This window comes from Rhinoraja longicauda, chromosome 38 (assembly GCF_053455715.1).
Source record: "Rhinoraja longicauda isolate Sanriku21f chromosome 38, sRhiLon1.1, whole genome shotgun sequence".
NCBI classification, from domain to species: domain Eukaryota; kingdom Metazoa; phylum Chordata; class Chondrichthyes; order Rajiformes; family Arhynchobatidae; genus Rhinoraja; species Rhinoraja longicauda.
In genome coordinates this window covers 9,837,371-9,953,145 of record NC_135990.1, presented here as the reverse complement: position 1 = coordinate 9,953,145, position 115,775 = coordinate 9,837,371, and the positions used below count along the sequence as shown (strand labels likewise).

General features: G+C 46.3%; 4 protein-coding genes across 9 annotated transcripts in view; all 4 read left to right on the top strand.

Annotated features, from left to right (window-relative positions):
• The first annotated feature begins 247 nt into the window (after positions 1-247).
• hddc3 (HD domain containing 3) lies at positions 248-9,199 on the top strand. The gene is made up of 4 exons (XM_078429850.1): positions 248-481; positions 4,322-4,377; positions 5,045-5,285; positions 8,498-9,199. The coding sequence occupies exons 1-4, from the start codon at positions 370-372 to the stop codon at positions 8,629-8,631; spliced, it is 543 nt and encodes a 180-aa protein (XP_078285976.1). The 5' UTR covers positions 248-369; the 3' UTR covers positions 8,632-9,199.
• Positions 9,200-11,120: 1,921 nt separating this feature from the next.
• On the top strand, positions 11,121-59,132 carry vps33b (VPS33B late endosome and lysosome associated). 3 transcript variants are annotated; one of them, XM_078429865.1, is made up of 24 exons: positions 11,123-11,277; positions 14,946-15,026; positions 16,532-16,593; positions 17,163-17,212; positions 18,607-18,674; positions 21,027-21,072; positions 22,450-22,544; positions 24,283-24,387; positions 26,121-26,217; positions 27,432-27,509; positions 30,798-30,871; positions 32,833-32,919; positions 33,631-33,721; positions 35,839-35,913; positions 40,537-40,601; positions 42,420-42,474; positions 45,801-45,847; positions 47,881-48,013; positions 52,303-52,376; positions 54,087-54,188; positions 55,113-55,188; positions 56,430-56,546; positions 57,361-57,489; positions 57,746-59,132. In XM_078429865.1, the coding sequence occupies exons 1-23, from the start codon at positions 11,188-11,190 to the stop codon at positions 57,438-57,440; spliced, it is 1,848 nt and encodes a 615-aa protein (XP_078285991.1). In that variant the 5' UTR covers positions 11,123-11,187; the 3' UTR covers positions 57,441-57,489; positions 57,746-59,132. The 3 variants fall into 3 exon arrangements, with proteins under 3 accessions (XP_078285992.1, XP_078285991.1, XP_078285990.1); XM_078429864.1 differs by having other exon boundaries at positions 57,361-59,132; XM_078429866.1 differs by lacking the exon at positions 32,833-32,919 and having other exon boundaries at positions 11,121-11,277; positions 57,361-59,132.
• Positions 59,133-64,867: 5,735 nt separating this feature from the next.
• prc1b (protein regulator of cytokinesis 1b) lies at positions 64,868-88,556 on the top strand. 4 transcript variants are annotated; one of them, XM_078429696.1, is made up of 14 exons: positions 64,868-65,168; positions 70,338-70,470; positions 71,064-71,186; positions 71,956-72,189; positions 72,683-72,853; positions 73,419-73,568; positions 74,050-74,197; positions 74,939-75,075; positions 75,472-75,567; positions 78,297-78,443; positions 78,892-79,002; positions 79,982-80,092; positions 80,764-80,952; positions 85,916-88,556. In XM_078429696.1, the coding sequence occupies exons 1-14, from the start codon at positions 65,155-65,157 to the stop codon at positions 85,991-85,993; spliced, it is 1,842 nt and encodes a 613-aa protein (XP_078285822.1). In that variant the 5' UTR covers positions 64,868-65,154; the 3' UTR covers positions 85,994-88,556. The 4 variants fall into 4 exon arrangements, with proteins under 4 accessions (XP_078285822.1, XP_078285824.1, XP_078285823.1 ...); XM_078429698.1 differs by having other exon boundaries at positions 74,936-75,075; positions 80,764-80,875; XM_078429697.1 differs by having other exon boundaries at positions 74,936-75,075; positions 80,764-80,916.
• A 5,394-nt stretch (positions 88,557-93,950) lies between these two features.
• The window catches only part of LOC144610871 (stereocilin-like), a 75,895-nt gene continuing 54,070 nt past the window's right edge, over positions 93,951-115,775 (top strand). Inside the window, exons 1-8 of the mRNA XM_078429840.1 lie at positions 93,951-94,002; positions 95,690-95,837; positions 99,901-100,079; positions 100,614-101,669; positions 103,243-103,267; positions 106,911-108,609; positions 110,639-110,701; positions 113,524-113,675. Coding sequence (XP_078285966.1) covers positions 100,016-100,079; positions 100,614-101,669; positions 103,243-103,267; positions 106,911-108,609; positions 110,639-110,701; positions 113,524-113,675 — 3,059 coding nt within the window. The 5' untranslated portion in view covers positions 93,951-94,002; positions 95,690-95,837; positions 99,901-100,015. The remainder of the gene's footprint in view (positions 94,003-95,689; positions 95,838-99,900; positions 100,080-100,613; positions 101,670-103,242; positions 103,268-106,910; positions 108,610-110,638; positions 110,702-113,523; positions 113,676-115,775) is intronic.

Sequence of the window (115,775 nt, the reverse complement as noted above, 5' to 3'; positions counted from 1 at the left end):
ATTTCCTTACTTTTTGTGCTATGTTTATATAGTTAGATTATATATACATATAAATTTCTTGACAAAATCTAACTATATATATACATATAGTCTAACTATATCTACCTATATATATATATTATATATATATAAAACTCTTGACACGGTCTGATAAGGTTTGATTGGGTAGAATTAGTGACAAAGGGGGGGGGTTGAGTCCTGGGGACAGTTCCAGCTTGTGTGCCGGGGACAGGTGAAGGTTTTGGGGACAGGGGAGGCGGGTTCGTCCCCTTTCCCCACAGGCTGTGGGTGTTGGTGAGCGGTGCCTCTCTGCTCCTCCTCTCTGGGACACACACACACACACACACACACACACACACACACAGCGCCATGGCCTCAGACGTTCAGCGGATCCTTGACGCCGCCGATTTTGCGGCTAGAAAACACAAAAGCCAGCGTCGCAAAGACCCGGAGCAAACCCCGTACATCAACCACCCCCTGGGTAAGTAAGGACAACGTGGTGGGAGTAAATTCATGCCCCCCCCCCCAAAAGTAATGAACCTCTTGGTAAGGAAATCCCTCCCGCGCTGACTGTATCCAAAGACAAGGAGGGTTGCTACAATCTATTTCCTGGTTCCCGAGTACAGACTGTTATGGAGAAAGAGAGAGACTTATAGTTTTCAACAGAGCCTGTCCGGGGGGTTTTGCATTGTTTCACTCGTAAAGTACTTTTGAACTGTTTGCCCACTGTCCCTAGTAGGACATTCTGTCCAACACTAGACTCCAGACAGGTCCCGACCCAAAACATCACCTATCCATGTTCCCCAGAGCTGCTGCCTGACCTGCTGAGTTACTCCAGCACTCTGTGAAACATCACCTATCCATGTTCTCCACAGATGCTGCCTGACCTGCTGAGTTACTCCAGCACTCTGTGAAACCTCCACAATTCGATTTTTTGAATAAATCGATTTGTACCAGCATCTGCAGTTATTTTCTTATACTTTCTCCACAGATGCTGCCTGACCCGCTGAGTTACTCCAGCACTATGTAAAATATCATATCATATCATATCATATATATACAGCCGGAAACAGGCCTTTTCGGCCCTCCAAGTCCGTGCCGCCCAGTGATCCCCGTATATTAACACTATCCTACACCCACTAGGGACAATTTTTTACACCTATCCATGTTCTCCACAGATGCTGCCTGACCTGCTGAGTTACTCCAGCACTCTGTGAAACATCACCTATCCATGTTCTCCACAGATGCTGCCTGACCTGCTGAGTTACTCCAGCACTCTGTGAAACATCACCTATCCATGTTCTCCACAGATGCTGCCTGACCCGCTGAGTTACTCCAGCGCTCTGTGAAACGTCACCTATCCATGTTCTCCACAGATGCTGCCTGACCTGCTGAGTTACTCCAGCAGTGTGTGAAATATCACCTATCCATGTTCTCCACAGATGCTGCCTGACCTGCTGAGTTACTCCAGCATATATATAAACTATAAGTCTCTCTCTTTCTCCGAAACAGTCTGTACTCCGGCACCAGGAAATAGATTGTAGCAAACCTTGTCTTTGGATACAGTGAAACGTCACCTATCCATGTTCTCCACAGATGCTGCCTGACCCGCTGAGTTACTCCAGCACTCTGAAACCTCACCTATCCATGTTCTCCACAGATGTTGCCTGACCCGCTGAGTTACTCCAGCACTCTGTGTAAAATATCACCTATCCATGTTCTCCACAGATGCTGCGTGACCCGCTGAGTTACTCCAGCACTCTGTGAAACCTCACCTATCCATGTTCTCCACAGATGCTGCCTGACCCGCTGAGTTACTCCAGCGCTCTGAAACGTCACCTATCCATGTTCTCCACAGATGCTGCCTGACCCGCTGAGTTGCTCCAGCACTCTGTGAAACGTCACTTATCCATGTTCTCCACAGATGCTGCCTGACCTGCTGAGTTACTCCAGCACTCTGTGAAACGTCACCTATCCATGTTCTCCGCAGATGCTGCCTGACCCGCTGAGTTACTCCGGCACTCTGTGAAACGTCACCTATCCATGTTCTCCACAGATGCTGCCTGACCCGCTGAGTTACTCCAGCACTCTGTGTCTATCTATGCCATGCACTGTCGCATTATAAGCAATACAGCAGTAAATTCTCACACCCAACGAAAGGCAGGTACTCTATTTTGGCCAAGGGGGAGAAACGTTGAAGTCCTTTAAGCTGTGAGTTTTGCAGGAGAGAGAAGTTAATGCTCTGGGACAAGCAACCGTACAGCGTTTTACTACAACTGAGGGGTCTCATAGTTGAAGAGTTAACTATTGCTGGCTTACTGATTGTGGGGTGAACACTTGGGGGTACATTTCCGAAGAACACCATTGTTGGTGAAGATAGACACAAAAAGCTGGAGTAACTCAGCGGGACAGGCCGCATCTATGGAGAGAAGGAATGGGTGACGTTTCACTCTGAAGAAGGGTCTCGACCTGAAACGTCACCCATTCCTTCTCTCCAGAGATGCTGCCTGTCCCTGCTGAGTTACTCCTGCTTTTTGTGTCTATCTTCCGTTTAAATCAGCACCTGCGGTTCCTTCCTACATATTTCAGAAGAATATCAGTGTTGATGAACTCTGTGTTTATAGCTACAATAGACAATAGACAATAGGTGCAGGAGGAGGCCATTCGGCCCTTCGAGCCAGCACCGCCATTCAATGTGATCATGGTAGATCATTCTCAATCAGTACCCCGTTCCTGCCTTCTCCCCATACCCCCTGACTCCGCTATCCTTAAGAGCTCTATCCAGCTCTCTCTTGAATGCATTCAGAGAATTGGCCTCCACTGCCTTCTGAGGCAGAGAATTCCACAGATTCACAACTCTCTGACTGAAAAAGTTTTTCCTCATCTCCGTTCTAAATGGCCTGCCCCTTATTCTTAAACTGTGGCCCCTTGTTCTGGACTCCCCCAACATTGGGAACATGTTTCCTGCCTCGAACGTGTCCAACCCCTTAATAATCTTTGATAAGATTTAATAATCTTATATGTTTCGATAAGATTTAATAATTTTATACGCCTACTTCAGAAGGCGATGGAAAAAGAGTCTGAATAATTTTGAGACTGAGATAGATAAATTCCTGATGGGGAAATGTTACAGAGGGCAGGTAGAAAGCAGGGCTGAGGTTACAATCAGATCAGTCATCTTATTAATTGGTGGAGTGGGTTGGAGGTGCTTACTCCTACTTCTAATCAGTGCTTGGAGGTGTTTCACTCGTCTGTGAAGGGCACTGTACACTTTAAACATAAGTTGCCATTGACTTTGTAATACAAAGAGATGGCAGATGCTGGTTTATACCAAAGATAGATGCAAAATGCTGAAGTAACTCAGTAGGTCAGGCAGCATCTCTGGAGAAAATGGATAGGTAATATTTTGGGTCGGGAACCTTCTTCCAGTGAATGGTCCTGACCCAAAACATCACCGCTCCATGTTCTCCAGAGATGATGCCTGACCTGCTGAGTTATTCAAGCATTTTTGTGTCTATCTTTGTCATCTACATTGATTTATTTTGAACAGTCAGTCCCCTTGATTATTTCTCTTTCAAATGGAAACATAAAATTCTTAAGAGATTGGACAGGCTAGATGCAGGAAAGATGTTCCCGGTGTTGGGGGAGGCCAGAACCAGGGGTTTAAGAATAAGGGGTAGGCCATTTAGGAGTGAGATAAGGAAAAACTTTTTCACCCAGCTGGTTGTGAATCTGTGGAATTCCTTGCCACCACACATGCTCTCCCATACTGAGCTAATTTCCTAAGATGGTGCTGCATTCTTTTCTCTGTGTGAAATGCACTGGACACTTTACACACAAAATGCCATCTGCAATGATTCATTTTAGTTTCTTGTAAGAAAATAACTGCAGATGCTGGTACAAATCGAAGGTATTTATTCACAAAATGCTGGAGTAACTCAGCAGGTCAGGCAGCATCTCAGAAGGAATGGGTGACGTTTCGGGTCGAGACCCTTCTTCAGACTGATGTCAGGGGGGCGGGACAAAGGAAGGATATAGGTGGAGACTGGAAGGTAGAGGGATAACTGGGAAGGGGAGGGGAAGAGAGGGACAGAGGAACTATCTAAAGTTGGAGAAGTCAATGTTCATACCGCTGGGCTGCAAGCTGCCCAGGCGAAATATGAGGTGCCGTTCCTCCAATTTCCGGTGGGCCTCACTATGGCACCAGAAAGGTCAGACTGGGAATGGGAGGGGGAGTTGAAGTGCACAATCTCTGATTGTGATTTGAACATTTGACAATGAGTCTTACAGGTCGGGATTTGTTTTTCTTTCTGTTTCCTAGGTGTTTCTCGAATCCTGTCCCATGAAGCAGCAATTACAGATGTGGTTGTCTTGCAGGTAAATGTCTTTTAAATGATCTCCTTTGTGAGTCTACCTTGGCCGTTTAATGATGTCGTTGCCCGGGCGACACAGTTCCCTTCTCTCTACCCTTTATGAATGATAGAGTTTTTTAACTTTAGAGAGCAGAAAAGGGGCCCATCGGCTCACCGGCGATCTCTCCCTGCACTAACACAAGGGACAATTTACAATTTTACCGAAGCCAATTAACTTACAAAGCTGTACATCTTTTGAGTGTGGGAGGAAACCGGAGCACCTGGAGAAAACCCCCGCAGTCACAGGGAGAACGTACAAACTCCGTACTGACAGTGCCCGTAGTCAGGATTGAACACGGGTCTCTGGCGCTGTAAGGCAGCAACTCTACCGCTGTGCCACTGTGCACCCAGATCTTGGTACAATAGCAGGCCATTCGGTCCAGCAGGCCTGTGCCGTACACTTGCATGTTATGTCCGAAACTAGGTTCCCCTCTCATTCATAAAGAACCTTTATGATTTATTATTACACAACACTCATAAGGCTAGATGACATGATATTGTTTCTGAACCAGTCAACCTCTGATCGAGAGCTGCCTGTTGCACCAACCAAGTGTTGGACTAGTTGGACTGGGATGCCTGTCACAGATAGACAATGCTTCACCTGCCTCGACCCTCCTGTGCTTTATCTCCAGGCCGCACTTCTCCATGACACGGTTGAGGATACTGACACCACGCTGGCGGAGATCGAGGAGAGGTTTGGAGAGAAGGTCCGGAGTGTCGTTGCCGAGGTGACGGACGACAAAGCCCTGTCGAAGGCGGCGCGGAAGGAGCTTCAGATCCAGCACGCTCCTCACTGCAGCCGTGAAGCCAAACTGGTGAAACTGGCAGACAAACTGTACAATCTGCGGGATCTCAAACGCTGTACGCCAAGAGGTCAGTGCCCCTCCGACTCTCAGCTTGGGTCCACATCTTGTGCCTGACTCCTAGGGTGTTAATCTTCAGGCCAGTATTCCCACTCTTGACTTGAATCCACTGACTTCAGGCCTAGTGAACATGTAACAATACAGTGAAAGCAACAGGCCCCTCAGACCATAGTCTGAACTGAACATGATGCCAAGGTCCTTCTGCAGTTGTACAGGGCCCTAGTGAGACCGCACCTGGAGTACAGTGTGCAGTTGTACAGGGCCCTAGTGAGACCGCACCTGGAGTACTGTGTGCAGTTTTGGTCTCCAAATTTGAGGAAGGATATTCTTGCTATTGAGGGCGTGCAGCGTAGGTTCACGAGGTTAATTCCCGGAATGGCGGGACTGTCATATGTTGAAAGACTGGAGCACTAGGCTTGTATACACTGGAATTTAGAAGGATGAGAGGGGATCTTATCGAAACATATAAGATTATTAAGGGGTTGGACATGTTAGAGGCAGGAAACATGGTCCTAATATTGGGGGAGTCCAGAACCAGGGGCCACAGTTTACGAATAAGGGGTAGGCCATTTAGAACGGAGATGAGGAAAACCTTTTTCAGTCAGAGAGTTGTAAATCTGTGGAATTCTCTGCCTCAGAAGGCAGTGGAGGCCAATTCTCTGAATGCATTCAAGAGAGAGCTAGATAGAGCTCTTAAGGATAGCAGAGTCAGGGGGTATGGGGAGAAGGCAGGAACGGGGTACTAATTGAGAATGATCAGCCATGATCACATTGAATGGCGGTGCTGGCTCGAAGGGCCGAATGGCCTACTCCTGCACCTATTGTCTATTGTCCAAGGCCAACTCTTACCTGCCTGCACATAACCCATATCCCTTCATATCCATAGGCCTATCCAAAAGTTTCTTAAACGCCACTAATGTATCTGCCTTCACCACCACCCCAGCCTGGGCATTGAGGCACTCACCACTGCGTGCGTGCGTGTAGAAAAAACCACAAAAAACCTGCCCTCCATATATTTTAACTTTGCCACACTCGCAGGAAAGCTATGTCCTCTCGGATTTGATTCTTCCATCCTGGGGAAAAAGGTTCCTGAACTGAAAGGATCACTGGGCCATTCAGCCGAGTGTCAGGCAAGTGGTGGAACTGGACTCGCATGTGGGCCAGACGAACGAATGAATGAATGAATGAATGAATGAATGAATGATACTTTTTAAAAAAGAAAATTATTTCAAAATATACTTCGAGAAATAAAAAAATAAATATATACAAAACATGTTCTTTACAAAAAACCATCTGACATTCTCGGATGCTATGCAATACAATATCTTTATTGTCATTGTACAAGTACAACGGGATTAAGAATGCCACTTCCATATCGATGCTATAAAATAAATAAAACACATACATTCAATACACCAATGACATAAAATGACCCCTCATCCTTGCCACTCATGTGGCCCACTGGCATGGAATCCCTTCCCTTATTTGGAGGGGCGTCTCCACCAGACCCTGCCCCCCCCCATGTCCAGCAGCGGAAGGACCCTAGACTGTGGTCCTCCCCCACAGAGCCTTGGTGTTGGCTGCACCGAGCTTCAGTGCGTCCCTCAGCACGTACTCCTGCAGTCTGCAGCGGGCCAGTCGGCAACATTCCCCCACGGACAGCGCGCTCCGCTGGGAGGTCAACAAAGCTCGGGCAGACCAAAGAGCGTCTTTCACCGAGTTGATGACCTTCCAGCAGCACTCGATATCAGTCTCTGAATGCGTCCCTGAGAACAGTCCGTAAATCACACAGTCCACTGTGACAGAGCTGTTCGAAATAAATCATGACAGGGACCCCTGCAAACCTCTCCAGACTCTCTTTGCAAATCCACACTCTGCGAAGAGGTGGGCAACCGTCTCCTCTTCATAGCAGCCGTCCCGAGGGCAGCGTGCGCTGGTAGTGAGGTTCCGGCGTTGCAGGAAGGCTCTGACTGGAAGGGCTCCCCTCACCGCCAGCCAAGCCAGGTCTTGGTGTTTGTGGGTGAGTTCTGGCAATGAGGCATTTCGCCAGACAAGCTGGGCAGTCTGCTCTGGGAACCACGCCACAGGATCCATGGAGTCATTCCCCTGCAGTGCCTGCAGGACGTTCCGTGCTGACCACTGCCCGATGGACTTGTGGTTAAAGGTGTTGGTAAGGAAGAACCTTTCCACGAGCGACAGATGGTGCGGCAATGTCCAGCTGACTGGCACATTGCGTGGCATCTGCGCCAGGCCCATCCTTCGCAACACCGGGGACAGGTAGAACTTAATTGTCACAGGTGACAAGTCGCAGTGATATTCTTTGTTTTGCATATCCAAGGCACGCAAAGATATACCACATAAAGGGCGCCGACAAAATTAGAAAGACTGAGTAAATATGGCAGATACCCTTTGCTGCTGGAAGTTGTCAACCACATGGTTTTGTCTGATAATCCAGTAGCTGTATGGACACCATCACTGGGACTGGCTTCTCATTCCAGATTTAATTAATTAAACATTGGGTTTTGAATTCATGCCTCTGGACACTGTTAAAGTTACCCAGTGGGAGAGTGTGAAGGGTCCCAACCCAAAACATTGGCTTTCCATGTTTTCCAGAGATGTTGCCTGACCCACTGGGTTACGTCAGCACTTTGTATCTTTTGCCACTCTCTCCCATTCTGATCTAATTTCCTAAGATGGTGCCATGTTCTTTCCTCAATGTGAAATGCACTGTACATTTTACACACAAGATGCCATCTCCAATGATTCACTTTAGTTTCTTTCTCTGATTGGCAAATGTTCAAATTACAATGAGACTGTTGCATCTACAGTTCCTTGTATCACCAGGATAATTACTGTGCTGCCCAAGCCCTCGGCCCTGGTGTCAGGTTGCATGAAATACATTGTTCCATTTCTTGGTTTGCCAGTTCTGTTGCATGTTTGCTAAATTATGGCATTCTTTGATAAATATCCTGACCAACAATCCTCATTGTTAGTACTGAATAGGGAATCATAGGGTTGTTGGTCAATACATTATGAAAGACAGATATTGCATTTGGCTACAAAGGTCCCTGCACCAAAGTATGTGGCATAGAGGAATGTGATAAGATGCTGCATTATGGCAGGTTTGCATTCTAGTGTGGAATGGATTGTACCAGAGAGTAGAAGCACCTCCACATGGTTGGAACCTTATCTTACTCTGACTTCTATTGAATCATTGCTCAGGATGGACCGAGGAACGAGTTGAAGAATATTTCATCTGGGCTTCCGAAGTAGTCGCTGGACTTCGAGGGACGAATCAGACCCTGGAAAATAGCCTGGCTGTTATGTTTAAAGAACGAAACATTTTCACTCGGTAATGGGTCACCGGTTAATTAATCCTGTGTGGCCTTTCTTAACGGACACATGATGTAGATTGTTACTGTAACGTGAACAACTTTAAATATCTGTGTGACATCTGCAGTTCTTTCCTACACATTATTCTGCATGATTTGATTGTAAGCAATTAATTAGAGGTTCCTCTCCTTTTTCCACCCAAAAAGATTGAGATAAGTAGATCTTATTTGGTTGAAGGACTGTTTTTAAATTTTGTTTTTTTTACTACATTAAACTCCATCTGGTTCTGAGATAAAGCTAAACATTGAAGAATGTGCATGGGTTCATTTCCTCTTCATGCTATTTGTTTTTGGACTGAATAAATCTGTGCTGTGAATTCCTCCCTGCGTAACTCATTGATATACTAAAACTCTCGTTTGTTTGTTTGTTTGTTTGTTCCTGAACTACAGCCAAAGCGGTACACGATAGCACAACAATTTTAGGCCCACCTTACTCACCGTTGTCCCTTTGGTGCTAATGGAAGACGTTTCGTTGAAATCGGTGTTATATTTTTTAAGTTATTCACATTTTAAGGTTTAAATCTATCTCCTAGGGAGGGATGGGGGGAGGAGGGAGGGACGATAAGGGGGGGGGTTGAGGGGGATGGAGTGGGGGGGAGGGAGGGGAGGGGGGAGAGGGGAGAGAACAGGGAGAGGGGAGAGAACAGGAAGAGGGGAGTGGGGGAGGAGAGGGTGTTGCACCAATGCAGGAGAGGTTTGGGACCAACGGGTCCACTTGGTCTAGTTTGAATTAAATGTTGGCTGTTTAGTTTGACAAAGCATATTGTGTCTTGCACCTGAAATTATCTTCGAAGCCAAGATCAGCCTTGACATTTGAGACTTGAGCCCTGAAAGTTGCAAGATGGCACTCTTTGTCTACTGTCCCAGAAGAGGATCTAATTTTATCCCCTACAATTTTCCCACTTGTTTCCTTGTGTATGACAGAACTCCTGTATAGTGTGATTTGACTGGATAGCACACAAAATGATATGTTTTCACTATACTATATCTTGATATGCATGACTATAATAATAAACCAAACATTATTCTGTGTGACATCTGCGGTTCTTTCCTACGCATTCATATCATATCATATATATACAGCCGGAAACAGGCCTTTTCGGCCCTCCAAGTCCGTGCCGCCCAGTGATCCCCGTACATTAACACTATCCTACACCCACTAGGGACAATTTTTACATTTACCCAGCCAATTAACCTACATACCTGTACGTCTTTGGAGTGTGGGAGGAAACCGAAGATCTCGGAGAAAACCCACGCAGGTCACGGGGAGATTATTCTGCATGATTTGATTGTAAGCAATTAATTAGAGGTTCCTCTCCTTTTTCCACCCAAAAAGATTGAGATAAGTAGATCTTATTTGGTTGAAGGACTGTTTTTAAATTTTTGTTTTTTTTACTACATTAAACCCATTTCAAGGTTTGATCTTTCACATCGAAACATTGAGAAATCCTTACAGCAGATTTTAAAACATAATTTTTACTATGTGAATTCATTGTCTGCTTGAGGGAACAGCCTAGTTACATAATACAGGTGGTTGAGGAACCGGTGTACCTCCTGAAGCCCTCAGCTGCCAGTATGGCATGAGGCCAGGGAGTGGCACTCTACTTAATGAATTGGTCACAGCAAATCTTACACAGAATCTAATAAAGAATGTGACCACATGACATTCGCCTCTTCAAGTCAAGAAAGAAAATTTGTTTGCGCCATGTTTGCTTCTAATTACACAAAATATTGTTTTATTTGCTTGGGGGTGTGATATTCTCTTGACAAGAATCCCCAGGTGGGGGTGGGTGTGGTGTGGTTGTACGGTGAGTGTGTGTGTGGGGTGCTGTGGCTTTGGGGGTGGTGTGGCGGTGGGTAAGTGTGGGTGTGGGGTTGAGGTGCTATTGCCCTCAGGACCGTGGCCACCGACCGCTCCCACGAATCACAGATGAGCCCAGACTGAGCTAGTTTTAATGCGTAGGAAGGAACTGCAGATGCTGGTTTACACCGAAGATAGACGCAAAATGTCGGAGTAACTCAGCGAGACAGGCACCATCTCAGACAGAAGGAATGGGTGACGTTTCGGGTCGAGACCCTTCCTACCTTGAAGAACATCCTTGATCTACATCTCCTTTGATGCGAGAGATGCTGCCCGACCCGCTGAGTTACTCCAGCATTTTGTGTCCTACTTCTCCTTTGATGTCTCGTTTTCACACCTTACCCTTCCATGTCTCTGCGTCTCCCTCTCCCCTTCCTTCTGTCCACGGATGCTACCTGTCCCGCTGAGTTACGCCAGGATTTTGTGTCTAACCTCTCCTTTGATGTCTCGTTTTCACACCTTACCCTTCCATGTCTCTGCGTCTCCCTCTCCCCTTCCTTCTGTCCACGGATGCTACCTGTCCCGCTGAGTTACTCCGGCATTTTGTGTCTACCTTTAGTTGGGCCTAGCCGCCAAGGAGAAGCCTTTACTCCCGTTGCTAGGCGACGGCGGCAGCGGAAGTGGCTGCTGCCGCCTCCCGGAAGCGGCGCTGCGGCAAGATGGCGGTCCGCAGGGATGCTCCAGAGTTGCCAGACTTTGATGTCTTGAAACGGCTCGCCCGGGACCGGCTGGTGTTCCTTCTGGAGCAGGTGGGCAGCGAGGGCGGGACAGCCGCGCCTGACCACTGGCAGAGTCACGGGTGCACTGTGGGTGGGGGTGGGGGGGAGGGTGGGGGAGGGGAGGGTGGGGGGGAGGGTGGGGGAGGGTGGGGGAGGGTGGGGGAGGGGAGGGTGGGGGAGGGGAGGGTGGGGGAGAGTGGGGGAGGGGAGGGGAGGGTGGGGGTGGGGGGGGAGGGTGGGGGAGGGGAGGGTGGGGGTGGGGGAGGGTGGGGGTGGGGGAGGGTGGGGGAGGGTGGGGGTGGGGGGGAGGGAGGGTGGGGGGGAGGGGGAGGGTGGGGGGGGGGGGAGGGTGGGGGGGAGGGTGGGGGAGGGGAGGGTGGGGGAGGGGAGGGTGGGGGTGGGGGAGGGGAGGGTGGGGGAGGGGAGGGTGGGGGTGGGGGAGGGTGGGGGTGGGGGAGGGTGGGGGTGGGGGAGGGGAGGGTGGGGGGGGGGAGGGAGCGACTGATCATCCAGACCGATGGGATGAGGACGGGGTTGGGCAGTCGGAGAGGCTGAGCCTGAGCCTGAGGGAGGGGTGGTCTTGTAGAGGTGTATAAATTCATGTGGGGAACAGATAGGGTGAATGCAGTCTCCCCACACCCCCCAGGATAGAGGGAATCGAGAATCAGAGGGCAAAGATTTAAGTCAAGTCAATTTTATTTGTATAGCACATTTAAAAACAACCCACGTTGACCAAAGTGCTGTACATCTGATTAGGTTCCAATAGAAAAAAAATGAAAACATACAGTGGCACCGCAAACAGTTCACAGCGCCTCCACAATGAGCCTCAAACGCTAGGGAGTAGAAATAGGTTTTGAGCCGGGACTTAAAGGAGTCGATGGAGGGGGCAGTTCTGATGGGGAGAGGGATGCTGTTCCACAGTCTAGGAGCTGCAACCGCAAAAGCGCGGTCACCCCTGAGCTTAAGCCTAGACCGCGGGATAGTGAATAGCCCCAAGTCGGCCGATCTGAGGGACCTGGAGTTAGAGAGGGGGGTTAGAAGATTTTTGATGTAGGGGGGGGGAGTGTCCATTTAGGGCTTTATACGTGAATAGGAGGAGCTTGAAGTTGATTCTGTACCGTACAGGGAGCCAGTGGAGAGAGGCCAGAATCGGGGTGATGTGGTCCCTTTTACGGGTACCCGTCAGGAGTCTCGCTGCGGCGTTTTGGACCAGTTGCAGGCGGGACAGGGAAGATTGGCTGAGAGGAAAGATTTAAGAGGAACTTGAGGGGCAAACATTTCTCACAGAGGGCGGTGAACAAGCTGTCAGGGAAGGTAGTTGAGGCTAGTACAATAATGTGTACGAAGGAACTGCAGATGCTGGTTTAAACCAAAGATAGACACAAAAAATTTAAGAAAAAAACTGCAGATGCTGGTACAAATCGATTTATTCACAAAATGCTGGAGTAACTCAGCAGGTCAGGCAGCATCTCGGGAGAGAAGGAATGGGTGACGTTTCGGGTCGAGACCAGTCTGAAGAAGGGTCTCGACCCGAAACGTCACCCATTCCTTCTCTCACGAGATGCTGCCTGACCTGCTGAGTTACTCCAGCATTTTGTGAATAGACACAAAAAAGCTGGACAGGCAGCATCTTTGGAGAGGAGGAATGGGTGACGTTTCAGGTCAGCGGAGTCAGGGGGTAAGGGGAGAAGGCAGGAACGGGGTACTGATTGAGAATGATCAGCCATGATCACATTGAATGGCGGTGCTGGCTCGAAGGGCCGAATGGCCTCCTCCTGCGCCTATTGTCTATTGTCCTCCCACACTCTTATAGCAGTGGAGGCCAAATCACTGGATGGATTTAAGAGAGAGATAGATAGAGCTCTAGGTGCTAGTTCTATGTTCTATGTTCCAGGCTCTAATTCAAGATTCAAGATTCAAGATAGCTTTATTTGTCATCCAATATTGGACGAAATTCAGTCACCCACAGTCCAACAATAAAAGCATTAAATAAGCATTCAAATTACACAACCCCAAAAAATAATTCTAATGCTGTGCAATGCCTGAGGGGAGCAGGTTGGTTGGGAGTGCTGTAATGGTGTCATAAGGAAAGATTGGAAAGACTGGGCTTTCTCCCCGTGACCTGCGTGGGTTTTCTCCGAGATCTTCGGTTTCCTCCCACATTCCAAAGACGTACAGGTATGTAGGTTAATTGGCTGGGTAAATGTAAAAATTGTCCCTAGTGGGTGTACGATAGTGTTAGTGTACGGGGATCGCTGGGCGGCACGGACTTGGTGGGCCGAAAAGGCCTGTTTCCGGCTGTATAGATATGATATGATATTCACTGGAGTTTAGAAGGATGAGAGGGGATCTTATGGAAATGTATAAAATTATAAAAGGACTAGACAAGCTGGATGCAGGAAAAATGTTCCCAATGTTGGGTTGGGGAAGACCAGAACCAGGGGCCTTGCACGTCGGAATATGGAATATTAATATATAAAAGATTAATATAATAATTATATTAATTATATTAATATGGACCAAACACAGGCAAATGGGACAAGCCTAGATGAGGTATCTTGATCTGCATTGACGTGTTGAACTGAAAGGTCTGTTACTGTGCTGTATGAATTTTAATTGTCAAAATGCACCAGGAATGGATCTATGTAATTCTTGTTGCAGCTTTACAGGCACATTAACGCAATATACAAAGAAATATATGATTATCAATAATACAGTAAATTATTGGTAATACCAGGCCACCATACCATAATAGTGCAAACCAAAGTATATCGTACAAACAAAATAAAGTCCACAGTAGTTTGTTCTGAGGTATGGTTGTGGTTAGTGCTGTGTCATGTTCTGATGGTTGATGGGAAGAAGCTGTTCTTGAACCTGGAGGTCATGGTTAGGTTCCTGGACCTTCTTCTGGATGCTAGTAACCAAGGATTACGACACCCTTAGGGTGGTATGGGTTTAGTTTAGTTTAGAGATACAGCACGGAAACAGGCCACTTTGATGATTTGCGCTGCTTTTTTGAGGCAGTGCTTCGTAGCACCCTTTAATGGTGGGGAGGTCATTACCTGTGATGTAACGGGGGAGGTAGGTGGGAGGTGAAACTGGGGTGGTATGCGGAGAACGACAAGATGACAGGTGCTGATCTGGGCAGGCTGATGAAGATGGAGGGAGGCGAGGGACAGGGTAGGTGGCGATGGTGCAAGGGGTGATGGGTTGATGGTGAAGGCAGATGGGAAGAAAGGCAAGGCAGGGGATGGAGAGAGAGGGAGAGTGATGGTACAGATCTGACCAGACTGATGAGGACAGGAGGGGAGATGGAGGTGAGGAGCAGGGAAGAATGGTGGGGTGACAGGGAGGGAAGATGAGGTGACGGAAAGGGATGGAGGGAGAGAGAGAGTGACGGTTCAGATGTAGCTAGACTGATGAGGACAGGAGGGGAGATGGAGGTGAGGAGCAGGGAAGAATGGTGGGGTGACAGGGAGGGAAGATGAGGTGACAGAAGGGGATGGACAGGGTGATGGGGGGAAAGGGGGAAGGGAGACGGGACTGGTTCACTGAAGGGATGAGAATGTCTGCTACTGATCTGGGCAGACTAAAATCACTCACACAGGCAGACATCTTGTTTCTCTGACTATATTTTGGAATCACTCGGAGTTAAGAATTCCTCACTTTCTTTTCTCATGGGATCTGCTCACATTCAGTTACCGGGAAAGAAGGATTTGTTCATTGAAGCTGATCTGATGAGCCCTCTGGACCGGATTGCAAATGTCTCTATCCTGAAGGTAGGATGCTACTAATTGCTGACCCTCATCTGTTGTCTCTGTACAAGAATACCCTTTGTGATGGTAGCCCTGTTATCTCTGTGATCCATTGTATTCGATTGCACCATCCACTTCCCCTATGAGCCCCCTCCCACAGCCCTCACATCAAATCCACTGACAACCATGACTTGTACCTCCACTCCACTCTCACCGTGCCTTTGGCAGTTTCATCAGTGTCACAGCTAAAGAATAATGCTCTGCCTCTCAGGCTGTTTAGTCCAAGATGGTCACCTCCCCACTTGGTCAGGTATGCATAACAAATCTGGGAAAATCGGCAGAGTTATGGCAGCTTAGAACAATTTGATAAATAGATCACCCAGCAATTAAACTTTCTGCAGTATTTGGAGAGCACTGTGTAACATTTGCCTCTCCTTCAGTGGTTATTTCCCCGTTGTTTTAATGCATGCAAGAAACACTTTGAGTAGTGTCTGACTGACAGGCTGCGAGCTGAATACACACATTTAATTAAAGGGTTTGTTTAATATTTCAGGCAGTGCAAAACATCTGCACCAACTGTTGAATCTTTCCTCCTGTTCAGATCTGGTGAATTTGCTGTGTTTTCCCTATATTTTCCAAAAGCAAAATACTCCAGGTGCTGAAAATCTGAAATAAATATAAAGTCCTGGAACTACCTAACAGTTCTGGGGATATCTTGGCTAAGGGAATTAACAAAGATGTTTTAAGTTGCAGGGAAAAGTGTCGGAGGGGTGGGTTACACCATTGAGAGCGTACTGGCATACTGCACCATAGTGTGGTATGCTGTCTGCTCAGTTGCAGACCAGAAGGCCCTCCAGAAGGTTATTAAGACAGCAGAGAAAATTATCGGCTGTCCACTACCTTCTCTGAAGGACATCTCCAACTCGCGTTGTCTAAACTGGGCCAGAAATATAATTAAGGACAGCACACACCCAGATATGAACTGTTTGCTCTCCTGCCCTCTGGGAGGCGCTACAGGAACCTAACCAACTTAGGGACAGTTTCGTTCCCTGGGCCATAAGAACTGGGAATGGAAATACTTGACTTGATGTGACTCTCACACTCGTCGCACTTTTTAAAAATATTTTCAGCATCTTAGGTGTAAAACTCATTTATTATTTATTAGTTTTTATTGTTTTTTATTGATATTGGTACTTGTTGTGTTGGTTCCTATGTTTGTGCGATTGTCTTTGAAAGATTTGCACAGTCGCACTGTTTCAGATGTAGCACTTCTAATTTTGTTGCACTGTTCGTACAATGACAATAAAGGCATATTATTATCATTATTAAACAGATGGAAGGGAAGATGTGTGACAGGGCAGAGGCAATGAGTGTGTGAATGAAACAAGTGGAGCTATGCCAATGAATAAGGGTGCAACAGCTGATGAATGAAACAGGCGTCCGTCCAGATGACATGTTGCCTCTTGAGTTTCGTTCAAATCTTGTAGGTTCCTGATGACGATGGTTGATTACTTTCCTTTGTTTTGCAGCAACACGATGTGGAGAAGCTGTACAAACTTGACAATAAGCCAGTTCTGGGAGTCAGTGACCAGTGAGTATTGGGGTAGTGGGCGCTTCCATGTGGTTGGAGAGAGTGTGGTTGGAGGGGGAGGGTTGATGTGTCTGTCACTTTGTCTGACACTCACTGATGCGACATTTCTTTCGTTATTTCTGAAGGTCTGACATGAAACTACAATAAGGTTTCACACCACCAGTTTAGTTTAGTTTAGAGATACAGCGTGGAAACAGGCAGTTCAGCCCATCAGGTCCGCGCCGACCAGTGATCCCCGCATATTAACATTATCCTACACCCACTAGGGACAAGTTTTACATTTACCAAGCCAATTAAACTACAAACCTGTATGTTTTTGGAGTGTGGGAGGAAACCGAAGGTCTCGGAGAAAACCCACACAGGTCACGGGGAGAACGTACAAACTCCGTACAGACAGAACCCGTAGTCGGGATGGAACCCGGGTCTCCGGCGCTGCATTCGCTGTAAGGCAGCAACTCTACGGCTGCGCCACCGTGACCGCCCGAAATGTAACACTAAGAGCACCAGATGTTCTTTTAAAGACTCGAATCCTCAGTGTTTACTTGATGTGTTGTATCCACCTTTTGCAGATTGTGTTTTCTTGTTCGTCCACGGATTTCCAGCGTGAAGCATATAGCAGGTAAGATTGGGTGGCTGCAAAGCGATAATCAAATTAAAAATCATTTGCTACTGAGGGCGTGCAGCATAGGTTTACTAGGTTAATTCCCGGAATGGCGGGACTGTCATATGTTGAAAGACTGGAGCCACTTGAGTTTGGGAGCTCACCAAGATGAGCTTCAACTCCACAACTAGCCACCAGAGGGAGCTGCATGTCAGTGATCAATGCACCAACCAACAATCTGCTGGAGGAACTCAGCGGGTCGAGCAGCATCTATAGCGGGGTGGAAGGAGGGAAGGAAATTGGTCGGGTTTCGGGTGGCAACCCTGCTTCAGGACCAGTTGTCATGGTGTTTACTCATTTTACTCTTTGTATTAAAAACACAAAGTGCTGGAGGAATTCGGTGGCAGCATCTCAAAGGTCAATGGTTCTTTATTATTACATATACAGACGTACAGTGAAATTCAAGATTTCAAGATCAATTTATTGTCACATGTACCAATTAAGATACAGTGGAATTTGAGTTTCACTGTGGAATTCTTTTCATTGTGGAGGGAGTGGACAGATGACAGTTTGGGTCGGGACCTCTCTTCAGCCTGAACTGCGTGAATACTCTTTGAAATCACTGGCTGCCTTGTGTAGATTGCTGGAACACAATAGGTCATCATTTGCAGAGAGAACAGAAGGAAAGCCAACACTAAGCCAAATGAGAAGGTGCACATGGAATTTAACAGATAAAATGTATAAGAAGGAACTGCAGATGCTGGTTTAAACCGAAGATCTGAAGAAGGGTCTCGACCCGAAATGTCACCCATTCCTTCTCTCCAGAGATGTTGCCAGTCCCGCTGAGTTACTCCAGCATTTTGTGTCTATCTTTGGAAGTTAACAGAGTTGTTTTGTCGCCTTGCCTGAAGGAACAAAAGGACTGTGCCCCTTCCACCAGCACAGAACCTTCTCAAGGGCCTTGCAATCAAGGCTTTTGAAATGTAGTCACTGTCACGTTGAAAAGAACAGGAATTACATTTCCAGAGTATCTTTCATCAGTTACGTCTCAAATTGCTTCACCATGAATTGCTCCTGCTATTGTTGTAATATAGCAAAAACAGCAGCCAAGTTACACACAACAAACCTCCGCAATTGGCAAAACGTACCAACCAGAAAGTCTGATTTAAATTATTTTTGATTAAGTTATCCTGGAGCTGGAGACCGTGAGGAACTGCATCCACCTGAGACTGTAGACTGTGGATGAAGCTTGATTTAGAGTCCAGTCCGACAAACACTAGTTTAATAAGCCAGAAAAATTGTGTTGCATAATGATCCTTCTCCCCTGAAAGCATTCATATATTTTCTCAGCTTGATAGGAACACGACACTGCTGGGCTAACAGAGTAAAGAAACGTGTACCTTTCCTTTCAGAGATTGTCAACGCAGATAAAGCTGATGGCAGGCTTCGCAAATACAAGATTATATTCACTCCTCAGAAGGTGAGCTGGCAGGACCTCAACTGTGCCAGTCTGAAGCGGGTGGCTCAAGAGGGAAATGAGTACAGGCAGTCCCCAGGGTAAGGCAGGGTTCTATTCCTGTGACCTGTTCGTAACTTGAACAGTTGACAAGTTGGAAGTGCAGCCATGAATCGAGTTCTCCCACGGCAGAAGATGCCTGCAAACCCGTAGCAGATGGTAAACCCATCCCGCCGGTCTCCCAAACGTTTGTTCATATATTCGGGCTTACATCAGTTGGGCATTCATGAGCTGGGGAGGACCCCATGTAAAGACTGGAGTTGGGGCTAAACTCCCAGCAGGTGCTGACTTTGCCAGAGCAGAAGTGTGAAACATTTCTGTGGCATAGGAGCAAAGAGGTCCTTCTGCAGTTGTACAGGGCCCTAGTGAGACCGCACCTGGCGTACTGTGTGCAGTTTTGGTCTCCAAATTTGAGGAAGGATATTCTTGCTATTGAGGGCGTGCAGCGTAGGTTTACTAGGTTAATTCCCGGAATGGCGCGACTGTCGTATGTTGAAAGACTGGAGCGACTAGGCTTGTATACACTGGAATTTAGAAGGATGAGAGGGGATCTTATCGAAACATATAAGATTATTAAGGGGTTGGACATGTTAGAGGCAGGAAACATGTTCCCAATGTTGGGGGTCCAGAACCAGGGGCCACAGTTTAAGAATAAGGGGTAGGCCATTTAGAACGGAGATGAGGAAACACTTTTTCAGTCAGAGAGTTGTAAATCTGTGGAATTCGGTCCCTCAGAAGGCAGTGGAGGCCAATTCTCTGAATGCATTCAAGAGAGAGCTAGATAGAGCTCTTAAGGATAGCGGAGTCAGGGGGTATGGGGAGAGGGCAGGAATGGGGTACTGATTGTGAATGATTAGCCATGATCACATTGAATGGTGGTGCTGGCTCGAAGGGTCGAATGGCCTCCTCCTGCACCCATTGTCTATTGTCTATTCACATCCTCAGGATCTCCCAAAGCAATTTTCCAACTGCTGAATGTAGAACACAGAAATGTGCAGCACAGAAACAGGCCCTTTGGTCCTCATTGTCTGTGCCAACCATGATGTCAAGTTAAACTAATCTCCTTTCCTGTACATGGTCCATATCCCTCCATTTCCTGCACATTAATGTGCCTCTGTAAAAGCCTTTTAAAAGCCCCATTACTATCAGTTTCCACCACAGCTCTTGGAGCGCATTCCAGAATTTTCCACTCTGTGTGTAAAAATAACATGCCCCGCCCATCTCGTTTAAACTTTGCCCTTCTCACCCAAAAGCTATGCCCTCTAGTCTTTGACATTTCCACTCTGGGACAAAGGTTCTGGATGCCTACACTATCTGCGAATCTCATAATTTTACATATTTCTATCAGGTCTTCCCTCAACCTCCGGCATTCCAGCGAAAGCGATCCAACCTCTCCTTGTAGCTAACACCCTCTAACCCAGGCACTGTTGTGGTAAACCTCTTCTGCATCCTTTCCAAAGCCGCATCTGAAGCACTTCTGAAACTCCCACAGTTATGATGCAGACAATTTGCACACAGCAGGTTCCTATTACAATAGTGTGATGATCAGTGTAAGACACAAAGTGCTCGAATAACTCAGCGGGTCAGTCAACATTTCTGGAGTACATGGATCGCCGACGTTTCGGATCAGGACCCTTCTCTAGTCCCATTTCCATTCTAAAGATATGCCTTTCTTATTCTGAGGCTGTGCCCTCGGGTCCTAGATTTATACTAGGTCCTATAATCATGTTCCCCCTACTTTGGCAGTTTAAATCTAAATGGTAACTTTGCCACAATAAGGTGTCTCCATTAGCTGACCGCAGACCGGTAATCTTCATCAGTCAAGAGCAAGGACAACAGGTCAAAGCAGGCAGAATCATTGCTTTGGTTTAACACTGGGAACACCAACTCTCGAGACTATGGTGTTCAAAGCCACAGGATTGCAGCGTTATCCTTGGGGTAACTCGGAGATGCCTAGCACCACCTGCATATAGAGAATTATTTTTTCTTTAAATGTTTGTCAGTAGACTTTAGAGATACAGCTTGGAAACAAGCCCAACTAGCAATTACCCCTTACACTAGTGCTATTCTACACATTAGGGACAATTTACAACTTTACCAAAGCCAATTAACCCACAAACCTGTACATCTTTGGAGTACAGGTAGAACGTATAAACTCCGTACAGACAGCACCCGTAGTCAGGATCAAACCCGATTCTCTGGTGCTGTAAGGCAGCAACTCTACCACGGTCCCACCCTGTAATTGGATCCAGTAATAGTATCCAGTGTGTGAAATTATCATCCAAATATATTGTAATCCATGTCCATGTTTTTCAGTTCTACATGTGTGAGACAGTGCTGGAGGAGGAGGGCATCTTTGGAGGTAAGCACTACTTGTTCTCTTAAAATTACAGTGCATGTTATCTTGGCCAAGTTGTCAGAGGATGCCATCTAAGCATCTGGACAGATATCTGGGTGGGAAGGGTGGAGAGAGCTATGCGGCAAATGCAGGCAAGTGGGACCATCCCAGAACGTCAAGTTAGTTGGCCTGGACATTGTGGGCCGAAGGGCCTGTTTCCCTGCTGTGGCTCTGTGACTACTGGGAAAGATTTTCGGTGCCTGTTCCCTAGTAACTATAAGCACTGAAGGCTGTATCGAAGAGGTGTGTAGGAGGGAACTCCAGATGCGGGTTTAAACCGAAGATGGACTCAAAATGCTGTAGTAACTCAGCGGAACAGGCAGCATCTCTGGATAGAAGGAATGGATGACGTTTCGGGTCGAGACCCTTCTTCGAAGAGGTGCTGCACTGTCAGAGGTGCTACCTTTCAGATGCCATTTTAAACCAAATGTCAAGTCTGGCTGTTCTTATGTTTCACTTAGGTTCAGCTGACCCAAGTGAACGGATTCAACTGATCCAATGCTGACTGTAAACGAACCCTGCATGTACATTATTAATATGAATTGTCAACGTTCTTACTTTCAATCCCTAATTCCACATTTGTATTACCACTGTGGGAAGTGCATGTGCAATGCGACGTATTTGCAAAGGCAGGCCCCAGTTTAAAGGACTAAATGAACTACTTGGAAATTGTCTGAATAACATTTGCTGCCGCTGCCCTTCCCAGACGTCCTGCTTTACTACCGACGACATTGGACATTGATTTGCTGTCCTCCCACTTGCCAACATTCCAGAGGCAATTCACAATAGCTGATTAACCCACCAACCAGCACTGTTGTGGGATGTGTTGGAAACTAGAACACCTTGCACTGGGGCGGCACGGTAGGTGGCACAGCGGTAAAGAGCTACTGCCTTACAGTGCCAGAGACCCGGGTTCGATCCTGACTACGGGCGCTATCTGTACTGAGTTTGTACGTTCTCCCCGTGACCTGCGTGGGTTTTTCTCCGAGATCTTTGGTTTCCTCCCACACTCCAAAGACGTACAGATCTGTGGGTTAATTGGCTTGGTATAAATGTAAAATTGTCCCTAGTGTGTGTGGGGTAGTGTTAGTGTGCGGGGATCGCTGGCCGGCACGGACTAGGTGGGCCGAAGGGCCTTTTTCTGCGCTGTGTCTCTAAACTAAACTGAACCTTGGGAGAAGTCCATGTAGTCACAGGGAGAAAAGTGTCAAGCTACGGAGAGCCAAGCATTCAAGGGCGGAATCCGTGAAGAAATCTGGCTCAGTGCTGGGAAAGTGGGAAACACTTTACAGTTGATATTTGTTCACCATCCTTTAAACCCATCTATGCCTCGTTCTGCAGATGTAACGATCGATGACTGGGATTTTTACCTACTGCCCCTGGATGATGACCTCATCAGCATGGAGTTGCCAGAGTTTTACCGTGACTATTTTTTGGTGAGCTGTGCATTTTTTTGCTCGTGTCCTTTCAGGTCATTGCAACCGATTTCCAAACCACCCTGTAGAATTATTACCACAGGGATGTGTCAGAAGTTCATGTGATAAGAGCAGAATTAGGCCATTCGGCCCATCAAGTCGAATCTGCCAATCAACATGGCTGATCCATCTTTCCCTCTTAACCCCATTCTCCCACCTTCTCCCCATAACCCCTGACACCCGTACTAATAAAATATCTATCTCTGCCTTAAAAAAATATCCATTGAACTGACCGCCACAGCCTTCTGCAGCAATGAATTCCACAGATTCACCACCCTCTGACTTAAGAAATTGCTCCTCATCTCCTTCCTAAAGGAACGTCCTTTTATTCTGTGGGTATGACCTCTGGTCCTCGACTCTCCCACAAGTGGAAACATCCTCTCCACATCCACCCTCAGCAGGCCTGAGGTGTTTCACGTGAGGCAGCCTGTCAGGGACTGCATGTAAAGGTAGGCTTCCAGCAGCATCTTACAGGAGAATCAAAGAGCTTAATGCAATTTTGTTTTGACCTTCCCTGCTGTTATGGGTTATTATATCACTAGCATAGCATGAAGGCTGTAAATCAGAGATTGAACAGTGCTGAAACCAGCAATTAATTGTTTTATTCCTTCTATCCATCTCACCGTACCTTCTGCTGTAGCCTCTACTGATTTTTCTTCCTTGTGTTTATCCAGGGTGATTGATACATAACTGTTGGCCTCTGTGTTATTAAGATGCGAACACAGAGTTGAGACACTCGGCAGGTCAGGCAGCATCTCAGGACCTGCCTGACCTGCTGAGTTACTCCAGCATTTTGTGAATAAATACCTTCGATTTGTACAAGCATCTGCAGTTATTTTCTTATACAGAGTTGAGACACAGTGGTTAGAGCAGATAGTGCTGATACCTCACTGCTTCAGCGACCCAGGTTCGATGCTGACTTCGGGCGGAGTTTGCATGGTGTTTGCATGCCCTCCCCGTGACTGCCACAATCTCTCTTGGGTGATCTGGTTTCCTCCCCCGTCATCAGGACATGCCAGTTGGTAGATACATTGGCCGCAGTAAGTAGACAGGTGATTGGAGAATTGGTGTCAAGTCAAGTCAAAGTCAATTTTATTTGTATAGCACATTTAAAAACAACCCGCGTTGACCAAAGTGCTGGACATCAGTTCAGGTACTAAGAACGAACATACAATGGCACACAAACATAACAGCACATACATAAACACTTCACAGCGCCCCCTCAGAGGGCCTCAAACGCTAGGGAGTAGAAATAGGTTTTGAGCCAGGACTTAAAGGAGTCGATGGAGGGGGCAGTTCTGATGGGGAGAGGGATGCTGTTCCACAGTCTAGGAGCTGCAACCGCAAAAGCGCGGTCACCCCTGAGCTTAAGCCTAGACCGCGGGATAGTGAGTAGCCCCAAGTCGGCCAACCTGAGGGACCTGGAGATAGAGTGGTGGGTTTGAAGATTTTTGATATGGGGGGGGTGGTGGGCAAGCTCGCTTAAGGCTTTGTACGTGAATAGGAGGAGCTTGAAGTTGATTCTGTACCGTACTGGGAGCCAGTGGAGAGAGGCCAGAATCGGGGTGATGTGGTCCCTTTTACGGGTACCCGTCGGGAGTCTCGCTGCGGTGTTTTGGAAAATATGAGATTGTCTATGTTAAGATGATCGACCGCAGGCAATTTCACTCAGCGTACATTGCACTGTGTTTGTCCTCAGGACGGTGACCATCGGTGGATGTGCACAGTGGCAAAGGCTCTGCATGTGTTGCACTCCCTGTTCGGGCCCTTCTCCAAGACGTACGGAATCGGTCGATGCGCAAAGGTAAAGGAACGTGAAATTAAAATGAATTATTAACCAGAGTGTGCACACTGGATCAGCTCCAGAGCCATTGTACAAAGGATACAATAAGATGACGAGATTGAATTACATAAGTCTGTTCACCGAGTGAACCCTGTAATTTGTGCTTGTGAAATTAATTGGAACTCGTTCATTGTTGCTTGTTTCAGACATCAGACTGTTAACTTTCAAGCCCCAGCGGCAAAATGTTACTTCCCAACCCCCTGCCCCCACTAGAACATCAGAATTAAGCTTGGACTGGGGTGTCAATTTAAACTTTGCGGTCGACTCTTTAGAGTGAACCACATACACTGATTATAAATTGATTTAGATGCAAATCGTTCACCTATGTTGAAATGGTATGAAATTTAGCAGAGTCTAGAGGTAGCTTTACTCGCATCTATCTAGCCCATAGTTTCTCTGGTCTGGCACTTTTCAACAGAACAAGATAAAGAAAGCTTTATGCAGTATCTAACCTTTCTTAACATTTTGGGACAGTTTAGAGGGAGCTTCTCTGCATGCTGTCAATATTGTACTCTACTTGGTGCGTTTGAAGATGACATTGGATTCTCAGCACACATTGGTTATTTTAATTGTGCAAAAATTATTACCAAAATTATAAGGACTGTTTTCCTCTTCTCCACCCCTCCTTACACTCTCTTTCCTTTGACTCTGTTTCTGTCTCTGTTTCTCTCTCTCTCTGTCTCGCTCTCTCGCGCTCTCTCTCTCTCGCGCTCTCTCTCTCTCGCGCTCTCTCTCTCGCGCTCTCTCTCTCTCTCTCTCTCTCTCTCTCTCTCTCTCTCTCTCTCTCTCTCTCTCTCTCTCTCTCGCTCCCTCTCTCTCCCTCTCTCACTCTCACTCACTCTCGCTCTTTCTCTCTCTCTCTCTCTCTCTCTCCCTCTCTCTCCCTCTCTCTCCCTCTCTCACTCTCACTCACTCTCGCTCTTTCTCTCACTCTCTCTCTCTCTCTCTCTCTCTCTCTATATATATATATATATATATATCTCTCTCTCTCTCCCTTCTCGCACTTTCACCTGAGCATTCTTATACACCGATCAGCCAAAACATTATGACCACTGACCAGGTAAAGTGTAGAACATTGATAATCTTGTTACAATGGCACCTGTCAAGGGGTGGGATATATTAGGCAGCAAGTGAACAGTCAGTTCTTGAAGTTAATGCGTTGGATGCAGGAGAAATGGGCAGGAGTAAAGACCTGAGCGGCTTTGACAAGGGCCAAATTGTTATGGCCAGACGACTGGGTCAGAGCATCTCTGAAACGGCAAGGCTTGTGGGGTGCTCCCGGTCAGCAGTGGTGAGTACCCACCGACAGTGGTCCGAGGAGGGACAAACCACAAACCGGCGACAGACAGGGTGTTGGGCGCCCAAGGCTCATCGATGCGCGAGGGCAACGAAGGCTATCCCGTCTGGTCCGAACCGACAGAAGGTCTACTGTGGTGCAAGTCACAGAAAACTTTGATGGTGGTCACGGGAGGAATGTGTCACAATACACAGTGCATCGCACCCTGCTGCGTATGGGGCTGCACACGGAGGACCAACAGCATATTAGGCAGGTGGTCATAATGTTTTGGCTGATCGGGTCTTAATATTTTGGCTGATCTTGTATGCTCTTCCTTTACAGTTCTTGCATGTGCTGTTTCTTGTTAGACCATTCTTGTCCCGGACCCATTTTCACACATTTATTCTCGTTGGTGCAGATGACCTACCAGTTATGGAAAGAAATTGTGAAGGATGCAGAGAGTGAAATGAAACCACGGCAGGCTGAGATTGATCAAGTCTTCTTCATTGACCGAGGTGCAGCAGCATAAAGAAAAGCAGTAATGTACAAAATATGATGACTTTGTTTAGATTGCACAGAATCTGCTTCCACCACCACCACTGGCAGCGCAATCCAGGCACCCACCACTCAATGTGCAAAAAGAAACTTCCCCCACACATCTCCTTTAAACCTTCCCCCTCTGATCTCAAAGCTTTGACATTGTCACCCTTGGAAAAAGTTTCTGACTGTCTACCCGACCTATGTCCCTGATAACTTTATGTGCTTCCACCTGGTCTCCACTCCACGCTCCAGATGCTCCAGAGAAAATAATCCAACCTCTCCTGATAGCTAATGTAAGAAAATAACTGCAGGTGCAGGTACAAATCGAAGGTATTTATTCACAAAATGCTGGAGTAACTCAGCAGGTCAGGCAGCATCTCAGGAGAGAAGGAATGGGCGACGTTTTGAGTCGAGACCCTTCTTCAGACTGATGTCAGGGGGGCGGGACAAAGGAAGGATATAGGTGGAGACAGGAAGACAGTGGGAGAACTGGGAAGGGGAGGGGAAGAGAGGGACAGAGGAACTATCTAAAGTTGGAGAAGTCAATGTTCATACCGCTGGGCTGCAAGCTGCCCAGGCGAAATATGAGGTGCTGTTCCTCCAATTTCCGGTGGGACTCACGATGGCACTGGAGGAGGCCTGATAGCTAACACCCTCTAATCCAGGCAGCATTCTTTACCAATTGAGTTCAGAGTAAAATGCAATTTCCCCAGTGTATACGCTCTTTGGTCTGCCCGAGCTTTGTTGACCTCCCAGCGGAGCGAGCTGTCCGTGGGGGAATGTTACTGACTGGCCCGCTGCAGACTGCAGGAGTACGTGCTGAGGGTCGCACTGAAGCTCCGTGCAGCCAACGCCAAGGCCCTGTGGGGGAGGACCACAGTCTAGGGTCCTTCCGCTGCTGGACATGGGGGGCAGGGTGTGGTGGAGAGAGACGCCCATCCAAATAAGGGATACTGTGTAAATTTCAATGTAAATTTGGAAAGGAATACCTGTATTGAACGTGTAACCTTCGGAAATGTCGGATGGGGTTGTTAATAAGAAGATGTTTTGTAAATATTTATTACTTGAATAAAGTATTTTTTGATATCTTAAAAAATAAAAATAAAAATGTCTTCCTGTAAATAAGAGTATCAGAAGATATTATTGCCATGTCAGGCATCGCATTCAAACACGCGTGCTTTCTCTGCAGATGTGGATTACGTCACCCCCATGTGCTCGCAAGTTGTGTATGAGGGTCTCGTGGACGATGTATTCCGAATTAAATGCGGTGAGTGAATTTCTCCCACACTGCGTGCTGCGATTCGCTGTTACCAGTGAGCGATCTGCAGATGGGAAGCTTCTGTCCGTTCTATACAGAGCTGACAATGAGTGGTGGTGGGCAGAGATGTGTTGTGTGCACGGTGGGTTATTGCATGAACCTCACCGCCTATAGAAACATAGAAAATAGGTGCAGGAGTAGGCCATTCAATGGTCTACTCAATATGATCATGGCTGATCATCCTAAATCAGCACCCCGTTCCTGCTTTCTCCCCATATTCCTTAATTCCGTTAGCCCTAAGAGCTATATCTAACTCGCTCAAGTCTTTAGTTTGGAGATACAACATAGAAACAGGCCCTTCGGCCCACCGAGTCCACGCTAACACCATTCGCACTAGTTCTATGTTATCCCACTTTCTCATCCGCTCCTGACGCACTCGAGACACTGGCCAATTAACCTACAAACTCGCATGTCTTTGGGATGCCAACGAAATAAATCTGTATGGGAGTACGTGTGGGCAGAAGGGGATGGAGAAGCAAATGACAATGACCATTTAGAGTAAGTATGGGGCAAGGAGTACTTCATCTTTGCCTCTGAGCTTCACCGTGGGTGACGATATCTCATCGGGTAGTGTAACTGTTTCCCCGAGGCAGCACTCCTGATTTTGGACTTTAGGGATACAACAGGGAAAGAAACAACCCTTCGTGTCACCGAGTTCACGCCGACCATCGATCACCCCGTACACTAGCACTATCCTACACACTAGTGATCATTTACAATTTACAGAAGCCAAATAACCTACAAACCTGTACATCTTTAGAGTGTGGGAGGAAACCGGAGCACCCGGAGAAAACCCACACTGTCGTAGGGAAATGTACAAACTCTAATGCTGTGTCACTATGTCGCCCTGATTCTTTGATGCTTTGACTTTGCAAGAAGATCCCCATTCAAGTCAAGTCAATTTTATTTGTATAGCACATTTAAAAACAACCCACGTTGACCAAAGTGCTGTACATCTGATTAGGTACTAAGGAAAAAATGAAACATACAGTAGCACGCAAACATAACAGCACATACAAAACAGTTCACAGCGCCTCCTCAATGAGCCTCAAACGCTAGGGAGTAGAAATAGGTTTTGAGCCTGGACTTAAAGGAGTCGATGGAGGGGGCAGTTCTGATGGGGAGAGGGATGCTGTTCCACAGTCTAGGAGCTGCAACCGCAAAAGCGCGGTCACCCCTGAGCTTAAGCCTAGACCGCGGGATAGTGAGTAGCCCCAAGTCGGCCGACCTGAGGGACCTGGAGTTAGAGAGGTGGGTTAGAAGATTTTTGATGTAGCGGGGGGGGAATGTCCATTTAGGGCTTTATACGTGAATAGGAGGAGCTTGAGGTTGATTCTGTACCGTACAGGGAGCCAGTGGAGAGAAGCCAGAATCGGCGTGATGTGGTCCCTTTTACGGGTACCCGTCAGGAGTCTCGCTGCGGCGTTTTGGACCAGTTGCAGGGGGGCAGGGAAGATTGGCTGATCCCAGTGTATAGGGAGTTGCAGTAGTCTAGGCGGGAGGAAATGAAAGCGTGAATGATTTTTTCAGTGTCGTCGAATTGGAGGAAAGGTTTGATTTTAGCTATGGTTCGAAGTTGGAAGAAGCTGGCTTTTACCACAGCGTTGACTTGCTTGTCAAATTTTAATGCAGAGTCAAATATCACGCCGAGGTTTTTGACATGCGGTTTGACTAGGCAGGATAGGCTTCCAAGACTGCCTGTTATCGATTTGATGGAGTCAGGGGGGCCGAATAGGATGACCTCAGACTTGCTCTCGTTTAATTGGAGGAAGTTCTGGTGAATGGGAGGTGCAGGATCGGGTATGTGGACAATGACATCCTTTGTGCACAAGGAACTCTTAGTTAAATAGCACCAAATAATATCTTACAATACAATACAATATATCTTTATTGTCATTGTACAGGGGTACAACGAGATTTGGAATGCGCCTCCCATACGATGCATGCAATAAGTTAATTAGCTAGTCAGTATTAATTTAAACAACCCAATGAAACAAATTAGAACAGTTTTAAAACAGAATAAAGTGCAAGTAGATCTGTGCCGGTTCGCTGTGCGATGTGACCATCCGGCTCAGCAGGACCGGTTCATAGCAGCTATGGCCCTGGGGATGAAGCTGTTCCTGAGTCTGGAGGTGCGGGCGTAGAAGGCCTTGTATCGTCTGCCCGATGGTAGAAGTTTGAACAGACTGTTGCAGGGGTGTGAGGAGTCTTTGTGGATGCTGGTGGCTTTTCTGAGGCATCGTGTGTTGTAGATGCCCTCCAAGGCTGGTAGCTGTGTTCCGATAGTCCTCTGAGCTCTATGGACTACCCGCTGAAGAGCTTTCCTCTCTGCCTCGGTGCAGCTGAGATACTACACAGGGATGCCATGCGTTAGGTAGAGCGGTAAAATCCTTCAGTGATTTTAGCCGAAGAATCTGTGTCGGGGGTGAGTGGACAGGCAGTGTCTGCGTTTAACATCCTGACTAAAAGATAATGCGTGAGACAGCAGCTGGGCGACACAGTTTATAGACAATAGACAATAGGTGCAGGAGGATGCCATTCGGCCCTTCGAGCCAGCACCGCCATTCAATGTGATCATGGCTGATCATTCTCAATCAGTACCCCGTAGAGTTGCTGCTTTACAGCGCCAGACACCCGGGTGCGATCCTGACTATGGGTGCTGTCTGTACGGAGTTTGTACGTTCTCCCTGTACTGCGGGCTTTCTCTGGTTTCCTCCCACATTCCAATGACGTGCTGTTTTGTAGGTTAATCGGCTTCTATAGATTGTCCCAAGTGAGTAAGATAATGCTAGTGTACGGGGTGACCGCTGGTTGGCGTGGACCAAAGGGCCTGTATCTCTAAACTAAATTAAACTAAACGAAACTAAGGACCTCTCCCCGGTAAGTGTCCAGATTTTTGCTGCGCTTTCAATTCGAACGTGACTTCTGTCCAAAGTTTGTGACTTTGAGTGCTACCCGATGAGCCAGTATCGTACCTTGCCATTTTGACACTCACAAATGAGATGAACAAAGAACGGTACTCTAGCGCAGGCCTCTGCTTTCGCAGAGTGGTAGCCAGGTGACTGAACGGAATTAGTTTCGGCCTAATTGCTGTTGTTATACCGTCTAGACTGGGTCAGAGGAAGAGGAGTTGCACCTTTCACCCAACTGAATCTCTTGGTTTCACGGCGCTGTGCTGTACAGAACATGTCTGCTTTTTCGAGAAAGTAACTGGAATCTTTTCTTGATGAATTTCAGGGAGCGTGGACTTTGGCTCTGAGGTAACATCGTCAGAAAAAAGTGTGAAAGTGTTACTGAACTCTCAGGACAAGGTGAGAGAAAGATATAATTGGCCATGAAGCTAACACAGCCACGACAGTTTATAGACAATAGACAATAGGTGCAGGAGGAGGCCATTCGGCCCTTCGAGCCAGCACCGCCATTCAATGTGATCATGGCTGATCATTCTCAATCAGTACCCCGTTCCTGCCTTCTCCCCATATCCCCTGACTCCGCTATCCTTAAGAGCTCTATCTAGCTCTCTCTTGAATGCATTCAGAGAATTGGCCTCCACTGCCTTCTGAGGCAGAGAATTCCACAGATTCACAACTCTCTGACTGAAAAAGTTTTTCCTCATCTCACTTCTAAATGGCCTACCCCTTATTCTTAAACTGCGGCCCCTTGTTCTGGACTCCCCCAACATTGGGAACATGTTTCCTGCCTCTAACGTGTCCAACTCCTTAATAATCTTATACGTTTCGATAAGATCTCCTCTCATCCTTCTAAATTCCAGTGTATACAAGCCTAGTCGATCCAGTCTACATATCACACCAAGCATCTGACAAAGAACCTCTTGATTCTTTTACCTCTGAATTAGGCTGGAGGTTCAGCAATATCTCTGAAGCTGAGAACTCGGCACTCTTCTCGTTTCATCTCATCACTCACTGCAGAAAAAAAATCCCAAGTACAGCTTTACAACTCTGTCCTATTTGTGGTTTCTTGCTCGCTGGTTTTGTCCTGACTGAAGTCCATCAGCACTGAGGTTTAGAATAGAATGCTCTTTGGTGGTGTCCGTGACTGAGAAAATTCAGGTTCAACAGTTTTTAGTGATTCAAGGAATACTCTCAAACAGCTCGAAAAGCTAGACTAGCTTTTAAGCATAGATGTAGAAATAAAGAACTGCAGGTGCTGGTTTATACAAATGATAGACACAAAGTGCTAGAGTAACTCAGCAGCATCTCTGGAGAAAAAGGATGGGTGACCCTGACTACAGATGCTGTCTGTACGGAGTATGTACGTGCCCCCTGTGGCTGCGTGTTCTTTCTCCGGATGCTCCAGTTTCCTCCCACAGTCCAAAGACATACAGGTTTGCAGATTAATTGGCTTCTGGTAATTGTAAATTGTCCTTAGTGTGTAGGATAGTGTTTGTGTACGGGATCACTGGTTGGCACGGACTTGGTGGGCTGACGGGCTAAAGTCTAAAGACTAAATCTCCTCATCCTTCTCTTGACAGTCACTAGTCACCTCTTGTATCCACCACCACCCTTTGCTCTGTCAATCTCACTAAACCCTGTCACTTTTTGGCTGGGATTGTTTGGATTTTGCGACCAGCAAATAATTTTTAGATTTAGAGATACAGCGCAGAAACAGGCCCTTCGGCCCACCGGGTCGGCGCCGCCCAGCGATCCCCGCACATTAACACTATCCTAGCGGTAGCGCAGCGGTAGAGTTGCTGCTTTACAGCGAATGCAGGTTCGATCCTGACTACGGGTGCTGTATTGTAAGGAGTTTGTACGTTCTCCTCGGTTTCCTCCCACACTCCAAAGACGTACAGGTATGTAGGTTAATTTGACTGGGTAAATGTAAAAAATTGTCCCTAGTGTGTGTAGGATAGTGTTAATGTGCGGGGATCGCTGGGCGGCGCGGACTTGGTGGGCCGAAAAGGCCTGTTTCCTCGCTGTAAATATATGATGATCCTACACCCACTAGGGACAATTTTTACATTTGCCCAGCCAATTAACCTACAAACCTGCACGTCTTTGGAGTGTGGGAGGAAACCGAAGATCTCGGGGAAAACCCACGCAGGTCACGGGGAGAACATACAAACTCCGTACAGACGGCGCCCGTAGTCAGGATCGAACCTGAGTCTCCGGCGCTGCATTCGCTGTAAGGCAGCAACTCTACCGCTGCGCCACCGTGACGCTTAATTTTAGCTGAATTTACTCAATCACATATTTTCCACCCTCAGCCGGAAACGGAATTGTTTATTCACACCCATGGCTGATTTTTGCAGGTTTTCAAGGAGATTCGGAATGAACATTTCTCCAATGTGTTTGGGTTCCTGAGTCAGAAAGCAAGAAGGCTCCAAATGCAATATGACGTGAGTATCGATTGAAGAGAGAGGGAGGGACATATTATCTTTATGACCCATTGGTGTTAGCAATTAAAGGTGTTTCTATTAAACCAAATGCATTAAACAAGTGTCTTGGCACTTCTCTGAAGACAAGTCAGTGATTTTTTATCAGCATCCTCTCAAATTTTGAGTGGGGCCCAACAGGTAATTGGATTCTTGACTTCTATTGAAGCAACACTGAGCACCTTAAACAGAGGAGGGTGGAAGTTTTGTTAGGATTCATATCATATCATATCATATCATATATATACAGCCGGGAACAGGCCTTTTCGGCCCACCAAGTCCGTGCCGCCCAGCGATCCCCGTACATTAACACTATCCTACACCCACTAGGGACAATTTTTTTTACATTTACCCAGCCAATTAACCTACATACCTGTACGTCTTTGGAGTGTGGGAGGAAACCGAAGATCTCGGAGAAAACCCACGCAGGTCACGGGGAGAACGTACAAACTCCTTACAGTGCAGCACCCGTAGTCAGGATCGAACCTGAGTCTCCGGCGCTGCATTCGCTGTAAAGCAGCAACTCTACCGCTGCGCTACCGTACCGTCCAGTGACTTTTGCTGGAATGGTTGATAAAGATACAATTGGTATGTTGAATGTCCCTTCAGAAGAGGGATAAGGAGAAGTGGACATAGATCAGACCGTGAATGAGCTTGATTTGTTGTTCCATGCAGAAACGCCAAGGGATGGACATTAAACAGATGAAGGATTTTGTGTCTCAAGAACTAAAGAGCTTGAAGCAGGAGCATCGATTATTGAGTCTTCGTAAGTGCCCAAGATTAGGCATCTTGTGATTTTTAGTTTAGAGATACAGCGCGGAAACAAGCCCTTTCGGCCCACCGGGTCCGCACCGACCAGCGATCCCCGCCCATTAACACTATCCTATAAGAAGATAACTGCAGATGCTGGTACAAATCGAAGGTATTTATTCACAAATTGCTGGAGTAACTCAGCGGGTCAGGCAGCATCTCGGGAGAGAAGGAATGGGTGACGTTTCGGGTCGAGACCCGTCTTCAGACTGATGTCAGGGGGGCGGGACAAAGGAAGGATCACTATCCTACACCCACTAGGGACAATTTTTACATTTACCCAGCCAATTAACCTACATACCTGTACGTCTTTGGAGTGTGGGAGGAAACCGAAGATCTCGGAGAAAACCCACGCAGGTCACGGGGAGAACGTACAAACTCTGTACAGACAGCCCCCTTAGTCAGGATTGAACCCGGGTCTCCGGCGCTGCATTCACTGTGAGGCAGCAACTTTACCACTGTGCCACCGTGCCGCCCTAAGTGATGTGTAGGATAACCGTGCCATGGCGAATATGGGGTTGGTGGCATTGCTGTGCTTGAGTAGCAGGATTGCAGCTTCAGTCCTCCTTGTAAAAAAATAACATAGTTAAGCTGACCATCCACTGACTGGGCAAGCGCCATGTGAACAGAGTAAAAGTTGAGACATCATCTGCCCTCTGAGGGGCTTTAATGATCTCTCCTCATCGCTCTAAAAGGTTCCAGCCCTCCCTCTCTCTCCTGCTGATCTACCCAGGTTCTCTCAAGCACACCTTTCTTTCCAATCTCTGTCTCTCCCTCCGTTACCCACCTGCCTTTCCCTCCTCTACCTTCATTTTCTCTACATGTCAACTCCAGTGGTGACTATCTCCACCTCCCCACCTGATACATCTGCCAATCGCCCCTCCTTACCTAGATCCACCTTGCCAGTTCTTTCCCCAACCCTTCCCACCTCCCGCCTGCCATCTCTCCTCGACTCAGTCTTGAAGAAAGGTGTCAACCCAAAATGTCATCTGTCCCATTTTTCCTTCACAGATGTTACCTGACCCGCTGAGTTCCCCCTGCACTTTGGCATTTTGCTCAATATTCCAGTCTCAGTTGGTCACTTATATCACTTTTGTAATGGGGGACGTGAGACTGCAGATGCTGGAGCCTGGAGCGCAAAGGAAAATGCTGGAAGACCTCAGCGGGTCGAGCGGTATCTGTGGAGGGATAGTCGATGTTTCGGGCCGAGACCCTGCATCGGGTCAGAGAGTAGATGGAAGATGGCCAGTGTATGGAAATGAGGGAGAGAGGTGAAACATAGAGGCCAATAGGTCATAGGTGGAGGAAAGAACTGCAGATGCTGGTTTGATTCGAAGGTAGACACAAAATGCTGGAGTAACTCGGCGGGTCAGGCAGCATCTCTGGAGAGAAGGAATGGAAGAATGGAAGGGTCATGACCCGAAACGTCACCCATTCCTTCTCTCCAGAGATGCTGCCTGATCCGCCGAGTTACTCCAGCATTTTGTGTCTACCCAGGTCATAGGTGGACCCAGATAAGGGGGGGGAAGATGGAACCAGAAGGGGGAGGGTATCGGGAAGCGAACCAAGGGAAAAGAAACCCAGCTGGATGGGTATGTGAGTATTGGGCAGAATTAACAAGGCGGGGAAGGCTGATGAGTCGAGGGGATGAGGGGGACAGTAATGGAACAGTTGAACAAAGTGAGAGAGACCCTGGTGAGAGAGAGAAAGAACTACAAGCGAGGTGGGTTATCTAAACTTGGAAAATCGGATGTTCATAGCATTGGACTGAAAGCTACCCAAACAGAATCTGTGATGCTGTGCTTTGAGGTTGCGTTTGACCTCAGTGTGGGCAGTGGAGGACAGACAGATCGGTGTGGGAATCAAGAAAGAGAGTCGACATGACATGAACCCAGGAGCTCAAGATGGCTGTTGTGGACAGAATGCAGGCCATCTGCCCAACCGTCTACGTTTGGTCTCACACTTTAGAGTGTAGGCTTGGATCCTTTAGACTTCGGAGGTGTAGCAACTCTTCCGCGGTGCACTCTGCCAGCCCTGAAATACTGACCTACACTTAATCCCCCTTCTTCATAGATATTGGAGCATGCGAGTCAATTATGAAGAAGAAAACAAAGCAGGACTTTCAGGAGCTGCTGAAATCTGAGCATGGTATGATTCAGTGAGAGGCCAAGCAGATGTTTTGTGTTCATTGCAGTTAGTCTTTTCAATGTGCATGAAGGGATGAATGAATGAATGTATTTATTTATTTATCTATTTATTTATCTGTTTATTTATCTATTCATTTACCTATTTATTTATTAAACTATTTATTTATCAATTTATTTATTTATTAATCAATTTATTAATCAATTAATGTATTTAATTAATTAATTGATTGATTGATTGATTGGTTTATTGAAAGTCTCAAGGCCAGCGGGGTGACACAAGGTAGGAGGGGAGCTGGGTGAGCTGGGTGAGGGGAGGGGAGCTGGGTGAGCAGGGGAGCTGGGTGAGCAGGGGAGCTGGGTGAGCAGGGGAGCTGGGTGAGCAGGGGAGCTGGGTGAGGGGAGGGGAGCTGGGTGAGGGGAGGGGAGCTGGGTGAGCAGGGGAGCTGGGTGAGCAGGGGAGCTGGGTGAGGGGAGGGGAGCTGGGTGAGGAGGGGAGCTGGGTGAGGAGGGGAGCAGGGGAGCTGGGTGAGCAGGGGAGCTGGGTGAGGGGAGGGGAGCTGGGTGAGCAGGGGAGCTGGGTGAGCAGGGGAGCTGGGTGAGGGGAGGGGAGCTGGGTGAGGAGGGGAGCTGGGTGAGCAGGGGAGCTGGGTGAGCAGGGGAGCTGGGTGAGCAGGGGAGCTGGGTGAGCAGGGGAGCTGGGTGAGCAGGGGAGCTGGGTGAGCAGGGGAGCTGGGTGAGGGGAGCTGGGTGAGCAGGGGAGCTGGGTGAGGGGAGCTGGGTGAGCAGGGGAGCTGGGTGAGCAGGGGAGCTGGGTGAGGGGAGCTGGGTGAGCAGGGGAGCTGGGTGAGCAGGGGAGCTGGGTGAGCAGGGGAGCTGGGTGAGCAGGGGAGCTGGGTGAGCAGGGGAGCTGGGTGAGCAGGGGAGCTGGGTGAGCAGGGGAGCTGGGTGAGCAGGGGAGCTGGGTGAGCAGGGGAGCTGGGTGAGCAGGGGAGCTGGGTGAGCAGGGGAGCTGGGTGAGCAGGGGAGCTGGGTGAGCAGGGGAGCTGGGTGAGGGGAGGGGAGCTGGGTGAGGTGAGGGGAGCTGGGTGAGGGGAGGGGAGCTGGGTGAGGGGAGGGGAGCTGGGTGAGGTGAGGGGAGCTGGGTGAGGGGAGGGGAGCTGGGTGAGGGGAGGGGAGCTGGGTGAGGTGAGGGGAGCTGGGTGAGGTGAGGGGAGCTGGGTGAGGTGAGGGGAGCTGGGTGAGGTGAGGGGAGCTGGGTGAGGTGAGGGGAGCTGGGTGAGGTGAGGGGAGCTGGGTGAGGTGAGGGGAGCTGGGTGAGGTGAGGGGAGCTGGGTGAGGTGAGGGGAGCTGGGTGAGGTGAGGGGAGCTGGGTGAGGTGAGGGGAGCTGGGTGAGGTGAGGGGAGCTGGGTGAGGTGAGGGGAGCTGGGTGAGGTGGGGAGCTGGGTGAGGGGAGCTGGGTGAGCAAGAGAGCTGGGTGAGCAAAGAAGCAGCGATTACCTGACCCCAAAGCTGAGATTTGAAAAACCTTGAAGTCTGCAATTATTAATCATAGAACAGTAGAGCCACAACTCTTGTGTACTGCCACAGTATAATCTACTATTCTTACACTGTTGTACGATACAAGAGCGTACTTATGTACGCACTTAGTATGATTGTGCTTACATATAGTAAGATTTTATACTGAACTGTACGCAAAAAAGGAATATCACTGTCCCAAGGTACATGTGACTATAAAGTACAATTGAATCACAGGGACAGGCCCTTCAGCCCACAATGTCTGCTAAACAAGACTGTGGAAGTGGAGTTTTTACTCGGCATTCAGCTTTCTGGTGTAAGGTCGGCACAAGTTCCATTACGGGAGCTTATTCTATTGACGCACTTAATGATAGCCTTAATGCAAATGGGATTTGGATTGAATCGGGAAGAATTTCTTTTCTGTAAAATTCCAGTGACGATGATAAATATATTTTCCCCAAGCGAGCCAACTTTCAATGCCAGGAGTGTCTCGTCCCAAAAGGATGGGCAGTAAATACTGGCCTTCCAGAAACACCCAGATCCCACAAATGATTACACAAAAATGATAATGTTTGGAAGTTAAAACAATACGTAGAGGTGCCTACCAGAGAAGGGGCAGTGTTGGACCTCCTGTTAGGAAATGAGATGGGTCAGGTGACGGAGGTATGTGTTGAGGAGCACTTTGGGTCTAGTGATCATAATGCCATTAGTTTCAATATCATTATGGAGAAGGTCAAATCTGGACCAAGGGTTGAGATTTTGGATTGGAGAAAGGCTAATTTTGAGGAGATGAGAAAGGATTTAAAAGGAGTGAAATGGAAATTGTTGTTTTATGAAAAGGATATAGTAAAGAAATGGAGGATATTTAAAGGTGAAATTTTGAGAGTACAGAGTCTTTATGTCCCTGTTCGGTGGAAAGGAAAGAATAATAATTTGAAAGAGCCGTGGTTTTCCAGGGAAATTGGACACTTGGTTCGGAAAAAGAGGGAGATATACAATAAATATAAGCGGCAGGGAGTAAATGAGGTTTTTGAGGAATATAAAGAATGTAAAAGGAATCTTAAAAAGGAAATTAGAAAAGCGAAAAAAAGATATGAGGCTGCTTTGGCAAGTAATGTAAAAGTAAACCCCAAGGGGTTCTACAGATATGTCAATAGCAAAAGGATAGTGAGGGATAAAATTGGTCCATTAGAGAGTCAGAGTGGACAGCTATGTGCTGAGCCGGAAGAAATGGGGGAGATATTAAACAATTTCTTTTCTTCGGTATTTACCGAGGAGAAGGATATTGAATTATGTGAGGTAAGCGAAACAAGTAGAGTAGTGATGGAAATTAGGAGGATTAAAGAAGAGGAGGTACGGACACTTTTGAAGAATATAAAAGTGGATAAGTCTCCAGGTCCTGATAGGATATTCCCTAGGACATTGAGGGAAGTTAGTGCAGAAATAGCAGGGGCTATGACGGAAATATTTCAAACGTCATTAGAAACAGGGATGGTGCCGGAAGATTGGCGCATTGCGCATGTTGTGCCTTTGTTTAAAAAAGGTTCTAAAAGTAAACCTAGCAATTATAGACCTATTAGTTTGACGTCTGTGGTGGGAAAATTAATGGAAAAGATACTTGGGGACAATATATATAATTATTTGGATAATCAAGGCCTGATTAGAAACAGTCAACATGGATTTGTGCCTGGAAGGTCATGTTTGACTAATCTTCTTGAATTTTTTGAAGAGGTTACCAGGGAAATTGATAAGGGCAAGGCTGTGGATGTTGTCTATATGGACTTCAGTAAGGCATTTGACAAGGTTCCACATGGAAGGTTGATTAAGAAGGTTAAATCGTTGGGTATTAATAGTGAGGTTGCAAGATGGATTCAACAATGGCTGAATGGGAGATACCAGAGGGTAATGGTTGACAATTGTATGTCAGGTTGGAGGCCAGTGTCTAGTGGAGTGCCCCAAGGATCTGTGTTGGGTCCACTGTTGTTTGTCATTTACATTAATGATCTGGATGATGGTGTGGCAAATTGGATTAGTAAATATGCAGATGATACTAAGATAGGTGGAGTAGTTGATAGTGAGGTAGATTTTCAAAGTCTACAGAGAGACTTGGGCCTTTTGGAAGGGTGGGCTGAAAGATGGCAGATGGAGTTTAATGCTGATAAGTGTGAGGTGCTGCATTTTGGTAGGACAAATCAAAATAGGACGTACAGGGTAAATGGTAGGGAATTGAGGAATGCAGTGGAACAGAGGGATCTGGGAATAACTGCATTGTTCCCTGAAGGTGGAATCTCATGTGGATAGGGTGGTGAAGAAGGCGTTTGGTATGCTTGCCTTTATAAATCAGAGCATTGAGTATAGAAGTTGGGATGTAATGTTGAAATTGTACAGGGCATTGGTGAGGCCGAATCTGGAGTATGGTGTGCAGTTCTGGTCGCCAAATTATAGGAAGGATGTCGACAAAATGGAGAGGGTACAGAGGAGATTTACTAGAATGTTGCCTGGGTTTCAGCACTTAGGCTACAGAGAGAGGTTGAACAGGTTGGGTCTTTATTCTTTGGAGCGTAGAAGGTTGAGGGGGGACTTGATAGAGGTTTTTAAAATTTTGAGAGGGACGGACAGAGTTGACGTGGGTAGGCTTTTCCCTTTGAGAGTGGGGAAGATTCCAACAAGGGGACATAGCTTCAGAATTGAGGGACAAAGGTTTAGGGGTAACATGAGGGGGAACTTCTTTACTCAGAGGGTTGTGGCTGTATGGAATGGGCTTCCGGTGGAAGTGGTGGAGGCTGGCTCGATTTTATTATTTAAGAGTAAATTGGATAGGTATATGGATAGGAGGGGATTGGAGGGTTATGGTCTGAGTGCAGGTAGATGAGACTAGGTCAGGGAGAATGGTCGGCGTGGACTGGTAGGGCCGGACAGGCCTGTTTCCATGCTGTAGTTGTTATATGTTATATGTTATGTTATGGCTGCAAGGGCCTTCTGTCTCCTGGAAATTATCCTTGAAACGCACGTTCCGAAGACTAATTTCAGTTTTGTTATCAAATTATTGTAGTTCTTGAGTATGCGTTCTGTTCGTGTTCCGCTCACTGACTGACTTCTCCTCCCCAGCACTGTTGGAAGGGTTCGAGATCAGAGAGAGCACCACCTGTGTTGAGGAGCACATTAACAGGCAGGTATGTGTACCAGTATATGTGTATTAAGATCACTCGGCCATCCTCTAGAGGCCATTTGAAGTGAGACTACTGAGGTGTGCCTGTTTTACACCTTTTTTTTTTAGATTTAGATTTAGAGATACAATACAGAAAAAAACACAGAAACAGACCCTTCGGCCCACCGGTTCTGCACCGCCCAGTGATCCCCACACATTAACACTCCTATACCCACTACGGACAATTTTTACATTTACCAAGCCAATTAACCTACAAACTGTCTTTGGAGTGTGGGAGGAAACCGAAGATCTCGGAGAAAAGCCACGCAGGTCACGGGGAGAACGTACAAACTCCGTACAGACGGCGCCCGTAGTCAGGATCGAACCTGAGTCTCCGGCGCTGCATTCGCTGTAAGGCAGCAACTCTACCGCTGTGCCACCGTGCCGCATCTGTACTGAGTACTCTGTACTGATGTATTGAGTTCAAGTTAGGCATGTCACACGTTTGGCTAAGGAGGTGAACTGCCCCCTCCATCGACTCCTTTAAGTCCAGGCTCAAAACCTATTTCTACTCCCTAGCGTTTGAGGCCCTCTGAGGGGGCGCTGTGAACTGTTTATGTATGTGCTGTTATGTTTGTGTTTCTGTTCTTTCTTAGTACCTGAACTGATGTACAGCACTTTGGTCAACGTGGGATGTTTTTAAATGTGCTATACAAATAAAATTGACTTGACAATCACTTGGAAGGACAGAGGGAATGCTGGATTTAATCACCCTCATAAAACAGATCAGGAATTATGCTTGGGTAATAGGAAATCATCTTTATAACACATTTAAAGAACATGTGCAATTTACAGTGGTGAGGAAAATAAGTGTGGGTTCCCATTCCTGGCAGTCCCGGCTGTAAGTGTCCTTTTGCTCATCGGCAGAGACCAGAGTCAGGCTGTGATTTTCCTTCATCCAGTGCACCTGATCCACAGTTCAATGGAGGCATAGAGTTGTACAGCACAGAAATCCTTTAGCAAAGCAGTGCAGCAGTAGAGTTGCTGCCTTTCAGCGCCAGAGACCCGGGTTTGTTCTTGACTATTGTTGCTGTCTGTGCGGAGTTTGTACATTCTTTCTGCGACTGTGTGGGTTTTGTCCAGCTCCAGTTTCCTCCCAGGTTTCCAAATATGTTTGTAGGTTAATTGGCTTCTGTAAATTGTATAGGATCCTATTGTGTAGGATGTGAAACTGGGATAGGATAGAACTAGTGTAGTGGTGATCGTTAGTCAGAGCGGACTCGGTGGGGCAAAGGGCCAGTTTCCATGCTGTATCTCCAAACTAAACTAAACTAAAGTGAACGTCCATACTGACCTTGTGTAGGAAAATAACTGCAAATGCTGGTACAAATCGAAGGTATCACAAACTGCTGGAGTAACTCAGCAGGTCAGGCAGCATTTAGGAGAGAAGGAATGGGTGACGTATCGGGTCGAGACCCTTCTTCAGACTGAGGCACTCAGTCTGAAGAAGGGTCTCGACCCGAAACGTCACCCATTCCCTCTCTCCTGAGATGCTGCCTGACCTGCTGAGTTACTCCAGCATTTTGTGATACCTCCACACTGATCTTTGTGCCCATCTACACTAGTATCATTTTCTTGTATTAGATTTGATCCTTTGATGCCTTTCTTATTCAAGTGTCTATCTAAATATTTCTTATACGTTGTCATTGAAAACATCTGGCTTTCGCAAGTATTGGTTTGGTTGAAGGTCAATCAAAAGATAAGCTCTGTGGCATCGTAAACTGCTGACATTCTCCACACTCGACTAGTTTGTTTTTACTCTCTGCTGACTTGATTTTTTCAGATTTCTCCCTTTGAGAGTCTCCGGCTGATGTGTCTACTTTCGCTGACAGAAAATGGTGAGTTTGAAACCTTCAGAACACTAAGTCATTCCAAGGGTGGGGAGACTGTGAGGCAAGATCCCTGCAAATGTACACACTCACAAACACATGGCGACACGGTGGCGCAGCGGTAGAGTTGCTGCCTTGCAGTGCCAGGATTGAAGCACCGTCAGAGGAGCTGCACACACTAAAACTGCCCTCTGCAAAGGATTCTAGGAATGTATTTCAATATTGAATTGAATGACCTTTATTGTCATTCAAAATAAATTGAACGAAAACCATTTGCCACGCAGCCACCACAGTACAGAGTAAAAGACACAAGACACACAATTTTACACACAGACATCCATCACAGTGACTCCAGGCACCTCTTCACTGTGATGGAAGGCAAAGACATTTCTTCTCTCTTCCCCCATGCTTCTCCCACGGACAGATAGTTGGACTTCTGCCGAGGCGACCGACTCGCGCAGCCCCCGCAAGGAGTTGGAAGGTCCCGCGGCCGAGCTGCGCCGGGAAAGTCCCGCGGCCGAGCCTCGCCGGGCGATGTAAAGTCCCGCGGCCGAGCCGCGCCTCGAGGAAGAGATTTTCAATGAAGAACACAACTGTCTTTTTTAGTTTTTTATTGTTCAGAGATACAGTGCAGAAATAGGCCCTTCGGCCCACCGGGTCCGCGCTGACCAGCGATCTCATTAACACTATCCTACACACACTAGGGACAATTTTACATTTATCAAGCCAATTAACCTGCACGTCTTTGGAGTGCGGGAGGAAACCGAAGATCTCGGAGAAAACCCACGCGGGTCACGGGGAGAACGTACAAACTCGGTACAGACAGCACCCGTAGTCGGGATCGAACCCGGGTCTCCGGCGCTGCATTCGCTGTAAGGCTACGCCACCGTGAACGTGACTTTCCCAGCACCACCGGCAGCACGGTGGCGCAGCGGTAGAGTTGCTGCCTTACAGTGCCGGAGATCCGGGCTCGATCCCGACTCCGGGTGCTGTCTGTACGGAGTTTGTACGTTCTCCCCGTGACTGCTTGGGTTTTCTTTGAGACCTTCGGTTTCCTCCCACACTCCAAAGATGTACAGGTTTATAGGTTAATTGGCTTGGTACAATCTGTAGTGTGTTTAGGATAGTGTTAATGTGTGGGAATTGCTGGTCGGTGTGGACTCGGTGGGCCGAAGGGCTGTTGTGCACTGTATTTCTAAACTAAATATAAACTAAACAGGGACAACCACTTGCCCCCACCCTCTTCCTCAGCCTCCTGATCCTGATCTCCTCCCTGCTTCAGTTCCGATGGCCAATTTTCTCTCCCGTAAACTCCTCGGCCCATGCACTCATTTCCTGGCAACTGCTCCACCCTTGACCACCTGAACCTGCACAGAGTCGTGAACGCAGCCCAGTCCATCGCAGGCTCGTCACGTCCTTCTATCCAGTCCATTTACTTGGCCATGCATCAGTTAGGCTGGAAGTATTATCAAGGATGCCAGCCACCCTGGCCATTCCCTTTTCCCTCTTTACCTCTGGGAGAAGATACAGACTTGAAAGTCCGGTCTTAAGAACAGCTTCTACCACACCGCACTGAAAGGAAGCATGCAGGTACAGCAGGCAGTGAAGAAAGTCAATGGAATGTTGGCCTTCATAACTAGAGGAGTTGAGTATAGGAGCAAAGAGGTCCTTCTGCAGTTGTACAGGGCCCACATGGAGTACTGTGTGCAGTTATGGTCTCCAAATTTGAGGAAGAATATTCTTGCTATTGAGGGCGTGCAGCGTAGGTTTACTCGGTTAATTCCCGGAATGGCGGGACTGTCATATGTTGAAAGACTGGAGCGACTAGGCTTGTATACACTGGAATTTGGAAGGATGAGAGGAGATCTTATCGAAACGTATAAGATTATTAAGGGGTTGGACACGTTAGAGGCAGGAAACATGTTCCCAATGTTGGGGGAGTCCAGAACAAGGGGCCACAGTTTAAGAATAAGGGGTAGGCCATTTAGAACTGAGATGAGGAAAAACTTTTTCAGTCAGAGAGTTGTGATTCTGTGGAATTCTCTGCCTCAGAAGGCAGTGGAGGCCAATTCTCTGAATGCATTCAAGAGAGAGCTAGATAGAGCTCTTAAGGATAGCGGAGTCAGGGGGTATGGGGAGAAGGCAGGAACGGGGTACTGATTGAGAATGATCAGCCATGATCACATTGAACGGCGGTGCGTACAGGCTCGAAGGGCCGAATTGGCTCCTCCTGCACCTATAGTCTACTGTCTATTGTCTAAATCAACCACCTATTTCACATGTCCTTCCCAAAACTGCTGCCGCGCACCCTCACTAAAACTATACCGTTATTGTACTTTAGTTTTTGTTGCGCTGCGTCAGATTGCACGACAATCTCTTCGCCATTCTACTGTCTTGCATTTATCGTATCTATTATTACCAAGCACACTGTGTGGTCTGAGCTTCATGTGAACAAGGAATTTCCTTGTTGGTGAATATGACAGTAAACGAATCTGAATCTTGAGTAGAAAAGTGATGCATCGTGATCATATAGTGCAGACTCATGGAGCAATATATCATATCATATCATATATATACAGCGCGGAAACAGGCCTTTTCGGCCCACCAAGTCCAGCGATCCCCGCACATTAACACTATCCTACACCCACTAGGGACAATTTTTTACATTTACCCAGTCAAATTAACCTACATACCTGTACGTCTTTGGAGTGTGGGAGGAAACCGAAGATCTCGGAGAAAACCCACGCAGGTCACGGGGAGAACGTACAAACTCCTTACAGTGCAGCACCCGTAGTCAGGATCGAACCTGAGTCTCCGGCGCTGCATTCGCTGTAAAGCAGCAACTCTACCGCTGCGCTACCGGTATAGTTTGCACCTTCTTATAATAACTTGCAGTATTCTTGAAAAAATATCTTTTCACCCCTCTTGATTATTTCTCCAATTGTCCTTCATTTGTGTGAAGTGCTTCACATACTTGTACAACACAGGAAATAGTTTCTCCCTATTCACTGGGAGAATTCTAGGCACATCTTTTAAATGATTTGCTGTCACATAGTTGAATGACTTTTTCTTTAAAATGAAATGAGAATATTTCCGAGTTTTGTAATATATTGCCACATCAGAATCTCGGAGTTTAAAGTGCTGGAGGAACTCTGGGGGTCAAGCAACATCTAAGGAAGGGAATGACAGATGAAGGTCCTACCTGATGTTGCAGATGCCGCCTGACCCACTGAGTTATTTTTGTGCTCTAGACTCCAGCATCTGCAGTTTCTTGTATCTCCATTTCAGAATTGTCAGTTCTTTTGTAATATTCTTCTTGTGTACTTCCCCTTCAGGTCTGATTTCCAAAGATTATCGATCGTTGAAAACACAGTATCTGCAAGTAAGCGAAGGAAATCAATACTATTACAAGAGCGTTTGTGGGTGTGAACAGTTGGGGCTTTCCTGTTCTGGGATGGTGGGCTGCGTTGGGAGGTTTAGTGTGGGTCTTGTTGCTGCAATCTTTCTGCTGCCATTTTAAACCTGTTTTGGGATGGTGGGCTGCGTTGGGAGGCTTAGTGTGGGTCTTGTTGCTGCAATCTTTCTGCTGCCATTTTAAACCTGTTTTGGGATGGTGGGCTGCGTTGGGAGGCTTAGTGTGGGTCTTGTTGCTGCAATCTTTCTGCTGGCATTTTAAATCTGCACACAGCTCTGGAGTGGGACTTGAACCTGCAACTCCCTGACTCGAGAGATAGGATTATTTCGCCACTGCACCTGCTTTGGCGATGTAGATTAAGTGTGGAACATTAACACGGCAGCACTTAGAATCTGCGGCCACGCTGCTTGCCTTTTCTCTGTGATTTTACGATCTTTTCCACCGCTTGGAGAAAATCCCCGGCGTGAAAGTGGAAATGGAGAGATGGGAAGGCAGGAAGTGAGACTAAACGGGAACAGAGAGATTGCAGAAGGGGTTAGAAAGGGGGGGAGAAGAAAGGAAGTGAAAGGTACAACTGAGGAAAGGGTTAGGGAAAGAGAAAAGAGCAGTGGAAAAGGAAATAAGGGGGGGGGGGGAAGAGGGCTGGGAACGGACAGAATGAGTAAAGGGTTTGAGAAGACAGGGAGAACAAAGATGGGAGATGGTAGACTGAGAGGGCAGGGGGAAAGAGATAGAAGGCTCTCAGCCAATCTACAGCCAATGTGGACGGTGTCACTGTCCCTTGAGTACCTCGGTCTTCCCTAAGAGTGATGGTGATGTAAATGTCCCTCAGTTCCTCTGGGCACTTCAGTGCTGTAAAGCAGTGCAGTGGAATCTGATTCAGATCACCACGTTGGTGGGTGCTGCAATTACAGTTGTCAAGACCACACGAGCAGGTCGTGGTACGGACACGAAACTACACATCACTCAGCGGGCATCTCCATTCATTTAGCTGCCACAGAGAGCACTGGATGAGATGACACCCACACCCAGAGGCTGTGAGTGATCGCTGCATTGTCTGCACAGCTCTGAAACAGACGTGCTGATTGGATACACGATCCGGCATTAATGTCGCTCCAGCGAATAGCGGAATACTCTGCAGCCGGCCTCAACTCCCATCCATTATTGATCACCCTGGCGAGGTAGAAATGCACTACCGATGTCTTCATTTAACATAATGAAACCCGATTTTATAAATTAGCCTATAATGGGCGGCTTATGAGTGGTAACTTCTAGGATGAACTTTCAATATAATTCTGTGTCAGATGGCTGACCATTTCATTCATTTGGACAATGGTGAAGTATTGCCACGAAGCTTTAGTGAATCTGTTGTTGACTTTGTCTTTATAGAGTCATATAGTGTGGAAACAGGCCCTTTGACCCAACTTGCCCACACTGGCCAACATGTCCCATCTACACTAGTCCCACCTGCCTACATTTGGCCAATATCCCTCTAAACCTGTCCTATTCATATACCTGTAAATGCTTCTTAACCATTGTGATCGGACCTGCCTAAACCGCCACATCCGACAGCTCGTTCCATGCACCCACTACCCTTTGTGTGAAAAAGATTCCTATTAAATCTTTACCCCCTCACCTTAAACCTATGTCCTTGTCCTCTGGTTCTTGATTCCCCAACTCTGGGCAAGTGATTCTATGCTTCCGCCCTGAAGAAGGGTCTCGACCCGAAACGTCACCCATTCCTTCTCTCCTGAGATGCTGCCTGACCCGTTGAGTTTCTCCAGCATTTTGTGATACCTTCGATTTGTACCAGCATCTGCAGTTTTTTCCTGCACTACTATGCTTCCACCTGATCTTTTCCTCCCATGATTTTGTACCACATGTCTTTGCTCTCTGCTTTGTTACTGCCCGAGATCATTGCATCCAGCGGCAATTTCCTGTAGATGGGCCGCTGTTACTTGCTGTCCAAGATCTGTAACGCGGTTCATGTGTATCCCCAGAGCTATGGATACGAGCACCTCCTGACCTTTGCCAACCTGAAACAGATCGGATTGCTGACCGAGCAACAGTCCGGAGAAACTCTGACCGCAGTGGAGAGCACTATGGGCAAGCTTGTGACAGATAAAGCCGTGGGTAAGGAGCCACTCAACATGTAAAATGCGCATCGAAGACCTCAGGTTTAGAAACATAGAAAATAGGTGCAGGAGGAGGCCATTTGGCCCTTCGAGCCAGCACCGCCATTCATTGTGATCATGGCTGATGGCACGGTGGCGCAGCGGTAGAGTTGCTGCCTTACAGCGAATGCAGCGCCGGAGACTCAGGTTCGATCCTGACTACGGGCGCTGTCTGTACGGAGTTTGTACGTTCTCCCCGTGACCTGCGTGGGTTTTCTCCGAGATCTTCGGTTTCCTCCCACACTCCAAAGACGTACAGGTTTGTAGGTTAATTGACTGGGTAAATGTAAAAAAAATTGTCCCTAGTGTGTGTAGGATGGTGTTAATGTGCGGGGATCGCTGGGCGGCGCGGACTCGGTGGGCCGAAGGGCCTGTTTCCACGCTGTATCTCTAAAAAAATTTAAAAATCTAAAAAATCAGTAACCTGTGCCCGCCTTTTCCCCATATCCCTTGATTCCACTGCCCCGAGAGCTCTATCTAACTCTATAACCTTATTCAGAAGTTAGTTAATTTATTTACTGTCATGTGGACAGAGATATAATGGAAGCCACTTGTGGAGTTTGCCTTGCCTTCTTTTGTACACCTTGCTTATATTTTCCGCACACTTTGATTTTCATTCAATAGACAATAGTCAATAGGTGCAGGAGGAGGCCATTCGGCCCTTCGGGCATGGACCACCATTCAATGTGATCATGGCTGATCATTCTCAATCAGTACCCCGTTCCTGCCTTCTCCCCATACCCCCTGACTCCGCTATCCTTAAGAGCTCTATCTAGCTCTCTCTTGAATGCATTCAGAGAATTGGCCTCCACTGCCTTCTGAGGCAGAGAATTCCACAGATTTACAACTCTCTGACTGAAAAAGTTTTTCCTCATCTCAGTTCTAAATGGCCTACCCCTTATTCTTAAACTGTGGCCCCTTGTTCTGGACTCCCCCAACATTGGGAACATGTTTCCTGCCTCTAACGTGTCCAACCCCTTAATAATCTTATATGTTTCGATAAGATCCCCTCTCATCCTTCTAAATTCCAGTGTATACAAGCCTAGTCGCTCCAGTCTTTCAACATACGACAGTCCTGCCTTTCCGGGAATTAACCTAGTAAACCTACGCTGCACGCCCTCAATAGCAAGAATATCCTTCCTCAAATTTGGAGACCAAAACTGCACACAGTACTCCAGGTGCGTCTCACTAGGGCCCTGTACAACTGCAGAAGGACCTCTTTGCTCTTTATTATCACATGTACCGACGTACAGTGGAATTCTTTTTTTTTTGCGTACACTTCAGTAAATTATTATTATACAGAATCCCAGATTAAGTACAAAGTATAAGGAAATGAGAGAATGTATTAGTGTCGCCAGGTTTTGGCGCCATTTTCAAAGTCCACGCTGCAGCTGGCCATAGAGGCCTGTTGTCCTGGCTGCAGGGCCTCCAGCATCACCTCCATCCGGATGATGCAGTGAGCTGTTGTCCCTCTCCTCGCCCGGCCACCTTCAGCCTTTGTGCCGTGGGGGCGCCTCCCGCAGCCGACCTCGAGGGTGCGGAAGGTAAGACCGCCGGATCCACTTACCAGCTCTTTGTCCAGCGTCTGCTGTCACCAATTGCCGAACAGTGAAAGGCCTGGATAGAGTGAATGTGGAGAGGATGTTTCCATTAGTGGGAGAGTCTAGGACCAGAGGTCACAGCCTCAGAATTAAAGGATGTTCCTTTAGGAAGGAGACAAGGAGAAATTTATTTGGTCAGAGGGTGGTGAATCTGTGGAATTCATTGCCACAAAAGGCTGTGGAGGTCAAGTCAGTGGATATTTTTAAGGCAGAGATAGATAGATTCTTGATTAGTGCCGGTTTCAGGGGTTATGGGGAGAAGGCAGGAGAATGGGGTTAGGAGGGAGAGATAGATCAGCCATGATTGAATGGCAGAGCAGACTTGACGGGCCGAATGGCCTCATTCTGTTCCGATCACTTATGAACGGCCTCCACTCTCTGGTCCTCGGGCACGAGCTGGGGCCGGGCCGGGCTCGGCTGCTTCCCTCTTCGGATTCCATAGTGGGTGATCCAGGCCTGCTGCCGTGAGATAGCCATTGGCACGCTGGTCAGTCTGCCTCGTGCCCTGACGGTCGACCCTTCCACCTCATTATTAAGTATCACAACTCCCATTTCTTTTTAATAGACAATAGAAAATAGGTTCAGGGAGAAGGCCATTCGGCCCTTCGAGCCAGCACCGCCATTCAATGTGATCATGGCTGATCATTCTCAATCAGTACCCTGTTCCTGCCTTCTCCCCATCCCCCCCTGACTCCGCTATCCTTAAGAGCTCTATCTAGCTCTCTCTTGAATGTATTCAGAGAATTGGCCTCCACTGCCTTCTGAGGCAGAGAATTCCACAGATTCACAACTCTCTGACTAAAAAAGTTTTTCCTCATCTCCGTTCTAAATGGCCTACCCCTTATTCTTAAACTGTGGCCCCTTGTTCTGGACTCCCCCAACATTGGGAACATGTTTCCTGCCTCTAACGTGTCCAACCCCTTAATAATTTTATACGTTTCGATAAGATCCCCTCTCATCCTTCTAAATTCCAGTGTATACAAGCCTAGTCGCTCCAGTCTTTCAACATATGACAGTCCCGCCATTCCGGGAATTAACCTAGTAAACCTACGCTGCACGCCCTCAATAGCTTCCCTACCCCACTACACAGTTAGTTTAGAGGCCTTTCTCCAACCCGATTTATGCGATTCACCGGACATTGGTCTCAGCACAGCTCAGCTGAAGCCCATTCCAATGGAACGGTTCCCGCCATTTCCAGTGCAGTGCCATTAATTGGAACCATATCGCCCACGCCAATGTCTGAGCCACACATTTACTTCTCCACGGTGGTGCAGTGGAACAGTTGCTGCCTTACAGTGCCAGAGACCCGGGTTTGATCCTGACTGTACAGTACTGCCTGTACAGATCTGTACATTCTCCCCATGACTTGCGTGGGTTTTTTCCGGGAACTCCGCTTCCCTCCCTCACTCCAAACAGGTACAGGTTTGTTGGATAATTGTAAATTGTCCCTAGTGTGTGTAGGATAGTGTTAGTGTGCGGGAGATTGCTTGTCGGAGCAGACTTGGTGGGCCGAAGGGCCTGTTTCTGCGCTGCATCTCTCAAGTAAAAAATGAAACGTCTACTCTCTTGCTCCTCCTTATATAATGATTCTACTCATTTCACTGATGATATAGTCCCTGGACATTGGTCTCCTTGGTTGTGCACCTCTGGCCCTCCAGTACTAACCAGAGAGGGCCCTAGTGAGACGCACCTGGAGTACTGTGTGCAGTTTTGGTCTCCAAATTTGAGGAAGGATATTCTTGCTATTGAGGGCGTGCAGCGTAGGTTTACTAGGTTAATTCCCGGAATGGCGGGACTGTCGTATGTTGAAAGACTGGAGCGACTAGGCTTGTATACACTGGAATTTAGAAGGATGAGAGGGGATCTTATCAAAACATATAAGATTATTAAGGGGTTGGACACGTTAGAGGCAGGAAACATGTTCCCAATGTTGGGGGAGTCCAGAACCAGGGGCCACAGTTTAAGAATAAGGGGTAGGCCATTTAGAACAGAGATGAGGAAAATCTTTTTCAGTCAGAGAGTTATGAATCTGTGGAATTCTCTGCCTCAGAAGGCAGTGGAGGCCAATTTTCTGAATGCATTCAAGAGAGAGCTAGATAGAGCTCTTAAGGATAGCGGAGTCAGGGGGTATGGGGAGAAGGCAGGAACGGGGTACTGATTGAGAATGATCAGCCATGATCACATTGAATGGCGGTACTGGCTCGAAGGGCCGAATGGCCTCCTCCTGCACCTATTGTCTATTGTCTATTGAGATGCTAAGCCATGTGCAGCATGGTCATGATCAGCCCTCCAGGTGGCCTGCACTCCAGTACTGAGAGTCCCATTCCCAATGCGTGTTTGTCACTAGGCTATCTGTTCTGATTTTGTCCAATTGATGATTCAATGATTTCATGATACTTTATTGTCACATGTACCTCGTGCAGTGAGACGCTTTGTTTCGCATACAACCGGTAAAATAATGTAGCAAACCTCACCTCGACAGGAGACAACTGTTGCCATGTCCTGGCACCGACAAAGTTACAAAGGTCCACCAAACATTCCAACCTGCTTCCTGCCGCCTCCCTCTTTTGTTCTCGGCAGCCCCCCCCCCCCCCCCCTCACTGGGACCCCCTGCAATTACCTAAAGTGTAAAATCGCTTGTTTTCAGGGAAGCTGACTGATGCCTTCTCGTCCCTGGCCAGGAAAAGTCACTTCAGAGCTTTGAGCAAACGGCTGAACCTGGTAAGGCCCCAAACAAATAGGCTGACGATTTTGGAGTAATGTTTAAAAAGGATAAGGTCTGTGCACTGTGGGTGAGCCCTGCCTGTATTAGTTGATCTCAGTTAAAGAGATGGTTTACCCTAGCAACCCTTTGCATGAAAGCAGACCCTTCGGCCCAGCTCTCCATGCTGTTCAGTTTGCCAATCTGAGCGAGTCCCGTTTGCCCATGAACATCTGAAGACATAATAATAAAGAATTGGGAGGTCTGGATAAATTTATTTTAAAAAAGTCCGGTTTGGGTCCGAACTGGGAGGTCTTTAGAAGGGTCTCGACCCGAAACGTCACCCATTCCTTGTCTCCAGAGATGCTGCCTGACTTGCTGAGGCATTTTGTGTCTACTTTCTAATAATAAAGAATTGCAGATGCTTGTTATTACATAAGATAAGACACAAAATGCTGGAGTAACTCAGCAGCACAGGCAGCATCTCTGGAAAAATGTATAGGTGATGTTTCTGGTCGGGATCCTTCTTCAAACTCATAGTCTGAAGACGGGTCACGACCTGAAACATCACCGATCTAATTTTCCCCAGAGATGCTGCGTGACCCGCTGAGTTACTCCAGCATTTTGTGTCTAACTTTACACCTGAAGATAGATTGGGCACCACTGTGATGATGCCAGTCAGTGATGGTGAATTAGACAGCCAGAATGCCAATGCTTTAACAGACGGAGGGAATGGCAAGACAAATTGTGGGAAGCATGTTCTGAGAGGAAAGTAATAATTCCATTTGCATGAACGTGATGCAATTTTTCTCAGATTGTTTTCCCCTTAATTTCAAATGTCCAAACTCAAGCTGCAATAGTGTGGCAATTTGCATCTACTGTATAAGCTTACAACTTTTAAATGAATTAATTTATGGCCCCAGATGTTCAGACTGTTACAATTATCATATCATATCATATCATATCATATCTATACAGCCGGAAACAGGCCTTTTCGGCCCTCCAAGTCCGTGCCGCCCAGCGATCCCCGCACATTAACACTATCCTACACCCACTAGGGACAATTTTTTACATTTACCCAGCCAATTAACCTACATACCTGTACGTCTTTGGAGTGTGGGAGGAAACCGAAGATCTCGGAGAAAACCCACGCAGGTCACGGGGAGAACGTACAAACTCCTTACAGTGCAGCACCCGTAGTCAGGATCGAACCTGAGTCTCCGGCGCTGCATTCGCTGTAAAGCAGCAACTCTACCGCTGCGCTACCGTGCAGCAACTCTACCGCTACATGTGGTATAAGAAAATAACTGCAGATGCTGGTACAAATCGATTTATTCACAAAATGCTGGAGTAACTCAGCAGGTCAGGCAGCATCTCGGGAGAGAAGGAATGGGTGACTTTTCGGGTCGAGACCCTTCTTCACTGAAACGTCACCCATTCCTTCTCTCCCGAGATGCTGCCTGACCTGCTGAGTTACTCCAGCATTTTGTGAATAAAACAATTACATGTGGTATGTACTTCTTCTTCTTGCATTTGAGGCAGCAGAAGTTATGAAGCTGCTTCTGCTGTCTCTGTTTGTTGTCGTTCGCCTGACTGAGGTCAGTTGACGGGGCTCACCACGGGGAGGTCGACAACGTGAGCCCCTGGTGTGTACTCATCCGTCCCATTGCTTCAGCTCCATTGTGTTTTCCATATCACAACGTTCAGTGTCATCTCCCATCTCTCGGCAGATCCCCCGCTCAGAGGAGGAATATGACCTGAAGGTGCCACGAGACATGGCCTATGTATTTAGCGGTGCATACATTCCACTGAGCTGTAAGATCATAGAACAGGTAGGTTAAATACAATCTGCCTTTGCAGTCCTTGCTTCGAAAGAATGAAGAGTATAAACCTGACTAATATAGTAGAAACGAGGAACTGCAGATGCTGGCTTACCAAGGAAAGACACAAAATTCTGGTAGAGAGGAGAACTTCTTCAAAGTACAAGTTGACTTCTTTAAAGTAGTCAGTCTGAAAATGGTTCCTGGCCCGAAACGTCACCTATACATGGGATGCTGCCTGACCCACTGAGTTACTCCTGCATTTTGTGTCTTTCCTATCTTATATTGTACTTGTGGAAGGCTGAACTCTGAAAGCATGTCCTTCTTAATCCATTCATAGAGGGCTCTGCCTTGTCAAAAACATTTAATTAGGTTGTTCTGAACTAAACTGTTTTAATTTGTTAGATTGTACCCCTCTGTCTTTCACTGCTTAGGACTGCCACTCTGTAGATGTTCCTGGCTTGGTACCAGCACTTTCAGCTCTGGTCTATTGTACCAATATTGCCCGCTCTCTCCATCCCCACTGACCTACCCAAAACTACCCACACCTTTTCTTTCCTCACTCTGTTCTGCTGTACATTTCCAGACCTCCCTCTATGCCTGTCCATCTTCAAAAAGCACCATCTTTTCCTGAACTTGCATTTAATCACATTCTCTTCACTTAGCACTTCACTAATATTTGTCATGGAGAGTCATACAGCACAGAAATATATGTAGGCTATTCCAACTCATCCGTGCTGGCCAAGATGCCCCATCTAAGCTTGTCCCATTTGCCAGTGTTTGGCCCATATCCCCCTGTTCATCTTGTTCCTTTGGGTAATCTGCTATGGTACAGGTGCGATATGAATGCAAGAGGTTACCCCCTCTCCCCCCCCCCCCACCTCTCCGTCACTCTACCCCAGATTCAGCACGGAATATATTTTTTTCTATTGCCAGGTGCTGGAAAATGAGGGCTGGGCAGGAATGGAGGAGGTGTCGCGGTTATTAAACAGCAATGAATTTGTCACCAATGGTAAGTGTTGGATAGGATTGGGGAGTGGGCGCTCTCTGGCATGTGTCATGCTCCAATGTTGGTCACTGCCCATTGACGAGCTGCCCTGGGACAGCCCATGGGCATTGATGCCACCTCCCAGCTCCTCCCTGACTCTTTTCTCTTTATGTATGAGGAACACCAGAGAATTGTTGATCGGCTACCATGGATGGCAGAAATGGGCTTGGATGGGTGGCCACCATTGAAGAATATTCTACTGCCGTTCTCAGCCTGGACTCACACACAATTTAAGTTATAGGAATAACCAGAGACTGTTCCTTGGAACCTTTTAGATCTGGGCTTTGCAAGGGCAGGGTTTATTGATGGGCAAATGATGGTGGACTTTTTCTATTAGACAATAGGTGCAGGAGTAGGCCATTTGGCCCTTCGAGCCAGCACCACCATTCAATGTGATCATGGCTGATCATTCTCAATCAGTACCCCGTTCCTGCCTTCTCCCCATACCCCCAATTGAACCAATATATGCTTTAAAACTATATGTTCTTGGGAAGTAGACACACGGAACTGCAGATGCTGATCTGAAAAAGGATCCTAACTCGAAACGTCACCTATCCATGTTCTCCAGAGTTGCTGCTGACCCACTGAGTTACTCCAGCACTCTGTGAAACGTCACCTATCCATGTTCTCCACAGATGCTGCCTGACCCGCTGAGTTACTCCAGCACTTTGTAAACCAGCATTCTACATGTACATATGACCACGTTGGGATCAGATAGGAGTGGATGTTGGGGTACAGGCAGTATTGACGTGAAATAACGAACTGGTTCCTCGCTAAAGAAATGTGGAACAGGTTAGGCTACTGGAGAGGTAATCCAGAGACTTTGACTGACAATGCATGTCATGAGCATAAATCCCACAGCATCTGAGGAAATTAAGTTCAATTCAAGAAATGTGTTTAAAATAAAAGCCATTTGTGGTAATGGTGGGCATGAAGCTACGGGATTATTGTTAGAAGTCCCAGATACCCTTCAGGGAAAGTGTATGTCTCATCCTTATCTGGCCTTCGCGTGACTCGAGATCAACAGCAATGTGGTTGAACTTCCCTCTGACAAGGCCCGTGGTTTGCAACAGTTGTTGGGGATCGGCAATAAATGGCAGCGATACCCGCCACACCCACCCACCATGAATGAATAAACGTAACGACAACTTCATGTGGCCCAATCCTGGTGTCATGGTCTGTGAAGTTCTCTTATCCTTTTCTAGAAAGGCCCGCCGACGCAGCATCCAACAGCAGCATGCAGAAGGTCGTTCTTGTGCTTTTTCTCGGAGGCTGCACATTCTCGGAAATCGCAGCCCTGAGGTTCCTGGGCAAAGAGAAAGGTAACAAGAGATGATTAAAAAGTGGTGGACACTGCCAGAGTGCAGTAGGTAGATATAAATAATTCCCAGAAGAACCAGAGATGCCCTGTGCAAAACATTTTTCAACATGTTGAATTGTTATGATTGGAAACACAGTGCCTGAAAGGGCAATTGTAAACTAATTCAATAGGACTTTGGCCCAATTCATCCAAGGTGCCCCATTTGCCCGCTTTTGGGCCATATCCTCTACCAGTCAGTCCAAGTATCTTTTAAAGGCTGTCATAGTACCTGCCTCAGCTACCTCTGAAAGCTCGTTCCATATACCCACAACCCTGAAGCTACATGGGAGTTAGGCTGTGGCATTATTTGGTTAACTCTTCAAAAGGTTGGCATGAGTAGGATGGACTGAACATCCTCCCAGTCACTACATAATAAATGAAGCGGGGTTGGAAGAGGGGGGAGGATATCACTATTACCACCCCTATTTATCAACCAATGGTTCCTACTCATAGATTCATAAAGTCATACAGCACAGAAACTGGCCCTTCGGCCCAACACATCCGTGCTGGCTGAGATGCCCCATCTAAGCTAGTCCCATTTGCAAATGGAAAACTGGAAAATCTGGGTGTATGGATGCTTGGCCAGGACTGGAGCAGACTTGGGTGCCATCTCTCAGCCCTTCCGAACACTCCAGATCCAAGCTGCAAGCAGTGGGCTGTCTGCATGCATGGAGCTGTGCTGTAACTTAACTCAGTAGCTTGACTTAAAGAGGAAGGGAAGGGAATTAAAATGGCATTTTGTGTTTCATTTTTTTTTTCTGCTTTATCTTACACAGGATGTAGGTTTGTTTTTGTTACCACGGCAATCACAAACAGTTTTCGGATGCTGGAGTCTTTGTTCGAGACGCACGTGTGAAAGATGCATCAGCCGTTTCTGAGCAAGACATCAGGAGAGGGAATGTACAGTGAGTGGAGATTGTTGAGCCAGCTTAAACCTAGTAATAAAAAATAAAACAAAATTCCCCTCAACCCTTTGTAACTGGATGGAGCCTGTCAGTGTAACCAAGTCCAGTTGTCTCAACTTCTGATGGAACAATGGACGTGCTGAGATTTAAACCACCACCTTGGCCAGCTTCTTGAATCCTATAAATTGACTACTCAGTGTGAACTGGCTGTACTGACCTAATAGGCTGACAGAGGGATTTGTAACTTCTATTTCAGGGAAAGCAGAAGGATTTCCAGTGAAATAACAATGCACTGCATTTACCTCAGCAGAAACCGTGGAAGAGCTGGATTTGCATTGCAATCAACGACGAAACATTGAGAAAAATATGGAGCCCAATACATGGCCTCTGAAATCAACTCTGCCACTCACTGAGATGGTGGCTGATTTGACTTTTGTCTCGGTCCAACATTCCTGCCTGATCCCATAATCCACGACTGCCCTATAGGTCATCGGGTCAGTTTTGAAAGGAGGTTTTGAGTTTGGAGATCAGAAACAAAACAACTCTTTATTTAGCACCTTCTATTGCCAAAGTCTTAAATTACAGCCTGTTGAGTGTTGGCATTGTTCCTTTGGTAAATGTGCAGATCAGTTTCTGTGCAACAGGTCCCACAGACGGCAATGAGGTCATGACCGGCCAGTCTGGTTTTGAAGGAGTAACCTGGTTTTGATGAGCAGGTGTGGGAGACTTCCTTGCATTTACTTTGGAACTGTGGTGGGAGTGGAGCTATTTCACTAACTATTTCAACACAATGGGGATGGAATAACAAAACCTAATGCAGTCAGTATTCTCCACAAATGTAAAATACAACAAATCTTCCATGGTAATCACCCCGATATAAAAAATGTAATTTATCTAATTCAGAAAAATGTGCCAGACATTTTTTAGTAACAAAGGGTGGGATTGCAAATATGTAATAAAACAGAATGTTAAATGAGAGAATTAAAGCCATTTGTTTCATCTGAACAGGGGTCTTCAATGAAATTGTTCTGATTCCATTTTCATTCTCCTGTGTACTTTTACATTCCGCCTCTTAAAATCAAAGTTATAACAATCTGAAACATTAAAAGTAACAATTGTCTATTCTGTATCATACTCTAGCAAGTCATGATAACTTAAGTTTCAATTTCAATGCTGCCAACAGGAATTATTGAGCATAAAATAAAGTGCTGGGGGAACTTAGTGGATCAGGCAGCATCTGTTGAGAGGATGGACAGGCGATGTTTTGGGTCGCCACAGATGCTGCCTGACCCACTAAATTCCTCCAGTACTTTGTGTTTTGCTTAAGATTCCAGCATCTGCACTTTCCCGTTGTCTCCACAGGAATAATTGTCATTTTTAAGTTTCCATGGGCAAGGAACTTTGCTGATACCGAGTGCTAGCTTTTTGACTGTGAAATTCCATCTTGCACTGAGCTAAACTTTTATGTATATAACGTGTGACAATAAATAAAAAACGTTTTATGTACAGTATCTTTTCTTATGTACAGTAACTGTTCATATCTCCACCTATATCCTTCCTTTGTCCCGCCCCCCTGACATCAGTCTGAAGAAGGGTCTCGACCCGAAACGTCACCCATTCCTTCTCTCCCGAGATGCTGCCTGACCTGCTGAGTTACTCCAGCATTTTGTGAATAAATACCTTCGATTTGTACCTGCATCTGCAGTTATTTTCTTATGTACAGTATATGACTGAGGGTGACATCTGAAATTCAGTTTGATCTATACAATATACTGTATCCAAAGGTGGTTTAACCACAATCCTTGTTTTTTTAAAAATATTGAATCCCTTTCCCCTGTTGGTGTCTTAGTTTATTGTCTGAAAGGCAGCGTCCTCGGCATTGTAGGACTTCCTCAGTGCAGCAGAGCGGCACTTCAAGGTAACCCTGCTACTGGTGGATGGAGAGTCCCTATGCATACCGCTGCGATATGTTTCCATGTGCACTGGCTTCCTTCTGCTGCCTCACCAGAGTGTGCACTATTCTTGCACAGCTCAATATTGTTAGGTGGCTATTCAACTCTGGCTTTTCCATCAACAACAATGATACGCCTGTCATTCTCAATGATGAATCACAACGTGACATTTTCTTCAAGAAATTAAATATTAAAAGCTAAACATTTACGTGGCCCGGGCATAAACCTGACCTCCTCAGGAAAACTGGCTAAATCAGCCATTTTTCTGGAGAATCAATAACTGGTTTAATGTAGGGCGGCACAGTGGCACAGCTGGTAGAGATACTGCCTCACACGCCAGAGGCCCGGGTTCGATCCTGACCTCGGGTGCTCTCTGTGTGGAGTTTACACGTTCTCCCAGTTTTCGAGTTCCCTCCCACATCACAAAGACGTAGGTTAATTGTCCTCTGTAAACTGAGTCTAGTGGATGAGAAAGTGGGATAACATGGGACGAGTGATTGGTGGTTAGAATGGTCACGGTGGGCCGAAGTGCCTGTTTCCATGCTGTATATCTAAAAACCAAAAAAATAGTGTGTGCTTGAGTTTAGTATGTGCAAAGTAGACTGAAATATTTAGAACTAAGACGAAAACACCAGACCACTGATCCAGATTCATCTTACTCTATTTTGAAACAACCATTTGTCTATTAATATCACCGGTTGTGTTTATAGCAGGTCGTTGGCACTCAGGTAGTTCAGCTGCCTCGCAGCACAAACAACCAAGGTTTAATTTTAACCTTAAGTGATATCTATGTGAAGATTTAATGTTCTCTGTGAATTGCTTCAGGTGCTCTGGACTCCTTGTACATTGTGAACAGCTGCTCCTTTGTAGACTATAGAACAGTGCAGCACAGGAACTGGCCCATCACCCCACATGTCTACTGGACATCTTGCCAAGATAAACTACTCTCCTTTGCCTGTACGTGATCCATAAACCCTCAATCCGCTTCCCTTTGTACCTTTCCATATCTCTTGTACATTTCCGTCACCTACAACGGGACCCCACCACTGGCCATATCTTCCCATCCCCTCCCCTCTCTGCGTTCCGCAGAGACCGTTCCCTCCGCAACTCCCTGGTCCACTCGTCCCTTCCTACCCAAACCACCCTAACCCCGGGCACTTTCCCTTGCAACCGCACGAGATGCAACACCTGTCCCTTTACCTCCCCCCTCAACTCCATCAAAGGACCTAAACATTCTTTCCAGGTGAGACAGAGGTTCACCTGCACCTCCTCCAACCTCATCTATTGCATCCGCTGCTCTAGATGTCAACTTATCTATATCGGCGAAACCAAGCGCAGGCTCGGCGATCGCTTCGCTGAACACCTGCGCTCGGTCCGCATTAACGCAACTGATCTCCCGGTGGCCCAGCACTTTAACTCCCCCTCCCATTCCCAGTCTGACCTCTCTGTCATGGGCCTCCTCCAGTGCCATAGTGAGGCCCGCCGGAAATTGGAGGAGCAGCACCTCATATTTCGCCTGGGCAGTTTGCGGCCCGGTGGTATGAACGTCGACTTCTCCAACTTCAGATAGCTCCTCTGTCCCTCCCTTCCCCTCCTCCTTCCCAGATCTCCCTCTATCTTCCTGTCTCCACCTATATCCTTCCTTTGTCCCACCCCCGACATCAGTCTGAAGAAGGGTCTCGACCCGAAACGTCACCCATTCCTTCTTTCCCGAGATGCTGCCTGACCTGCTGAGTTACTCCAGCATTTTGTGAATAAATCTCTAGTTTCCCTCTCCCCTGACTAGGTCTGAAGAAGGGTCTCGACCTGAAATGTTACCCATTCCTTCTCTCCAGAGATGCTGCCTGTCCCGCTGAATTACTCCAGCATTTTGTGCCTTCCTTCGCTGCATATGAATCTGCTCATCTAAAAGCCTTATAAATGTCACAACCGGCATTAAAAAAAACCTCTGTCCCGCAAATCTCTTTAAAACTTTTGTAGTTAAATGGGTGCTACGAATTACAACAAGTGTGTAGTTGGCAGGTGGGAGAATCAATAAGGTGTTAGCAAGAATGTGAGAGAATAGCTTAGAGGAAAATAAGTACAATTCTAATAGCATTGACAATTAGCTTTAGACTCGATGGACAGAAAAACCTTCAATGTTGGAAGGAAATATGAATGCAATATTAATTTGGTACAAATACAAATAATCTCCTAAACATATATTGTTTTTATTTTGAGTAATTAGGTCATACGGATTGGAAGCAGGCCCAGCTTGAAAATGCTGCCCTCAATGCAAGTCCCATTTCCCCACGTTTCATCCATATCCCTCCAAACCTTTTCTATTCACTTCTCTCTAATAATTGTCTCTGTAATCAGTGCTCCCCGAATTCTCAGTTTCAGAATACTCGACAGAATCTTCCATTGTCAACTTCTGTATGTTGAAGATGTCAACTATCATTTATGTTTAATTTGACCATTTCCATTACCTGCAGAATTTTAAATGACCTAAGCCTGCTGCCTTTTACTGATTATTTCTTGTTTTGTTTCAGGTTTCCTCTTTTATTTTATACTCTGTTTCTTAAAAAGCGATTTTAATATTTGGCTGTAAACATTACGGATTGATTTATAATTTTATTGCTGAAGGATAGGGTAAAGTTCAGTCCAAAGCAGTACCGTTTCCTTAAGTGTCTCTAGTTAAACTGGTTTCCTTGTTTGGATTTCTGGGAGGAGCCATGCACAGACAGTGACCTGTCCGTTCACAGTCCTTTCCTTATTCCCAGCAGTGTGAAAACAACACAAAACAGTTTAAAAGTAAAATAATAATAGAGAATAATGGAAATGCTCAGCAAATCAGGTCACATCTGTGGTAGAGCAAGTGGTATGTTTTGTTTTTACATTAGATTTCTTGCATCTGCATTTAAAAAAAATCACAGGTCAATTTCCTCTTCAAAATAAGAAATGGCTATTATTTTAATTATTTCATAAGCTCATAACTGATAGGTGCAGAATTAGGCCATTCGGCCCATCAAGTCTATTCCGCCATTCAATCATGGCTAACCCCATTCTCCTGCCTTCTCTCCGTAACCTCTGACACCTGTACTAAACAAGAATCTCTACCTCTGCCTTAAATATATCCACTGACTTTGCCTCCACAGCCTTCTGTGGTAAAGAATTCCACAGATTCACCATCCTCTAAAGGGTGGGGACTTTGGAGCCCAAAGTGGCCTATTTGCAAAATGAAATGGCAGATTATTATTTATATAAACATAGCACAAAAAGTAAGGAAATTTGTGTTTGGTAGATTATTTCTTTGTTGTAACAATGCTTCTTGGCAATAAATCTTATACCGTTGGAAAGCCTGTTTATTTCCCTTTTAAATGGTGCCACATTTGTAAGGAACGCATTTGTGGGATGAGCAGCAGAGCTGAGTATATGGGTTGCGCCCATGAAAAATTTGCCAAATCTCTGCCAATGCCAAACAGCTTATTCTGCCATTGACTCTTGTTCGGTGCTGTTTGGTGGATTGGATGATTGAAGTCTGAAGAAACAAGACATATTGGCAATTTAACAATTTATTCATTTAATAAACAGGAGCCACAGTAGCGTGTGGAAGAACCATACACAGCCATAACAGCCTGGCACCTCCTCCTTATGCTGGTCACCAGCCTGGTCACACACTGTTGTGGGATGGCATCCCATTCTTGTCAGCACCTGGGGGTACCAGAAGCTCAAAACAAGAGTCAATAGCAACAGCAGAATAAGCTGTTTGGCAATGGCAGAGAAGATTTGGCAAATTTTTCATGGGCGCAACCCATATACTCAGCTCTGCTGCTCATCCCACAAATGCATGTTCCTTACAAATGTGGCACCATTTAAAAGGGAAATAAACAAGCTTTCCAACGGTATAAGATTTATTGCCAAGAAGCATTGTTACAACAAAGAAATAATCTACCAAACACAAATTTCCTTACTTTTTGTGCTATGTTTATATACATATATATGCTGCCTGACCTGCTGAGTTACTCCAGCATTTTGTGAATAAATCGATTTGTACCAGCATCTGCAGTTATTTTCTTATATACATATATGTTGTGCATTAATGTGCATGTAAACATGTAAAGTTGCAGCAAGTGAGAATACGAACACTTTATTGTCACATGTGACTAGGCACGGTGAAATTCTTTGCTTGCATACACAATGTATACAAATAATAAAAATGTGATGTGCATTGTGCCAGGTTCAGACACCTGCTTGCAGCTTGGACCAAAGATACTAGAGAAGCGAGATGGACCACTCTGTCGAATCGCCTGTACGCAATGGAACGTAACGTCCGCCATTTTAGTAAGCAAACCCCGCCGCTCGCTCTGCCTCTCGCAGTGTAATCAGTGTTTTGGGGGAACAGTATGTGTGATGATACCATAAAAATGTAGAATATATCTCATCTATCAATTCACAGATTTTTGTTATTTTTCTTTTTAAGTGTTTCTGCAAGTTTCTGCCTACTAAAATGGCGCCGTGACGTACTACGGTCGAGTGGTCTATCGTGCTCCTCTAGTATCTTTGGCTTGGACCAACGGCGAGTGAGCCCGTTGCCACAGGACCGACCCTCCCTGCGGTGGGAGCGGACCGCGCATGCGCCCGTCCTGCCCGCCGCACGTTTCGCATCAGGTGATGTCATCGCCCCTGACGTCAGGCGGCCGGAGCCAATCGGAGCGCTGTGGCGGTTGGCAGTTGGAGATTTGAAATTGGCGAGGGAACAACGGCCGCGGGAGAGGAGACGCGGCGCAGTGGCCGGAGAGACCGGACATACAGTAATAGCGGCCGGAGAGACCGGACCTACCGGACACACACGGAGTAACAGCGGCCGGAGAGACCGGACACCCACTGAGTAACAGCGGCTGGAGAGACTGGACATACAGTAATAGCGGCCGGAGAGACCGGACCTACACGGAGTAACAGCGGCTGGAGAGACCGGACACACAGTAACAGCGGCCGGAGAGACCGGACACCCACTGAGTAACAGCGGCCGGAGAGACCGGACACACACTGAGTAACAGCGGCCGGAGAGACCGGACACCCACTGAGTAACAGCGGCCGGAGAGACCGGACACCCACTGAGTAACAGCGGCCGGAGAGACCGGACACACACTGAGTAACAGCGGCCGGAGAGACCGGACACCCACTGAGTAACAGCGGCCGGAGAGACCGGACACCCACTGAGTAACAGCGGCCGGAGAGACCGGACACACAGTAACAGCGGCCGGAGAGACCGGACACCCACTGAGTAACAGCGGCCGGAGAGACCGGACACACCCGACACATACGGAGTAACAACGGCCGGAGAGACCGGACACACAGTAACAGCGGCCGGAGAGACCGGACACACAGTAACAGCGGCCGGAGAGACCGGACACACAGTAACAGCGGCCGGAGACCGGACACACAGTAACAGCGGCCGGAGAGACCGGACACACAGTAACAGCGGCCGGAGAGACCGGACACCCGAGGGAGAGAGAGCGGACACTGAGGGGGGAGAGAGCGGACACTGAGAGAGCGGGGCCGGACACCTCTTAGTATCAGCGGCCGGAGAGAGACCGGACAGCGGGAGCAACGGTGGCCGGAGAGCGAGGAGCCGGACACACTGAGGGAGAGGCCGGGGGGAGAGGAGCCGGACGGACACCGAGGAAGAGGCCGGAGACCGGGAGCCGGACACGGGGAGCGGGGCCGGAGGATGGTGAGAAAAAGGTAGGTGTGGCATCGGCGCCGGTACCTGGCCGCCCTCCCCTCCCCTCCCCTCCCCTCCCTCCTCTTGTCTCCAAGCCAGTGGTCAGGGTGGCCGCAGCGAGAAGTCAAGTCTATTCGTCACATACACATACACGATGTGCAGTGCAATGAAAGCGGCAATGCCTGCGGATTGTGCAACAAACACAAAAAAATCACAATTGCGGCATACAAAATAAAATTAACACGGAAAACAAATTTAGTCCCTGGAGATATAATAGTTAACAGTCCTGAAGAAACTCCGTCTCGTCCTCTCTGTTTTGGTTAGCAAGAACAGGAAAGCAGACTGTTACCTGAATGGTGGCCGATTGGGAGAAGGGGAGATGGAGCGAGACCTGGGTGTCGTGGTGCACCAGTCATTGAAAGTAGGCATGCAGGTGCAGCAGTCATTGAAAGTAGGCATGCAGGTGCAGCAGTCATTGAAAGTAGGCATGCAGGTGCAGCAGGCAGTGAAGAAAGCCAATGGTATGTTGGCATTCACAGCGAGGGGATTTGAGTACAGGAGCAGGGAGGTTCTGCTGCAGTTGTACAGGGCCTTGGTGAGACCACACCTGGAGTATTGTGTACAGTTTTCGTCTCCTAATCTGAGGAAATACATTCTTGCCATAGAGGGAGTACAGAGAAGGTTCCACCAGATTGATTCCTGGGATGGCAGGACTTTCATATGAAGAAAGACTGGATAGACTCGGCTTGTACTCGCTGGAATTTAGAAGATTGAGGGGGGATCTTATAGAAACTTACAAAATTCTTAAGGGGTTGGACAGGCTTGATGCAGGAAGATTGTTCCCGATGTTGGGGAAGTCCAGAACAAGGGGTCACAGTTTAAGGATAAGGGGGGAAGTCTTTTAGGACTGAGATGAGAAAAGTTTTTTTTCACACAGAGTGGTGAATCTGTGGAATTCTCTGCCACGGAAGGTAGTTGAGGCCAGTTCATTGGCTATATTTAAGAGGGAGTTAGATGTGGCCCTTGTGGCTAAAGGGATCAGGGGATCTGGAGAGAAGGCAGGTACGGGATACTGAGTTGGATGATCAGCCATGATCATATTGAATGGCGGTGCAGGCTCGAAGGGCCGAATGGCCTACTCCTGCACCTATTTTCTATGTTTCTATGTTTTCACAGCATGACAGCGGAGGCTTTTGCCTGACCGTAGCAGCTGGAACAGTCCATTGCTGGGGTGGTAGGGGTCCCCCATAATCTTGCTTGCTCTGGATCTGCACCTCCTGATGTATAGGTCCTGCAGGGGGGAGTGCAGGGGAGACTGAAACTTTTTCAGTCAGAGAGTTGTGAATCTGTGGAATTCTCTGCCTCAGAAGGCAGTGGAGGCCAATTCTCTGAATGCATTTAAGAGAGAGCTGGATAGAGTAAGGACTATAGGTGCAGGAGGAGGCCATTCGGCCCCTTCGAGCCAGCACCACCATTCAATGTGATCATGGCTGATCATTCTCAATCAGTACCCCGTTCCTGCCTTCTCCCCTTACCCCCAGGATAGCGGAGTCAGGGGGTATGGGGAGAAGGCAGGAAGGGGGTACTGATTGAGAATGATCAGCCATGATCACATTGAATGGCGGTGCTGGCTCAAAGGGCCGAATGGCCTCCTCCTGCACCTATTGTCTATTGAGTGTAGAGTCAGCCGAACGCACTACTCTCTGCAGGGCCTTCCTGTCCTGGGCAGAGCTATTCCCAAACCCGGCCGCTCTCGTCAGCTCTTATTGTCTGGTGCCCTGGCATTACTGATAATTTGTCATTTGGTTACTCTATTATTATATATTTATTTGTTGTGTTCATGGACTGTAAAGTTGCCGCAAGTAATAATTTCAGGTAGACGCAAAATGCTGGAGTAACCCAGTGGGACAGACAGCATCTCTGCTGGAGAGAAGGAATAATGGGTGAAGTTTCGGGTTGAGACCCTTCTTCAGCAAGTAATAATTTCATTGTTTTGTAACTATGGCAGATGACAATTAAACCTTCTTGACTCTCCACGGTGAGAGGATACACATCTAACAATGGCGGTGACATAGAATAGACCAGATGGGTGCCAGGGGTTATGGGGAGAAGGCAGGAGAATGGGGTTAGGAGGAAAGATAGATCAGCCATGATTGAATGGCAGAGTAGACTTTGATGAGCCGAATGGCCTAATCCTGCTCCTCTCACTTACGAAGTCTCCTGCCCCCAAATGTCCGGTGTGTAGGAAGGAACTGCAAATGCTGGTTTAAACAGAAGATAAACATAAAAATGCTGGAGTAACTCAGCGGGCCAGGCAACATCTCTGGAGAAAAGGAATAGGTGACCTTTGGGGACGAGAGTCTAAAGAAGGGTCTTGTCCCAAATGTCCGTTGTCCATTTCTCTCCATTAGGTTGTTTGTTGCTGAAGAATAAACTGGGACGTGTTATTCCAGACGGGCACTTGCACTGAGTGTTTAGAATTCCAGAGCAAGGCGTTGACTCGTTTAAACAGAAGGGCCCAAGGAACTGTAGTACCCCCAGCAGTTTGTTTTGTGTCTCGTTAAAACTATCTTCAGGGTACAGTGTTTGAGGCAACCCCGTCATTTTTATTTTGCATGTAACGCAGTATGGATGCGAAGGGTCTCAGAACATGTAGTATGTATAGAGTATGAATCAACAATGTATTTCTTGTGGCTGAAAGATATTCCTGAATTACTTTTTAAAAGTCTGTTTTGTAAAGTTGACTAGTATATTAAAGAATAGCTAGACGTCTTCCTTGGTTGGAGTTGAAGTTAATGGTGGTAAACAAGTTCAATATTGGATCGTCGCTATTTAAGAACATCAGAAATAGGATGAGGCCATTCGGGCATCTAGTCTGTTTAACCATTTAGCATGATCTGGCCTACTTTCCATGGCAACATTGGTTATCTAGCCCTGTCCCCATATCCTTTGATTTTGCTAATGTCTAGCAGTTATTATTATATTGTTTTATCCCTCTGTTTAGTGGTGGTGGTGGGTGGTGGGTGGGTGGGGGGGACACACACACCATATTTTGGTCAGAGTTCTGTGAGGATGCTGAAAAGTCTTGATTCTTTCCTTCATTGACAAGTTCACTAGCTATACTTGGTTCAGTGCCAAAGAAAAAGGACCCAGCATTTGCGGTAGGGGTTCCCTTTTTGCTACACCGCATTACCACAAATTTCCCCCAAACATTTATTCTTGTTGCTGCCTCCATCTCATTTATCTACTGCTATCATCCAACCAACTCATTGCTTTCTCTGCCCCATTTTATCTTCTCTTTCTCTCCCCCCCCCCCCCCCCCCAAATTTGTGTCAACATCATCCCAAGGCATGGGTTTGGTTTTATTTCTTGTGGTATCATGGAGTCCATTGGCAATGGCAGCATTTATTACGCATCCCTATGAGCTGGATTGCCTTTCCTTGTATTCCCAGTACAAACTCTACATGCTTGCCATTAATTATTCTCCTACCTGGCTGCTCTCAAATTGAATCAGGAATTGAGCTTGAACTTTGAGCAAAAGTTAATCTTAAACTCTACAGTCTACCCACTATCTTGTTTTAGCCTTCACAAAGAGTTCATACAACCTCCACAATTTCAGGTATCATTTCAAGATACTGCAGATGCTAGAATCTTGAGAAAAATACCAAGTGCTGGATGAACTAGGTGGGTCAGGCAGCATCTGGGACAGTATGGTCGGGTGATGTTTTTGATCAGGACCCTTCAGACTGACTAGTGGGGGCGCGGGGAGAAAGCTGGAAAAGAAAGATGGACAATACCCGGCAAATGATAGGTGGATATAGGATGTGGGTTAGATTGCAGATGAGTGGAGTAAGTGACAAAGGCAAAAGGAGACAAAGGGATGTCAGACAAGATGATAGGATGAGAGAATTGTAAAGCCTGGGAAGGGGAAGGGAGGGGTTAAAAGGGAAATTGGGAATTTGGATCATACTAATTTGTGAACATCTGAGAACTTTTTAGCCTGTATCTTCACATTACTAACTTTCAGTTACTTCTCAGCATTGGGTCCTAGTCCTTCAATGCACCTGGCATGAAATTCCCAGCATCTTTATTTGCTTGTAGGATGATGTGGCAAACCCAATGTTTATTACCAATCTTTATTTTCTCTCTGAGCCATTTCAGTGAACTGTTAAGGGTGGTGGGTCTGAAGGTACAAACACCAGATCAGGTTGGATGGTATATTTTCCTCCATGATAAACATTACTGTAGCAGGTGTTTTAGTGGCAGTCTGATTATTTTATGCCTGATAATTGCTCCCATGACATTGTTCTGCTCCATCTCAGTTCAGTCTGTTAGAAACATAGACTGGTTATGAGTGAGATGTTATTGGACCCATCATGTTTGTTCTGCCCCGCTATAAAACTTGCCCCCACCACATCTGAAAGCAGTATATTTCATATTCTAACTACACTGTCTGCCTATTCCACCAACCTGTTGCCAAAGCTATAGTATATAACTATACTCTTTATGGTTCACAATACTGTTGAGTCTTGAAACTTGTACACCTATAAAGTGTGGCTGGGGCCCCTATATCTAGGTCATTGATTTAAACTAAAAGAAGCAAATGCAATCAATCATCATGCCCTCTGTGTTTGTTACATAATCAACTTAATGTCCATGTCACTTTTATGCCATGCGTTTATGCACTTTATCTATGTTGGTAAGCCTGTTATTTGGCATCTCCTGTAAAGCCTGCCATATGAACTATCTCGTATGTTAATCTCATCAACTATCAATCCAGAACTTGCAACAGAAAATTTAAACAAAATTAGATTTTAATAACCATGTTTTCTACAGATGCTACTAAATTCCTGGACCTATTTGAGTGTATTGAACAATATAAAACTATACGTACCAGAAGTTTTTTCCAATGGCTGTTTTGTCCCTGAGCTTTGAAGCTGCTTCATTGGTGGTGTGCATTGAAATCGTCGGGATATGGTTGCCAAGAGCAAGGTCTTTTTTTAACCTTAGTGCTGCAGTAAATAATACTGAGATTGTCATTTTTGAGTTTGTCATCTGATCAGGTCATTGTGAGATCTGAGTTTTCTAGTTTGAATTGAGCCATGGCTGAGGCTGAAAGTCCCTTTTAAAAATATTTTGTGCATTTTGTATTCGTATGACTCAACACATAACATTTTGTTTTTTTACAGTGATGCACTGGCCACAGAGTCAGTCAACTGCCTCAATGCAGCACTTTCCCATCTTCGAAATATCTGGGAAGAGATTGGAATTCCAGAAGATCAAAGAATGCAAAGGACAGAAGTTGTTAAAAAGCACATTAAGGCAAGTGGAATAAAGTATTCTTGGGAATAAAAATGCAATTTAAAAATATATAAATTGGAGTGTATCCTTATAGCAAAGTCATGCAACAACATGCAGTCCTGATCTAGACTGCCTGTTATGTCTTGCATGTTCAAATATGGCACTTCACTGTTTCCACTGGAATATTGAAACAGTGCAATTGGCCGTCGGGATCGCACTCTATATGATTTGGATTTTTAAAATAAACAGCAAATGTGCATAATATAATGTGCATTCCCTTGATTTTGCTATTGGCAAATTGAACACTTAGTATAAATGCAGTGAATCTCCCCATCTTTCTTGATCAGTCATGAGACGGGCAAGTTACTCTTCTGTAATCTGGCTTCTGCTGCTGTTTTGTCTTTTTTATCAGTCAGCACAGATTTAATTTTTCATAATATCTTTGAAATGAATTGGCTTCTCATTATTCCTTTTCCAAAAATGGATATGATGGCAATAGAATAGTACTTGTCAACAATATTGATGGGTGTGTAACTTTTCGACTGTTTTGGTTGATTTTAAATATGTATCTAAATCCTTTCAAGAAACGGTGTTTGTCTCCTATTTCCACGCAGGGCCTATTGGAAATGATGATCACAGAGGAGGAAAATTTAAGAGAGCGGGTGAAAAAGAGCGTTACAATGTGCCAGAAAGAGCTCCATGCAGTGTGTCAGGAACTTGGGTTGACTGCATGTCTGGTAAGAGTTGAAACTCATCACCCCTCAGCTTTTTAAAGAGTTTGTTGGAGAGAGGAATAAAATAACTTTTTTTTCCCCACCACCTACATAGAAACATAGAAAATAGGTGCAGGAGTAGGCCATTCGGCCATTCGAGCCTGCACCGCCATTCAATATGATCATGGCTGATCATCCAGCTCAGTATCCTGTACCTGCCTTCTTTCCATACCCCCTGATCCCTTTAGCCACAAGGGCCACATCTAACTCCCTCTTAAATATAGCCAATGAACAGGCCTCAACTACCTTCTGTGGCAGAGAATTCCACAGACTCACCATTCTCTGCGTGAAGAAATGTTTTCTCATCTCGGTCCTAAAAGACTTCCCCCTTATCCTTAAGCTGTGACCCCTGGTTCTGGACTTCCCCAACATCGGGAACAATCTTCCCGCATCTAGCCTCTCCAACCCCTTAAGAATTCTATATGTTTCAATAAGATCCCCCCTCAGTCTTCTAAATTCCAGCGAGTACAAGCCTAGTCTATCCAGTCTTTCTTCATATGAAAGTCCTGCCATCCCAGGGATCAATCTCTGGTGAACCTTCTCTGTACTCCCTCTAAGGCTAGAATGTCTTTCCTCAGATTAGGAGACCAAAACTGTATACAATACTCCAGGTGCGGTCTCACCAAGGCCCTGTACAACTGCAGCAGAACCTCACTGCTCCTATACTCAAATCCTCTTGCTATGAATGCTAACATACAATCTAATTAATAATTCAAACTTGTATCTGTGACAGCCAGAAGAAAACTGCACAATGCTGCAGCTGGAAAAAGATCTGCGGACACGTCTGGAGGTCCTCTTGAAGGAGAAGAAAGAGAGAATGACTAAATTGAAGTGCCTTAAAGAACAAGATGAAGAACTTTGTGACATTCTCTGTACAACAGGCTACTCCATTGATGTCGATGCTGTCCCCAGTATTGAACAGCTAGATGCATTCCATGAACACATTGCCTCACTGAATGAAGAAAAGGTAAAATACAATCTGGGGTATTAAAGCAGCAGTTCACACCTGTATTTAATCAATATTTTAACTAATACTAGGGTGTCTTGTGCTGCAAGTGTCCTGTTGACCTGTGTGGTCTGGAGCATCCAAATGTGCAAGAGTGCGTACAGACTTGTACAAATCAGATGCCTAACTTTCCAGAACGTGGAATTGCTTAAACTTTAAGATGTTTCTATGATCTGGAAACCGGCACTTCACTAGACAACTAGTGTAACTAATTGTAACTTTGAATAATTGTTCACCATCCTTCACAGGTAAATTAAGCTGAGATTTGGTTGAACAGTGACACAAAAGGTTTAGTAATGTTTTTGTAATCTGTGCTCCCCTCTTTTTCATTATATAGGAGATATAGAAATAAGAAGCATTGCACTGTTTAATTTAAATAAATTGCCAACTTCTTACTGATGTAATGTATACCTATTGAATTCCCTGGTAGAAATGTTTTATTCTTTAATTTTAGGAGTGCAGAAGGGCTGAGTTTGTAGAGACAAAGAAAAAAATCATTTTGTGCATGGATGAACTGGATCAGCTTCCCGACACTAGCTTTGAGAGAGATATTGTGTGTGAAGATGAGGATGCATTTTGTTTGTCCAATGCGAATATTATAGGCCTGAAAACATTACTTCAACAGGTGGGTACATAAATGCAAGCAAAATCTTATCTATATTGCATCTATCAATCTTGGAGCAATCTCAAAATTCTTCACTACACTTTTGCTTTTGACTTGTAATCTTATGAGAAAAAGGATAGCTGTATTGAAAATAGGGGAATGTATTTATTTCTATTTTTGACAGATTATTATTCATAAGAGACCTAGTATCTCTTTGCATTCTGCTGCTGATTGCTTATGACCAGCTAACCAGGACATTACAATGGATATACTAAAAATGCTTTTCAATTTCTTGCCCCATTCATGCAAATAATGACAATTTTAGAAAAGTCCACTCGTGATTAAAGCAGCCTTTCTGTGTGGTATCCAGCTTATGTTGGAAAGTTTTTGGTTTATTTCCGTAGATTTGTCGCAGCCTGTGGATCATCTGCCTGAGCAGTTTTCCTGGCGGGCTTGTGCTAACCTTTTTGCTAATGTGTGCTGTCAGTACAGTGAAATAAACTTCTTAAGTGAACAGCCTACTTTTTGTGTGCTTGCCTGGTGGGTATAAAACTGCCTGCTAATTATGAAACATATTTCCCTTCAGCTGGAGATGAAGAAAGCTCAAAATGAAGCCAAATGTTCAGAGCTGAGAAGTCAAATAATTAACCTGTGGGACTGGTTGAAGATTCCTGATGAAGAACGCAATGCTTTTGCTGTACACATGGTTGGATCCAGGGCAAAAACAATGCAAATGGTAAGTATTTTTGTATATATTTTGCACTTGAAATATATATTTATTTACTGTGCGTGTATATATAGATATAGAAATATTTATTTTTTCCACTTGCCACTAAACAAATGGTGAAGCTAATGGCACTTGCTATTGTGCATAAATAGTGCGTATGAACAGGCTGGGAGCAGCTTAAATATTTAACAGCTGTTGTTCCCCTCATCTGAGGCGTTAAATATCCTGAAGCTTCTATGTTTGCTAAATATCACACTGATGTTTAATTAACTTGGTTAAATATTTTCAACCAAATGCTGTAGCTTTAAATCAAATTGTCACTGCGGAGCCTTATTCCTTAAGCTTTGGATTTTTGAGCCCAACTCCTTTATAATTTTAAAAATACTCACATTAAAGGGTTGTTCTCTACTTCAATCCACACTTTGTAATGGTTGGAGTCATGTTGTAATTCTTGGTAAGCTGATGAAAAGTAATGAATGTTGTGATCCAGTTACAGACACATTTGCAGCATCTTGAAGTCCTGAAATTACAGAACATGAAAAGTGTGATTGAAGCTGTCCGACAAGAGCTAACATCATACTGGGAGAAATGTTTCATCAGCTCTGAACAGCGCCAAGCATTTGCTCCATATTATGAAGGTTTAACTTTTAAAAATATTTTGCTAAAATAATTGTCTAATATGCTGTGATGCAAGTCTCTATTGTAGCCTTTGTGTGACGGATGACACCCTGAATGATGGTAATGGGGAAATACAGATGGAGGCTCCTGAGCCTTTTTGATTCAGGAACTTCTGCCTGTGATGCGGATTATTGCTGCTAAAGGAAATGTGAATTTTTATTGCAAACGGCAATTATATTCTTTGATCAGAGCTCCAACTCAGAAGAGCTGCATATTATCCAATGTCTTCGCAGGGGGGTTCACGAGTGCTAACCGGGAGGGTTTAAATTAGGGTAACAGCTTTCAAAACCAGGTCAGCAAGTGGATCGACCCGATGGCAAGATAAAGGTTATGACGAGTCTGAAAGGAAGTACCTGCAGGTACAGGTTAATGAACATTGTGAGATTGATGGGCTGAAGTGTGTTCGTTTAAATGCAAGGCCGAACAACTCTAGGGCTCCAGTGTAATTGAGGCTATATGACAAGAGCTCAAGAATAAGAAGGGTGCAATTTCCTGATGGGATTATACTATAGACCTCCCAATTGCCTTGGAGATAAGGGAGTAGATATGTAGACAGATGCAAAGATGTAAAAGCATCTTGGTCTATTCCTGCACTGTACTGTTCTATTTTGATGAAATGTTCTTTTAATGAAACTTTGATTGGGGTGTAATTTGAAGCTTGTTTTTTACTTGCTAAAATGTCTTTTTGCTTTCCCCAGAAGAGGATTATACAGAGGATTTATTGCAGCTTCATAACTTGGAGCTGAACCGATTAAAGCAGCTCTATCAAGCCCACCAGCAGCTATTTGAGGGTGTCTGGAAGTGGGAAGAAAATTGGCGGCTTTACCTCGGGTTTGAGGTAAGTAACAAATTAATTGTGGTTCATTAGATTGTGCTATTCCACTATTGTTGGGTTCTTGAGCAGCCCTCTGAAAGCTACAGGCCCCAGTTGATCCTTGCAATCAGAATTGGATAGAGAGGCAGTCCCTGGATAATGTAACGTTTCCAGTCTGTGTATAACATGGGCACTTACTGTGACTTTATTTCATTGAATAATTGCCCATAACGGAACAAAGAAACATTTGACTATTATTACCATTTAGAAATCTTCAAACGCAATGTGACAACTTGTGTAAAGTCGGATTTCAGTAAATCAGAGCTTCTATAATCCCAAGAGCCCCTGTATAGTTAACCAGGTTGAATGCAATTTAATTGAAACAAACACTAACGTTAAAAAAAATAATTCTGTTTACAGAAGAAAGCATCTGACCCAAACCGCTTCACCAACCGAGGAGGCAACCTTTTAAAAGAGGAGAAGCAGAGAACTAAGCTGTACAAAATGTTGCCCAAAGTATGTAATAGTGCACATTTACCTTGAACAAATCGGAATATATGATTTAGTCTGAACTTATCACATCGCACACTGTTACTATTGTTATCGGCAGATTCATCTGTGTACATGAACAAGGAGTGGCTGAAGTGACATCCAAACTTCAGTGTAAAATGGAGATAATTTTGGTCATTTATAATATGTTAGCAGATAGTACTCAGTATTTTGACACACAATTTCTTAACAGTTGTAATTTTAAAATGAGTGAATCGATGAAGCTTACTGATCATCTCAAGCCTGTTCTATCATTTAATTGGATAATAGTTGTTTTTCTTATCTGTTTACTTTTGATTCTATTTATTTTTGATAGTGTTAAGAATTTTTTTTAAAAGACCTGATTCTATTAAACCTGCAACCTTTTGGAGGGAGAATTTTATTTTTTTTAAACGGAAAATGCTTCCTGGTTCCATTTTGCTCTTATGATGATCCTCTTATTCAGAAATTTATACCTGCTCTATTAAAACAACATTTTAAATGTTTTAATTTGATTGCCCTCAACCATCTAAACCTCAGGAAGTGCCTTTCAGATTTGAATGCCACAACAAAATACCATTCTCCAGATGGGATCTGTTATGAACAGTGAAAGCATAATTTGGAAGTTTGGTATTCAGGTTCCCTGAATATGAGCCAACTTTCTGTTTGTGTTTTCATAACTGTGCTTATACAATACAATACAATACAATATATCTTTATTGTCATTGTACCCAGGGGTACAACGAGATTGGGAATGCGCCTCCCATACGATGCAATAATTTAGGTAATTTAGACAGCAGCAACCCAACGAAACGAAACAGTTGTAACAGTTTTGGACAGGGTAAAGTGCAAGTTGATCTATGCGTTGTGGCCATCCGGCTCAGCAGGACCGGTTCATAGCAGCTATGGCCCTGGGGATGAAGCTGTTCCTGAGTCTGGAGGTGCGGGCATAGAAGGCCTTGTATCGTCTGCCCGATGGAAGGAGTTCGAACAGACTGTTGCAGGGGTGTGAAGAGTCTTTGTGGATGCTGGTGGCTTTTCTGAGGCATCGTGTGTTGTAGATGCCCTCCAAGTCTGGTAGCTGTGTTCCGATGGCCCTCTGAGCTCTATGGACTACCCGCTGTAGAGCTTTCCTTTCTGCCTCCGTGCAGCTGAGGTACCACACAGGGATGCCATGCGTTAGGATGTTCTCTATGGTGCAGCGGTCGTCAGCAGCTGTTGGGGTAGACCAGACTTTTTCAGTGTTCTTAAGTAGAACAGTCTTTGTTGTGCCTTCTTGACCAGCGCAGCAGTGTTATTGGACCATGTTAGGTCCTCCGAAATGTGAGTGCCCAGAAACTTGAAGCTGGACACTCTCTCCACACTGTCCCCGTTGATAGAGATCGGGGCATATTCCCCGTTATGTGACCTACGGAAGTTGATGATCAGCTCCTTGGTCTTGGTGGTATTTAGGGACAGGTTGTTATCCGAGCACCAGTCCGCCAGGTTCTGCACCTCCGCTCTATAGTTTGTTTCATCCCCGTTGGTGATCAGCCCGATCACCGTTGTGTCATCTGCAAACTTGATAATGGTGTTGGTGTCGAATGCAGGAACACAGTCGTGTGTGAAGAGGGAGTAGAGCATGGGGCTCAGAACACAGCCCTGTGGTGTGCCGGTACTCAGGGTGATAGTGGAGGACAGGTGCGGGCCCATTCTCACTGCCTGCGGTCGTTCCAGCAGGAAGTCCAGGATCCAGTCACATAATGACGAGCTAAGGCCTAGCTGGTGGAGTTTGGTGATGAGCTTGGTGGGGATGACCGTGTTGAAGGCGGAGCTATAGTCTATGAATAGCATCCTCACGTACGTGCCCTGTCTCTCTAGGTGAGTCAGGACAGTGTGAAGAGCCAGAGAGATGGCGTCCTCTGTGGATCTATTTGCCCTGTATGCAAATTGATGTGGGTCCAGTGAGTCGGGGATGCTGGATTTGATGTGTGAGAGGACCAGCATCTCAAAGCACTTCATGACTATCGGTGTTAGGGCAACCGGGCGGTAGTCGTTCAGGTTGGAGATCTTTGCTTTTTTCGGCACCGGAACTATGATAGCCAACTTCAGGCACTTGGGGACCGTAGCCAGAGATAATGACAGGTTAAAGATCCTGGTAAATACCTCAGCCAGCTGTTCAGCACAGTCCTTCAGTACCCTTCCTTGAACTCCATCCAGTCCTGCAGCCTTGCGTGGGTTGACCCTTTGCAGAGCGCGTTGTACCTCCTGTGTGCTCAGTTGCAAGACCTGTCCCACCGCCTCGGCTGGGGTTCTTTCACTCAAGGTGGTTTTGCCAGTTTCAAAGCGGGCAAAGAAGGTGTTAAGCTCGTTGGTCAGTGCCATATCGCTGTGGGGGCAGGCAGGGCTGCTCTTGTAGCCAGTGATGTCCCTGACACCCTGCTACATGCTTCTGGTGTCCGTGGTGTTGAAGTGGTCTTCCACCCGTTGCCTATGGGTGTCTTTGGCCCTTTTAATACCTTTGCTTAGGTGTGATCTGGCAACACTGTATAATGTCTGTATAATGTCTGATAATTTAAAGTACCTCGCCATTGATAGAATATTTTTTTAATGGAATTGTACAAACAGTCAACACTGAATTGAAAGCAGCTACCATTCTCTGGAGGGTCTGCTGCTTCCAATGTTTCACATTTTAAATATTCCTACAAAAAGTACTAATAAATTGCTGTATATTTTAGCTGGAAGAAGAGTTGAAAATTCAGATTGATGCCTGGGAAGAGGAGCAATGTTCCCATTTTCTGGTTAATGGACAACATTTTATGGAATATGTATCTGAGCAATGGGAGCTACATAAATTGGAGAAGGAGCAGGAGAAACAAGAGCGGGTAAGGCCACAATTTGTCCTTTGTGATTACATTGCTATAATTTTAACATTTGACTGAAGAAGGCAGATTTATCCATTTCCATGCCTACCTTTGTAGTTAAGTCAAAATTTGGGAAAGAAATTGAATCATGAAGATTTCTCTCTCCAGTAAAAACTCGTGATGACTAAGATTGCATGTTTAAAATGTAGTTGCAGCCGGGTGTATGGTAGGCTAACTTATTGTGATGCCATATTTACACACTTAATTGCCTATTGAATATTGCCTTGTATTAGTTTGATTGTACCTCTCTTAATCAGTGAGGCCTTTTATCCCTTGGTTCTGAAAGCAAAAAAAATCTGTACCCAGTAGGAAGTGGAGGCACTCGTGTGCCACAACCCAAATATGCTTGTTGTGCGAAAGGTCCAACAGATGTCTGATTACTTATGAATTGGACATTGTTTCATTGCAGCAACAGAAGAAGAGTAAACTGATTGAAGAGGAAATGTTGTATGGTAGCATTCCGAAAACGCCAAGCAAGCGAAGGGTTAACACTCTGAATACTCCAGGGAAAATACGGAAGGTAAATGTTCTGAATGTGTATTCAAGTAGTAATAAGTGCAGATCATTTTCATTGTTGGGAATTCTCCATTAGTCCACAGTGATTGTCCATATTCAAGGTCAGTTTATTGTCACATGTACCAATTAAGGTGCAGTGAAATTTGAATTACCATACAGCCATACTAAAATAAAAGCAACAAGACACACCTACATAAAAGTTAACATAAACATCCACCACAGTGGATTCCCCACGTTCCTCTCTGTGATGGAAGGCAAGAAAGTCTAAACTACTTCCTCTTTATTCTCCCGTGGTCGGGACAGTCGAACCATCTGCAGTCTGGGCGATCATAGCTCCCACCTTTCCCCCCAATCCCCTTCCCCGCCCCCCACATAAAACAAGCCAAAGAACATTAAAACATTTAACACATACTATCAAACAATAAAGAAGGGACAGACAGACTGTTGGCGAAGCAGCCATTGCTGGTGCCACACGGTGGAACTGTCATATTAAAGCAGTGACTACGTTGTGAATCCTACCATAGTGATAATTGGGGGGGGGGGGGGGGGGGGGGGGAAATGAGAGTCCTCTAACCACTTGACGTTACCTTTCAATATTTGATATCTACTGTCATTAATGACCCATTGTTAATCCTCATTAATACTGTATAAGAAAATAACTGCAGATGCTGGTACAAATCGAAGGTATTTATTCACAAAATGCTGGAGTAACTCAGCAGGTCAGGCAGCATCTCGGGAGAGAAGGAATGGGTGACGTTTCGGGTCGAGACCCTTCTTCAGACTCATTAATACTGTGATCTGTATTGTATTTACTGACAGTTTCTATTCATCTGTTCTAATTTTGCGCAGCTTGGCTCAGAAGAGCACAATTAGCTGTGAATGTTTGTGTTTAACTTTGGTTCTCTTATTTTCACAAAAATATAGATGTGCTTTTGACTTCACAGCCCCGTGTTAATATTTCCTCTTTTCTACTTTGGTCGCAGCTAAATGGTACATCGATTGTTAATGCCACACCCAACAGCACTTTTCGCTCTGCGATTGGAAATAGTGTCTGTTTCTCTCCAATCTCCCGACCGCCTTTGTCTGGACGCAAGGTCAGTCGCCAGTGCTTTTTGTTATCTTGCCAGACATGTTGAGCGTTTAAGTTGTTAGATTTACAAATGTAAGAACCAATATCATAATCTTTAACAGTATACAGTACCATGATTTTTTTTAAATGGTGTGCATCAGTTACAAAGGTTCCTGTATTTGAAACAGTTGCTGATCCCTAACCTGGGTTAAGATGCTTTTGAATTTGCATTTAGGTGACCAAGAAACACAAATGTTTTTGCGTAATGGCAGGGCTGTGTAGGAGAGATTTTTTGAGCCTTATTTGAGATCAATAACATGCAAGTTGCTCTTCATTATGAAGTGTTTCCCCTTTCCCCCCCCCCCCCCCAAGTTTTATTTTTGGCCTTTTTGCAGCAGTTACAATGGGCTAAAGGTTAACACCAGCTCTTTGTATACTGTGCTGTGCGGTCCTGAAGAAAAGGTACTTGCAGCAGGTGCTTCCTTTCATTGCTTCAGCCTGTTATGTCCACTCAATGTTAATTCCCGCCAACACAGCCAAGGTTTGAAGGGTGCTGTGGGTGTACTGTGATTAGCTTGGTTAAGCACAGCATAAAAATATCAAAATGCTGAAAGTTGTGCTTTTCTAGCAACCAAGAATAGTGACTGTACTCTGCTGCTAATATTAGTCTAATCCACTTTCCCATTTTTTTTATAGCAAGCACAATCTGTGCGCACTCCAGGACATTCTGCGAAGAAGCTTCCACGCCATGGTCTCAATGAAAAAAACAAAGAGAACATTTTGCATCTAAATTCAACAGCAGTGAGTGGTGCGTCCACTGGCATCTCCACTCCACAGCATAATCTCAGCGTAAATTCAGTTGCCACCACTTATTCTGAGTTTGCGGTAATTTCCATTTTTGCAGTCATCTACCAATCACTGTGGCAGCATACAGTTGGTGCTGGAGATTGTGGGGGGGCTTGAAGGAAAGTAGAACAAAAGCTGCATGCAAACTTTTAATCAACACCTTGTCAGGATGTGAGAATGTGAAGTGAATGAGTCAGTAAAAGTCTTTTTCTCAGTTTAGAGCCTAGCGATAGAAAGTGCAAAAATACTGCACTTCACACTGAAGAACAGCCAGTGTTGATCTGTTCTGAGGTGGTATCCAGCCTGTTTCCAATACTATTTCAAATCTTGCTCAGCTTTATCCTCTGATCCTCTCTGCGCAGAGATTTTCATTGAAAACATGTTCTTGGAGCACAAAATGAACTAGAAGATTGTTTCCTTTTGCAGGCGTTTCCAAGATCAGGAGATTAATTTGCAGAAATTTTAATTGATAATGTCGTCAGCATGAAAAATCCCTTCGGCCCACTGAGTCAGTGCAGAACTTTAGGCACCCATTTGCACAAATCCTACCCTAATCCTGTTTTACTTTCCCTAACATTAACTCCTCTCAGCTACTATTGCATACATACACAGTGTCATGTACAGTGACCAATTAACCTATTGACTTGCACATTTTTGGGCTGTGGGAGGAAATGGAGGCAGCAGGAGATCTGGTAATTCCACACGCACTACACGGAATGTGTTTGAACCCAGGTGCTATGAAGAAGCAGCTCAACTAGATATGTCCATTGAGGAGAGATTTATTTCCATTTAAGTGTGTTGGAGGTCCTGAACTTGCCATGGGAAGCAATATTTCCAATTAGATTTAATGGTACGTAGATATTTGCTTGAAAGACTAAGAGCTGGGATTTGGCAGAATGGCTCACTTTAGCCCGTGTACAGTTGGGCTAAAAAGCCCTGTATTGTACAATTTTCAGTGTATTTTAGCTGCAGTTTACGCAATGCCCATTTGTTCAGAAATCCAGCAAACCACAATACCACAATCGTCTCCTGACCTGTCCATTTAATTTGTTTATTTCAGTGCTGTGCTCATGCTAGGCTCTGCTCTGCAATTTGAAACATCAGTTTCTGTTCATGTTTACTAATATTTGGTTCTAGTAATTTGCTGATGGTAGCAAAAAATTATTTATAATTTTTACTTATTCTGTTTCTTTGCACTGCTGCTGAAAATGGAAATATTTTCTGCTCTTTCCATATCTCCAGGAGTACCTGATATAATTTCTTGCATTTAATTTAGTTTAGAGATGACAGTTCCGGGTGATACTGTATCACCGGATACAGTGATATTGAGCACACAATATCGAGTCAACTATTGAGCACTCGTTCACACTAGCTTGCAGTTATATTATTAGACATGGGAGTGCCACAGTGACGCTGCGGTAGAGTTGCTGCCTTACAGCGCCAGAGAAGCAGGTTTGATCCTGACTACATATGCTGTCTGTACAGAGTTTGTACATTCTCCCAGTGACTGCGTGGGTTTAGGGTTAGTGTACGGGGTGATCGTTGGTTGGCACGGACTCGGTGGGCCAAAGGGTCTGTTTCTCACTATCTCAAGTCTAAGGAAGCAGAATTAGGCCATTTGGTCCATCAAATTTACTTCACCATTCAATCATGGCTGATCTATTTTCCTCTCTCAACCCCTTTGATGCACTTATTAATCAAGAACCTGTCAATCGCCACTTTAAAAAATATCCAATGGCTTGGCCTCCACAGATTGAATTTCACAGATTCGCCAGCCTCTTGCAAAATAAATTCCTCCTCATCTCTGTTCTAAAGGTACATCCTTTTATTCTGAGGCTGCATTCTCTGGTCCTAGACTCTCCCACTACTCTAATCATCTTTCCACTTCCACTCCATTTCACCCATTTACACTTTCTCATTCACTCCCAACACATATGGGGCAATTTTACAATTCTATGGAGGCCAATTAAACTACAAACCCACACGTCTTTGGGATATGGGAGGAAACCGGAGAACCCGGGGGGGGGGAACCCACCCAGTGACGAAGAACGTACAAACTGCACACAGACATCACCCAAGGTCAGGATGAAACCCGGGTCTCTGGCGCTGTGAGGTAGCAGTTCTACTATTCTGCAAACTGGTATAATCACCCCCACAGAATGTTTCTGAACCCAGTGGCTTTAAAATATATCTTCTTTCCAACATATCTTGTACATTTCGTTTACTACCCTATGAACCATACTTATTAAACTTACTCAGATTTTTCCAAACTAGGTTCATCTAACTTTCATAAACTGCCACAATAACCTCAACCTGTTCTTTCTCGACACAAATTATTAATCCACGAAGAATGGCACAGAAAATGAATGTTCTTCACATAAATATGTACCTAACGCATCGTCATTGGGACAGGCACATGGATAGGAAAGGTTTAAAGGGATATGGGCCAAATGTGGGTAGGTGGGACTAGTGTAGATGGGGCATCTTTGTCGCCATGGATAAGTTGGGCTGAAGGGCCTGCTTTCCTCTGTGGTGGATGACTATGACGTAGGCCAGATGTTGCATAAAAATCCTTTGGACTTCAGGAAAAATTCCTCCTATTTACCCATTTTGGGTTAGTGTTTGTGGATTCTGACTTTGCTGCCATTTTGCTTTTTATTTGGTTGCTGCTTGTGGCATGTGTGCAAGAGGTGGTCTTATGCATCGGTGCTGTGTATGCTTAATTGCACATTGCTTTTACCAATGCTGCCCAATATCCATAATTACCTAGTGAAATCCTGTTGTGTTCTTGTGTGCTTCCCACAATGGTTACTTGTTGTTGACGGCCTGAATCCTTGGGCAATGTGTATATATATTCTGTTTGGAATTGGATTTGCTTCCCATTCCAGCACTATCTCCTGAATCTGCACTGCTGCTGCTGGAAATGTAGCTGCTGAAGGTGCAGATCCAATTCCAAATGGCAAAGTTTTAGTGTGTGGCATAGTATAAGTGACAGTGGAAACTATGCACACTAATGTACACCTAACATGCGCATCTTTAGGATGAATCTGTTACTGTATTTCAGCATTATAGATTTACTTCCGGTTTGCACTTCGTGGGTAAAGCAATTTACTTTTTAATTATCCACGTGCTTTAAGTTTAGTTCAGGTGATGTGTGCTAAATGATTGTTTATCTAAAATTTCACAACTGCTGTAGGTAGAGGAAGATTGTCAAAAGCAACTTGTGCTGCTTTAATTTCTCAGTATCTCTTGGCTTTCAATATTAAATTAGGATATTGTGGATATGCACAAGCAGACTAATGACTTGATTCCTATTTCACCGCCTGCTTTAACCTCTGGTTTTCTTATTCTGTGCACCGAGCATGTTCAAGTCGGCAAGAGTTTTGTTCAATTTTCCTGTTCATAATAATTCTGACAAAGGTAGGTCAGGAGAGATGTAACATTCTATGCCAGCGATTGGTAGATGGTGCTGCATTATCGGTCAGTGCATATTTTATGCTTAATATTTGGGTAAACCATGCACTTGCAAAGGTCTAGTTTCTCCTTTTCAGCTTTGCAGTTGGACCACTTTTGTGAATCCACTAAAGCAAAGGAGTTGAGCTCAGACTGGAGACGTACACACTTTACAAAATAACTGCATTAGTCAGTAATTGAATGATGTGAAATCTGAAAAGTCGGTTGCTTTGTAATACCAGGAAACTCAACTTTCATTACTATTGCAAAATTACTTCAGTCTTAGATGACCTTGCTCTGATTTTAAGATCCCTTGATTTGGATTCCCTCACCACAGAATTAGCACCTGTGCTCTATTAAACTCCTACTTTCAGTCAGTCAGATCACCCCTCAACATTCCAAATAGTATGTTTTATTGACTTGCCTCTAGTTTGGCTTCTAGTGAATCTGTCCTGTTACTGCAAGCAACCCGATGAACAGTAGTCTTGTTAATTTTCCCTAAAGTTAGCAGTGTGTATGTGGAAAGGGTAGCTGAGTAGGTGGGGGGTTGGGGAAGAGTTGTAGAATTATATTTGAAATTCTTTTAATTCCGTTTGTAATCTTGGTTAAATAAATGGAGTTTGCAAGATTAGACTTGCAACTTATAACTGTTTAAAAACTGTTTCCAGTAATAATTACATGCCCCTATCAAATGTAAAAGCTATTTTTTATTGTGAATTGGCTCTCCTGGGATAAATAAGGTTTCCGTATCTGCGAATGAAAGAAAATCAGAAGCTTTTTCCCCACTTGTTTCAATCTTTACTTGCAAATCTACGATTTTTCTTCCTTCTCCACTTCAAAGTAACTTTTTTTGGAATCTTTCTCTTGAATGTTGCATGGATTGCAAGTTGAAATTATGGATGTTTTTTTGGTAATATTTTTGAACCAGAACAAACATTTTAGTATTTTTGTTATTTGTGTGTTTGCGCACATGCTCAGAGGCAAAGTTTGGCCATTGGTGGATTGTGACCTGTGTTTCTCACAAGATATGCTGTATCTTTAGACTTTGCAGATGCAGCGTAGAAACAGACCCTTTGGCCCACTGAGTCCGCACCGACCAGCGATCACCTCGTGCACTAGCACTATCCTACACACTAGGTACAATGTACAGAAGCCAATTAACTGACAAACCTGCACATCTTTGGAGTGTGGGAGGAAACTGGAACACCCGGAGAAAATCCACACAGTCACAGAGAGAACGTACAGACGGCACCTGTAGTTAGGATCGAACCCGGGTCTCTGGCGCTGCAAGGCAGAACTCTACCGCTGCGCCACTATTGGGTCATGCCATTTATCACTTTTCGGGTGAAGGTTTTGCTTTCATGCACCTCAATTTCACATTTCCACTTTTTAATATTTTAAATTTCTTTAATGCATGGTGTGCATCCTTGTCGCATACTTCAAGAGTTTTGACAAGTTGATTGTTGAATAATTCATCTAAGCAGTTTGTGCCTTAATATTCTAACTTCGTACTAGTTTAACAGCCATTATTTTTGTTCCCCTTTTTCAGCGAGAGCTTTCAAAAGTTTCCAAATCTGACTGTCGTTCAGGTGTTCTCAATTCTACAATCGCCAACCTCCACACCTGAGAAGGCCATGAAATGCCAGTGGGGAAATGGACTGCTCAAACACGAGCCAGGGAGAGCCCTGATGTAGAGCTCATAATGAACATGTTACAGTAGAGCTGGCATGTTTTGATCTGTATTTCTTTAAACTATAAATTACGGTATATGTGAAAAATGCCACAGATGAACAAAGGGAGTTGTACATTTTTTTGTCTATACCATCTTGGTATCTTGGGGCAGATATCTTGGGGCACTGAGCATGGCTTAAATCTATTCGAGTAGGGGATGATGCATTTAGGTTATTTTATACACCAATTCAAATAGCATCTTGTTAACTTGCTGCACCCAGTGAATATCATTAAAATTAAATTAAATGTTTATATCATTCCCTGGGCTATCATTTAGTTTGGGGAGGAAGGAGTGTTCTAAATAATTGGCTTTCTCCAGCGTTCACTAAAGTAACTTACTGATCTTCTAAATCTAGGCAAGTTGTTATTTTAACATGATAATGGTTGGTAGGCAACACATCCTATAACATTTAGAATTTTTGATCATCTTGATATAACAATTTGACACAACTAGCATCTCTAGGGTAGGCTACCCAAGTGCTAGATTTGTACTAAGAGGAGATTCCAAATCCCCTCGTACAAAATGCGATTAGCTCATTTGTGTCTGGAAAATTAACTCTTAAGCAATATCCAAATGATATTTGCGTCTGCAATATATTTGGCTTTCACCTCCGCTAGCTTCGCAACCGGTTAAAGCACAGTCACTTCAAATGCCATCTAGATAGCAATTTAAAAATGTTTCCTTGTTGCATTAGCTTGCGAGATGTTGAAGATCCCTAGTTCAAAATAAGCCATGTAAGGATGGTATGAGGTCATAAACTCCCTTGGTTCACTGTGGTTCTATTTCTCATATGATATTGTGGCTTTAAAGATACTTTAATCAGACCCAGTTTTAAATATTTTTATAATTGCACATATAAATTGTTTAATTCTTTAGTTAAGCTAATCATGAATTTTGCACCTTTTTTGCATTTCCCCTTATTTATTCTTGTAGCGCCCGTTTATTTCTGTTAAAGTTAGGCAAATGTCACAAAATAGTTATGGGCAGTGAGAGAAGCCTTTAAACACTAACTGTAATTTTGTAGTGTGTTGTAGAGACTTGTTAATTGCTACCTGATAAACTTGTCTTTACACCTTGTCTGACGCAGTGTTTGTCCAATGTTTGTCTCAATCTGTTTATGACTGAAGGTACGTTTTTATTCCATCTTGGAATCAAGAAATATCAATCCTAAAGCAGGTTTTAATCTTAAATTGGATAAAAAGGGAAGGAGAGCCTTGGAGTTGCATTGTTTTCTTTGTTTGAACCAATCTGCCATTTTAAGATGGGTGGGAAAAACAGAAGGCTTGTGAAGTATGTAGATTTTTTAAACGTGTTGCTTTTTGAACTTCTGAGGTGACCCATCAGATGGGATCTAATGAATTTCTTAACCTTGCCAGGGAGCCTCCTATTGTTTCCTATAAGATCACCTTGGAGCTAATCTGAGAGTCAGGCAGGATGGAGGCACCCTCCTCTCGTGTTGGTAAAACTGGCAGAGATCCCCCAACTTGGTTTGGCTAGGTTAAAAAAAAAGTTTGCTTTTAATGCAAATTTAAATTATCTTGAAGGATGAAATTTGTCACAGTTGATTTGCGTAATTCCAAATTGAAACTTTGTTTCAGAAGTTCTGCCAAAGTCCCTTGCATTTGGGAGATTCATGCAGATTAATCCACAATCTTTTAAAGACCTGCCTACATTATTTGTTGTTCCTGGTGAATCATCTGGATTTACCAGTCTATGGCAGAACTGTGCAGAAGAAATACGGACTTTTTAAAAAACATTTTTGTACAAAGTGGCATACATTGAAATATTCCAATGCTTTCCTTCCCCATTGAAATAGCTGTTATAATGAATGGTACAGACCTGAGGCAATTTGAAGCATTGTTATTTCACTATTTAAATCCAGAAATAATTATAAAGACAGAGCATCTGGCCAAAATTAGGATTTATATTTGTGGTCCATTATCTCTGAATCTGCACGTGACATGTCTGCTTTTTAACCTGCAGACTATGGGACTTCACAAATGTTCAAATTTTCCTGCCAACAGTTAGGAGGTTAGCATGTTGTACTTTTTCTACCATTTAAAAGAAATGTGAATAGCTGTTTATAAATTCTATAAACATTGCTGTGGTCTGGTACCAGGCTCGAACAACCCAGCTTGTTTCAATCTCAATAGGAATTGCCTTTGCCTTCAATGTCCAGAACTAAGGGAGTGGGTAGGGTGAAATCAAAAGGGATTCTGATGGCTAATTGGTAAATTCTGACATGTCCTTGTTTAGCACAGGCTACATCTGACTGTGGCACTTTGATAAACTCTGGCCTGGACCTGGGGAAAGGCATTCTGAAGTACTAAGTGTGGTAGCATGAGGTACCATGGTGCTTAAAGGCTGTAGATGATAACATTGGAGTCCGACATCTGTCTGTCTTTTGACCATTGTTTAGAGCTTGTCTTTAAATTGTACAGCGTTAAGTAATAAATAATCAAAGCAATATTTGGTTAACAGCTCGTCACTTATTCCATAGCAGTGGATCAACTGCTTTTATGCTATCTATTATGCTTGTAAAGTAATCGTGGAAGACTTGAGTTGATGTTGCTTATGAATTACATTGATGTTACCAGGACTATGACTACCTGCTGGGCAAATGGTATTCCCCAAAGCTAAAATAATGTGGGCTTGTGGTAACAGAACTGTCACAAATGCCACATCAGTAATCTGTTTTAACATTGAAAAATGCCTCCTGGTGCAAATTGTACATCTCTTATTGTCATGATTTAGAAAAATAGGTGCGGGAGTAGGCCATTTGGCCCTTCAAGCCAGCACAGCCATTCAATATAATCATGGCTGATCATCTAAAATCAGTACCCTGTTCCTGCTTTTTCCCTATATCCCTTGATTCCTTTAGCCCCAAGAGCTAAATCTAACTTTCTCTTGAAAACATCAAATGAATTGGCCTCCACTGCCTTCTGTGGCAGAGAATTCCACAGATTCGCAGCTCTCTGGATGAAGAAGGTTTTCCTCATCTCAGTCCTAAATGGCCTACCCCTTATTCTTAAACTGTGACCCCTGGTTCTGGTCTCACCCCAACATTGGGAACATTTTTCCTCATCTAGCTTGTCCAATCCTTTAAGAATTTTATATGTTTCCTTAAGATCCCCTCTCATCTTTCTAAATTCCATTGAATACCAACCCAGTCGATCCATTCTTTCATCGTATGCCAATCCCGCTATCCTGGAAATTAACCTGGTGAACCTACGCTGAACCACCTCAATAGCAATAATGTTCTTCCTCAAATTAGGGGACCAAAATTGCACATAATACTCAAGGTGCAGTCTCATCAGGACCCTGTTCAACTGCAGTAGGACCTCCTTGCTCCTAAACTCAAAACCTCTTGCAATAAAGGCCAACATGCCATTAGCTTTCTTCACTGCCTGCTGTACCTGCATGCTTACTTTCAGTGACTGATGTACAAGCACACCCAGGTCTCGTTGCACCTCCCCTTTTCCTAATCTGACACCATTCAGTTAATAAACCGCCTTCCTGTTCTTGCCACCAAAGTGGATAACCACACATTTATCCACATTATACTGCATCTGCCCACTCACCCAACCTATCCAAGTCGCCCTGCAGCCTCATAGCATCCTCATTGCAGCTCACACTGCCACCCAGCTTTGTGACATCTGCAAATTTGGACATGTCGCATTTAATTCCCTCATCTAAATCGTTAATATATTGTAAATAATTCTGGCCCCAGCACTGAGCCTTGCGGCACCCCACTAGTCACTGCCTACCATTTCTGAAAAGGACCCGTTAATTCTTACTCTTTGCTTCCTTCCTGCCAACCAGTTTTCTATCCATGTCAATACGCTACCCCCAATACCATGTGCTCTAATCTATTCCTAATCCATACAACAAACTTGGAAAATGGCCGTCAAAGCAATGATCTAACCCAATGAACAATGAATTTGCTTGGATAATAATCACTAGTTTACCCAACTACTGCAGATGATCAGACAAGAACCAGGCGGAAGTGGAATTCTGGGCCCTTGAGGGATGGGAGTTATAAATATTTCCTCTTTACTCTGTTCTCCAACCTTGCTGTTTTCCGAGTGCTTTCAGAATACCAAGTTAAATAGCTCCAACTTTGGAGAGAGTCCAAAATTATTTGCTTGCCCAACCACAAAATACATATTAATATCTACGGGTTTATTTAGAGGGTGCTCATTTTATTGAAAGTGGAACTGCAGCTGGTCATAATTTGATTGAGAGAAACTTGGAAACTTAATTTAATATTGACCTAAGTTTTAACAGGTAGGGATACGATCATTTTATTGATTTTGAAAAGTTGAATTCTTTGTTGTACTTCGTGGTCCGGTATCTGTTATACCTTTGTTAGGACTCTGGACTGACCACAAGTACACGTGTTTAAAGGTTAGAAAGCTGGAGCTTAAATCCAGGCTGTTTATTCCACGACCAGAGTGCCCGCAAAGAACACGTCGCTCTCATATATACATATTGCTACACGGGCACACAAAGTAGTCCTTGTGATACACAAAGTAGTCCTTGCAATATCACAACAGAACTGTATAGCTGGTCATAACTTGATTATAAGAAACTTGGAAACTTAATTTAGTATTGACCTAAGTTTTAACAGTTTTAACGATCATTTTATTGATTTTGAAAAGTTGAATTCTAAGTATCCAATTACTTTTCCTGCTGTGATGTTTTCTACTTTACGAGAATCAAACTTTGAATTGTAATGTGATTCTTGGGTAGTTGACTGCTTGTCCCTGGATCATTGTGCAATGACATCTGATCTGGGTACTAATGCAAAGAGCACTGGTCATGTTCCGTTTTCCTCTTTGAGATGTAATTCAAAACTATTAAGGCTATCCAGCTACAGTGTAACAAGTGAATTTGGCATGGTTTTGAGAACCGTACAGCAAGAGGATACAAGCCCTGTGTTATTGACACGGGACATGTACAACCTCAAACTTCGTACCTGTTCCACCTGTGGAAGAATCTAATTCATGCCTAGTTATCTGCAGCAACTTGGAAATCATAAACCCAGCATGGAGCACCTTTCCCACAGAAGTGCTACCTTGCAATTGAATTCCCTTGTGCGGCAATTGTTTTTTCTCACCTGTCGTACAGAACCATCCTTGGCACCAAGAACTTTGCTTTATGCTGAAAGGCCATTTCCCTCTGCAAGAGTTCTAAGTGACTTATTAGTATGAGGGGTGGAAACCTAGAGAAAGTGATGAACATTGTGTGACGTTTTACATTATTTGTACCCACAGCCCTGTTTGTTGTCAGCTGCCTAGCAAAGTTGAATTGTGGCCAATTCTATGGAGTCCCTCTTCCTAACGCACGACTCCACCTCCTTTCCACTTTTGGCCGTCTTCCTCAACATTGTTCATTTCCCTGTCTCTGTCATCACCACATGGCCATGTCCATTTACAGTTCGTGGGACAGTTGATTTGTCCAACTTGCCATGAAAATTGGGACTCAAATTCTTTGGACTTTAAACCTTAATCATGAGAGCATTATTTCACATATTGCTCTTCCCTCGATTCCAACCCTTCTATTTTTGCTTTTCTTAATTTCTGTCCTTTTTTCCTCCACTTCAATGTTCCCACTGCAGTCCCCATCCCTTTCCCCCCCCCCCTCCCCCCCATCTTATTTAAATCCTTCCCAACAGCACGAGCAAATGTCAGAGAAGTACATCGGTTCGGTCTTGCCTGAGAGCATCCTCTTCCACGTGTACCAGCCCCACCTTCCCAAGAAATTGGTGTTGATGTTCCAGAAATCTAAATTCCTCCCACTGGCTTATTAACGATGCATTCATCTGATCAATTCTCCTAATCTTGCACCTTTTATTACATGGCTCAGGAAGTCATCCTAAGATTTCTGTATTGAGGACCTGTTTTTTTAAGAGATACAGCGCAGAAACAGGCCCACCGGGTCCGTGCCGAGCAGCATCCCTGTACATTAACACTATCTTATACCCACTAGGGACAATTTTCACATTTACCAAGCCAATTAACCTACAATCCTGTATGTCTGGAGTGTGGGAGGAAACTGAAGATCTCGGAGAAAACCCACGCAGGTCACGGGGAGAACGTACAAACTCCGTACGGACAGCACCCGTTGTCGGGATCGAACCCGGGTCTCCGGCGCTGCATTCGCTGTAGGGCAGCAACTCTACCGCTGCGCCACCGTTTTTTAATTTCCCCTCATGATTCTTAAATTCATTCTGCAGAACCACATTCTTTCGCTATTTTTTACAATTAAAACACAAAGTACGCGCTATAACGTACCAGGATAAGCACTCAATTAAGACCCATTCCTGGGTCTGATGGGCACCATGACCACTGGATATTCACCAGCCTCTTGGGAAAGTCTTGCAGCTGTTCAAAGATATATTTTACTTACCCTTGGCACAAGAGACGCAACACACTACCTCGGAGTATCATTCTCCCTGACCGCCACTTTCACAGAAGTGCTACCCTTGAATCCCTTGCACTGCACCTCTTTTTTCCCCCCTCCTTTTGTGCAGTAGATCCATGGGTCTGAAGAAGGGTCTCAACTCGAAACGTCACCCCTTCCTTCTCCAGAGATACTGCCTGTCTGGAGAGACAGCTTTTTGTGTCTATCTTCGTGCCAAGACAAGGAATTTCTTTAGCCAGAGGGTGCTGAATCTGCGGAATTCATTGCCACAGATGGACGTGGAGGCCAGGCCATTCTACTCCTATGACTTATGAAGAACTTTGCTCTTGTTGCTATACGCTGAAACCTTGGCAAGAGAGTCCAGTGACCACTGGATTTGGCCACGGGATTCCTGCACAAGCTGCCTTTGCCCATCCAATGTCCTGCCTGTGGAACCAAGACCCTGTGCTATGACCACCTTGCTAAATCTACCATCCACAATAGTTACAGCACACCACCATGCAGCCAGCAAGTGCACACTATCCTAAAGCAACAGCTTGCCAACTTCCTCAAAGACAGTTAAAAACGGATAATAAATTCTGACATTACCCATATCCCAAGAGTAAAAAAAATATTTTGGAAGTTACACCATGGAATGAGATCCTTTGGCCCACTGAATCTACAATGACTGTCGATCACCTGTTGGCACTAGATCTATGTTTTCCCACTTTCTCATCCATTCCCGACACACAAGGGGCAATTTTGGGATATGGGGTTGGGGGGGGGGGGGGGGGGGGGAGAAAGAAGAAAAGGCACGCAGTCACAAAGGATGTGCAAACTCCACACAGACTACACCCAAGCTCGGATTCAATCCTGGCTGCTTGGTGCTGTGAGGCACAGTTCTACCAGCTGTGCCAACGTGCTGCCCTCAGCGGGTCAGGTAAATCCCTGTGAAAGAATAAAGTTTGTTCCGTAATTAATAAAGCCTTGTTATGTCATCGAGTTATCTGACAATGTACAATTGTTTTTGGCGTAGCAGATTGTTAACTTGCCAACATTTACTTAAAAAAAAAAAAAAAGTCATGGCAACTGAACCACTTTCATTGAACTGGCTAATGAATCAAATAGGGTTTTGGTTTCTCCTCTGTCCTAGCTTTTGTGGATTGACTGGTCTCTGCTGCATTATTTATGCAATAATACGTACACTGCATTGTACCTGAAACGTTCAATGATGATGGAATGGAGTTAGGAGTTTTCTTGTGGTGTTCTCGGATTGCAAACCCAATTTAATGATTAAACGCAGGATATGAATGAGTGCCTACTTTGCTTGAATGTTGCAATGGACTGGCTGCACTGATTAATTTCTCCCTGCCTAATGAATCTCTCGGTATCTGGCTCGGAACTTTCAATTTCACTTCGTTTAATTATCCTGATTGATGCACGTGGATAGCTGGGGTGTGTGGAAAGCTAGCCAGCGAGCGAGGACTGAGTATGGACAGGTTAGAAGCTTCTAAATCATTTAGTGTGCCGTCTTTGTTCCAGGTGGACTTGAGTGTTGGAGGAGAGGGCATTGTGGAGATGTTTGAGGGAGGGGAGGGGGAGAAACGCAGCAACAAGTAGGGATGGCGAGAGTATGATTGAATTCTGATTGTAAGTATTGTTTCAGTGAAGCTGTGGCCTCCTGACCTTGCTGGCAACAGAACAAGTGTGTGGAATATTTGAATTTCAATTCCGTTTTCTATCAGGTCAGAATATAAGAGTTCAGGCATCGTGTTATTAACTATACAAGTAGTCGCTGAGACGCTATTTGGAATATCATGTGCAGTTCTGGTTGCCAAGTTGTAGGAAGGACGTGATTAAGCTGGAAAGGGAGCAAACAGATTCACAAGGATGTTACGTGGACTGGAAGGGTTTGACTTTATAAGGAGAAGCCGGATAGAATGGGGCTTTATTCCCCACAGTGCAGGGGCTGAGAGGTGCACAAAATCATGAGGGCCACAGCAAAAGTGATTGATCACTGTCTTTTTTCCCCAGCACAAAGTAGAGTCTTAAACCAAAGGGTAGAGTTTGAGAGGGGAAAGATTTTATAGGAACCTGGGGGGGCAACATTTTTACACAGAGAGCGATGGGCATATGGAACAAGCTGTCAGAGGAAGTGGTCGGAGTGTATAAAATAACATTTACAAGATATTTGGGCAGGTTCATGGACAGGATAGAGGGATATGTGCCAGACAGAGGCAAATGGGGCTAGCTCAGCAGGTGGGCAACTTGGTCAGCACAGGTGAATTGGGCCGAAGGGCCTGCTTCCATACTGTATAGCTCTCTCACTATATTCGGGATGAGCTCAATGGAATCAGAGAGAGGTGTGTGTGGAGAAAGGGAGGGGGGGCATTGAGGCCAATGGTACAGACATCGTAAGCTACTTCCATGTTTAATAATGATGGAATAAACTTGAGGGGCTGAATGGCCTACATGGTTTTCTGATTCCTATCTGTGAAAAAGCTACCAATGTAATATTCCTTGTGACCCACTACAAAATGTCCTTGCTAATCTTTATCTTGGGGCAGTTAGACCTTGCAGGTCCTAATCTGACACCTTGTCAGGAAATCCATTGACATTCAACAAGAACAAAAGGCACTCGGCTGTACAGCAACTCTCAGTTAAATAGAAGGTAGACAAAATGCTGGAGTAACTCAGCGGGTCAGGCAGCATCTCGGGAGAGAAGGAATGGGTGACGTTTCGGGTCGAGACCCCTTCTTCCTAAATGTCACCCATTCCTTCTGCCCTTCCATCACAGTGAGGAGGTGACTGGAGGAGACTCACTGTGATGGATGTTTCTTTTGTTTGGTGTTGGTTATAATTGTATGTGTTATTGCATTTTTATTGGTCTTATTGTTGAACTGCGGGTAATTTTTCATTTCACTGCACGTTTATCTGTATGTGACAAATAAATTGACTATTGACTATTGAGTTACTCCAGCATTTTGTGTCTACCTTCGATTTAAACCAGCATCTGCAGTTTTTTTTCCTACTCCTTCCCAGTTAAATAGCCTGGAAATCCACTCTTGTAAACTTCAACATCTACCCTAACGTGGATGCAGCACGTAGTGAGATAAAAGGTAAAACAATCAAACTTTTAAATCTTGATCAGAATAATTATAAATAAGTAATTTCACCCCCCCCCAGCATGTTTGCGGAAATCTGACCTACTATCTGTGGTCGATGGAAACTTGGACAAAGGAAGCTGTGGACTGCGGTCAGAGTCAAAGCCGCAGTGCGACACTGAGAGGGGTTCATGCCAATGAAGTTCACAGATCCTGCTGAAAGTTACCAGGTAATGCTATAAGACCTCGATGAATTCTCCCATTGTCTATCTCTATGTTTCTTACTGAGCTTCTGATTATTTTGTCGAAGTGTATAAAATCACGAGAGGAATAGACGCACGGAATCTCTTGCCCAGAGTTGGGGAATCGAGAAGCAGAGGACATAGGTTTAAGTTGATATAAGAAAATAACTGCAGATGCTGGTACAAATCGATTTATTCACAAAATGCTGGAGTAACTCAGCAGGTCAGGCAGCATCTCGGGAGGGAAGGAATGGGTGACGTTTCGGGTCGAGACCCTTCTTCAGACTGATGTCGGGGGGGTGGGACAAAGGAAGGATATAGGTGGAGACAGGAAGATAGAGGGAGATCTGGGAAGGAGGAGGGGAAGAGAGGGACAGAGGAGCTATCTGAAGTTGGAGAAGTCGACGTTCATACCACCGGGCCGCAAACTGCCCAGGCGAAATATGAGGTGCTGCTCCTCCAATTTCCGGCGGGCCTCTCTATGGCACTGGAGGAGGCCCATGACAGAGAGGTCAGACTGGGAATGGGAGGGGGAGTTAAAGTGCTGGGCCACCGGGAGATCAGTTGCGTTAATGTGGACCGAGCGCAGGTGTGGGAAAGATTTAATAGGAATCTGAGTGGTAACCTTTTCACACAGAGGGTGGTGGGTGTATGGAACGAGCTGCCAGAGGAGGTAGTTGAGGCTGGGACTATCCCAACATTTAAGAAACAGTTAGACAGGTACATGGATAGGACAGGTTTAGATGGATGTGGGCCAAATGCAGGCAGGTGGGACTAACGTAGATGGGGCAAGTTGATCAGCATGGGCAAGTTGGGAAGGGCCTGTTTCCACACTGTATGACTACGTCTCTAACATTATTAAGAGATGGGGAATGAGCAAAGTGTTTGCTGAATGAAAAGTAGGTGATTTAAAGCTGTGCACAGTAATGTCAGTAATAAACACATGAATGAGCTTGCTGCTAACTTCGAACCGTGTGACTGATGGCAGGCACTGCAATTTCAATCCAAAACTGCCTTTGCAGCCTCTGTTAGAGCCTTGTTTTTACATCATTTATTGCGCTCGACAGCTTTAAAAAAAAATTCAGTGCAGTTTTCAAGAATGTTTTTGAAAACTTGGTTCTCCACTAGGGTTTTCGAAAGAGAGTGCAGAAGAGATTCACCAGAATGTTACCTGGGGTTGTGGGCTTGAGTTTTGGGGGGAGGATGATATTGGAGCCTTGCCCTTGTCAATCTTGTGTCCACACTCGGGTTCATATCATATCATATCATATATATACAGCCAGAAACAGGCCTTTTCGGCCCTCCAAGTCCGTGCCGCCCAGCGATCCCCGCACATTAACACTATCCTACACCCACTAGGGACAATTTTTACATTTACCCAGCCAATTAACCTACATACCTGTACGTCTTTGGAGTGTGGGAGGAAACCGAAGATCTCGGAGAAAACCCACGCAGGTCACGGGGAGAACGTACAAACCCCTTACAGTGCAGCACCCGTAGTCAGGATCGAACCTGAGTCTCCGGCGCTGCATTCGCTGTAAAGCAGCAACTCTACCGCTGCGCCACCGTGCCGCCCTTGAGTTGCAGGAGCAGAAATTAGGCCATTCAGCCTATCTGAGTCTACCATGCCATTCGATCTATCTTTCCCTCTAAAGTAAAGAGTCATTTCCCGGATGTCTGAATGTCTATAATTCTCCTTCCCCCTGCCCCATTGTCTTAGTTTAGTTTAGTTTAGAGACACAGGACATAAACATGCCCTTCTGCCCACCGAGTCTACACCAACCAGCAAATTCTTGCTCACAAGCACTATCCTGCACTCTAGAAGGTATTTATTTCACAAAATGCTGGAGTAACTCAGCAGGTCAGGCAGCATCTCAGGAGAGAAGGAATGGGTGACGTTTCGGGTCGAGACCCTCCTTCATCCCCCATCCATGTGGAGAGATGCCTTGTGGTGTTCATCAACCCCATTCGCCCGCCTTCTCCCCTTAACACCCTTATGCATCAAGAACATTTCAATCTCCACCTTTATCCATTGACTGAAGAAGGGTCTCGACCCGAAACGTCACCCATCCCTTCTCTCCTGAGATGCTGCCTGACCTGCTGAGTTACTCCAGCATTTTGTGAAATAAATACCTTCGATTTGTTATTTTCTTACACATCCTACACTCTAGGGACAATTTATGATTTTTACCGAACCCAATTAACCTACAAACCTGTACGTCTTTGAAATGTGGGAGGAAACCAGAGCCCCCGGAGAAAACCCACGCAGGTCACGGGGAGAACGTACAAACTCCATACAGACAGCACCCGTAGTCGGGATTGAACCTGGGTCTCAGGCGAGGTAAGGCCGCAACTCTACCACTGCGCCACCGTGCCACCACTGTCGATGTTAGAACCAAGGTGTGTAGATCGACCCCTCCTGCCGTTCACCTGCATCTTGGTATCCCCCATCCATGTGGAGAGATGCCTTGTGGTGTTCATCAAACTAATGTCACAGTGGCTCAGCTGCAGCGACCCGATTCAGATCCCGATCTCCCGTGCTGTCTGTGTGGAGTTTGCGGGCTTTCTCCCTGTGACTTTGCCTGCCTTCTCCCCTTGACACCCTTACGCATCAAGAACCTTTCAATCTCCACCTTTATCCATTGACTTGGCCTCCACAGCCTTCTGTGGCAATGAATTCCGCAAATTCACCACTTTCTGACTAAAGAAATTCCTCCTCGTCTCAAGGTACGTCCTTTTATTCTTTAGATTTTTAGATTTAGATTTAGAGATACAGCGCGGAAACAGGCCCTTCGGCCCACCGGGTCCGCGCCGCCCAGCGATCCCCGCACATTAACACTATCCTACACCCACTGGGGACAATTTTTACATTTACCCAGTCAATTAACCTACATACCTGCACGTCTTTGGAGTGTGGGAGGAAACCGAAGATCTCGAAGAAAACCCACGCAGGTCACGGAGAGAACGTACAAACTCCGTACAGACGGCGCCCGTAGTCAGGATCGAACCTGAGTCTCCGGCGCTGCATTTGCTGTAAGGCAGCAACTCTACCGCTGCGCCACCGTGCCGCCCGGCTCTGGCCTCTGGTTCGAGACTCTCCCACTAGTGGAAACACCCTGTCCACATCCACTCTATCGCAGGCACCTCACCCATCAATAATTTCCTCCGTGTCGCCAAGGCACAACATTCATGTAGTGCTAAAGAGAGAACGTCACGTGCAGTGGGGAATTTGGAGCTGAGGACCTGGCTTGTTGAACAGGCTTAAGTTATTCCATTTATAGATGACCAAGAGGCTGAAAATTGGAGAAGCGCAGAGAATGGAGGGCAGAAGGGGTTATGGAGGGACTCTGTACTAGGGTCGGGGTGAGAGATGTAATGGAGTGAGAGCACCCCAAATCATTCCTAATTCCATTGATATTAAATGTGGGGGCTGGTCTGCATTGCATCGGTGGGCAACTTTGAAGAGTATGTCATATCATATCATATCATATATATACAGCCGGAAACAGGCCTTTTCGGCCCTCCAAGTCCGTGCCGCCCAGTGATCCCCGTACATTAACACTATCCTACACCCACTAGGGACAATGTCGAAATGTAAATTGAATGAATAATGCGCAGATTTGGCCGTTGAAGTGAGATCTTAAAGGGAACGTTTGTGATGGAGAAAGAGTGTGCTCATGTTCACAATGTCTCCGAATATGGTCTCCATTTATTGAATTTTTAGAAAAGTAAATGGGTTTGGCACAGGACTAAAATAAAAAATTTAAATTAAAAGTTGAAACTTGAGTTAGGGGTTGGATGTACAACTGTGGTTATTGTCTCCCGGATCTACTCCCTTTAATTTTTATAGTTATATCTTTTTTTTTTAATCCTCTTATTCTCTCTTCCCAATAGTTTATAGTTTTTTTAATTTTTACTTTCTCTCTTTAAAAATTTAAAAATTGAAGCTATGTATGAACTCTGTAACGAATGTGTCTTTTATTTCTATTTGTACATATGCTTTTCAAAAATAAAAATATAAAAACAATGTCTCCGATTGTACCTCTGACAGGATCACGACAGGTGGTCGCAGGAGTGCGGGTCGTGCGTGTGCAGAGAGGACACGTTTCCCCGAGACCTGAAGGCTGCCATCTCCCAGAGGCAAGGGCTTCCGTTGCTCAGAGGCGATGGGGCTTCCCTTGCGGCTTGTGCTGAGCCTCATTCTGCTGACCACCCCCCATGGTGCCGCTGGTAAGAGAAACTTCACCCGTCCTTGTCCTCCAGAGACGCTGCCTGGCCCACTGAGTTACTCCAACCACATGTGGATCCAGAGATGCACTCAAAGTGCTGGAATAACTCAGCGGGTCAGGTAGCTCTTTGTCAAATTCAGACTGGCAAGTGAGATAAGGTGGAGACTCAGGTTCGATCCTGACTACGGGTGCTGCACTGTAAGGAGTTTGTACGTTCTCCCCGTGACCTGCGTGGGTTTTCTCCGAGATCTTCGGTTTCCTCCCACACTCCAAAGACGTACAGGTATGTAGGTTAATTGGCTGGGTAAATGTAAAAATTGTCCCTAGTGGGTGTAGGATAGTGTTAATGTGCGGGGATCGCTGGGCGGCACGGAATTGGAGGGCCGAAAGGGCCTGTTTCCGGCTGTATATATATGATATGATATGATATGATATGATAAACATGCACCGAAACAGGACAACAATGTCCACGATAAGGATAGACCTGGCCATTCACTTTGATATGAATCCTGAATGTTGATCCTTGATTTTCCAGGTAATGGGATTAACCAATATGTGGAACTGCTGAAAGATGTTGCACGCTTGTTGGGTGAAGGAGGTGCTGATCAAATCCCGGCCCATGCAAGATCAGCTCCCAAAGATTCCAAAAGGATTCAATCTCTGATCTCCAGTTTAATGGGAGGACTCAGAACGTTCGGTACTCTACCTCAACAGAACGTGGCCTCTTTCCTGACCAAAACTGCACTGGACAGCAAACACTTCTCTGCATTTCTCTACAACATCTCCCTGTATTTGCAAAGCACCAATCCCCAGGATCCCGCTGCTGAAAGCTTCACTTTGAACTCTGTGGATTCCGAAGAGGTGGAGAATGTATCTCCGCCCAGAGCCACTCTAGACCTGAGGGACCTCTTTGTTTCTTTAAGGGCCAGCAGAGACCTGGACAGTCTTGTTGAGCTTCTGCAGAGTATCATGGATTTGTTAACCGACCACCAGCTGCTCGGTTGGATTTTCCAAAAGGAGAACTGGGAGGTGCTGGTTGAGTTGATTGAAACTTTCTCCCAGGATTTATTCAGTGGGACGTTTGCACAGGCGAAAGCCAGTATTCAGGAGCTGCTGTGTTCCCTAACTGGACACAGCGATTGTAGCATTAACGTGGATTGGCTAGAACATCTAGGCCAGTTGCTCGATTGGAAAAACTGGAAAACAGTGGTCAACTTGCAGCCCAACGGCCCACCTCCCAGAAATGAGAGATTCCGACCTTGGATTGATCTTCAAGAGTCTGGGAGCGACGGAGATGGGGCGGGGAACGTGAACGCTGTGCAGAGTCTGCTGCGGATTCTTTCAAGGCCCAGTAGCAGGAGAGGAGGCTCGGAAGGTACCGCCACAGCGAACCGGTCCCGAACCACCTGGGGCGAGGACGCCATGTGGAGCGGGCTGCAGGAGCTGAGGCAGAGCATCTTGCACAAGGTGGGGACCTCGGTCTACACCAACTTCAAGAGGAAGGTATCACGGATGACGGGCTCTCTGGTGAACAAGGCATCCTCTGTTATTGGAATTCCTCGATCCGATCAAAATGGGAAATGTTCTGCAGGCAAGTAGGAATTACAATCGAGAAGGTTCATCCATAACTGGAGCCATCTCCGATTGTCCTGTGTACAGTTTCCTAGTGAAACCATGTTCTAACATCTACAATAAAGCTCACGCTCTTTTTAAAGACCCTCGAGTCATTGATAGAAGTACTCAAAGTGCAGGTGTAGTTCAGCATGTCATGCAGCGCCTGTGGGGGATGTAGACAGGTGATGCTTCAGGTCAGGACCCTTCTTCAACCCTCCATGTCCTCCACAGATGCTGCCTGACCCAAAGAGACACTCCAGCACTTTGGTGTTTTTAAAAATAATTAGTAAATCAGCATTGTAAATCACTACTTTAAATCCAAATTGTAAAAATATTGTAAATCAGTAAATGGTACTTCATTGTTGCATGCACCTACGTACAGTGAAATTCTTTTTTTGCATGCAGTTCAGTAATAATCTTGCTATACATTAGGCACAGTTATATTTAAGTCCAAGAGTACAAGGTGGAAGATTACATTGAGCCATCGGGGTTGCCAACTGTCCGGTATTAGCCGGGACATCCCGTATTTTGGGTTAAATTGGTTTGTTCCGTACGGGACCGCCCTTGTCCCGTATTAGGCTCGGGGGGCAGTGTAGGCCCGGAGGCCCAGGCGCCGCCTAACGGAGGTTGCGTAGCAACCCGCCTCCCGGCCCAGGCGGCCGCCATTGGTGGAGCGGGAGCACGTGGCCGCTGGCTGGCAGGGCCGTCTTTACAGCATTATGGGCCCCGGGCAAAGCAGTGTACTGGGGCCCCTACGACAACTCTCCTCCTCCCACCCTCCCTGTCGCCCCCACCGTTACTCTTCCCCCACCCCCCTTTCCCTACCAGCCCCCCCTGCCGTGCCGGCGAAAAGCACTTAGCGATGGACTTAGGGTGCTACATTGTTGCGAAAAGCACTTACAGATCACTGTGAGAAGCACTTAGGGATGGAAAAGCAAAGCACTTGGGGAGCTAATTGTTGCGAAACAGATCGCTGTGAGAAGCACTTAGGGATGGAAAATGTTGCAAAAAAAACACGTGGGGACCGAAAATGTTGCGATAAAAGCACTTATTGAACCTACATTTTTAAAGTAGTATTTATTTATTGCAAGTCACTTAACATACACAGATCAACATGGGGGCCCTATGCTCGTGGGGCCCCAGGCAAGTGCCCATCAGGCCCATGCGTTAAGACGGCCCTGCTGGCTGGGTGAGGTCACGTGGGGTGCGGGGCGGTGACTTCACATTGTCCCTTATTTGGGAGTGAGATAGTTGGCAACCCCTACCAGTACATGAGTCGCCATTTTACCGGAACTATTTTATAACTTTCAAGTTCAGAATTGTTAATAATATCAGTCTGCAGTTCTCTAATATCACTTTTCTTTCCACCCATCACGTCTCATTTCTGGTATCCATCGGGTAAACCTTGACTCTCTAGTCCCACGGTTGGACTTCCTTGCTCTTGTATCTGCTTCCAGTATTCCATTTACAGCCTAACTAATGAATGTTTAAAATCTCATAAATCCTGGAGTCGGTCATCTTATAATTTAAACGTTTCTTCTCTCTTGCAGGGAATTTAAGGCAACTCCTTTTATGGTAAGTTGATTTCCAGGTGTTTATTACAATTAGCCTTATTTTCCATAAATAATCCTTCCATCAAAATGTCGCGTCTCAATGTCTCAATATCTGAAGGATTCTGTCTATTAAATCAAACTCAAAGTAGCAACAGAGTGGCAACAATGAACGATCTCCAGTTGATCATATCATATCATATCATATATATACAGCCGGAAACAGGCCTTTTCGGCCCTCCAAGTCCGTGTCGCCCAGCGATCCCCGTACATTAACACTATCCTACACCCACTAGGGACAATTTTTAAAAAACATTTACCCAGCCAATTAACCTACATACCTGTACGTCTTTGGAGTGTGGGAGGAAACCGAAGATCTCGGAGAAAACCCACGCAGGTCACGGGGAGAACGTACAAACTCCTTACAGTGCAGCACCCATAGTCAGGATCGAACCTGAGTCTCCGGCGCTGCATTCGCTGTAAAGCAGCAACTCTACCGCTGCGCTACCGTGCCGCCCTTTGAGTAAAGAGTAATATCCTGGATGTCTGCATGTCAAGTCAAGTCAATTTTATTTGTATAGCACATTTAAAAACAACCCACGTTGACCAAAGTGCTGTACATCAGTTCAGGTACTAAGAAACGAACATACAATGGCCCACAAACATAACAGCACATACATAAACAGTTCACAGCGCCCCCTCAGAGGGCCTCAAACTCTAGGGAGTAGAAATAGGTTTTGAGCCTGGACTTAAAGGAGTCGATGGAGGGGGCAGTTCTGATGGGGAGAGGGATGCTGTTCCACAGTCTAGGAGCTGCAACCGCAAAAGCGCGGTTACCCCTGAGCTTAAGCCTAGACCGCGGGATAGTCAGTAGCCCCAAGTCGGCCAACCTGAGGGACCTGAAGATAGAGAGGTGGGTTAGAAGATTTTTGATATCGGGGGGGGGGGGGGGGGGGCAAGCCCATTTAGGGCTTTGTATGTGAATAGGAGGAGCTTGAAGTTGATTGTGTGCTGTATTGGGAGCCAGTGGAGAGAGGCCAGAATTGGGGTGATGTGGTCCCTTTTACGGGTACCCGTCAGGAGTCTCGCTGCGGCGTTTTGGACCAATTGCAGGCGGGACAGGGAAGATTGGCTGATTGAATGTCTATAATTCTCCTTCCCCCTGCTCCACTGTCTTAGTTTAGTTTAGTTTAGAGATACAGCACAGAAACATGTCCTTCTGCCCACCGAGTCTGCACCAACCAGTGAATTCTTGCTCACAAACACTATCTGACACTCTAGGGACAACTTATAACTTTTACTGAACCCAATCAACCTACAAACCTGTACGTCTTTGAAATGTGGGAGGAAATCAGAGCACCCGGAGAAAACCCACGCAGGTCACGGGGAGAACGTACAAACTCCATACAGACAGCGCCCGTAGTCAGGATTGAACCTGGGTCTCTGGCGCTGCAAGGCAGCAACTCTACCGCTGCGCCACCGTGCCACCACTGTCGATGATAGAACCAAGGTGTGTAGATCGACCCCTCCTGTCGTTCACCTGCATCTTGCTATCCCCATCCACAAGGAGAGATGCCTTGTGGTGTTCATCAAACTAATGTCACAGTGGCTCAGCTGCAGCGACCCGATTCAGATCCCGATCTCCCGTGCTGTCTGTGTGGAGTTTGCGGGCTTTCTCCCTGTGACTTTGTGTGTTTCCTCCCACATTGGGCGGTCACGGTGGCGCAGCGGTAGAGTTGCTGCCTTACAGCGAATGCAGCGCCGGAGACCCGGGTTCGATCCCGACTACGGGTGCTGTCTGTGCGGAGTTTGTACGTTCTCCCCGTGACCTGCGTGGGTTTTCTCCGAGACCTTCGGTTTCCTCCCACACTCCAAAGACGTAGGTTAATTGGCTGGGTAAATGTAAAAATTGTCCCTATTGGGTGTAGGATAGTGTTAATGTGCGGGGATCGCTGGTCGGCGCGGACCCGATGGGCCGAAGGGCCTGTTTCCGCGCTGTATCACTAAACTAAATCCCAAAGACGTGAAGATCGGTGGATTAATCGGTGTAATGTGTGGGTGGGGAGTAGAATCTGGGGAAGTTGACGGGAATGCGGGGAGAATAAAATGGGATGTGTAAATGAGTATGGTGGTGGGGATAGATTTGGTGGGCTGAAGGGCCTGTGACTTTGCTTTATAACGGTAGTAACTTTCTGACCACTGAGGGCTGGCAAAGCCCTGCCCCTATATCCCCCATGTCCCTCATAAGTGATAGGAGACTGATTAGGCCATTTGGCCCATCAAGTCTACTCCGCCATTCAATCGCGGCCGATCTATATTTCCCTCTTGCCTTCTCCCCATAACCCCTGACACACACCAGTACTAATCAAGAATCTATCTATCTCTGCTTTAAAAAATATCCATTGACTTGGCGTCCACAGCCTTCTGTAGCAATGAGTTCCACAGATTCACCACCCTTCATTCGTTATTGCTGTCACCCCACCTACACCTAGACTAGGGGTTGCCAACTTTCTCACTCCCAAATAAGGGACAATGTGATGTCACCGCCCTGCGCCCCACGTGACCTCACCCAGCCAGCGGCCACGTGCTCCCGCTCCACCAATGGTGGCCGCCCGGGGCGGGAGACGGGTTGCTATGCAACCTCTGTTAGGCGGCGCCTGGGCCTCCGGGCCTACACTGCCCGGGCCTACACTGTCCGGGCCTACACTGCATTTTGTCTACCTTCTATTTAACTGAGAGTTGCTGCACAGTCGAGTGCCCTTTGTTCTTGTTGAATGTCAATGAGTTTCCTGCCAAGGTGTCAGATTAGGACCTGCAAGGTCTAACTGCCCCAAGACAACGATTAACAAGGACATTTTGTAGTGGGTCACAAGGAATGTTACATTGGTAGCTTTTTCACAGATAGGAATCAGAAAACCATTCAGCCCCTCAAGTTTATTCCATCATTAAACATGGAAGTAGCTTACGATGTCTGTACCATTGGCCTCAAGGCCCCCCACCCCACCACCTACTCCCCGACATCAGTCTGAAACATAGAAACATAGAAAATAGGTGCAGGAGTAGGCCATTCGGCCCTTCGAGCCTGTACGCACCGCCATTCAATATGATCATGGCTGATCATCCAACTCAGTATCCCGTACCTGCCTTCTCTCCATACCCCCTGATCCCTTTAGCCACAAGGGCCACATCTAACTCCCTCTTAAATATAGCCAATGAACTGGCCTCAACTACCTTCTGTGGCAGAGAATTCCACAGATTCACCACTCTCTGTGTGAAAAAAAACGTTCTCATCTCGGTCCTAAAAGACTTCCCCCTTATCCTTAAACTGTGACCCCTTGTTCTGGACTTCCCCAACATCGGGAACAATCTTCCTGCATCTAGCCTGTCCAACCCCTTAAGAATTTTGTAAGTTTCTATAAGATCCCCCCTCAATCTTCCAAATTCCAGCGAGTAAAAAGCCGAGTCTGTCCACTGAAGAAGGGTCTCGACCCGAAACGTCACCCATTGCATCTCTCCTGAGATGCTGCCTGACCCGCTGAGTAACTCCAGCATTGTTGTGGAATAAACACCTTGGATTTGTAGCAGCATCTGCAGTTATTTTGTTATACACCCCTGGGTAAGCCGGTGTTTCTCACCCCCTCTCCCCTTGTTGCTTCTCCCGTGTGCAGGGGTGTGATGAACAACGTCTCCTGGGACGCCCCCCGCCTGGGGTTCGGCCCCTCGGAGAGACCTCTCCTCTCCTGTCGGAGGGAGGACGGGTCCTTGGCTCCACCGAGGGAGGGGCGCCGGGCGTCCTGGGCACCCGAGGAGTTGGCGGCAGGTGAGGTCCAGGTCCAGGAGGAGGAGGACGGGTCGCCCAGCGTGGAGGATGTCTGCAACGACTCTGCGCCCGGCCTGCCCGGGGTGTCCAACTTCACCGTCTACCTGTACTGCAACCTGTCCAACCGCAGCGACGGCCCTGGCCGGCCCCCCCCCGACCTGCACTCCGCCTGCACCCACGCTGCCTGGTACCTGTCGGCGGCCCACGAGGACATGTACTGGGCACAGGTGTGCATGCGCTTCTACCCGGCCCAGTTTGCGTCCAAGGCCTGCGGCCCTGGGTCCCGGGAGTGGCTGCTCCCTCTCTGCTCGGGGCTGCAAACCATCTCCCCCAACCCCGGCTCCTCAGCCGCCCCTTGCACCGAGCTGCCGGTCCACCACCTTGACTACCCCCGGCATTGCCTCCCCTCGGCTCTCCGGCCCATCTGCTCCAACCAGACCCTGCTGGCCCGGCACAGCTTAGTGGTTGACCTCTGCCGGGGTGGGGCAGGGGCGGCGGGGGGTCCCATGGGCACGGAAGCCCTCCACCAGCTCTGCTCCCGGCTGGACCTCATGGACGTCAACAGGACCTGGCTCGACCACCTGTGTGGCGCTGGCCGGCGAGAGGGTCAGGGTGGGCTTGTGGCCGGAGACTGCGAGCGCCTGCTGGAGATGTGGACCTCTCTGGGCAACGCCGACCAGTGCATCTCCTGGTACGTCCAGCGACTCTGCTCCAACTCCTCCACCGAGGAGGGCGCCTGGCTGGCGGTCCTGTGTGCGTGGCTGCCTCCTGCCCTGGAGAGTTTGCCCCCCCGCGGCTGCCCCCGCCTGTTGGACATGTCCAACGGTCATCTACAACGCTGCATCCTCGGCAACCTCACGGGCCAGCTCCTCGGTCTGTGCACTGAGAGGTCGTGGTCTTGGGCTGCACCTTTCTGCAGCCAGCTTCGTCAGGCCAGCAGAGCGATGGGGGTGGACGTGCCCCCACATGGGCTGGGACCCCTTGGGTGCAACTACACCTCCTGGTCCCTGGACATGTTCCTGGATGGAGAGCTGTTGGAGAGCTGCAGAGATCAGGACGCCCAGGGCTTGAAGGAGACAGTTTGCCCAAACGCCACCCTGTACCATTGGTTCTCACGGCATCACCCATGGGCTGTGGGCGACTGCCCGCCCCTCGAGTGTCTCGCCAGCCGTCTGCTGGACCTGATCCCTGCGCCACCGACCGTCGACACCGGCCAACTGTGCGCAGACCCGGCGGGGTTCCTGAAGGACCTCCTGGACCAGTTCAGCCGCTGCGACGACCAAGACTCGGGCTGGATCTCCGGCGCCAACTACATTGTCCAGGTCTTCCACCACCTCCTGGGGCCCCCCGCCTCCTGGAGCCACGCCGAGCAGGAGGTCCGAGCCACCCTGAGCGAAGCTCTCCTCCTCTCCAGCCTGCTGGACAACTCTTCCTCCTGGAACACCTCCAACACCAACACGACCGTCAGCATCCTGCAGACCGTGGAGACCTTCCTGAGGGAGGAGAACAACTCGGCTCTCAAGAAGGACCTTCTCAATTGCTTCAGTGTAAGCATTGGTAGAGTAATGGTGTCGAGGTAGTGACCCCCATCTCCGTTTAATCTCCCCTTCAAGTTCAACCGGTGCGACCACTATGTTGAAAGACTGGAGCGACTAGGCTTGTATACACTGGAATTTAGAAGGATGAGAGGAGATCTTACCGAAACGTATAAGATTATTAAGGGGTTGGACACGTTAGAGGCAGGAAACATGTTCCCAATGTTGGGGGAGTCCAGAACAAGGGGCCACAGTTTAAGAATAAGGGGTCGGCCATTAAGAACTGAGATGAGGAAAAACTTTTTCAGTCAGAGAGTTGTGAATCTGTGGAATTCTCTGCCTCAGAAGGCAGTGGGGGCCAATTCTCTGAATGCATTCAAGAGAGAGCTAGATAGAGCTCTTAAGGATAGTCAGGGGGTATGGGGAGAAGGCAGGAACGGGGTACTGATTGAGAATGATCAGCCATGATCACATTGAATGGCGGTGCTGGCTCGAAGGGCCGAATGGCCTCCTCCTGCACCGATTGTCTATTGTCAACCACTGTGCTTTAAGTCCAATGATTATTTTGGTTTATTGTTGTCAGGGACACAGAAAATGGCAAAGAGATCTTGTGGTAGAAAGGGTTTCAATATATTGGAGGAAGTTGGTATACGGTGTGGGGGAGGGGTAGAGGGTAGAGCCGCTACCTCACAGCACCAGAGACCCGGGTTCAATCCCGACCTCAAGGCGCTCACTGCGTGTGGAGTCTGCACGTCCTCCCTGGGACCACGTGGGTTTGCACCGGGTGCTCCGGTTTCCTCCCACATCCCAAAGACGTGCGGGGTTGCCGGTCTATTGGCCTCTGTATATCGCCCCCTAGTGTGTAGGGAGTGGATGAGAAAGTGGGATAACATTGAACTAATGTGAACGAGCGATCGATGGTCAATGTGGACTCGGTGGGCCGAAGGGCCTGTTTCCATACTATCTCCAAATTCCCGGAATGGCGGGACTGTCGTATGTTGAAAGACTGGAGCGACTAGGCTTGTATACACTGGAATTTAGAAGGATGAGAGGAGATCTTACCGAAACGTATAAGATTATTAAGGGGTTGGACACTTTAGAGGCAGGAAACATGTTCCCAATGTTGGGGGAGTCCAGAACCAGGGGCCACACAGTTTAAGAATAAGGGGTAGGCCATTTAGAACGGAGATGAGGAAAAACTTTTTCAGTCAGAGAGTTGTGAATCTGTGGAATTCTCTGCCTCAGAAGGCAGTGGAGGCCAATTCTCTGAATACATTCAAGAGAGAGCTGGATAGAGCTCTTAAGGATAGCGGAGTCAGGGGGTATGGGGAGAAGGCAGGAACGGGGTTCTGATTGAGAATGTTCAGCCATGATCACATTGAATGGCGGTGCGTACAGGCTCGAAGGGCCGAATGGCCTCCTCCTGCACCTATTGTCTATTGTCTAAATTAATATCAGACTAATTCTCTGAAGTTGAGGCCCTTTATTAATATTTCTGTGCTCTTGCCTTTGTAGGTAAATTGGAATTGTCTGCCATATATATCTTGCGTGTCTACAGCGCTTTTTTAAATTACCTCTTGCATCTAGCAACAGTTTCTTGAAGTGTAGTCACTTGCAGTAAGGGAAATGTCACGCCAATTAGCACCCAGCAAGATGCCACGAATCGTGATCAGCATCTGCAGTTTTTCTTTCCTACAGTAGAACCAGAATGTTGGTTGATGGTGGTTGATGGTTGGCGTGGACTCCCTGGGCTGAAGTGCCTGTTTCCACACTGTGACACCCCCCTTTGTAAGCGGAAGGTATCACAAAATGCTGGAGTAACTCAGCAGGTCAGGCAGCATCTCAGGAGAGAAGGAATGGGCGACGTTTCGGGTCGAGACTGCCTTCTCTCCTGAGATGCTGCCTGACCGGCTGAGTTACTCCACATTTCGTGAATAAACACCTTCGATTTGTACCGGAATCTGCAGTTATTTTCTCGCACTATGTCTACCATGTTTCTCTCAGAAGCACCGAAATAACCTCGCCTGCTTTGTCTCCTCAGCCAGTGATCTGGGATCTCCTACAGAATCAGCACGATTCTCCAGTTCTACGAGTTATTTTTCAGGTACTGGGGTAATATATTTCTTAAAGAAAAATATCTCGTTCAGATCTCGGGAAGTCTCGAAGTGCTTTAGGACTCTGAATAAAGTTGCAACGTGGGACAAATCCCGGAAAGCCTTCACGTTTATCAGCCTGTTTGTTGATCCCGTTCCCACCATTAAAGTGGCATCGTGCCTCATTGCAACATCCAGGTATCGACCTCACTTTTAATGGGATAGGCACAAAGTGCTGGAGTACTTCAGCCTGAAGAAGGGTCTCGACCCGAAACGTCACCCATTCCTTCTCCCCTGAGATGCTGCCTGACCCGCTGAGTTACTCCAGCATTTTGTGAATGAATACCTTCGATTTGTGCCAGCACCTGCAGTTATTTTCTTATACTAAGTGCTGGAGTAACTCAGCGAGTCGGGCAGCATCGCTGGAGAAAAAAGGATGGGTGACGTTTCAAGTTGGGACCCTTTAGTTAAGTTTAGTTTTAGAGGTACCGCACTGACTAGCAATCCCTGCACATTAACACTATCCTACATACACTACGGACAATTTACCTTTATACCAAAGTCAATTAACCTACAAACCTGCACGTCTTTGGAGCGTTTGAGGAAACCAAAGATCTCAGAGAAAACCCAGGCGGGTCACGGGGAGAACGTACAAACTCCGTACAGACAGCACCCGTAGTCGGGATCGAACCCGGGTCTCTGGCGCTGTGAGGCAGCAACTCTACCGCTGTACCGTCTGAGACCCTTCTTCAGACTCTGTGGTATGTACTATACTAGCATCCGCCGTTCCTTTCTAAACATGAACATTTTCTAATGGGATTTGAGCAGGGGAAACCCACCGAGCCTCAGTTTCAGAAGGGAGGCAAATACACAGGCCCTCGGATGTAGGAACATAAAACCGCACAACCGTTCAGCCCCCAATGTTCTGCCAAACACGATGGCAAGTACCGCCTGCACGTGATCCTTATCCCTCCGTTCCCGCAGACCATCCACAAGAACAGGGCCTTCACTCACGATGAATGATGTCAATACCATCTTTTATCCAGAAGCAATGAACTGCAGTTGTCGGTTTACAGGAAAAAGGACACAGAGTGCTGGAGTAACGCAGCGTGTCCGGCAACATCTCTGGAGAACAGGAACAGGCGACGTTTCGGGTCGCCATCCTTCTCAACCTAAAATGGACAATAGACAATAGGTGCAGGAGGAGGCCATTCGGCCCTTCGAGCCTGTACGCACCGCCATTCAATGTGATCATGGCTGATCATTCTCAATCAGTACCCCGTTCCTGCCTTCTCCCCATACCCCCTGACTCCGCTATCCTTAAGAGCTCTATCTAGCTCTCTCTTGAATGCATTCAGAGACTTAGCCTCCACTGCCTTCTGAGGCAGAGAATTCCACAGATTCACAACTCTCTGACTGAAAAAGGTTTTTCCTCATCTCAGTTCTAAATGGCCGACCCCTTATTCTTAAACTGTGTGGCCCCTGGTTCTGGACTCCCCCAACATCAAGAATTTTATATGTTTCTATAAGATGCTTGGGGCAAGTTCTTTTTTATACACAGAGCTGTGGATGAGTGGAAACGCTGGTGGGAGCAGATACATTAGTGGGACTTAAGCGGCTTTTTAGATAGGGACATGGATACGCATGGAATAGAGGGATATGGATTACTTGTTGGTAGATATGAGAAACACACAAAGTGATGGAATAGTCTGAAGAAGGGTCTCGACCCGAAACGTCACCCATTCCTTCTCTCCCGAGATGCTGCCTGACCCGCTGAGTTACTCCAGCATTTTGTGAATAAATACCTTCCATTTGTACCAGCATCTGCAGTAATTTTCTTACACTTAGAATAACTCAACAGGTCAGGCGGCATCTCTGGAGATCATGGATAGGTGACGTTTTAGAAGGATATAATTTAGAAGGATGAGAGGAGATCTTATCGAAACGTATAAGATTAATAAGGGGTTGGACACGTTAGAGGCAGGAAACATGTTTTTTCACCCAGACAGTTGTGAATCTGTGGAATTCTCTGCCACAGAAGGCAGTGGAGGTCAATTCACTGGATGCTTTCAAGAGAGAGCTAGATTTAGCTCTTAGAGCTAACAGAATCAAGGGATATGGGGAGAAGGCAGGGATGGGGTACTGATTTTGGATGATCAGCCGTGATCATATTGAATGGTGGTGAGAGCTCGAAGGGCCGAATTCTCTATGCACCTATTCTCTATGTTTCTCTCTCCTTTAAACTTTGCCCCTCTCACCTTGAAGTAGTGCCCTTTGACATTTCCATACTGGGGACTGTCTACCTTATAAATGCCCCTCATAATTTTAGATACTTCTATCAGGTATCGCCTCTACCATGGGCGTTCCAGCAATAACCACCCAGGTTTGCCTTAACTCACCTTGTTGCCAGTCCCCTCTAACCCGGGCAGCGATAGCAACATAGAAAATAGGTGCAGGAGTAGGCCATTCGGCCCTTCGAGCCTGTACGCACCGCCATTCAATATGATCATGGCTGATCATCTAACTCAGTATCCCGTACCTGCCTTCTCTCCATACCCCCTGATCCCTTTAGCCACAGGGGCCACATCTAACTCCCTCTTAACTATAACCAATGAACTGGCCTCAACTACCTTCTGTGGCAGAGAATTCCACAGATTCACCACTCTCTGTGTGGAAAAAAAAACCGTTCTCATCTCGGTCCTAAAAGACTTCCCCACTTATCCTTAAACTGTGACCCCCTTGTTCTGGATCCGGAGCGTGCGTGTGGGAACCGCGGCGTTTGGCTGCAGTGGCGAACGAGGGTGGACTCTCTCCGGGTTGTTCTTGTTCCCAGGAGTACCTGCTGATGCCCCAGGAGAATTTCCGGAAGCTGCTGATGTCGGCAGAAAGCGAGGCCGTGAAGAGGCTGTTGTCACACATGCACAGGAACTGGTGGCAACTTCAGGTGGGCATTGATCAGGTGTGTAACGGTGACCTGAGAGAGAGGTGGGGGGGGGGACGGGGGACGGGGGACGGGGCAGTGTTATCAGTTCCTGTTGATGGTCGCAAAATGCTGGAGTAACTCAGCGGGACAGGCAGCATCTCCGGGGTAAAGGAACCGGTGACGTTTTGGGTCGAGACTCTCAGTCTCCCACATTCCTTCTCTCCTGAGATGCTGCCTGACCCGCTGAGTTACTCCAGCATTTTGTGTCTACCTTCCATTTTAAACCAGCGTCTGCAGTCACTTCCTGCACCTATTTAGAGTTTACAGATACAGGGTGGCAAACAGGCCCTTCGGCCCTTCGGCCCCTGCTGACCAGCGACCACTAACCCTACACAAACTAGGAACAATTCTACAATTTACCTACAAACCTGCGCGTCATTAGAGTTAGGGAGGGAACTCGAGCATAGAAACATAGAAACATAGAAACATAGGTGCAGAAGGAGGCCATTCGACCCTTCGAGCCTGCACCGCCATTCAATATGATCATGGCTGATCATCCAACTCAGTAACCTGTACCTGCCTTCTCTCCATACCCCCTGATCCCTTTAGCCACAAGGGCCACATCTAACTCCCTCTTAAATATAGCCAATGAACTGGCCTCAACTACCTTCTGTGGCAGAGAATTCCACAGATTCACCACTCTCTGTGTGAAACAAAACGTTCTCATCTCGGTCCTAAAAGACTTCCCCCTTATCCTTAAACTGTGACCCCTTGTTCTGGACTTCCCCAACATCGGGAACAATCTTCCTGCATCTAGCCTGTCCAAGCCCTTAAGAATTTTGTAAGTTTCTATAAGATCCCCCCTCAATCTTCTAAATTCCAGCGAGTATAAGCCGAGTCTATCCAATCTTTCTTCATATGAAAGTCCTGCCATCCCAGGGATCAATCTGGTGAACCTTCTCTGTACTCCCTCTACGGCAAGAATGTCTTTCCTCAGATTAGGAGACCAAAACTGTACACAATACTCCAGGCGCGGTCTCACCAATGCCCTGTACAACTGCAGCAGAACCTCCCTGCTCCTATACTCAAATCCCCTCGCTGTGAATGCCAACATACCATTCGCTTTCTTCACTGCCTGCTGCACCTGCATGCCTACTTTCACCCGGAGAAAACCCACGCGGTCACAGGGAGAACGAACAAACTCCGTACAGACAGCGCCCGTAGTCAGGATCGAACCGGGGTCTCTGGTGCTGTGAGGCAGCGACTCTACCACTTTCCCAATGAGCATGTATTTCAAAAACACGGAAATTAAACCTATACTTGACTAAGCTGTCAGCAGTAAATTAGAGCGCATTATTCAAAGAATGTGAGTGGGTGAGTTGTGCTTTGGTTTTCGAGGAGCAAGGGCTTTATTTTATACAAACACAAGTCGTGGACGTGTAAAGCGCAAAAAGTCTTTATATTTATTTGTGAGAAAATAACTGCAGGCGCTGGTACAAATCGAAGGTATTTATTCACCAAATGCTGGAGTAACTCAGCAGGTCAGGCAGCATCTCAGGGGAGAAGGAATGGGTGACGTTTCGGGTCGAGACCCTTCTTCAGACTGATGTCAGGGGGGGCGGGACAAAGGAAGGATATAGGTGGAGACAGGAAGATAGAGGGAGAACTGGGAAGGGGGAGGGGAAGAGAGGGACAGAGGAACTATCTAAAGTTGGAGAAGTCAATGTTCATACCGCTGGGCTGCAAGCTGCCCAAGCGAAATATGAGGTGCTGTTCCTCCAATTTGCGGTGGGCCTCACTATGGCACTGGAGGAGGCCCAGGACAGAATGGTCAGACTGGGAGTGGGAGGGGTAGTCGAAGTGCTCAGCCACCGGGAGATCAGGTTGGTTAAGGCGGACCGAGCGCAGGTGTTGAGCGAAGCGATCGCCGAACCTGCGTTTGGTTTTGCCGATGTAAGGAAGTTGACATCTGGAGCAGCGGATGCAATAGATGAGGTTGGAGGAGGTGCAGGTGAACCTCTGTCTCACCTGGAAAGACTGTTTGTGTCCTTGGATGGAGTTGAGGGGGGAGGTAAAGGGACAGGTGTTGCATCTCGTGCGGTTGCAAGGGGAAAGTGCCCGGGGATGGGGTGGTTTGGGTAGGAAGGGACGAGTGGACCAGG

What these genes read in the sequence shown, in the direction of transcription:
- hddc3 (XM_078429850.1), top strand. Translation starts at nt 370, where the DNA reads ATGGCCTCAGACGTTCAGCGGATCCTTGACGCCGCCGATTTTGCGGCT. An exon ending in CAGATGTGGTTGTCTTGCAG is followed by an intron (nt 4,378 to 5,044) that starts GTAAATGTCTTT and finishes CTTTATCTCCAG; the next exon opens with GCCGCACTTCTCCATGACAC. An exon ending in CAAACGCTGTACGCCAAGAG is followed by an intron (nt 5,286 to 8,497) that starts GTCAGTGCCCCT and finishes ATCATTGCTCAG; the next exon opens with GATGGACCGAGGAACGAGTT.
- vps33b (XM_078429865.1), top strand. Translation starts at nt 11,188, where the DNA reads ATGGCGGTCCGCAGGGATGCTCCAGAGTTGCCAGACTTTGATGTCTTG. An exon ending in TGGTGTTCCTTCTGGAGCAG is followed by an intron (nt 11,278 to 14,945) that starts GTGGGCAGCGAG and finishes GCTCACATTCAG; the next exon opens with TTACCGGGAAAGAAGGATTT. An exon ending in GCTGTAAGATCATAGAACAG is followed by an intron (nt 54,189 to 55,112) that starts GTAGGTTAAATA and finishes TTCTATTGCCAG; the next exon opens with GTGCTGGAAAATGAGGGCTG.
- prc1b (XM_078429695.1), top strand. An exon ending in CCTCACTGAATGAAGAAAAG is followed by an intron (nt 72,190 to 72,682) that starts GTAAAATACAAT and finishes CTTTAATTTTAG; the next exon opens with GAGTGCAGAAGGGCTGAGTT. An exon ending in TGTACAAAATGTTGCCCAAA is followed by an intron (nt 75,568 to 78,296) that starts GTATGTAATAGT and finishes TGTATATTTTAG; the next exon opens with CTGGAAGAAGAGTTGAAAAT.